At 37.8% G+C, this 144179-nt stretch overlaps 6 protein-coding genes and 2 non-coding genes across 13 annotated transcripts in view; 4 read left to right on the forward strand and 4 right to left on the reverse strand.

The window, feature by feature from the left end:
* Nucleotides 1-16999: 16999 nt before the first annotated feature.
* Nucleotides 17000-17103, reverse strand: LOC128563041 (small nucleolar RNA U13). The gene has a single exon (XR_008373708.1). It is a non-coding gene; the product is annotated as a small nucleolar RNA U13 (small nucleolar RNA).
* A 3923-nt stretch (nucleotides 17104-21026) lies between these two features.
* CLEC7A (C-type lectin domain containing 7A) lies at nucleotides 21027-40746 on the forward strand. 4 transcript variants are annotated; one of them, XM_053557522.1, is made up of 6 exons: nucleotides 21027-21160; nucleotides 24032-24147; nucleotides 26111-26209; nucleotides 30192-30352; nucleotides 31080-31198; nucleotides 38169-40746. In XM_053557522.1, the coding sequence occupies exons 2-6, from the start codon at nucleotides 24045-24047 to the stop codon at nucleotides 38299-38301; spliced, it is 615 nt and encodes a 204-aa protein (XP_053413497.1). In that variant the 5' UTR covers nucleotides 21027-21160; nucleotides 24032-24044; the 3' UTR covers nucleotides 38302-40746. The 4 variants fall into 4 exon arrangements, with proteins under 4 accessions (XP_053413497.1, XP_053413496.1, XP_053413498.1 ...); XM_053557523.1 differs by lacking the exon at nucleotides 21027-21160 and adding an exon at nucleotides 27545-27682 and having other exon boundaries at nucleotides 23994-24147; nucleotides 30201-30352; XM_053557521.1 differs by lacking the exon at nucleotides 21027-21160 and having other exon boundaries at nucleotides 23976-24147.
* Nucleotides 40747-40780: 34 nt separating this feature from the next.
* CLEC1A (C-type lectin domain family 1 member A) lies at nucleotides 40781-67196 on the forward strand. The gene is made up of 6 exons (XM_053557520.1): nucleotides 40781-42392; nucleotides 56249-56347; nucleotides 57613-57789; nucleotides 61693-61844; nucleotides 63552-63670; nucleotides 65772-67196. The coding sequence occupies exons 1-6, from the start codon at nucleotides 42278-42280 to the stop codon at nucleotides 65920-65922; spliced, it is 813 nt and encodes a 270-aa protein (XP_053413495.1). The 5' UTR covers nucleotides 40781-42277; the 3' UTR covers nucleotides 65923-67196.
* LOC128562818 (U6 spliceosomal RNA) lies at nucleotides 64955-65061 on the forward strand. The gene has a single exon (XR_008373519.1). It is a non-coding gene; the product is annotated as a U6 spliceosomal RNA (small nuclear RNA).
* Nucleotides 67197-71254: 4058 nt separating the features above from the next.
* Nucleotides 71255-94024, reverse strand: CLEC9A (C-type lectin domain containing 9A). The gene is made up of 6 exons (XM_053556278.1): nucleotides 93901-94024; nucleotides 92186-92266; nucleotides 80133-80279; nucleotides 76273-76424; nucleotides 73688-73809; nucleotides 71255-72809 (listed from the first exon to the last, which is right to left on the reverse strand). The coding sequence occupies exons 1-6, from the start codon at nucleotides 93989-93991 to the stop codon at nucleotides 72677-72679; spliced, it is 726 nt and encodes a 241-aa protein (XP_053412253.1). The 5' UTR covers nucleotides 93992-94024; the 3' UTR covers nucleotides 71255-72676.
* A 10680-nt stretch (nucleotides 94025-104704) lies between these two features.
* On the reverse strand, nucleotides 104705-111486 carry CLEC1B (C-type lectin domain family 1 member B). Its single transcript, XM_053556778.1, has 6 exons — nucleotides 111311-111486; nucleotides 110626-110724; nucleotides 109508-109618; nucleotides 109204-109355; nucleotides 107511-107617; nucleotides 104705-105226 (listed from the first exon to the last, which is right to left on the reverse strand). The coding sequence occupies exons 1-6, from the start codon at nucleotides 111372-111374 to the stop codon at nucleotides 105082-105084; spliced, it is 678 nt and encodes a 225-aa protein (XP_053412753.1). The 5' UTR covers nucleotides 111375-111486; the 3' UTR covers nucleotides 104705-105081.
* A 10514-nt stretch (nucleotides 111487-122000) lies between these two features.
* Nucleotides 122001-129632, forward strand: CLEC12B (C-type lectin domain family 12 member B). Of its 2 annotated transcripts, none has more exons than XM_053557059.1 (6): nucleotides 122001-122104; nucleotides 123591-123689; nucleotides 125286-125504; nucleotides 125988-126142; nucleotides 126340-126455; nucleotides 129482-129632. In XM_053557059.1, exons 1-6 carry the CDS (start codon nucleotides 122014-122016, stop codon nucleotides 129630-129632), a joined length of 831 nt encoding a protein of 276 aa, XP_053413034.1. In that variant the 5' UTR covers nucleotides 122001-122013. The 2 variants fall into 2 exon arrangements, with proteins under 2 accessions (XP_053413034.1, XP_053413035.1); XM_053557060.1 differs by having other exon boundaries at nucleotides 129569-129632.
* A 9042-nt stretch (nucleotides 129633-138674) lies between these two features.
* CLEC12A (C-type lectin domain family 12 member A) overlaps nucleotides 138675-144179 on the reverse strand; it is a 10987-nt gene continuing 5482 nt past the window's right edge. For both annotated transcript variants that reach the window (XM_053556432.1, XM_053556431.1), the window contains 4 exons: nucleotides 143955-144143; nucleotides 143003-143154; nucleotides 141309-141415; nucleotides 138675-139343 (listed from right to left, as the gene is read on the reverse strand). In XM_053556432.1, coding sequence (XP_053412407.1) covers nucleotides 139172-139343; nucleotides 141309-141415; nucleotides 143003-143154; nucleotides 143955-144143 — 620 coding nt within the window. In that variant the 3' untranslated portion in view covers nucleotides 138675-139171. The remainder of the gene's footprint in view (nucleotides 139344-141308; nucleotides 141416-143002; nucleotides 143155-143954; nucleotides 144144-144179) is intronic.

Here is a 144179-nt window from a genome sequence, read left to right on the forward strand (position 1 = left end):
TTTACAGCAAACTCATAATAAAGGTGAGCCATTTAAAAATTAAAATAAGCCATTTAAAAAAAATTTTTGAGATACTTTACTAAGAAGAATATGTTCCAGCTCCATCCATGAATGAGGTAAAGTCTCCATCTTTCTTTAAGGCTGCATAATATTCCATGGTGTACATATACCACAATTTATTAATCCATTGATCGATGGGCTCTTGGGTTTTTTCCATGATTTAGCAACTATGAATAGGGCTGCAATAAACATCCTAGTACAAATCTCTTTGTTATGGTGAGATTTTTGGTCTTCTGGATATATGCCTAGTAGACAAATTATAGGATTGAATGGCAGATCTATTTTTAGATCTCTAAGTGTTCTCCATACATCTTTCCAAAAGGAATGTATTAATTTGCATTCCCACCAGCAGTGTAGAAGTGTTACCTTTTCTGTGAGCTATGTATACCACATTTTTTTTTTTTTTTTGTACAGACAAAGTCTCACTTTGCCACCCTCGGTAGAGTGCCATGACGTCACAGGACTCACAGCAACCTCCAGCTCTTGCCTCCCAGGCAGCTGGGACTACAGGCACCCGCCACAACGCCAGGCTAAGAAGTGTTCCCTTTTCTCCATATCCACGCCAACATCTCTGGTCTTGGGATTTTGTGATATAGGCTAATCTTACTGGAGTTAGATGATATCTCAAAGTAGTTTTGATTTGCATTTCTCTGATGATTAAAGGTGATGAGCATTTTTTCATATGTCTGTAGGCCGTGTGCCTGTCTTCTTCAGAGAAGTTTCTCCTCAGATCCCTTGCCCAGCCTGCGATGGGATCACTTGTTCTTTTTTTGCTTTTACGTTTGAGTTCTCTGTGGATTCTGGTTATTAAACTTTTGTCGGATACATAACCTGCAAATATCTTCTCCCATTCTGAGGGCTGTTTGCTTGCTTTACTTACTGTATTCTTGGCTGTGCAGAAGCTTTTTTGTGGAATGTAAATGTCTTAGCACAATAACTAAGAAAATGCCAGGAAGGCTATGTTAACCTTCCTGGCAAAGGAAGTGTGATGAAAATGTGTCAAACGGTCTATGAAACTAGTGTATGGTGCCCCGTGGTCACATTGATGTACACGGCTATGATTTAATAAAAATAAAAATAAAAATAATAAAATAAATTTTTTTTTTTTTTTTTTTAGAGACAGAGTCTCATCTTATGGCCCTCAGTAGAGTGCCATGGTATCATACAGCTCACAGCAACTTCCAACTCCTGGGCTTAAGCGATTCTCTTGCCTCAGCCTCCCAAGTAGCTGGGACTACAGGCGCCCACCACAACGCCCAGCTACTTTTTGATTGCAGTTCAGCCGAGGCCGGGTTTGAACCTGTCACCCTCGGTATATGGGGCCGGCGCCTTACCGACTGAGCCACAGGCGCCACCCCCAAATAAATTTTTTTTGAGGCAAAATTTTGCTCTGTCATCTGGGCCAGAGTGCCATGACATTAACTTAGCTCACAGCAATCTCAAACTCCTGGGTTCAGGTGATGCTCCTGCCTTAGCCTCCCAAGCAGCTGGGACCACAGGCACCCACCACCACACCTGGCTAATTTTTCTATGTTTAGTGAGATAGGAGTCTCAATTTGCTTAGATTGTCTCAATCTCTTGAGCTCAATGATGCTCCCGCTTCAGCCTCCTAGAGTGCTAGGATTACAGGCATGAGACACTGTGCCCAGCCCAATTTTTCTAACTCTTATGTTTTATTATTTTGTTATAAAATGATATAGGATGCCTTCTATATGTGTTATGTTTCAAAAGTGATTTAAGAAGCCTACTAGTAATTTTTAAAAGGCTGATTATGCACCTTAGTAAATTAGATACCAAAATAATAGTTTTATATATTTTGATGTCTGTAAGTTATTCTAATTTACCTTGACAAAGACATATAGATTAGAAATTTTTTTCTCATTTCTTGGGTTTACTGATTCATTAGTTTGACAACTATCTAGCAAATACTTTCCTTGTTTAGTGTTAAAGGGTAGACATTAATACATATACAGAGAGTCTTCCATCATGGTTCTTACAGTCTGGTATGGAGGAAAAAATAAACAATTAAATTAAAATAAGACACATATATACAATTTTTTTTATTCATTTGAAGCCTTGCTTTAAGCACTGAGAATTAGTACTAAAGAAGATACGTTCTCTTCCCGCTGGGAATTTATGGTGGCATAAATGTAAAATTAAAAATAAACACACATGATAATTATTGAAGGAATCCAACAATTCCTAACAACCACAATTTCTTAGGCATGAAGAAATGTAGATACTCTTCACTAGAATGAAAGTGACACTTTTATTATGAGTTGGGCACAACCTGCCAAAATTCTTCAACTTACTCTCAAATGAATACATAAACTTCCTCTAATTTACCTTGAAATTCCTAAAACACAACAGCAGATGGCACCATCACCTCATCCACTTCTGACTGATTTTGCCAAATCATTTTCATTAAGTGGTATCAGTTTAGCTCAGATCTCACACTTCACTGCAAGGAATCTATTATGCTGCGTTTTCACATATCAGCTTTCCTGTACTTCTCTTCTTCACCATACAAGCATCACAACAGAGCTGTAAGACCCATCATCACTCTACTGGTGAGGAAGCAAGCACAGAAAATAAAACAACACATCTAAAGTTGCTAAATCAGTGACCAGCTCAGGAACAACAAGTTCTATTAGGTAGAACATGAACTCTGGAATTAGAAGCTCTGCCAATGACTTCCTTCTTAATTAATGCGAAATCGATTCACCTACATTGGGCTGTTTCCTCTCTTTACAAAAATGAGTGGAGTATATATACTATTCAATATATAAGTTGAATAGTTTCCAGACATTTTTTTTAAGTTGAATTGCTTTTCTCTACATGAAATTATAGATGAAATTTTTACAGAAAATACAAACAGCATCAGAGATGCCCTGGTTGAACCTTAGTAGGACAGTCTATTGACCTTCTTATTTGACCTGTTCTATTATATTTTTCCACTAACGAGGATGCTGAATTTAAGGAAACAGGAAAAAAGAAGATATAGTTAACATATTGGACCAAAGCATAGTGATCAATATAGTAGCAAACGAAAAGTGCAGTGAAAAAGGAAGAGCCACACTATGCAGAATAAAGAGGGACAACCCACAGGGAGCCTAAATCAAGCAAAAAAATACACATAGCTGAACTTAGCTTTCTATGCCAACTTATTTTTTTTACTCCCACACTAGAAGAGAATTTACCCTGAAATGAATTTAGCCCCAGCTTCAGGTCTCACAGCCTCTTAGTCACACAATCTTTTGTGTTTTTTGTTTGTTTGTTTGTTTTGTTTGTTTGTTTTTATTATTAAATCATAGCTGTGTACATTAATGCGATCATGGGGCACCATACACTGGTTTTATAGATCGTTTGACACATTTTCATCACACTGGTTAACATAGCTTTCCTGGCATTTTCTTAGTTATTGTGTTAAGACATTTACATTCTACATTTACTAAGTTTCACATATACCCTTGTAAGATGCACCGCAGGTCAGGTGTAATCCCACCAATCACCCTCCCTCCACCCCTCTCCCCCTCCCTCCCCTTCCTTTCCCCCTCCCCCCATTCTTAGGTTATAACTGGGTTATAGCTTTCATGTGAAAGGCATAAATTAGTTTCATAGTAGGGCTGAGTACATTGGATACTTTTTCTCCCATTCTTGAGATACTTTAATAAGAAGAATATGTTCCAGCTCCATACATGTAAACATGAAAGAGGTAAAGTCTCCATCTTTGTTTAAGGCTGCATAATATTCCATGGTGTACATATACCACAATTTATTAATCCATTCGTGGATAGATGGGCACTTGGGCTTTTTCCATGACTTAGCAATTATGAATTTGGCTGCAATAAACATTCTGGTACAATTATCTTTGTTATAATGTGATTTTTGGTCTTCTGGGTATATACCTAGTAGAGGAATTACAAGATTGAATGGCAGACCTATTTTTAGATCTCTAGGTGTTCTCCAAACTACTTTCCAAAAGGAATGTATTAATTTGCATTCCCACCAGCAGTGTAGAAGTGTTCCCTTTTCTCCACATTCATGCCAACATCTCTGGTCTTGGGATTTTGTGATATGGGCTAATCTTATTGGAGTTAGATGATATCTCAAAGTAGTTTTGATTTGTATTTCTGTGATAATTAAAGATGATGAGCAGTTTTTTCATATGTCTGTAAGCCGTGTGCCTGTCTTCTTCAGAAAAGTTTCTCTTCAAGTCCCTTGCCCAGCCTGCGATGGGATCACTTGTTCTTTTCTTGCTTATAAATTTGAGTTCTCTGTGGATTCTGGTTATCAAACCTTTGTCAGAGACATAACCTGCTAATATCTTCTCCCATTCTGAGGGCTGTTTGCTTGCTTTACTTACTGTGTTCTTGGCTGTGAAGAAGCTTTTTAGTTTGATCAGGTCCCAGTAGTGTATTTTTGAAGCTGCTTCAATTGCCCAGGGGTCCTCCTCATAAAATACTCGCCCCGACCAATTACTTCAAGGGTTTTCCCTGCACTCTCTTCTAGTATTTTTATAGTTTCATGTCTTAAGTTTAAATCTTTAATCCAGCGAGAGTCTATCTTAGTTAATGGTGAAAGGTATGGGTCCAGTTTCAATCTTCTACAGGTTGCCAGCCAGTTCACCCAGCACCATTTGTTAAATAGGGAATCTTTTCCCCACTGAAAGTTTTTAATTGGCTTGTCAAAGATCAAACAACAGCAAGTAGCTGGATTCATCTCTTGGTTCTCTATTCTGTGCCACACATCTACTTCTCTGTTTTTGTGCCAGTACCATGCTGTTTTGATCACTATTGATTTATAGTATAGTTTGAGGTCCGGTAGCATGATTCCTCTGGCTTTGTTTTTATTTCTGAGTAATGTCTTGGCTGTTTGAGGTTTTTTTCTGATTCCATATAAAACTAAGTATTATTTTTTCAAGATCTTTAAAGTACGACAGTGGAGCTTTAATAGGGATTGCATTAAAATCGTATATTGCTTTGGGTAGTAAGGACATTTTAACAATGTTGATTCTTCCCAGCCATGAGCATGGTATGTTTTTCCATTTGTTAACATTTTCAGCTATTTCTTTTCTTAGAGTTTCATAGTTCTCTTTATAGAGATCTTTCACGTCCTTTGTTAGATAAACTCTCATCTTCTTTGGCACTACTGTGAATGGAATAGAGTCCTTAACTGTTTTTTCAGCTTGACTATTGTTGGTATATATAAAGGGTACCGACTTATGAATGTTGATTTTGTAATCTGAGACGCTGCTGTATTCCTTGATCACTTCTAAGAGTTTTGTAGTAGAATCCCTAGTGTTTTCCACATATACAATCATATCATCTGTGAAGAGCGAAAGTTTGATCTCTTCTGACCCTATATGGATACCCTTGATTGCCTTTTCTTCCCTAATTGTGGTGGCTAAAACTTCCATTACAATGTTAAAGAGCAGTGGAGACAATGGGCAGCCTTGTCTGGTTCCTGATCCGAGTGGAAATGATTTCAATTTAACTTCATTCAATACAATATTGGCTGTGGGTTTGCTGTAGATGGCCTCTATCAGTTTAGGAAATGTCCCTTCTATACCAATTTTCTTAAGTGTTCTGTTCATGAAGGGATGCTGGATATTATCAAAAGTTTTTTTCTACATCAATTGAGAGAATCATATGGTCTTTGTTTTTTAATTTGTTTATATGCTGAATTATACTTATAGATTTACGGATATTGAACCAGCCTTGAGACCCTGGGATAAAACCGACTTGGTCATGATGTATAATTTGTTTGATGTGTTGCTGGATTCTGTTTGTTAGGATCTTGTTGAATATTTTTGCATCTATATTCATTAGTGATATTGGTCTATAATTTTCTTTTCTTGTTGGGGATTTGGGGATCAGGGTGATGTTTGCTTCATAGAACATGTTGGGTAGTCTTCCTTCCTTTTCTACATTTTGGAACAGGTTGAGTAATATAGGTACTAATTCCTCTTTAAAGGTTTGGTAGAATTTTGACAAGAAACCATCTGGTCCCGGGCTTTTTTTTAGGGAGATTTTGTATGGTTGATGATATTTCTGAACTTGATATGGGCCTGTTTAGCAATTCCACTTGATTCTGGCTAAGTCTTGGAAGGTGACATGCTTCCAAGTATTGGTCAATTTCCTTCGGATTTTCATATTTCTTTTTTTTTTTTTTTTTCGGATTTTCATATTTCTGAGAATAAAGTTTCTTGTAATATTCATTAAGGATTTTTGAATTTCTGAGGAGTCTGTTGTTATTTTGTCTTTGTTGTTTCTGATTGATGAGATTAGAGATTTTACTCTTTTTTTCCTGGTTAGGTTAGCCAAAGGTTTATGTATATTATTGACCTTTTCAAAAAACCAACTTTTTGATTTATTGATCTGTTGTATAATTCTTTTGTCTTCAATTTCATTTAATTCTGCTCTAATTTTGGTTATTTCTTTTCTTCTGCTGGGTTTGGGGTTGGAATGTTCTTCCTTTTCCAGTTGCTTGAGATGTCCCATTAAGTTGTTAACTTCCTCTCTTTCCATTCTCTTGAGGAAGTCTTGCAGTGCTATAAATTTCCCTCTTAGGACTGTTTTGTGGTATCCCAGAGGTTCTGATAATTTGTGCCTTCATTGTCATTTTGTTCCAAAATTTGGCAATTTCCTTCTTAATCTCATCTCTGACCCAGCTATCATTCCCAGCATAAGGTTATTTAACTTCCATGTTTTTGTATGAGTATGCAGATTCCTGTTGTTAGTGAGTTCAACTTTTATTCCATGGTGATCAGAGAAGGTGCAAGGAATAATTTCTATTCCTTTAAATTTACTGAGGTTAGACTTGTGACCTAAGATGTGATCGATTTTGGAGTATGTTCCAAGGGCTGATGAGAAGTATGTGTATTCAGTTTCGTTGGGATGAAATGTTCTGTAGATGTCTGCTACATCCAAATGTTGGATGGTTAGGTTTAAATCTAAAATTTCTTTGCTCCGCTTCTTTTTTTTTTTGTTGTTGTTGCAGTTTGGCCAGGGCTGGGTTTGAACCCGCTACCGTCGGTATACCCTGCTCACAGAGCCACAGGCACCGCCTGCTCAGTTTCTTATTGGAGGATCTATCCAGCACTGCCAAAGGAGTGTTGAAATCTCCAATTGTTATGGAGCTGGAGGAAATCAAGTTGCTCAAGTCTGTTAGAGTTTCTCTTATAAATTGAGGTGCATTCTGGTTGGGTGCATAGATATTAATAATTGAAATCTCATCATATTGAGTATTACCCTTAACAAATATGAAGTGACCATTCTTATCCTTCCTTAATTTTGTTGGTTTAAAGCCTATTGTACCTGCAAATAGAATTCCAACACCTGCTTTTTTCTGATTACCATTTGCCTGAAATATGGACGACCATCCTTTCACCCTGAGTCTATATTTATCTTTTAAGGTAAGATGTGATTCTTGTATGTAGGAAATATCTGGCCTGAGTTTTTGTATCCAGTCAGCTAACCTGTGCCCCTTTAGAGGACAGTTTAAGCCATTCACATTGATGGAGAATATTGATAAGTCTGGTAAAATTTTGGGTATCAAGTTTTTCAAAAGTCCAGTGGATATTTTTAATCCTTTCACCACTGGGGAAGTTGGAGTTTGATCAAAAGTTTCTGAGTGAGTTTACTTTTGTGATAGAGGATTGGGCTGGTCATTATGAAGGATAGGTCTGAGAATATCCGAAGAGCTGGTTTGGTTATGGCAAATCTCTTCAACATACGAATGTCACTAAAGTATTTAATTTCTCCATCATAAATGAAACTCAGTTTAGTTGGATACAGGATCTGGGATTGAAACTTATTTTGCTTTAGGAGATTAAAAGTCAATGACCACCCTCTTCTGGCTTGAAAAGTTTCAGCAGAGAGATCTGCAGTCATTCTAATATTCTTCCCTTTGTAGATAATAGATTTCTTACGTCTGGCTGCTTTCAGAATTTTTTCCTTCATATTAACTTTAGTGAAGTTAATTATAATATGCCTGGGGGATGTCTTATTCGGATTGAGTTGTGTTGGGGTTCTGAAACTGTCTGCTATCTGAATTTTAGAATCTCTTGGCATGTCTGGAAAATTCTCTTTCATAATTTCATGGAGAAGCACCTCTGTGCCTTGCGAGGCCGCTTCATCATTTGCAAGGATTCCAATGAGGTGGATATTAGCCTTCTTCGAATCATCCCAGAGCTCTTTGAGAGAATGTTCCATTTTTGCTCTCCATTTCTCTTCCTCTTTGAGAGTTTGGGAGCGTTCAAAGGCTTTGTCTTCAATGTCACCAATCCTTTCTTCTGCTTGCTCCACTCTGTTACTGAGGGCTTCTACTGTATTTTTCAGATCTTTTAGGGCTGCAAATTCTTACTTCAGTGCGTCAAAATCTTTGGTGGTTTTGTCTTTAAATTCATTAAATTCTTGAGACAACTTTTAAATTTCTCCTCGAATTTCTAATTCCGACTTTTGAATTATTCCTTGAATTTCTAATTCCAAATTTTCCTCCATTCTATTAATCTTGTTTGCAATCCAAATTCTGAATTCGATTTCTGACATCTTGGCCAGCTGTTTATGAATGGGATCTTTAGTTACATCTGCCATATCTTTCCTTGGGGGGCAAGAGGGGTTGATCTATTCTGGTTATTTATGTTACCAGAGTTTTTCTGCTGATTCTGCCCCATGATTGTTTACACCATTTGATTTTTCCCCTGGAGCTTTGTCAAGGACCCATACAGTGCTATGGCCTAAGAAACTTGGGACCTGTTTGGTGTGGTGGGGCTAAGTGGTTCTGTCTTGTTTTCAGCTGGTCTCTGTTCGACCCTAGTGAAACAGTTACTCTGGATTGAAGTCTCAGCTGTGGAGAAATACCAGCAATTAAGTCACCATGCCCTCCACAGGCAACAATTGGAAAAGAAAAATCAAACCTTCCTACAACCACACACCCAGGGCACCACAGGGCTTTGACCCAGTTGCCTGTAGTGAACAGATACTCCAGAGGTTTGCACCTGCCTAAATTACAAGAAAATCTATTTCTGTTCAGCCAAGCTACTGCGCTCTGCCTCTATCTAGCAGGGGGAGGTGAAACCTGACAACCTCGGGCGCTTGATGGAGGCTGGGGGGTGTTCACTCAGTTCTAGCCCCACCCCTGACTGATGTTACTGACAGAATAGAACAGAACAACTTTGCAGGAAATTGTTTCTGTCCTAGCTAAATTCCCCTGCAGAAGAGAAGCTGTTTTGAGTTCCCAGAGCCTGCACCTCAGGCCCTGTCTTAGCTCCTGGAGGTTTGTATTCAGTTAGCTGTCAGTTCTAGCCTCCTGTCTTCCTTTGTCTATAGGCTGACGATCCCCTGAGAGCAGGGTGTGTCTTAGGCTCAGTAAAGCGTTCCTCTGGGTCAGCCCTGCCCTGGGAACTTCCTGGTTCTGTGCGTGCATTTCTATTCCCCTCGCTCCACCCAGGCCGGTACCGCCTCAGGCAAACCCTTTACTCACAGGGCTTGCGTTTCAGTCCCAGATCTGTTCCATGATGGTTGCCACCTGAGTAGATGCCTGGCTGCCTCTGGTTGCCCAGGGAGACAGGTGGTGTGGCTTCGGAATATCTGGGAGTGACCCCTATTGTTGCCAAAAGACGGCTGCTGCTCTGCGCCTCGGGGCACTGCTGCTCCAGCATGGTTCCCACTCAGCCGACCGTCCTCTCCTCACTCCTGTGCTGCAGAGTCAGCACTGACCAGCTGCAGTTTAGGCCCTGTCCACACCCCTTGAGAAATCACCCAAGAATATGGACTCCTGGGTGACAGGCCTCTAGACCTCAGAGTGAGAGTGGAGTGGAGTACTGGAAGCTCAGAGTTGCAGGTAGAGAACATATATAGTTTTATACAGTTTTATGCCTGGCAGGAGAACACTGTGACACCCTAGTAGGGGAGGTAGGTCCAGTTTTTATAGGGTCTCTCCCGTGGAGTGTAGGGGGAGAAACTTTGACCTCTTCTCATTTGTTTGTGGGGCACTCCAAGCCATTCTCATGGGGGAGGGGACTCCCATCTGCTTGGTGATGGATTTTGTACCTTTTGTTTGTATCCTTGTGGTCGCAGCTCACCTCAGCGCGGTCGATGTGCATTCTTCAACCTTCTCTCTTGGTGCACCTCTAATCAACCAGGTTACTTGCTAAATTTCTGTCCTTTAACTCTCCTTCTAGACGGGAGCCTCTGTGGAAAGCTGGCTTCAGTAAGCCATCTTGTCTCCGCCCCCACACAACCTTTTTGAACGCACTGAAGGAGAACCTAATTCTTTTTTTTTTTTTTGAGACAGAATCTAAAGCTCTGGTGTCAACCTAGCTCATGGCAACTTCTAAGTCCTGAATTCAAGGGGTCCTCTTACCTCAGCCTCCCAAGTAGCTGACACTACATGCACCTGCCACCATGCCCAGCTAATTTTTCTATTTTTAGTAGAGACAAGGTCTCGCTCTTGCTCATGCTGGTCTCAGATTCCTGAATTCCAGGGATCCTCCTGCCTCCGCTTCCCAGAGTGCTAGGATTACAGGAATGAGCCAGCCTGCCTGGCCTCTGATAATTTTTTATTTGTAATTTTGCATTGTTGTTTGTAAGAAAACCTTTTGAATAAATGCAATCTATTTCATTCCACTCCCCCAATTGTGTACACTTTCAGGTCCCCCAAGCCTGGGTCTGCTCCTGTCATAACATTTCAGAAAACCTTGCTTATGGCTCCTCACACACCGTATTGAATTATTTGTTAGTACATCTTCTACATAATGATGATCCCCTCAAGTATCCATTCCTCATTCATATTTGTTTTCAACGTGAGCACTTTGCCTTCCAATTTTTTTTCCTTTTCTAATGAGTCTCTTTTTTGACCAACAACAGGGCAGGTCTATTTCAAAGGTAGATTTTATCCCTACATAGCTACTCAAGAGTCTACTTAAACTGTCTTCTCCAGACAAAAGGGAAACTTTTGGTTTTGCAATGGTCAGTTTGGGACTCAAAATCCTTGACCAACTGCCTCATCCCTGATTCTTCTAATTTCTCTCTTTGGAACCCAGGACACTTTCTTCTCCCAGTCATTCACATATTTATACATTTTGAAGTCTACCTCTTTTTTTAAAAAAGTATTTTCTTCTTCTCTTCTCCTTTTTTTTTCTTTTGAGACAAAGTCTCACTCTGTCATCCTTTGTAGAGTGCCATGATGTCATCATAGTTTACAGCAACCTCAAACTCTTGGGATTGAGTAATCCTCTTGTCTCAGCCTCCTGAGTAGCTAAGACCACAGGCCCATGTCACAACACCTGGCTAGTTTTTCTATTTTTAGTAGACATGGGGTCTCACTCTTTTTTAGGCTGGTCTTGAACTCCTGAGCTCAGGCAAATCATCCGCCTGGGCCTCCAAGTGCTGGCTTTACAAGCATGAGCCACCACGCCCAGCCCCTCTCTCCTTTTTTTCTGACCATTTTATTTACTAGCTATTTGTGGATAGACACCAGTGTAGGCTGGCATTTCAGGGGACTCCAGCCAGAAAAGGCCCCGGGCCTCAGCCTCCTCTGCTGCTCTGCAAGGAGCAGGGAGGGGTTGGCATGTCCAGCAGAGTAGATGTGAAGCTAGCCTGGGACATGTCTAGATAGAGATCAGCAGCTTAAAGATAAGATATAATTAAAGCTAAAAGCAGCTGACAATTAAGCAGTAGCTGTCTAACCCGTGGGCTGAAATTTTCCCTCATTAAAACCCTACCTATGGGCAGTGCCTGTGGCTCAGTTGGTAAGGTGCCGGCCCCATATACTGAGGGTGGCGGATTCAAACCCGCCCCGGCCAAACTGCAACCAAAAAATAGCCAGGCGTTGTGGTGGGCACCTGTAGTCCCAGCTACTTGGGAGGCTGAGGCAAGAGAATTGCTTAAGCCCAGGAGTTGGAGGTTGCTGTGAGCTGTATGAGGCCATGGCACTCTACTGAGGGCAATAAAGTGAAACTCTGTCTCTACAAAAAAAAAAAAAAACCTACCTATTTAGTGCTCCACTGCCCTTCATCCTGATAGCTCTCTTCCTTGAATGAAAGACCACCTGTTTAATAGAAACATGAGACTGACGTCTTCTCACTTTTATATGCACACCCCCAAAACTCCAATAAAAAGACCTTCAAAATTCAGCTCAAGGTAAAGCCTATCTACCTCAATAAAGGCTGATACGGTGTGGTCTCTCAGGGTCAAGGAAAGGAAACTGTGTGTGTATAAATTTATAGGGCCTTCCCTCCTTTTGTCTGCCAGACCTGTGCAGTCAGGTAAAGTCCTTTTTGGGGGGAACTCCTAGTCCACTGGGCAGCAGCTCCGTGCCAACCTGGGTCACTACAGATACTACACCTTTTTCCTTTATATGAGTACAGCTAGGAGAAAAACTACATGCCTTCAACTAACTGCCTTTTAGAAATCATCCCCAAAGTTTCAGTGTTTTTTTTCATCATTTTTTATTGTAAGAAAATACACAGTTTGAAAGTGTGAATAATGCAATATTTATGACCAAACTGGCTAGTTTTTTTTTTTTTAACTTACTATTTACTTGAATTTCCTTTTTCTTTTCTTTTCTTTTTTTTAGAGACAGAGTCTCACTCTGTCACCCTCAGTAGAGTGCTGTGGCATCACAGCTCACAGCAACCTCCAGCTCCTGGGCTTAGGCGATTCTCCTGCCTCAGTCTCCCGAGTAGCTGGGACTACAGCCGCCAGCTACAATGCCCGGTTATTTTTTTTTTGTTGCAGTTTGGCCGGGGCTGGGTTCAAACTCCCCACTTCCCCACCCCCAGTATATGGGTGGAGCCACAAGCGCTGCCCATCTTTTTATTTTCTTCTGCTTGGTCAATTCTGTTATGGAGAGATTCCAATGTACTTCTCAATTTGTCAATTGAATTCTTAAGCTCCAGAATTTCTGCTTGATTTTTTTTTATTATGTCAAATCTCCTTGTTAAATTTCTCTGATAGTCTTCTGAATTCCTTCTGGGTTGTCTTTAAGTTCATTGAACTTCTTCAGGACAGCTATTTTGAATTCTCTGTCTGAAAGGTCACACATCTCCATCATTCCAGGATTGGTCATTGATACATTATTTAGTTTATTTGATGAGTTTCTTTTCCTGGATATTCTTGATGCTTATGGATATTTGTTGATGTCTGGGCACTGAAGAGTTAGGTATTTATTTTAATATTCACAGTAAGAGCTTGTTTGAACCCATCCTTCTTAAGAAGGATTTCCATATATGCAAATGAAATTCAGTTTTTGGTGTAAATCTTTGGTCATTGCAGCTGTATTACCACTGAGTATGCCTCAAGTCCAGCAATGCTGCTACTCCTGCAGCCTTCTGGAGGTACCATCTTGGTGGACTTAGGTAAGATATGGGAGAATTCTCTGGATCTCTCACTCTCTCAGCTGGGCTGCTGGAGTGGGAGAGGAGCAACATGGGCCATTTCCTCATGTTCACCAGCACCAGGTCATACCTAGAAGACAGTCTAGTTGCACCAATGATGGTGAATACTGTATGAATACTGGCCCAAGGTGGGACTAGAAGCGTCACATAGGAGCTAAGGCCCTGACTCTGAGTCTTTAGGAGTCTGCTTGCTACTTTATTTTATGTGTCTGAGCTGGAACTTAAGTTTCAAAACAAAATCCTCTGTATTCTTCTTTTTCCTTTCCCCAAGTAGAAGATGATGCTTTCTGAGCTGCACTGCCTGGAGTTGAAAGAGGGGTGACAGAGGCTTGGCCATGCTGCTTGTGTCTCACTGGATCATAAGATCCCCCAAGTCCATTGGCTCTGGGCCAACACAGCACAGGAGTTGCCCAAGGACAGTAGTCTTTGTGGCCCGACTGCTTATGAATTTAGTCCAGGCCCCATGCTGCTTTTTGTCATCAGGTGGTGGGGTTCCCCCTAACCAGATTTTAGGGAAGAGGATTTCTCTCTGGTCAGGCCGGTCTAAATGTTCCCTCATGGGCACCAGCAGAATTCTACCCTGTGCTGTGATCCCCTGTGCCAGGGTGGCCCTGAGTTTCTGTGAAAAGCCCCACAATCAGTTTATTCTCTCTCTCCCAGACACGCAGGTTCTCTGTCCACTGGGCACACTGGAACAGCACTGGGGTGAGGGTGTGGGGTAGGTAAGGCAGAATGTCTCTTCTTTCCTTGCTAAAATGTTAAAGTCGAGCAGTATGATCACTCACCTGATTTCTGGTTCATCTGAAGGTTCATGTGTGCCTGGATAGTTGTTGAGTTTAATGTTAATGGAATGAGTGGGAGGATGGCTACAGGTTTCTATTCAGCCAACTTGCTCCTCCTATTTCCTTCTCATCATTATTTCTAAGTCTCTGGCTTTCTCACAAACCCCCACGTCTGTCTTCTCCACTTTTCATTAACACATCTTCTGGTTGTGCCCATTTATTTTTTCCTCTTCTCACTGCCCCAATTAAAATCCCTTCTTCTGCTGCTTTCTGAATCTGGATTATTTTTTGGCTTTGTCAGTTTAGCTTCGCATTACAATCTGACTTCCTGAGAAAAAAGAAATGTCAAGTTATTTTTTCTTCCGCTTAAAATTAATTGCCAATATGCTCTTCAGCTTTGAGTTAAACGACCATGGAAGCCTTTTAGGACAATGTCTCACACCATCCTGTATGATTTTTCTTGTTTTGATTTTTGGGTCCCTCAAAATGTCACTAAATATTAATTCATGTGAAGTAGTTTATAGTTTCCATCCTCAACTTCAAACTTAGGGAAAGACCAAAGGCCTATGGAGGAGGGGACTGGGAAGAGCTGATGCTCTGTGCACTTGTCAGTGAGTCCTGGGACATCGCTGGAGACCCAGCAGGTGTCAGGCCATTTGGTGGCAATTAAATGCTACAAGCAAAGTCACAACGAAGAAAAGAACATGAGTTTCAGGCCTGGGAGCCAAGGATGTCTGGGAGGGAGGTGGGGAGACCTACATAAAGTTAAACACTGAAAAGTACTGTGAGCAAAGCAAAGTAAATTTTGTGCTCTGCCCAATCCAATATGTTTCTCCCCAAAATATAATGTGAAATCAATGAGAATGGGAATTAGGACCCATGCTGCTTTCTATCCAGGCTTCTGAGAATGTAGTAAATGTTCAGTAATTGGCTAATGGATGGATGGAAGACGAAGGGAAGGGAGGGAGGGAGACAGGAGGCTTTCTCCCCCTTTCAAGTTGGCATTCAAATTTGAGGTGAAATTTGGTGATCTTTTTAAAAAACAGGAAAGTAATTTGGACTGTTGCTATCTTCTGATGACTTAATGTTTTTCCTACAATGATTCTTAAGTGAATATTTCATTTTTCTTTATTATAATAATATCGTTTTCTATTTAATTCATGTATTCATTTATCTCAATACACTTAGACACTTTGTTTACGTATTTTTCTTTTTTGGCTCCTGATTTTTTTTAAAATTATTTTTATTCCATTGACTTTTTCATTTCAAAATATTAGTTAAAGGGGTACAAATATTTTTGTGACATGCATATCTTATATAGTGCTTAAGTCAGGGCTTTTGGTATAATCACCACCAGAATATGTTCATTGTACTTGATATATAAGCCTCGTTCTCCCCTCTCCTTGGTTTCTCATACCCTTCACATTGCTTCGTGCCTATGTGCACCCCACTATTAGTTCTTACTTATTTGTGAGAAATATGTTGTTTGGCTTTCTATTCCTAAGAAACTTCACTGAGAATGATGGTCTCCAATTCCATCCAAATTGCTACAAATGACATTATTTCATTCCTTTTTATGGTTGAATATTACTTCATGGTGATATGTATGTGCAACTTACTATGTTAAACTATTTTACATTTTACACAAACTTTATGTCCACCTGTATACACACATACACACATACACAGAGGGTGACAAAAAAGTGTATACACATTTTAAGAAAAAAATACTGCATTAAAATTGTAATACTCAATTCACATTTGACTTCTGTAATTACAAGAGACACAAGATACAATATACAAAATAACAAATATTATTGGTATATATTGAGTATTACAATTTTTTTTTTTTTTGAGACAGAGTCTCAACCTGTTACCCTGGATAGAGTGCTGTGGCGTCACAGCTCACAGCAACCTCAAACTCTTGGGCTTAAGCGATTCTCTTGCCTCAGCGTCCCAAGGAGCTGGAACTACAGGTGCCTGTCACAATGCCCAGCTATTTTTTGTTACAGTTGTCATTGTTGTTTAGCTGGCCTGGGCCAGTTTTGAACCCACCAGCCTCGATATATGTGGCTGGCTCTGTAACCACTGTGCTATGGGTGCCAAACTGAGTATTACAGTTACAATGCAGTATTTTTTTTTCTTAAAGTGTGTACACACTTTTTTGTCACCCTCTGTGTGTGTGTATATATACACAATATTTTCTTTATTCACCTGTGAGTTGAAGGGCACTTAGGTTGATTTCACATCTTTGCAATTGTCAATTATGCTGTGATAAACTTTTGAATCCAAGTGTCTTTTTGAAAATTATTTTTCTTTAACCATTTGTTTATAAGAATTTTCCAAAAGTTACTTTGGATATATACCTCAGGCTTGCCTGTACATTTACTCATTCTAGTAACATACCAAAATAAATATTTGTTTTGGAAGAATATTATCTTTTGAGATTTAATTCTGGGAGCAAATAGTACTATTGACAACAGCTTAGTATGTGTAGCAGTGAGTGGCCAGACAGACTCAAGTCTTCTGAATGCAGTTCCTTCAGTTATTTTATTGATGTAATAGTCTATCTTCCTTTTGGTTCAATTAATTATATTTTTATTTTTATTTTTATTTATTTATTTATTTATTTTCAGTTTTTGGCTGGGACTGGGTTTGGATCCGCCACCTCTGGCATATGGGGCCAGTGCCCTACTCCTTTGAGCCAAAAGCGCCACCCTTTATTTTTATTTATTATTATTATTTTTTCTTTTCATGTCAGATGGGTAATGTGACGACATTATGACAAGATTGGTGGGAGGCACATCTCACACATGTGCATGAAAACCCAATCATCACACTTATGAACTATAAAAGGATCCCATTAATTATATTTTTAGTTTATAAAATGTGTTTTTCACTTCTAAGAACTCTCCTTTTTCTTTTTTTTTTTTTTTAGAGACAGAGTTTCACTTTGTCATTGGCATCATAGCTCACAGCAACCTCTAGCTCTTGGGCTTAAGTGATTCTCTTGCCTCAGCGATTCTCTTGCCTCAGCCTCCCAACACTTCTAAAAACTCTTTTCTCTGATTGCTCATATTTCTTGGAAGACCACCTTAGTTTATGAATACAAGTTTTCATCAAATTTCACTGAGAACATGAATTAGACTTTTTTTGGGGGGGTAGGTTGCTCTGTTTTTCACCTTCAAGTTTAATGAGGGATACTTTTCTCTGAATACACAATCTCCTTGTTACTCTCCCAATTGTGTTGAAATACTGAGGGTTTTGTTTTTTGGTTGTGAATGATTTGGGTAAATAATGTTTGTTTTATTCAGACATAAAGACCCCAAAAAGGAGAGAAAAAGGAGACTGATGTTTTTGTACCGAAAAATTTCTTTGATAATTTAGAAAGCCAATTGTTTTTGTAGGATTGAGATTAAACAGTGTACAATAGTTACAGGAAAAACAAGCCATCACACAGGAAAAGACGCTCCCAAAGGGAATCTCAACTGATAGTAAAAGACAGCCTTATTACTGCCTGGAATATATTCCCCTTACTATTGTTCTCTATAATAGGCTGACCCTTCTTCCTTGAGTAACTAATTTACTCTATGAAAATACCATGTTTTCCCTTTTTAGAGGAGGAAAGATTTCTTTCCTCACCCATGGCTAGGTTCATGACTGAGGTATCTATGACAAAGCATGGATTAACAAAAAAAGGTATACAAATTCTCTTACTGGAAGCTTTATGTGACGCAGGAGCCGTCATATGGAAGCACATAGCTGAAGAAACAGGGAAACCTGTGTATTTTTATTCAGGTTTAATTATATGTGGACAGTCGTTGGGAAAAGTGTGACCAGTGTCAGGGCTTAGAACACAGTGCCCCAAAATACAGCCCCTTGAGCATCTATACATGAATAGCAGCATACTCAGTCTTTTAAGCTAAATAAAATCGAGAAAACTGCAGAAGAGAGAATTTCTCTCTGACCTTCTCCTGGCCCCTTTTTCCTGAAGCAGACCATGGAAATTCTTCTTATTCTTCTCCTTTGAAACAGGCCTTAAAACCTAGGAAGGTCACTGTCTAATGTTCTCCCTCCCTTTTTCCCTGATGACACTCATATGGCTCTTGGAAGGAAGAAATGTCACACAGAGACACAGAAAAGAATCTGAGCAAATCATATTTGCTAAATTCACCCCTGCTTAATATTATTAGATTATAACCTTTTGTCACCTAATTATACTTCGGCTTAACTGTCATAAAAATACACAATTCTCCCTGGGTCTTTGGGTCTTCATTTCAGAAGGATCCCTCATCACTTAAAACATGTATATTTTTGTTAATTTGTCTTTTGTTACAGGGGTCTTAGTCATGAAACTTGTGATGAGTGAGGAAAAGATACTATTTTTTCTCCCCTACATTGGACAAGGGGATATGATCTAATAGCAATAAAGTGGGGAGGGACTTAGCAGGACCTGTTTGTTCAGATTCTTCTTGGTGTCTCCATGTTTTTAGAGATAAGGATGTTTCTTTCCTCTTAGATGAGAGTCTAATCTCTGCTTCAGGGGGAGAAAGCCAAGGAAATCGTGAGAAGCAGATCTTCCTGCGTCTGCTGTTTTCTCAAATACCAAGTTGCCCTATTTGAGGGTAGCCTGTCCTGACCCTCAACTCTCTCCTTTCCAAGCATTGCATTATAGAAATGGAAGACTGATGAATATTGAGATAAGATCCACATTACTATTTTGCAACAAGTTTACAAAAACTTAATAAAATTTTTATGGCAGATGGGGCAAAGGGGAGAAACACATGCATTTAATCTCCATGGAGGTCTCTTCCATTTTGACATGTTAGACAGTGAGCACTGCAGAGCCCTCAGCCTGTAACGATGCCTCCCAAACCTCAGTACTAAGAAACTTGACTAACTCTAGCATGCTGTCCAGTAGCTTAAGGCCACGTCCATGGGAGGACCCCAGCACTAATTAAAAGATGAGCCTGAGGAAGCTCAGTGTTGCTAGGAGAATTTACTTTTTGTGCCAGTCAAAGCTTGGTGATAGATAAGCCTCTGAATTCCGCTTAGAGTGGTTGCTTGAGAAACCTTGCAGTGTTAAATCTTTTTTCTACTCCTTAAGAAGTGAAAAGAAGGTCCCATTGCCTCAAGGACCCAAGAGCTGTTTCTTTGATGAAAACCTTCAGACAGGTAACACTTGCTTTCTCTCCCAGTTGCTGGGGAAGGATAAGGGACAGCTTAGGTGGGTGCTTTGCTTCCACTTGCAGTAATAAAAATAGGAGAAAGTTATCTCTCCTCTGGACAAATGCCAATTCACAAATCCAGATGGCCTAGTCACAATGACTAACCCTCCTTAAAACCATTCAGTGCTTCTTCCTTAGCACACCCAGCCTTTAACTAGAATCTACAGATAACTCAAATTAAATAATAATAAAAGAATAAATAACCCCATTTCTTTGTGGGCAAGAGACTTGAACAGAAACTTCTCTGAAGATGACAGGTGAATGGCCAACAAACACGAAAACATGCTCATCACCTTTAATCATCAGAGAAATGCAAATCAAAACTATTTTGAGATACCACCTAACTCCAGTAAGATTAGCCCACATCACAAAATCCCCAAACTGCAGATATTGGCGTGGATGTGGAAAGAAGGGAATACTTCTACCCTACTGGTGGGTTTACAAACTCATATAGCCTTTTTCAAAAGAAGTATGGAGAATTCTTAAGGAACTAAGAGTTGACCTATTGTTTGATCCTGCAATTCCATTACTAGGTATCTACCGAGAAGAACAAAAATAATTTTACCACAAAGGCATTCACATCAGAATGTGTATTTCAGCCCAATTCATAATTACCAAGTCATGGAAGCAGCCGAAATGTCCACCAACCCACAATGGATTAACAAATTGTGGTATATGTACCCTATGGAATACTATGCAACCATAAAAAGATGGAGACTTTACAACTTTTATGTTTACCTGGAGGGAGCTAGAACATATTCTTTTTAGTAAAGTATTTCCAGAATGGGGGGAAAAAGTATCCAATGTACTCAATACTGTTATGAAACCAGTATATAATCCCTTACATTCATATGAATGATAAAACACAAATATAATCCAGAAAGAAGAAAGAGAGAAGAGGGAGAAGGGAGAGGAGGGGGGAGGGCGAGTGGAGGGAGGGTATTTGGTGAGATCTCACCGAATGTGCACAATGCAAAGGTACATTTCAAAACAACTAAGAGTGTATTATAAATGTCTTAGCACAAAAAATAAGTAACTGAAATGATGGTTATGTTAATCAGTTTGATTTAAGCATTCCACATTGTATACCAAATCATCACATTGTACCCTATAAATGTATACGGTTATGATTTAATAAAAATTAAGTTAAAAAAAGAAAAAAGCTTGATGCCTGTGGCTTAAGCGGCTAAGGCACCAGCTACATACACCTGAGCTGGTAGGTTCGAATCCAGCCCAGACCTGCCAAATAACAATGATGGCTGCAACCAAAAAACAGCTGGGCATTGTGGCAGGCACCTGTAGTCCCAGTTGCTTGGGAGGCCGAGGCAGGAGAATCGCTTGAGCCTAGGGGTTGGAGGTTGCGGTGAGCTGTGATACCACAGTACTCTACCCAGGGTGACAGCTTGAGGCTCTGCCTCAAAAAAAAGAAAGAAAGAAAAGTACAAACAGCATAAACTAGGCCATAAATCTTATGCAGGAAGAAGGGGCGGGGGGCAGAAAGAGGAATTAAAAAAAAAAAGTCTTCAGCTGTTTGTTTTGGGGAAGTTGAGTACCGTTCATGCCAAGCCCTCTTCCCTACTGCAAAAGTGTTACGGAGGGGACTCTCTCCTCACCAGTTTATTGACTGGGGTTTGCTGATCTTTGACAACACTCAAATGTCTCCTGCATTCTGCTATTTTCAAAATCAGGTAAATGAGAGGAGAAAACAGTATTTTGAGATGAATGGTCTGCCATTTTTCCTCCTTTGCCAGAAAAATAATAAATTTCCCTTTTCTTCTTCTCAGAACCCACTTGTTCTTATCCTATCTGATCCAGCCTCCAGCACAGGTACTGAATTTTTGGTTACAGATTCTGGCGTTCCCCGGGCCAGACTCAGCTTCCCAGTGGGATGGCACCTGCCAAAGCAGCAGGGAGCAGCCTGGGCCAGGGCCTTGGGTCTGCACTAGGAGAAGCGGCTCCTTCTCAGGGTGACAGGACATGAGACAGTCTCAGCAACTGCCAGGGCATGTTTTAGCTTGGGAATACACTCGTCTCTGTCTCCCCAAAGTAGATGTAGCTCCTCAGGACCTGAAAATTGAGGAAAAGGAAACAGATTTGGAAAGGGTCTGGGCCCCAGGACTTTTTGTTGGCTAAGTTCCCCAGGTTGCACCCCAAGACCCCCATTTCACTCATATGGGAGGTTTATAGACCTTCCTGCTTGGTGGCAGGGCATTTTGTCTGAATTTGTTTGGAGATACCCATGACTTCCAGCTGGGATGGAAGTCAGCAGAACTAGGAAACCTGGCTTGAATTTGGAATTCATTTGCGGTTTGCAGGAAGTAGGGTGACGAGGCCACCATTTGGGAAGGATGTACCTACCAACCCTGTAGTGCATTTGGGGTGCACAGTCATTGGGGTGCATTTTGTTCTGTTTGGATTCTCATTTGTTTGATAGAGCCCCTGGCATTTTGAGCTGAGAGTTCTCTATATTGTCTGTGTTTTTTGTGAGTTCTGTTGCAATATGAAAAACTTCCATCTGAAAGTCCTTTGGGGCTAATTTTGTCTGAATGATCAACTTATAGCTGCGAACCTATGTTTAAGGAGAATGGTTTTACTGTCATCTGATATAGCGCTGGAAGGCAGAAGAAAGTAGCTTTAAACAAAATCTTGAAGTATGGCTTGAACTTGTAGACTATCTCACAGCTGGAGTCCTACAGTAAACTGTCAGAACTCCATATGGATGTGTGTGGTGTATGCGTTTAGTTACGCTTTGTGCCTGACCCTGTGTTAAGTTTGTGTCTACATGGTTCCCGACTGGCTTATAAAGGAGCATTCATACATTAAACAAACAAACACAAACACTTTTTTTGTTCATGTGAATTGAGTAATATTTGGTAAATAAACCAGGTTATCAAAAAAAAGCATTATTGGTAAAGTAAGAGTAAAAGTATTTTGAAATTGTAAGCAAACATTTTTGCCCCGGTTTTACTGGACTTCCAGAAATGAGACAGAAAAGGGATGGTAAGAATCATTAGCTGTAGTTAAATGACAAAAACCTTTTCCTTTTAAAAGCTCTGTGTTTCTGCTTATGCCCAGGAAAAAATCTGTATTTTGAGATGAATGATCTGCCAATTTTCTACCTTTGGCAGCAAAGTAATAAATTTCTTCTTACTTCTTCTCAAAAAAAAAGTCACATAAATGGGTTGGACATCTCCGTGGTTTCCAGCAATGCAAAGATGGGTTTTTTCCATATTTTATTGATCTGATCATTGCCAGGGGAAGCAGAAGAAGAAACAATCAAACATTTAGCATAATATTTCAGTCTGAGAGCCCTCCATAAACTGTTACTTGCAACAACATAGGTGTAGAGAATGACGAAAGAAACAGTGTAGCATAACAGGAAAGATCATGAGTTTTGTAGCCAGAGTTGACCTTGCTTTGATGCCTTGCTCCAATTTTTTAATTAGCTTCTAAAACCTGAGCAAGTACTAAATTTTCTTTGTCTAGGAATGATAATACCTACCACATAGACCTGGAAAACCGACATTGAGCGAGAGAACATGTAATATGTAGCACCTAGCTCATTGTATTGTTCAATAAATAATTAATGCATGTATTTTGGATTTTTTTGGTTTTGAGACAGAGTCTCACTATGTCACCCTGGGTAGAGTTCTGTGGCGACACAGCTCATACCAACCTCAAACTCTTGGGCTTAAGTGATTCTCTTGCCTCAGCCTCCCAAGTAGCTGGGACTACAGTCGCCCACCGCAACATCTGGTTATTTTTCTTGTTTTTGTTGTTGCAGTTGTTGGTTAGCTGGCCCAGGCTGGACTTAAACCTGTCAGCCTCAGTGCATATGACTTGCATCGTAGCCACTGTGCTAAGGATTCTGAGCCAGCATTTTGGATTTTTAATCCTTGAAAAATCCCAAAGAGACGTGTTTGCTCTCTCTGTTGTTACAATAATGCCCCCACCTACTCATGGCATCCTTTGTACACCTATCTGTGGGTTTTCTCTATTAGGCAATGAGCTTCTTCACAGATATCATTTTTCCTTGTATCCATCTTCAGCTTTTACCAATTGAAAAGGTGGGTGTCCAATAGGTGATTACTGAGTAAACAAGTTGGTGAATAACTGGGTGAATGCATAGTTACAACAAAGTGTGATTAATTCAAAATGCCAAAATTGTTTAATAGTTTTATATAGGCAGAGTCAATTAATGATGTCAAATTCAGTTGTGAGAGTAACGAAGGCAGCATGAGACTTTAATCTGTGAATTTTTCTTATATTTAGTCTGAATATAAGAAATATATTCAGTCTGACCTATCACTATGCTGCCTCTTAATTTTCCTAAAAGTCAGTAGTACCAGAAACAGGATCTAGAGGTACAGATGGGAAATTACCACAGAGTAGTTTTCATTTCCTGCTTTTGAGTATCTGGTTGGCCTACTTACACCCACCTTGTTAAACCTCAGCAAATGCCCATCCCACACAATTTGACTCATAGATTTTCTTTTATCCACAGTAGTTATCTTAAAAGCAAAGAGGAAAGAGGTCCCAAATGCTTTATCTACTCAGAGGCTCTCCAGAACAATGGAATATCATTCAGATTTAGAAAATTTGGATGAAGACGGATATACTCAATTATACTTCAAGTCTCAAGGCATCACCAGGAGAGCTGTGGTCTCAGAAAAAGGTATTTTTTTTAATTTATCTTTATCATTCTCATTTCCATCCACTAAGACACCTAAGTGGAGAAAATTTGAGAGGCTTGCGATTTGGAGAGCTATTATTGTTACTATGTATATTTTTAAAGGTTTTGGGGAGTCATTGAAGATAATTTGAATGTACTTTAAGCCTTTTTTTTTCATGGAAACTCTTTAGTGGTCAATTACTAGCATTTAAATCAAATATGTATGGTGGCTGAAAATACAGTTTCTCTGTTCTGTAGAAATAGACACCTCATTGGTGAGAAGCTAGTAGTAAGTGTGATGATGATATATAAGGATGAATGAATATCTATAGGAGTGACTTGTTTGATAAAAAGGGGTAGATTATAGAAGGGAGGCCAAGGAAACTTAAAAAAAAAAAGTGTATGTGAACAACATGTAATATTATGGTAAGAGTTTGATCTAGATTTTTTTTTTTTTTTTGGCCGGGGCTGGGCTTGAACCCACCACCTCCAGCATATGGGACCGGCGCCCTACTCCTTGAGCCACAGGCGCCACCCTGATCTAGATTTTTTTAAAGGGAGTTTTTGGTGTCCCAGTGAAGAAAAATATATGTATGAGATGGGAAAAAACCCACTATCAAGACATAAGTCTTAAACAGAGATGTAAAAGGAATTAGCTGTAGAGCAGGCCGTTGAAGGATCTCTGTCTTTACGGATGGTTTAGTCCCCTTTATGATTCTCCCGGGTGGTGCCTGTGGCTCAACGGAGTAGGGTGCCGGTCCCATATGCCGGAGGTGGCAGGTTCAAACCCAGCCCCAGCCAAAAAAAAAAAAAAAAAAGTTGTAAACACTTTATGATTCTCCCATGTGACAATACTATGAAATGCCTTTACTGTTTATGATGCAAAAAGGAGAGATATGTTCTCTTTTTTGTGGTATTAATATAAAACCAGTTCCCTGTTATATTTGAGTGAGAAGTTATGAGCTTTTTCATCAGAATTTGCTTTCTTCTGCTTTCTGGTGTTTCCACATTGCACAATTACTTTCCTCTTACCACTTACGTAATTCTTTTCTTGGGCAACCTATTGGGGAAGAATGGAAAAATTGGATGAGGCAAGAGGTCAGGAGGCATGTGTGTTTGTGCATATGTGTGAGAGACAGTGTTCTTTAACAATAAACCTGAGATGTGCTAGTCATCTCTAAACTAGGTACAGGCTCATTTAATTCCTACAATAATCCTGTAAGATATTATTGCCCCAGTTTTCCAAAGAGAAATTTTAAAAAAGTAAAAGGAGTAATTTGCCATGGGTCATGTGACAAATAAATAAAAAGGGAAAATTACCCTTAGTAATCAGTACTATTTCCCCTGCCTTAAGATATTTACTCTAGGCTCAGCGCCTGTAGCTCAAGCAGCTAAGGTGCCAGCCACATACACCAGAGCTTGAGGGTTCAAATCCAGCCCAGGCCTGCCAAACAACAATGACAACTACAACCAAAAAATAGCCGGGCGCTGTGGCAGACGCCTGTAGTCCCAGCTACTTGGGAGACTGAGGCAAGAGAATCGCTTAAGCCTCCCAAGATGGCTGTGGAGTTGGAGGTTGCCATGAACTGTGACGCCACAACATTCTACCCAGGACAACAGCTTGAGGCTCTGTCTCAAAAAACAAAAAAAAAAAAGAAGATGTTTACTCTAAGAATGAGTAAGATTTCAGAAATCCTAGCAGTGTCAAAACCTATAGACATCAATATGAAGCTGAGATTAGGAAGATACAGATGTCAAAGCAATGTGCCAAAATTACAGTTCCAGCAACTGAAGAACAGGTACCCTATAGGTGGAGAAAGATCAGATTAATCCTTGATGACTAAGTCATCTAGGCCCCAGGGTTAACAATTCCCTTTAGAATTGGCTGGATTTTGAGGAACTGTTGAATTAAAGTGCCCCACAATCCATCATCCTCTTTATGCAATTTCTGCTCTTGGCTCCTTAGGAACGCATGCTGTCTCTCCTACTTGGCGTCTCATCGCCATGACTTTGGGAATCCTGTGCTTGATAATACTGGTGATAGCTGTGGTCCTGGGTACCCTGGGTAAGTATTGTTGGGGGAGATTGACAACAACAACAACAGATGTTTAGTGAGAATTTATCATGTGCCAGGGCACTCTTTTAAGGGCTTGACATGCATAATCTAATTTAATTGGCACATAAACTACATTGAATTGGTGCTATTAGTTCCTATTTTACATATAGGGGAAGTAAGTGACTAGGAGTTTATTTTATTTTTCCAGGGTTATCCAATAGTTGGTGGTGGGGCCATGATTAGAAATTTGGGGATCTGTGTAAAAATCTCATACTCTTATATTACTTTACTACCATTCTTTTTTTTTGAGACAGAGTCTCACTTTGTCATTGTCAGTAGAGTGCTGTAACGTCATAGCTCACAGCAACCTCAAACTCTCAAGTGATTCTCTTGCATCAGCCTCCCGAGTAGCTGGAACTACAGAGCCCGCCACCGCACCTGGCTTTCTATTTTTAGAGACAGGGTCTTGCTCTTGTGCAGGCTGGTCTTGAACATATGAGCTCAGGCAATCCACCCACCTCGGCCTCCCAAAGTGCTAGGATTACAGGCGTGAGCCACCATGCCCAGCCTTTACTACCGTTCTTGAATAGCTGGTTTCAAAACTATGCAATTCAATGAATAAATTAATGGGAAAAAGCCCATGGAGCTGAAGAATGAAGTAAAATATGGTGCTATATTTCTGACCAAACCAAGTCACTAAAGAGACCATAAGCTATTTTTATGAGTCTCATGATTGAAGACAATTGTTTTAGCCTTGATTTTTAATACTCCTTTGAATATACCAGAAATTTCCTGAGGCACTTACTAAGTAGATATTTTGTGATGGATGAATATCTTTCCTGAGATTTCGTACCTAATGCATTTTGTTATCAATAAAATAATAATTGTGCCTTCAGAGAGTCCTCATGATATTCCTTAATTAGTCAAGTGAATATATTCTATGTTATAGGTACTGGGAAGGTTCTCAAAGAGCTCTCATTGTTGCATAACAGAAGAAAAATGGAAGATTTATTACTATTTTAAATCTTTCGTGGTTCCAGCTGCCCCTGCCACTTGCCCCCTGTTGCCTTCATCATTCTATTTCCTCTTCTTTATCTGCTTCCTTTTTCTCATTTTTACTACATCTCTTTTATTGAAGTTATTTATATCTTTCCATCTATATGTATATTCTATCTATATATCTATCATCTTTACTTCTCCACCAGCAGTATATCATCTATCATTAATCAAGAATGTATCCCTTTATATTTCAATAATATATGAGTTTGGGGATTTCAATTTTCAAACAGCAGAATGACTTATTTTTTCCCCCCCTGTCATAATTGCTGTTGTTGGTATATGAAGCTATTTGGAGATCCAATTCAGAGAACAACTCATTGAAGAATGACAGCTCTCTACCAAGAAATAAAGAGAACCACAGTCATCCCACACAATCATCTTTAGAAGAAAGTGTGGCTCCTACCAAGGCTCTCAAAACCACAGGCAAGGGCATGGTTAAGGCATACCGGAATCTTGATTCAAGAGGGTTAATTGCTAAGGCCTGGGATAGTGCTGGGAAGAGAGTGTGCCTAAACTCAAAGGAATGCACACTTATCAATATTATTTTAGTGTAATGTGTCCCTGTTATATATACAAGGTAACTTCATAAATGCCTCATGTACTTGCATGAACAGTTCTAAGTTGGACTGTTTTTTAAATCAGTAACTTATTTATCACTGGCTATGTGTTTATACCTATATACAATTATATGATCTGATGCAAAGGGGGAAAAAAAGCATTGTCTCCCCTTAAGGAATTGACATTTTAAAAGTGATACAGGCCTGGTTCAGTGGCTCACACCTATAATCCTAGCACTCTGGGAGGCTGAGGCAGGTGGATTGCCTGAGCTCACGGGTTCAAGACCAGCCTGAGCAAGAGAGAGACCCCTGTCTCTAAAAAAAAAAATAGCCAAGTGTTGTGGCAGGTGCCAGTAGTCTCAGCTACTTGGGAGGCTGAGGCAAGAGAATCACTTGAGCACAGGAGTTTGAGGTTGCTGTGAGCTGTGACGCCAGGGCACTATACCAAGGACAACCAAACGAGACTCTGTCTCAAAAAAGAAAACAAGAAAAAAAAAAACCCCAGTGATATAGTTAAAATAAGAAATAGAACATTAGAAAGGAAGAATGGCAGGGAAAGAAAGGAAAATGTTGTCAAGAATAAAGAAGCTGGATCGAAAACATACAAAGGGATAGACCTAACATATATGTATTCCTGAAAACTCATTAAATTTGTCTCCAATCAGACAATTCCTTGATTTAATTATAATGTTACATATAATTGACCTTTGCTTCTAATTCCATCATAATTAACAATGACTTAATATTTTCATAGCAATTTTCTATCTTTGAACCTACACTTCTTCATATTTTTATGAAATAGCTAATAATATATAACAGTGGTATTCTATAATGTGAATAATTGTCCTTATACTTTTCTTATTTAGTTTTTTTCTTTGCAGTTTTTGGCCAGGGCTGGGTTCGAAATCACCACCTCTAGCATATGGGGCCGATGCCCTACTCCTTTGAGCCACAGGCACTGCCCTAATTTTCTTATTTTTAAAGTCTTATTCTGAAATGGATCTCACATTATAAAATAAGTCACTTGAAATTCTAGTGTATCTTATTTTTTTTTTTTTTTTGAGACAGAGCCTCAAGCTGTGGCCCTGGCATCACAGCTCACAGCAACCTCCAACTCCTGGGCTCAAGTGATTCTCCTGCCTCAGCCTCCCAAGCAGCTGGGACTACAGGTGCCTGCCACAACCCCAGGATATTTTTTGGTTGCAGCCATCATTGTTGTTTAGAGGGCCTGGGCTGGATTCGAACCCCCCAGCTCAGGTGTATGAGGCTGGCGCCTTAGCCGCTTGAGCCACAGGCACTGAGCCAAAATTCTAGTGTATCTTAATGATTGATTTTGAGTGAACTGATTTTAAAATGTTATTATAGAGAAAGGTAGTTCTGAGCAGATTTGAAGGAATGAAAGACAAGTCAAGAAGAAAAAGATAGGGTTGAGCATGGAGGCTCACACCTGTAATCCGAGTACTTTGAGAGGTAGGAGGATTGCTTGCAGGATTTCAAGACGAGCTTGAGCAATAGCAAGAACCCATCTCTCAAAAAAAAAAGAAGAGGAAGAAGAAGAAGAAAAAGAAAGAAAAGAAAAATCTCCTGATTTCCTGTGGTTGGTAGTTGATACCTATAGTCCTAGCTACTTGGGAGACTGAGGCAAGAGAATCACTTAAGCACAAGTGTTGGAGGTTGCTGTGAGCTGTGATGCCACTGCACTCTACTGAGGGTGATATAGTGAGACTCTGTCTCAAAAAAATAAAAAATAAATAAAATTGCAGTGAGCTATGGTGCACTCTAATGTGGGCAAAAGAGACAGACCATGTTTGAAAAACATAAAAATAATGAAGAAAAAGAAGAAAGAATAAAAGGATAGTTGGCTCTCTAAACCAATGTTTATAGTTAATCACTTTTAAATTTAAACTTTATTTTAATTTTTTTTAGACAGAGCCTCAAGTTATCACCCTGGGTAGAGTGGCGTAGCATCACAGCTCACAGCAACCTCCAACTCCTGGCTCAAGTGATTCTCCTGCCTCTGCCTCCCAAGTAGCTGGGATTACAGGCACCTGCCATAATGCCCAGCTATTTTTGGTTGCAGCCATCATTGTTGTTTGGTGGGCCTGGACTGGATTTGAACCTGCCAGCCCAGGTGTATGTGGTTGGCACCTTAGCCGGTTGAGCCACAGGCGCTGAGCTTAAATTTAAACTTTAAATAGAAAGATTTGAAAGTATTCTCTTCTTTAGAATCATAACCCTATAGTTTGAATTAAGATGAAATATAATAATGGCAACTCACTGATTATTTATTAAGTGTGGTTAAGATGAATGGCGCTTGCACCAAAAGGGTGAATTGGTATGCTACGAACCTCATCATGCTTATCTTTTATTTGCAGGAGTTCCAGGAGTGTCTTCCAGCTCTTGTCCCTCTAACTGGATTATACATGAGAAGAGCTGTTATCTATTTAGAACATCACTAGACTCCTGGAAAAGCAGTAAAATACAGTGCTCTCAACTGAACTCAAATCTCCTAAAGATAGACAGCCCAAAAAAATTGGTAAGTGTAAACTTCATTTATAACTGGTCTGTATCGAGGAAAAAAATAGAGGGAGTTTCTAGGTAATGACAATTTTCCCTAAGAGAAATTTATTGTAAATGTCCTTTAATAATAATAGCATGCATTAAGCAAGGAAAGTGTAAAGTATATGGTATATGCTTTTATTTTTTAATTAACTAATGTAAGACATAAAAAATTTAACTTTAAAACAAATCCTTTATTTTTATTATTGTTATTTTTTTTGAGACAGAGTCTCACTCTGTGCCCTTGGGTTGAGTGCCATGGTCTCATACCTCGCAGCAACCTCAAACTCTTGGGCTCAAGTAATCTTCTTGCCTCAGCCTCCTGAGTAGCTAGGACTACAGGCACCTGCCACAATGCCTGTCTATTTTTTAGAGACAGGGTCTCACTCTTGCTGAGGCTAGTCTTGAACTCCTGAGCTCAGAAGATCCACCCACCGCAGGCTCCCAAAGTACTAGGATTACAGACGTGAACCACTGTGCCCAACTAAAACAAATCTTTTAAAACATGCTCCATGTCTGCATGGCTACAATAATCAGGCCATCATTCATTTTTGTGAGTTTGTGTTTCAATTTTTAATTAGAAACTCCTCCCCCTTGTCATCATAATTATCAAGAAAGATAGCAGTAATCATATTAGACATTTATAAATCTTTCTCTCTCTTTCTTTCTCTCTGATGTGTGTTTGTCTTTCTGTTTCACTACAGGAATTTATAATTAAACAAGTGTCTTCCCTACCTAATAATTCATTCTGGATAGGGCTTTCTCGCCCTCAGCCTGAGAGACCATGGCTCTGGGAGGATGGATCAACATTCTCCTCTAACTTGTAAGTATCTGGAGAGACAAAGCTTCATCCTCTTTCTCAGAGAGATGAAAGTACATTAAGCAGTTAAGAACCTGAGTGCTGACCATGCATGAGAAAGAAAGAGAGAAAGATAGACTGCGGTGGAGAGAGAGAAAGAGTGGACTGGAAAAAGGAGAGGATGAAGAAGGTATTTAGCATTAGGAGTTGAGGGCCCACCTTGCGCTATCAGCATTGGTGTTCCCTTGGCTTTCTTACCAGGAGGGCATCTGGTGCCTCTTTGGAGGCATCCAGTCAGGCAGCAGTCACTGTGACTCCATATAACACTGTCATTAGGAGCATGGGCTGTGGAGCCAGGCTTTAGTTTGAGTTAATGATTGGCCCACTCACTGTTTGGGTCACATAGGGGATAAGTCATTTTTCTTCTCCTAGTCCCACTTTCCTTACCCAAAGATGAGAATAGAAAAAAGAGTGAGATGAAGAGTATAAAGGTAAAATGATTTAATGTGGTGTATTACACTTGGGGTGTAATACTATTATCAAGTTAGAAAGCAACCACATATTGCATTATAAAAAGCTATTTTAAACATATTTCACATTAGCACGATTATAGATTCACCCTTATTGTGTGTTGAAGCCTTCTTCACGACAGTTGTCATTCATTTTGTTTCTAATATTTTCAGAATATGAAATTATACCCCCTTTGGAGTGCACACTATTAGTGTGTATGCATATGTGTGTGCATGTGTGTGTCTGTTTCTCATTTTTCATCAATCTCAGGTTTCATTTAACTTTAAAAAAACAACGTTTGACTTTGTTGATTCTCTCATCTCTTTTTATTATTTCTTTCATTAATTGTTATTTTCATCTTTATTGCTTTTTTTCCACCTAACTCTTTGTGTTGAATTTGCCATTCTATCTCAAACTTCTTGTGTTAAATGTTTGACTCATGATCTTCGGTCTTTCTTTTTCTCAAGTATTTGAATTTAAAGCTACAATTTCAATGCATTTTCATTGTCATTCAGTTCAAAATGTAGTAGAACCTCTTTAAGGTAACCACTCAAGGGACTGAAACAAACTGGTCAACTTAGGGGGGTGGTCGACATAGGAACTAGGCCTATTGTACAGATACCCACATGTGCTGCTTATCCAGTCTATGAGAATTAGGTCAACTTAAGCAGGTGGTCAACTATTAAGTTCTGCTGTACTTACTGATTTCTACTGTGAGTTGTTCTTTGACCCCTGACTTATTTAAAAATGTATTTCTTAATTTACAAACATATGCTTCTAGTTACCTCTTTGTTTCAGATATCAGGCTTTGTTCCACAGAGATCACAGAGCATACTCCATGGGATTGCCATTCTCTGAGTTTTTACTTCTTTCCATACTAAGAGAATTGTGTTAATATCTCCCACTGAGATTTTACTTACAGTCTGTAAACATTTCATTTAATGTGTTGAAGCCATATTGTTAGGCACATAAAGATATAGGAATTGTTATATCTTCCACTCAGTGTTACTTTTTCTTTTCTTTTTTTACTCCTTTCGATCTGATTTAATACTTTTTATTATTCATTTTTTTCTTCTTTTAACTTTGAATTTACTGTTTTACTTATCTTCTAGTAGTTACTCTAGAAATTATAACATGTAGCTTTTGACTCCCTAAAAGCTTAACTACTAATAGCCTTCTATTAACTGGAAGCCTCACTAATATCATAAACAGTTGATTGACACATATTTTGCATGCTATGTATATTATATGCTGCATTCTTACAATAAAGTAAGCTACAAAAAAAGAAAATGTTATTAAGAAAATCATAAGGAGGCTGGGATGATGGCTCATGCCTGCAATCCTAGCACTCTGCCAGGCTGAGGCAGGTAGATTTCCTGAGCTGAGCAGTTCAAGAGCAGCCTAACCAAGGGTGAGACCCTGTTTCTACTGAAAATAGGAAAACTAACTCAGCTTTGTGGGAGGTGCCCGTAGTCCCAGCTACTTGGGAAGCTGAGGCAAGAGAATCAGTTGAGCTCAAAAGTTTGAGGTTGCTATGAGCTATGATGAAATGGCACTCTACCCAGGGAGACAGAGTGAGATTCTGTCTCAAAATGAAATAATAAATGAAAACAAGGAAGAGAAAAAATATTTAGTATTCATTAAGTGGAAGTGGATCATAATAAAGGCCTTCATCCTCATCATCTTCATAATGGGTAGCTGAGGACGAGGAGGAAGAGGAGGCATTGGGCTTACTGTCTCAGGGGTGGTTCAGATGGAGGAGGGGAGGAAATAGAAGGGAGAAGCTCTTGGTGTAACTTTACACAAACTATATCATAATGTCCGTCTGATGTTTTGGTTTTTCATTTCTTTAAAAATATTTCTGTACAGTGACAATCTTTCTTCCACCACTTGCCTTAGTTTCAGTGCCTGTTTCACAGAAGAGTTTATGTTGTGAAAGACATCCAAAGCAGTCTTGAGTAACAGGAACAATTCCCACAGACTGTCTAGTGTCAATTTGTTTTCTGGCGCACTTCTGAGTCGTCTAAGTGGTTTGGAAGTACTCGTTTCCATTAAGTTATCTTCTGTGGATTCTTTTGGTGTGGTGTCTGTAAGCTCTTGAATTTCTCTAAGATCCGTGCCTTTACACTCTTCATATCCCACCTTTTTTGCCCCATCCACAATCTCTCATGATTGCCTTGGTTGGCTCTGTTGGAATTGGCTAAGTCATATGCAACATTTGGACACAGTTTTCTCCAACAGGAATTTATTATTTTAGGCTTGATGGCCTTCATAACTTTTTCTATAATGACATTGGCGTCTTCAATGGTGTAATCTTTCCAGACTTTCATGATAATCCCTCTATTGGAGTCCTCTTCCATAGCATTGGAAATCTTTTCTATGGAGTACTGTGTGTAATGACCTTAAAGGTCCTTATAACCTTCTGGTCTAGAGGCTGAATTAGAGACATTGTGTTTGAAGTCAAGCAGACCACTTCAGCATCTTCAGTGTTGAACTCATGGGGTTCTGGATGACGAGGGGCACTGTCCAATTTCAAAAGAACATTGAAAACCAGTTTCTTCTTGGCAAGGTACTTCCTGACTTTGTGAACAACACATTAATGGAATCAATTCAGGAAAAATATTTTTTTCTGAATTGTTATCCAGGCCTTCATGTTGTACTACCCCAAACTAGTAGCTTATGTTTATCTTTTTCCATCAAGGCTGGGGAGGTTAATTGCTTTATAGATGAGGGCAGTCCTGACCATAAACTCAACTGCATTTGCACAAAACACTAGAGTTAGTTTATCCCTTCTGGCCTTAAATGCTAGAGTTTGCTTCTCTTCCTTACTAATAAATGTCTTTTGGGACAACTTTTTCCCCCAGAATGGGGCTCTTTAGTCTGTATTAAAAAATGTGTGCAGGCAGATATCTCTTCTCAATGATTCTCTTAATGATGTCTGGGAACTCATCTGCCGCCTCTTGGTTTGCAAAAGCTGTTTGTCCTGTTATCTAGACATTAATAAATTATCCAGGTTTAGATCCTCCAACTTGCTTTTTCTTTAAATTGAGTTCACTTTTTCTCAAATTATATTAGAGTCTGTAGATGTGCCTTTCTTTTTTCTTTTCTTTTTTTTCTTTATTAAATCATAGCTATGTACATTAATGCAATCATGGGGTACAATGTGCTGGTTTTATATACAATTTGAAATATTTTCATCAAACTGGTTAACATAGCCTTCACGGCATTTTCTTATGCTATTGTGTTAAGACATTTATATTCTACACGTAGTAAATTTCACATGTACCCTTGTAAGATGCACCGTAGGTGTGGTCCCACCAATTACCCTCCTTCTACCCATCCTCCCCCCTCCCCTCGCTTCCCTCTCCTCTTTCCCCTTCTTCTTGGGCTATAATTGGGTTATAGCTTTCATAAGAAAGCTATAAATTGGTTTCATAGTAGGGTTGAATACATCGGATACTTTTTTTTCCATTCTTGAGATACTTTGCTATGTTCCAGCTCCATCCATGTAAATATGTAAGAGGTAAAGTCTCCATCTTTCTTTAAGGCTGCATAATATTCCATGGTGTACATATACCACAATTTATTAACCCATTTGTGGGTCAGTGGGCACTTGGGCTTCTTCCATGGTTTTTTCTTTCTTTCTTTTTTTTTTTTTTAATTGAGACAGAATCTCACCCTGTCACCCTCAGTAGAGTGCCATGGCATCATAGCTCACAGTAACCTCAAACTCATGGGCTCAAGCAAATCTTTTGCCTCAGCTTCCCTAATAGCTAGGACTACAGGCACCAGATGTGCCTTTCTTATAGTAATCTATGCTACAATAAATGTGATGTAATTATGATTTAATACTGCATCTTCACATTTGTTTACAATTCTCTCAGGTGTCAATAGGTTGCTTACAGTCTGTGTGTACATAAGTTTTTATAAACTTTTTTTGAGACAGAGTCTCAAGCTGTCACCCTGGGTAGAGTGCTGTGGCATCACAGCTCACAGCAACCTCCAACTCCTGGGCTCAAGTGAGTCTCCTGCCTCCACCTCCCAAGTAGCTGGGATTATAGGCGCCTGCCACAAAGCCTGGCTATTTTTTTGGTTGCAGCCATCATTGCTGTTTGGCAGGCCCGGGCTGGATTTGAATCCACAGCTCAGGTATATGTGCCTGGCACCTTAGCCACTTGAGCCACAGGCACCGAGCCAGTTTTACATTTGTGTATGTTCAAGTGTTTCGTACCTCATTGCTGAATATCACGATGGTCACCAGATGTCTAAGGGGAGTACTTCAGAGGTGACCATCATGATATTCAGCAATGAGGTACATAGTACTTTTTCTAGGATAAGTTCACAAACTTTATTGTATGATCTTGTATTATGTTAGTAAATGAAAAAATGGATTAGCATCCATACATATTTTATGAATTCCTGAATCTAACCTTTTTCTTAACTTTTTCACATTTCTAGGCTTCACAGTTATCTGTGAGTTTTTCAAATGGGTTGCAAACCATCAAAAATTTTTCTATAGATCTATTTAAAAAAATCCACAGATAAGTGGACTTGCATAGTTTAAGATTAAACTGTATTTGCTTCTCATGTATCTTCCAGTTCACCTATTTTTCCTTTTCTATGGCTAATCTACTATTAAAAGTCTACATTAAGTTTTAAATTTTATTTGGTGAATTTTTAAGTTTTACAGTTTTAGCTTGGTTATTTCTACAATCCGTCACTATTTACAATTCCCATTTTTCTCCCAGCATTCTCAATATTGTCATTTAACTTTTAGAACACATTGACCATAGTTGCTTTAACACCAGTGTCTGACAATTCCAAGGTCTTATCTCACATTTATCTGTTTCTATTTTTCTCTTATTTTTCTTTCTTTCTTTTTTTTCTATCGTTGGGGATTCATTGAGGGTACAAAGAACCAGTTTACATTGATTGCATTTGTTAGGTAAAGTCCCTCTTATAATTGTGTCTGACCCCAAAAAGGTGCGTCACACAGTGTGACCCCCCCATCCCCTTCCCTCCTTCCCTCTCTCTGTTCTCACCTTCCCCCAACCCAACCATGTACTAGATATCATGTCCTCTTTATCAGAGTGGAGTACATAGGATTCTTGCTTCTCCATTCTTGTGATGCTTTACTAGGAAGAATGTGTTCCACTTCCATCCAGGTTAATGCAAAGTATGTATAGTCCCCATCTTTTTTAATGGGTGAATAGTATTCCATGATATACATGTACCACAGCTTGTTAATCCATTCCTGGGTTGGTGGGAATTTAGGCTATTTCCATATATTGACCATTGAAAATTGAGTATCACAGTTCAATTTTATCTCATTTTTCATTTATGTTGATTTATATTCATATCTGGATTTTTTTTTTTTTTTTGAGACAGAGCCTCAAGCTGTTGCCCTGGGTAGAGTGCCGTGGCATCATAGCTCATAGCAACCTCCAACTCCTGGGCTCAAGCGATTCTCCTGCCTCAGCCTCCAAAGTAGCTGGGACTACAGGCGCCTGCCACAGTGCATGACTATTTTTTGGTTGCAGCCATCATTGTTGTTTGGCGGGCCCGGGCTGGATTTGAACCCGCCAGCTCAGGTGTATGTGGCTGGCACCTTAGCCACTTGAGCCATAGGTGCCAAGCCATATCTTGATTATTTTTTGATAGTATGTTTGACATTGTATCTTAAAATACCTGTAGAACTAACGGAGTCTCACTTTGTTGCCCTTAGTAGAGTGCTGTGGTGTCACAGCTCATAGCAAACTCAAACTCTTGGGCTCAAGTGATTCTCTTGCCTCAGGCCCCCAAGTAGCTGGGACTATAGGCACCCACCACAACACCCAGCTGTTTTTAGAGATGAGGTCTTGTTCTGGTTTAGGCTGGTCTCCAACCCATGAACTCAGGCAATCCACCTGCCTCGGCTTCCCAGAGTGCTAGGATTACAGGCGTGAGCCACCACGCCTGGGCTTACAATGTGTAATATTTCTGAAAAAAAAAACAAAAAAAAACAATCGTTTTTCTGCCTCAATAAAGGAGATATTCTTTTTTTTTTTTTTTTGAGACAGAGCCTCAAGCTGTCACCCTGGGTAGAGTGCTGTGGCATCACAGCTCACAGCAACCTCAAACTCCTGGGCTCAAGTGATTCTCCTGCCTCTGCCTCCCAAGTACCTGGGACTACAGGCGCCCACCAAAATGCCTGGCTATTTTTTGGTTGCAGCTGTCATTGTTGTTTGGCGGGCCCAGGCTGGATTTGAACCCGCCAGCTCAGGTGTATGTGGCCGGCACCTTAGCCTCTTGATCCTCAGGCGCTGATCCAGGAGGCTATTCTTTTATCATTTGAGAATCAATAAAATCTAAAGCCGAAGTTCCTTTTGCAGTAATATAAACACTTGAGAACTCTTTTCATCAATACCCTTACCAATTTTTTGAGCATTGTGTAGACTGTATTCTTTATGTGTTCTAATTACCTCATTCTATTCTGTTTTAACAGGTTCCAAATCAGAAGCACAGCTACCCAGGAAAATGCATCTTCCAACTGTGTATGGATTCACCTGTCCAACATTTATGACCAACTTTGTAATGTGTCTGCACACAGTATTTGTGAGCAGAAGCTCTTGGAGTAAAGGAAAGGTGGAGGTAGGAGAGAGAATTATATGAGACAGTAAGGAGAACAGGAAATGGAATGGGAAAGAGTGATATTTGAGGTGAAAATGAATGTTGGCAATGTTGAGGGAGCTCTGCAAGCTTTAATCTTAACTGAGAAATAGGCTGGAGAGGCTGTTACTTCTGTGCTTGTCAACTCTATAGGTAGGGAGGCAAATAGTATCAAGTTCTAGTTTATAGAACCCTAGTCATGGAGTCAGGGCAGCTAAGGTTGAATTTTCATTCTGCTATTGATTCAATATTTATTTAGAATAAGCCACAGTCCTTAGAGCTTCGAAGGAGTCTTAATATCTGGCTCCTCTAGAGCTATTTTTCTGTTTTCAAAAATGTCACTGGAGCAGACATTGTGTGTTTTTATGACTTATTCCTCAATTTCTAGCCGTATGTCAGACATTTGGAGGGCAAAATACACTTTCAAGTAGCCAGTGAAGAAATGGGAAGAAAAGTCTTCAATACCATCGGAGCCATTTTATTACTTTCATCAATACAATCATGATTATGATTACCATCATCAAAAAGAAGTGACTCCAACTTTTTATTTATCAATAAATGCTCAGAGAGTACGTCCACCATTATCTCTAACTAATAAAATCCTGTATAATATGAAACTGTAGGGAAACTGCTCTTATAGGAAAGTTTTCTCCTTTTTTAAATATTATCATTCAATCCATCAAATCTGATAATGAATATAAAAAAGTAACCAATGTCATTGGCAAAAGTATTTAACATTTTGAAATGCAAAACATGTTTTATTATTTTTACAATGTGTTGTTCTGCAATTTTCATCAATTCTTTAGTAATTACTCTTAAAATGTATGATTGAAATGTAACCATGTAACCTCATGTGATAATTTGCCTCATTTTTTTTTTTTTTTTTGTAGAGACAGAGTCTCACTGTACCGCCCTCGGGTAGAGTGCCATGGCGTCACACAGCTCACAGCAACCTCTTAACTCTTGGGCTTACGTGATTCTCTTGCCTCAGCCTCCCGAGCAGCTGGGACTACAGGCGCCTGCCACAATGCCCGGCTATTTTTGGTTGCAGTTTGGCCGGGGCTGGGTTTGAACCCACCGCCCTCGGCATATGGGGCTGGCGCCCTACTCACTGAGCCACAGGCGCTGCCCTGCCTCATTTTTTTTACATATACATGTGTTTGTTAGGTTTCCATTTTTTTGCCTTCACAAAATTAAAAAGGCTTAAAATTTAATAACAATAACAATGTTTATGATAAGGAGTAGAAACAAAAACCTCATAAAGAATGAACAAACATAAATACATTCAAAAAAGGAATCAGACAGTTGCTACATCGAAATATTAAGCAATAATAATAATAATGCAAAGAAAATAACATACACATTGTCAAATAAGAGTATGTCTATTATAGAATGCTTTGACTCTTAGATTCAGTATGGAGTCATCAGTTAACTTATTATTTTTTTTAAGTCTCAAAAAATAGACAACTAATATTTATAAATAAAAGTAAAAGAAAATTTCAAAAAACAGATCATGCCAAATCTTATAAACAATAGAAAAAAGAAGAAATACTTCAAAATCATTCTACTTGATCTGGGTACACCTGATATTAAAATTGGAGAAAATATATTATTAAAAGGGGGAAATTACAAACATATGTCCCTTACAAATGAGGATGCAATATCCTAAACAACCTATTTGTTGGGTGAGGGAAAGGAAAAGAAGAAAAAGAAAAAAAGCAAGAAAAGAAAAGAAAATAGTGACTAATTCTCACATAAATTGTATTTAACTTTGACCAAAGAGCATTACTTGAACAATTTGTCTCATTTTTTTTCAAACTTTCCTACTGGTACTATTTTTATTTTTATTATTAAATCATAGCTGTGTACATTAATACGATCATGGGGCACCATACACTGGTTTTATAGACCGTTTGACACATTTTCTTCACACCGACTATTTTTATTTTTAATGGAGATTTCTATATTGTTGGGGAGTCATTTATAGTCCTCTCACGTTGATTAATATTATGTACGTAAACAGAAATTTTGTCAAGTTTCACTGAATTGTTTACTTTCAAATGGATAGTTTTATGTCATATGAATTTCACTTCAATAAAAACATGCTTGTTAAATAAATTTTGGCTACTAACTGATGTGATTGTGGGTAACAATCAACCAATTCTGCCTCCACATCTCAGGCTGCTAGTGTTATAGGCATGAGCCATCCCATCTGGCCACTGTTACAATTTGTAGCGTTCTATCTTTTTGTTTCATTTTCACATGTTCTTTACATACTTTGTCTTCAAAATTTTTACTGCTTTCTTATTTCCTATACTGCGGGTTAATACTCAACCCAATGCAAATTGATAAATAATTTTTTATTTTCTGTTTCGTAAGGCACTATACAAGATAGAGATGTTTTTATGTTTATTTTCAAAATAATGTGATAAACGACTCCCCACTTGAAACACATATGAATCCATAGAACATACTTCCTAACAGATCTATTATAGGGTCTTGCTGCCCCAACTCAACAATTTCCCACACTCCTGTATAGTTTGCATGCTTGACTTTGCCAAGCTAACACTCAATATCTAGAAAAATTTTAGTACAATAATATAATTTTATTGTACTTATTCTGGAATAATTTTTAGACATTACCTAAAGCAATATTCTCTTGTCTTTCTGAGTTTAGAAAACGAGGCACAGATTGTTAAGCTTTACAAAGCCACATGGTGGTTAGAAATAGTTTTAAAAGTTCTGACTTGCACTAAAATGTGTAAGTTCTTTTTTTTTTTTTTTTTTTTGGTTTTTGGCCGGGGCTAGGTTTAGAACCTGCCACCTCTGGCATATGGGACCGGCACCACCCAATGTGTGAGTTCTTAAGATCATGATGTACCAAATGTGCTATAAAATGTTGAATCAAGTTCAGATTCTATAAAAAGAAAGATCATTAAATTGACAACAAGAGAGGACTTTTAGAGCTCATTCTGTCTCTAGTCAGTTACGTGGCTTTGGACCAATCACTTCACCTCGCTAAGCTTCAATCTGCCTTTTCTGTAAAATGAGAGTGGGATCAATCAGAGGCTCTCAGGAGGATTCTTGTGCTAACATTCCACATATATGATGTTTTACACTCTGCCCTCTGAGAAAGAAAGATGCTGCCCCTTCCCCATATTCTTAGGTTAGGGAGAGGGAGGGGAGGGAGGGGGGAGGACGGGCGGAGGGAGGGTGATTGGTAGGATTGCACCTGCGGTGCGTCTTACAAGGATACATGTGAAACTCAGTAAATGTAGAATATAATTGTCTTAACACAAGAGCTAAGAAAATGCCAGGAAGGCTTTGTCAACCAGTGTGATGAAAATGCATCAAACTGTGCATAAAACCAGTGTATGGTGCCCCATGATTGCATTAATGTACACAGCTATGATTTAATAATAATAATAAAAAAAACAAAGAAAAGAAAGAAAGACGCTGTGTCCACAATCTCTTCTCTTTTCACAAAGGCACAGAGAGGTTAAACATAATCTAAGTGATTTGGTGTACTCTGGGTAAGAAATGGAGATATATGTCCCCCTGACTGGTCATCAACCTGCAGAGTCTGAAGGAACCATAGGGATTTGCTTTCTTTACACTGCAGTTACTGGAGAAGTGAAAATAAGATAAACAAAAGAGATCTGAATAGGGCAACTCTGGATAACTGCTTAGAGACCGCCCCTACAGAAAACAGGCGCTATTTCCCCTCAGCCTGACCAGTTTGACATTCAGAGTACAAGTTCACAGGAGAGAGGGGCTGGGCCTCTCCAGGCAGGAACTGGAGTCAGAGATTTCCCCTGCTACTTGCTGGGAAGGAAAATCTGGAATGCCTTTCAGTGCCTTGTTTCCTGCACTAGCTCACAGCAGCTGGGCAGCTTGGGGCAATCTGACCACGGCATCGTTTGCCCTCACCCCTGCAGGAACCCGATGCAGGCCAAGTTCAGCAGCACGAGGGACATGCTGGATGATGATGGGGACACCACCATAAGCCTTCATTCTCGAGCCTCTGCTGCAACCCGGCGGTCAGAGCCTGGGCACACAGGTACTCTGTCCCCTAGAATCCAAATAGAGCAGGACCCTTGAGAAATGGACAAGATGAGCTACCTCTCCTAGGAATGTATAAAATGGAGGAAAGAGAGGAATGTTTTCATGATTTACAGTGATGTGTAACTCGGTACTTTCCACAACTTAATGTCACATCTGTGAACATCTGGAAATTTAAACTCAATCTATACACAGATGTTTGGTGTTTTTGAGAGTCTATTGCTAGCACAGTGGTCTGCTGTTGGAGGTGTGTTGCTTTTTCCATGCAGGTATAGTATCACAAAAGTGAAACTGTACGTACAATTAAAGCAACATCCCTGCCCCTTTCCACTTCCCCACGAAGACCAAATCAAGCATTGTTTGTTTACCATCTGTCATCTGATTTGAACATTTAGATTTATTTACAAAGGCTATCTTTTTAGTAGTTTTGAACTCAGGGTTGAGAGGAAGATATTTGAGTAGACAAATTAACCCTCATATTTTGTTATAATTTTGCATCTTGACATGGGGGGAGTCAAGTCGGCATCAAGTGTTTAGTGCTATCATCTGTGAAATGAACTGAACAGTGATTAAAGAAAAAGCTTTTTAAAGTCCTTTTAGAGCTGAAATTCTGTGATTTGATCATCTAAATCAGTGGTTCTCAACCTTCCTAAATGCCCCAGTCCTCTAATACAGTTCCTGTGGGTTGCGACCCACAGGTTGAGAACCACTGATCTAAATAGTGGCCTCAGATTCAATTACACCTAATCCCCATTCCTTCTCACTCTATTGATCTCAGAATATTATTGAGAAGATTGAAATGCTTTATACAAATATTTAATTTTAGTTTCATTTAGCCATCATCTTATTTTATTTTCAATTATTCACCCTATGACATATTAAGTTTTTTCAGTTCTCTTCAGTTCCATAATTCACACATGTAGAGACAGATCTAATTACATAGGCCACTCAGCCAATGTAAAGCAGAAATGTGACCTGAGTTCTAGCTGAAATGACCTCACATCATAACACATATAGGACTCGATTCTAGGGCTAACACCAGGTATACCACTTGCCATCTGTGTGTGGTCTTAGACAAGTTACTTAAGCATTCTGGGGCCTCACATTCTTTATAAAACGTTAATAATAGCAAACATGTACATAGTGCTTATTATGTACCTGGAATTGTTCTATATACTTTATGCACATTTATTCCTATTAACTTGAACAAATATCAAATAGAAGTAACAAAACCTCCCTTATAAGGTAGCTATGAGTTCTAACTGTGAAAAACTATGCAAGCGCTTGGTATATCACGACATACCAAAATGTGAATTCCGGTATCACATTCTCTGAGAATTTCTAAAGTGTTCTGTTCAGCAGTTTTGTGTCAGTCTACATTAAAGAGACACAGTCAGGGCCTGTATCTTCATATCTCCTTTCCCTTCTGACCAGATCCAAGTTTTCTTTACCTCTGTAAATCTGGACACATCTTTCATGGAAAAAACCAAAACACAACTGTTCTCTTCTCTTCCTATTTTTTCTTTTTCAAATAACTTTCAGATTTTCTTCCTTTCCCCTCCTAAACTTTTCCATTCACTGAATGATCCTCTACCTGAGACCTACTAATGCAGCTTTTATTTTATTTTTTAAACTAAACCATCTGGTAAACTGTTAAGGGGTTTCCAGTCTCTTTGACATGAAGCTAAGTGGCAACAGTAGGAATGTCCAGTTTTTGTAGCCACAGGATATGTGTAATAGGATACAAAGTGTTTTCCTCCAGCAAGCCTTAGGCAGAGTCAGTTGTTAGGGCTGTGGTTTTGAGTGGCTTGTGCATAACTTCATTTTTCACCTTTGACTGGAGCCAGGAACTCTCTCAAGGATTAGTGATCAGCACAATCAGGAACAGCGTGTACAAAGAAGTTCTGCTGAGCCTGTAGGGTGGAGAGGGAAGCAGAGAAAGATAAAACACTAACTGCAACATCTGGAAGCCTCTTTGTGAGAAATGTAAATTGAAACAGTAGGAGTGGAGGTTACAAAGAAGTGTCTGGAAAGCATTGCCTTACCCTACATGCATGATAACTTGTTTTCATCTTTTTGTGATAGTCCGAATTATTTAGAGGAATGGCACTAGAGCAGTCTAATTATTTCTTAGGTAAATATATCTGATATACTTTTGCTGTAAAAATGACAGGGGAGAAATCACTCTAAAGATTTTTGGCCATTTTGGGATTCAGTTCAACATAATGCTGTGGCATAATTACGAGTGGTCAATGTTTACTTTTTCTTTATAATTAACATATTCATTTTATTTCCAGATTTTTATAATAGCAATGTAACAATCATGTTTGTGTTAAAAAATGCCAAATAGGCTCGGTGCCTATAGCACAGTGGTTACATTACCAGCCACAAACACCAAGGGTCGCAGGTTCGAACCTGGCCTGGGCCTGCTAAATGACGATGACAACTGCAACAAAAATAGCCAGGCATTGTGGTGGGTGCCTGTAGTCCCAGCTACTTGGGAAGCTGAGGCAAGAGAATCTCTTAAACTCAAGAGTTGGAGATTGCTGTGAGATGTGACGCCATGGCACTCAACATGGGCAACACAGTGAGACTCTCTCAAAAAAAAAAAAAAAAAAAGAAAAGTAATTGAGAGGACAGAAAGTAAAAATGAGAGATAAACTTATGTTCCGGGTCATGTTATCTCAGCACTGAGGGTACAACGTCAAATACAAGATGATCCCTGTTTACAAGGAAACTTAAATTCTAATACAATTTTCAACTAAGCTAGACTAAGGTGCTATGGCAGAGCATGTGCAGACGTAACTGAGGGCTTGGTTATTTCTACCTCGTGGAGTAGAAGAGCTCAGGAAACATTTAGTAGGAGAAAGGAAGAAAATCTTATTTGAAAAAGAACAAAGGAAAAGAACAGTTTAAAAAAAAAAAATGTGTCCAGATGTGTCATTGAGTTGGGTTGATTTTAAAATGTTCTACAGGTTATGGAATCAAGAGTGACGATGTAATATTTCAATGCAGCAATCATCTGATTTCTTTTCTGAATGTATTTATCTTCATTCTTTACAAGGTTTTTGTTTCTAGTCCTTATCTTAAACATTGTTATTGTTATTAAATTTTAAGCCTTTTTAATTTTGTGAAAGCAAAAAGTAGAAACCCAATAAACATATGTATATGTAAAAAAAAAAGAGTGAGATGTTCAAAGTTCTGGCAACACAGAGGGACACATAAGAAGAAAACCACGAGGTTTTAAGTAACTTTGTGTTTGGGGGGGAACTTTAAGTAATCTATGTGGCTGAGGTATGGAGCTGAAGAGGGAAGATTGGCAGAGGACAAGACAGGCCAGTTAAGGTGGACGTTTTATGCTATACTGAAATATTTTAATTACACTCAAGAGTTAAAATGAAGTCAACGAAGGATTTAAACATGAGGAAAGAGTCAATTTTGTATTTTTGGAAGACCATCTGGGTTGCAATGAAAAGAATGGATTGAAGGTGTATGAAACTGGATGCACTGATTCCCAGTTTTTCCCTAGTCCAAGCCCAAGATCAGAAAAACCTGAACAGAGGTGTTATGGTAACAAGAAAGAGGAGTCAGACATGAAAAACGGTGAGGAAATAGTTTAAAGAATTGGCGATTGGTTACACATAAGACAGGACAGGGAGATGGATGGTAGATGGACTAGGTTCTGTCTGACATAATGTCAGTGATGCTGCCCTTAACAAAGACAGAAATTATAGGAGCAGTCGGAAAGATGACGAATTCAGTTTGAGTTTGAGAGGCCTGTAGGAGGAGGAATGCATTTGGAGTTGTCCTAAGATACTTGCATATGCAGGATGTGGGTTGGCGGTAAGAATTTATACATACATACACATAGATGAATTATTCCCAGAGGAATTAAACTAAAGCACTTAAATAATTAAGCAAAATAGTAACTAAAATGACAGTGAGATTACTGAGGGAGGGAATGTAAAATGAAAAGACAAAAGAACAGAAAAGTGACAAGGAGAGAATCTTAGGGAATACCAACAAGTGCGCAGCAAGAAGAGCAGAAGATTCCAACAGGAGCTGCTGAGAATGGGCAGAGGGCGGTCGGTGAACGGGAGCCAGGGAGGCCTGAGGACGTCAAGACACAACAAATTCAAGAGTAACAGAAAAGTCAACAGTAATGACGAGGAACTTTTAAAAACAACAAACAGTAAATACAGCCGAGTTTAAGACTGAAAACAATTTTGCAATAAGGAGGAAAATCAACTATTTGCAGTGGTTTGAAAAGTAACTGATGGTTTAAAGCAGTGAACTATTTTTTCCTCTCTCTCTTCTTTAAGATATAAAAGGTTATTCCTGAAGCATTTCAGCATTAAGCGAGACATTTTAAAAATTATTTTGTAAGATGTAAGAGATGCGGCCTCAATCGCAGACCGAAAAGAAGGGTAGGAACTGAACGCCCACTAACCGGCTCGGGATTCTCCACGCCGGCGGGGCGGAGCGCGGGAGGACGGCTTTGCGACGGGTCTCCCAGGGCCGTAAAGCGGACGCCCCGGCTGCGGCGCATGCTCGGTTGTGCGCGCCCAGCTCTTGTTTGACGCCGGCCGCGGGGGCGTAGCGGGGCAAAACCCTGCGATAAACTGTAGTAAGCAGAAATTGTGCTTTCGACCCATCCTCCAAACTCCGTGTGACATGTTGAGAATAATATCCTTACTGCCATTAGTAACTGTTGGTTGCCTACCACACCTAAGGCTAACAGGCGGTTTGCATTCGAGGGACCATATCTGGGGAGAAGGGGCCAATGGGTTCTGGCCAGTTGCGGCGTTAGCTGTAGCGCGGTCCTGTAGCTGCTGAGAAAATGTCCTATGGAGCCCCAGCGCAGCCGCCAGGTGGCAAGGTGCCGCTTGGTGTGTATGGTGGGCAAACTTCCACCTTCCAAGAGTTATCTACGCACTAAGGGAAAGCCGCTTATCTCAGTGTTACAAAGCAGCCCCCCAAGTAGGGACACAGATGTCATCTTACTCCCAAAGTCTGAGACCGCACTAGTCTGTTTGCCCACTTAAGGTATTTGGACGAGTATGTCATTCGATGCAATTTTAATAGTTTTTGCTTCTACTCTGGAACAAATTTATGTTCGGTTATCAGAGTCAGGTTAAGTAAAATTTTATAGTGCTGTATTTTTTATGATTTGAGAAAACTTACTGTTCGCTATGTAATTTTCTAATAACTAGAAGGATTCACTTTTTACAAGGACGAATCTGAATACAGGTGGTTTTGTGCTGTTCTTTATAGGGAATTGTGGCCGTTGTGTTTAGATAGTATACGAAAACAAAGCGGCTGTCAGAAGAGTACATCTTTTATCATTGTGTGTTGCAAAAACGTAATAGAAATGTTTATTGTGGAGTGGAAATTTGGCTTATACATGGGTGTGACTTTCAAGTGACAAAGAAGTTTTTAGCAAGTTATAAGTACATGTTTCTTGAGCTTTTGAAGTTATCTCTTATGAAAAACTATGCTGATCAGAAAGCTCAGCTCATGGTGAGAAACTGCATTTCTGGAAATGGAAAGTCAAATGAACAGTCAAAAGAAAATTGCCTGTAGACATGCCAGTATTTTATGTATTTCCCTAGAGGGAAAAAGTGTAATTTTTCGAAAGAAAGGAGGCTCATTTATCCTTCTAATCTTTTTTTTTTTTTTAAAGTTAGGAATTTTTTTTTTTTTTTTTTTTGTGGTTTTTGGCCGGGGCTGGGTTTGAACCCACCACCTCCGGCATACGGGACTGGCACCCTACTCCTTGAGCCACAGGCGCCACCCAATCCTTCTAATCTTTTACCAAGTGATTCCATTTAATTAATGCTAGTCCTTTCCTTTGATAATTCTTTACACTTTTCTATAATTGCATCATTTTTTTTCTTGTCCTTATACATGAAGTACAGAGGTGATTTTTTAAGAGAGCCACAAATCAAGAAGTCTCAATACAGTAATTTCATAAAAGTGTAATTAAGATATGGGATTAAGAATGTATTAGATAATTTTTTTTTTTTTTTTTTAGTCAGAGTCTCACTTTATTGCCCATTGTAGAGTGCTGTAGCGTCACAGCTCACAGCAACCTCCAAATCCTGGGCTTAGGCGATTCTTTTGCCTCAGCCTCCCAAGTAGCTGAGACTACAGGCGCCTGCCTCAACGCCCGGCTACTGTTTTCGTTGTAGTTTGGCCGGGGCCCTGTTCGAACCTGCCACCCGCGGTATATGGGGCTGGCGCCCTACACACTGAGCCACAGGCACTGCCCTGTACTTAGGTAATTATTTAAAATATCTGTGAAAAATTTCATATACATTTAAGAGGACAGAAAAAAAATCTACTTGTTTAAAAAGGACCTTTTCTTTTCTTTTCTTTTTTTTTTTTTTTTGTAGAGACCAAGTCTCACTTTATGGCCCTCGGTAGAGTGCCATGGCATCACACAGCTCACAGCAACCTCCAACTTCTGGGCTTAAGCGGCAAGATTCTCTTGCCTCGGCCTCCCGAGTAGCTGGGACTACAGGCGCCCGCCACAACGCCCAGCTATTTTTTGGTTGCAGTTCAGCCGGGACCGGGTTTGAACCCACCACCCTCGGCATATGGGGCTGGCGCCTTACCGACTGAGCCACAGGCGCCACCCAGGACCTTTTCTTTTACATGATTTGTTGAGTAGACTGGAATTTTTAAAAATTTCTCTTGCAGTGAGCATATTGCAACATGTTCTAATCTCATTTAAATTGACGAACATCACTTGGATGATAATTACATATCTTAAACATAAACAAATGGGTCTAACATACCAGCAGCATGCTTACACAGAGCAAAGCTTAAAAATACCAAAGAATCAATGACAGAAGAAGTAGTTTAACATAAAAAGTCTGTAATCATTACATTACCTTGTATAATAATGATTTCTGAAAGCTCAAAAGTGTTTTTTATATCCTAATCCTCAGAAAAGTTAGCACTACGAATATTGTACATGGTAGGCGAAACACATCTAATGAGATCTAAAATAATTTTTTAAATTTTATTTATACTTTGATTCCTGCTAAGATTCCTGCTGGAGACTAAATGTTAACCTGTTAAAAGAATATGAAAAACTACTTTGGTTAAATAATTTAAAAAACATATTTAATCATAAATTTAAGTTTCTCTTTCCCCCATTAACATTAATTACAAGACTACTGAATTTTCCCCAGCTTGTTTCATTTCTTCATTTACGACATAAACCCTTTATCCCCAGTATAAATCCCTTATAATTGATTCAACAAACCTTTAAAATACATTTACTAAATACTAAGAATTTTGGTTGGCAATAGAAAACCCTGATTAGGGGGTGCTTAGAGAAGTGGAAGGAAAATCTGAATGAACTGTTAATGATAAAATTAACCGCTCTGAACCATCGAATCTCTATTGGAGATCACAGAAGCAACGTAGGAATGGGGGAGTTACTGACTGCAATTACTTTTGTGAAATGCATGTGTCAGAGATATAGTGTTTAAGGAGTAAAAGAAAGACAGGAGTCCTGAGGGTAAAGATGAGATGCTTATTTTGGATTAGATTTATATCAGGATAAGATAATTTCAGGAACTGGAGGGCCACTTGGCTAAGGAATGGTATATCCTCAAAGGGAGGAGGACCTGGGAAGTTGGGGTTTAAAAATAGGCTGCAGTCCTATCATAAGGAACCTGATATAGCATGATGAGAAATTTTGACTAAAAAGGAATAGGTCTTGGGAAACTTATCTCCCTATGGAAGAGAGGAGGCATGATTAAATTTATATTCTAGAAAGTTCATCTTGCTGGTAGAGAATATATGATTTCATGTAGCTGTTACTAAAATATTTAATTGCAGAGAAGTGAAATGTTGCAAGTGCCAAACATTAAGGTCAGATGGGACTGGCATATAAGGGCAAACATTACTGTTAGATTTATTGGAAGTATAGAAAATGACTAAAAATGTACAGCTCAATTACTTACGGGCTGTGCAACCCTATTTAAGTAACTCCATAGTAATTCAAGTTTCTTATCTAAGTAAAGGTTAAAAATAGTTGCCCAGTTTAATAATTTTTGAGAACTTGCAGTGGACTAAAATTGTATATATTCAGTAACTCAGCAACTATTATTATCAGTAGCTGTATGTTCCTGAGCAGGGTATTTAATCTTTCTAGGCCTGAGTTCCCCACCTGTAAAATGGGATAATAATATTTACCTTATAGGGTGTTTATGAGGATAGATAAGAATATTAGGAAAAAGGGTTCATCCAAGTAACTCAAGGAATTTTAGCAATTGTCATTAATAATATTATTTTGAACTATATTTCAGCAAATAAAATCCATTAATTGGAAAATAAAATTAAATTGACTCACCTAAATTTTACTCTAGTTACTATGACTTGGAAACAATGATATTTTAGAAATAGCTTATATGTTCGTAGATGTATACTCTACTCAAATAATAGGAAGGAATGCTCTTATTTTTAGAGAGAATGAAAGTAGCAATATTTGAAATAGATTCATAAGAGAAAGGAAACCTGCATTTTCATAAACAAAAGAAGCAGACTCAATCTGCTAAACTCAGATTCACATAAAGAGATTTGCGGTGTACCATATTTAAAGATTAAGGTAACAGAGAAATTGCTGAAAAGACATTTTTAAATTTAAAAATAATTTCAAAAATATATAGGTTTATATTGCTAGAAGTTACCAATATCTCATTATTTAAAAATTGTTAAAAGTACCATGGTCTAAGAACCAGAGAAGTATTTTCTGAAGTGTATACATCACCACCAGTTTTGCCTTTATTTCTCTGTGACTCCTGATTCATAGGGAAGTAGGCAAGGTATAAAGTATAACAATTTAATACTATCTCTGCCACTAGTTTGCAATGTGCAAGTTATTTAAACTCCGTAGCTATTCCAGTTTTTAAGATTCTTTGTATTTCAGAAGCATCCTAGTGGACTGTTTGGTAACAGTATATCTGCTAAATTTGTTGTAGGCCCTGGTGGAATACAAAGTTTTTCCTCTAAGTCCTTGCGTATGACAACTCTTCATCCACAAAGTTTCATATAACTACCAAGGAATTTGTATTCAAAACTTGACCCTGGTACTCTAGCCTTTTATAGTATGGTTATAGTAAGAGGATACAGGAAAAGGGTGTTTTTTTCTTTATGTATCTTATTATTCCTAGAGATGTTTATATCATTCCTTAGGCTGTCCACACCTCTTTCTAAACATGCCTCAGGAGACAACACAGGGGTTCTCTTCCAAAAAATAAAACCACAATAAAGCCAAGCCAAACTCAAGCACCTCCCAGGCAGCTTATTTTTATGAAAATCTGTCTCATATTTGGGTGGGGGTAGTCTCTAGAGAGAGGTTTCAGTATGATTAGGAGCACTTGGAATAAAACTCACAAACATTCGCAGTCAGAAGAAAAACAACCAGAAAGAAAATTAGCATCAAAGGAAAAGAAGTGAAAATTTAACTTCATTGTCTTTTCATCATAGAAGCTTGCTTGGTTTCTTGGGAAATGAACTCCTAAGGATAGTGTTTCTCTGTGTCTTCAGATAAAACAGAGGGATTATGGATATTGGGTAAGGGGGGAGAGAGAAAAGAAAAATTTCCAGATGTGAAAATTGATCAGGGAAAGATAATTCCTTGGGAAATAATTTTTGATTCCTTAGCAGAAAACACAGTACTTCTTTTTTTCTGTCCTAGAAATAATCTTAGGAAGGATATTGTATATTTGTTCTTTTGGTGAATATAATTATTACTGAAAAATGTTCTGAAGTTCAAGCCCTCACTTCACAGTAAGGGTATGAGTTTACTCTTTTTTGGTATTCTGGACTGAAATTCAATATTTCCTATGTCCCCAATATTATGCAGTGGAAAGCAGATTTTTAAAGGGATAAATAGTTTGATTAATTTCCATAGTTTTTCTTCTCTTTTACCTTATTTCTAATTTTGCTAGGGAAATATTTATCATAAAAAGGAATAGGATTTTTAAAATTTGCCTTTGGAGGTGTGCATTAATATAAATTGGTTTGAGTAGCAGTAGGTAGGCATATAACACAGATTCTTACGCGTAATTGATATATTCATTCATTCAGTTTTAATTGAGTTTATTCAACTGCTATTCTCAGTGCTAGGCTACAATAGTGGCTAAAAAGATAACAGTCTTTTTTGAGAACGAACTTACTTTCTGCTGGAATAAAACAGAAACAAGCCAAAAGAAATAAGGTATGTAATATATTTAGTGATCATAAGAGATATGTGAAAAAATAAAGTCACCCTGATGGTGGGTCCACAGGTGCACTTGCATTAATATCTCTGAAATCTAGAAACATTCATATTATTAATTTTCTTGGATTATATAGAAGTTTAAAAATACATAGGATGTTTAACCTAAGCTATATTCTGTCTCTGATCTTATTCTTTTATATACTGCTAATCTGAAATACTCTTATGGTTAGTACCATGAGAAAAGTATCCTTTTCCAGGACAACTAAGACTAACCTCACAGGCCAATTACATAAATACAGAGGAAGCAAATCTCCCTCATTTCTGTTCATGATGCAGAATCTCACACAAGTCAGTGTATAAAAACCAGCCTGGCTCGGAGATATACTTAGCTGAGTCTGTCCTCTGCCAACAGAAGTGTTGCCAAAAAGTTCATAGATTTTTAAAAATCAACCTGAAAAACTTAACTTTAAAGAATGCCTATGTTTCTTGAAATCTTACATAATTTACGTTATACTAATTTTTATAATTTCATTTTTCATTTATTTAAGCATTCAAATACTTATTCAGCCCTCATGTGCAAGACACTAAACTATTTTCAGTAATGAAAATGTATTCATGGACAAGATAGACAAGATCGTTGTTTTAATGGAACATATGATACATTTTAAAGGGAGGAGACAGACAAAAACAAAGGTCATAAAATACTGCTTAATAACCTTATTTTGTAAAACCATACGCATCAGTGATTTGGTAGAAGTGGACTCGTGGATCTCTTCCAAGGATGTGCCATTTAAACTGAAATTAATGCAGAGGCAGAGATAGGGCTGATGCCAAGGAATTAAGACGGGAACAAGCATCATGGGGCCATGATGAAGCAGAGGACCACTGTGAACAGCACATTTGAGTGAGGAAAGAAGTTTAGAAAGGGAGGAAAGAGCGAGGGAGGGTATCCTTGGAAAGACTGTTGTAGGATTTAATTTTAAGTGAAATAAAGCTATTGGAAGGTTATTAAGTTGGGAAGTACTATAATAAAATTTTCATTTTTTTAAAAGAACAATCAGTGATAAGTTATTTGGATTTTATTCTAAATGTAATGCAAGCTATTTATGAAGGGGATGATTATTAAGAGAGAACAAATTCACATTTTAAAATACAGTGCATTCTAAATGTAATGCAAGCTGTTTATGAAGGGGATTATTAAGAGAGAACAAATTCACATTTTAAAATACAGCGCAGAGGCTTGGCACCTGTAACTCAGTGGGTAGGACTCCAGCCACATACACGGGATTGGGCAGGTTTGAATCCAGCCAACGCCTGCAAATCAACATTGACAACTCCAACCAAAAAGTAGCTGGGCGTTGTGGCGGGCGCCCGTATTCCCAGCTACTTGGGAGGCTGAGGCAAGAGAACTGCTTACGCCCAAGACTTGGAGGTTGCTGTGAGCTATGACACCACAGCACTCTACCTAGGGCAACATAGTGAGACTCTGTCTCAAAAAAATAAATAAATAAAAATACAGTATACAGCCTTCATAGTTGAGCACTTCCCTACATTGACTACCTCCTTAAGTTGACCTAATTTTCATAGACCAAACATGAGCCACATGTATATTATCAGTACAGTAAGCCTAGTTCCTGATGTTGACTACCTCTGTATGTTGACCAGTTTATTACAGTCTCTGGAGTGGTCAACTTAAAGCGGTTCCACCGTGTATGTCTATTCTGTGATCATTTTCTTTACTATGATGTAAGTTCCAGAAGTTAGTAATTATATTTTTTATTTTTATTTTTGTTTAAGACAGAGTCTTACTATGCCGCCCTCCATAGAGTGCTGTAGTGTCACAGCTCACAGCAACCTCAAACTCTTGGGCTTAAGCGATTCTCTTGCCTCAGCCTCCCAAGTGGCTGGGACTACACATGCCCACAACGCCTGGCTAGTTTTTGGTTGCAGTTGTCATTGTTTAGCAGGCCTGGGCCAGGCTCAAACCCTCCAGCTCTGGTGTATGTGGGTGGCACCCTAATCACTGAGCTACGGGTGCTGAACCTATTTTTATTTTTTTGAGACAGGAGTCTCACTCTGTAGCACTGAATAGAATGTCATGGCATCATTGTACCTCACAGCCACCTCAAACTCTTGGGCCCAAGTGATGCTCATACCTCAGCTTCCCAGATAGCTGGGACTACAGGCACCTGCCACAATGTCCAGCTGATTTTTCTGTTTCTGGTAGAGATAGAGTCATACTCTTGCTCAAAATGGTCTTGAACTCCTGATGTCAAGCAAGGTCTTGGCCTTCCTGAGTGCTAGGATTAAAGGTATGAGCTACCACACCTGGACTATATTTTCTGTTTCTATGCTGTATTTACCACTTATTCTTCCTCATTTGGAAATAATATTTAGTATAGATATCTGTGCCTAGAAAGTACATACATTATGTATAGGACCTTGCTAGGAGGAAAAGAATTTGTGTCCCTTTAATTTTTCTGTTTTAGAACCTGACATGAATTCTCAATGAAGTGGAACTCACAGGTCACCGAAATACCAAGGTTTCTTTGAGGGGTTCATTCTCCCTTTGTTTCATTTTTATCAATGGTGTTTGTACCTGAGTGAAGGTCTTCCCTATCAGATATCTCAGGTTGTTTAGACCCAGATAAGTGACTATGCCGGTGATGGGTCCACTCATGACTTACAGCGCAGCCTCTGCAACTACAAGTCAAACTTGTGGAAATGGGGTACAAGGAAAGGATTTTGGTACAGTTTTTAAAATTATTTAACTGGCATAAAAATTGAGATAATTTAGATCTATATTTGAGAAATTGATTGCGTTTCTTTATAATGCATTTCTGAGAAATAATAACTCAATGACTACATGAAGAAATGACATTCTTACAAAAGAGAGGCTTTCCATCAAGAAGCCCCAAAGAGAAACAGTAAAATGGGTATGCCCCATGAATGATAGGCAAGTTGCTTTTTAAAGATGTGTATATGGAACTTGGGGGTGTACTTTGTAAGAATAACAACAAATTAATTTCTTTTTTTCCTCTGATGATATGATACTCTCAGGCTCTGTTTCAGACAATTTCAGGACGGTCTTTTGAAGACTTAAACTCTGACCTTTTTCACCACATTCCTTTAAAGAGGGCTGCTGAATCATGCCCTATAAACCATGAAATCTCATTAAATGGATTTTTTTATTAACCCAGTATAATGTAGTTTACTTTACAATCTGATTGTGGTATAGCATCACATGACAGGTGGCAGATGCCCCCCACCACCTAAACTCAAGTGAATCATGATTAGAATTTTGACAAACAGGTTATACATACAGCCATACAAAGATGATGGGAATGCATAATGTGATTCAGTGCAACGTAGGACCAAGTAGGGGGGTTAGAAATGGGTGGCGCTTATGAAAGACTCCAGCTATGATAAGTGAGGCTCAGCATTGAGCCTTATGATGATGTTTCTGAAGACAGAGGGTAAGTTATCTAGCACTGGTTACCATTGTCCTGCATAATTTGTTCTGTCCAGAATTAACTCCTCTCACTTGCTTTCTGCTGACTTAGAGCCAGGAGGAAGGAAAAGCCAAACTCAGCTTTCTTTTCTGTTCCCTGCAGAGCACGGGACTCCGTCTCCAGCCTGGCGTCCAGTAGGCCTGACTCTGCTGACTTTGTGCTTGGTGCTACTAATAGGCCTGGCAGTCTTGGGGTTTGTGTGTAAGTCTACATTTTGACTTGGGGGCAGATCCCGGTTCCAAGGTCTGTCTAGGATGAGAAACACTTATTAGGAATTTTTTTTTCTTTTTTACTTCTGGAGCCTGCAGATAATTCATTGTATCTTTTTTTTCTTTTTAATGGCAGCTATTTAAATGATGAATAGTGGAAGTAGCATTAACATACAATCACTTGCCAACTAGAATTAAACATTCTGTTTGAGATTATACCAATTTTTGTCTCTTGATGTGTCAGTATTTAAAATAATCATTTAAAAATAAATACATGCTTCAGCCCTCTCCTATTTCACAGAAATGTAAAGTGGCCTTTTGGGAAAAGGGTGTTATAGAGTCATTTTGCAAAATCCTGTGACAATCAAACAGGAAAGAATACGTTGTATACAAATCTTTAAATTTCAAGCCAGGAAAGACAAGTTCAAAGATTAAAGTAGGAAGTAGATGAATTTGCCTCATCAGATCTTATAACAGTGCTTCCCAAACACTTGAAGAAGACAGTTCCAGGCAAAAATTCACATAGATGAGCAGGTTTTAATGTCAAAAATTGAGTTTTTAAAAGAAATATTAGAACTTTTATTTGTAATGTTAAATTTTAAAATCAATTTCTTATTATTTCCTTCTGTTCTCAAAATGTTTACTTTGTTATGCTATAACTATTGTTCTGCAACCATTCTTCTTGGGAATATAAAGCAACTCTTCATGATGGATTTCTCTACTTAATTTTAGAAACCTAAAATTCAAACCAAAATATTGAAATTTTCTAGTCAAGTGTTCAGAAATTTACTTGTCATTGATCTTAATTGGAAATTTATAAGCAAATATAGCAATGATGATAAGGTTATTTCAATAACCGAATATGTAACAATATATGGTACATTGTCAATACTCAATATAATAATCAGTAGATAAATGAATTTGTGGTTTTAGGATAAGTAATAATTTGAGAGTGTACACAAGAAATTTATTAAGCAATAAATATAATTTGGGAATTTATTCCTGAAGGTAGGAACTGGTATTATCACTTTACATATTTATACAGACTTAAAGAAGTTATTAATAATTTGGAGTGATGTAATTTATTATATACTTACTGAACTCCATATAATTTATTACATATGTACTGAATGAAATCAGGCACTATAAAATGTCAGAGCCTGGCATTTTAAGCAATATACCATTTTTTTCTCCATTTGGGGAAAACATAGAAATGTAGAAATAATCTGTCTAGTCTGATCTCGTCACTTCGGTCAGTTTTTCAGTTCTATCAGCTCTCCAATACTCAGCAAGATACTATCTCTCAGAAGGAAGAAAGATTGGGGAACCTCTCCCGACAACTGCAATCACTCCAAGCCCAGAACAGGAAGCTTGCAGAAACTTTGCAGCGTGTGGCTGAAAAACTGTGTCGTGAGCTTTATAACAAAACTGGAGGTAAGTGTATCCTAGTTACTCTGGCCCCAGGATATCTGGCAATAGAGAGCTCTATTTCCTATTAGTGAAACTGGGATCCATGTATTGTTTAACTTGTGGTCTGGTAAACTGAATAAAGAGTTTAGGCTACAAAGTCATGACCAGTTATTAATATCATGCCATTTATATTTGTCTGCTTTAAATGTAAGACAGGATTCTTCAAATGCAGACCCTTAAAATAATTAAAATGATTAACTTGGAATAACCAACATAATACAAGGAAATAAAATACAGGGTTATGTGTCACTTTACCTTAGCATGTATTTATAAATCCATTCCTATTAAGAAGTTAACAGGCAACCTGAATCAAATCCTAGTTATTTTAATTCAATATGATTTGACTGGGTACCAAAAATAAGCATTTTAAAAAGGACCACAGATGACAACATTGCCAGCAGTGGGTGAACTGCACTTGGATGGAAATGCTGTAGAGAAGATAGAAACATCCCTTTAGTTTGCAGTGTGTGTATGTGTGTCCATGTCCGTCTTTCTTACTCTAATCTTATCTTTTTGGGGGGTTCATGATGGTCCACTTTACTCAAGTCAACCCTCTCTTCTGCTCTCTTTATCACACATGCATAAGAAATAAAGTATATTTTCAAGTCTCCACTTTTCATTTATGTTCTGGGGAACTCTGAAGCAGGACAAAGTCCTCAAGTCTTCCAACGCACACCACTTCTTTTTCTTTATTTTTTTTTTTTATTGTTGGGGATTCGTTGAGGGTACAATAAGCCAGGTTACACTGATTCACACTCCACTTCTTACCCTAAGCAGACACCCTGATTGTGTAGTCACCAAGTAAAGACATCATTAGGCACATTTCCACTTCTCTAAGTGATTTCTTTACCACCTGACTAGTGATTCTCCTGGTCATTATTTCCTACCTTTTCTTATTTTTCTCACAACCTGGTGCGCCTGTGGTGTTTTGGGGTGCTATATCTTCAAAAGATAATCCAGGTGTCTCCAAAACCAAAGGTCTCTGGAATTTTCATCTAGCTGTATAAAAACAGAGAAGTATGCCAATCAACCATATTTAGTTTAAATATAAAATCTACATGCAAATGTATCAATGGTGTTCTTTATTCTCATAGGGATTCTCATATATTTTTAGTTAGATGTTAATTCTGTTTTATTCTGCTACTTTTCCTTTTCCTCGTTATCTGTCCATCTACTTAGCTAGTATTTATTCATCCATTTTGCTAGTATCATTACTAAAATGTTTATAGTATTTGTTGAGTGCAGTTTGATGCATACCCTAGAAAACACATGGGATTCCTCCCGTCACAAACCACTCACTCCAGTGGGGTGAGAGCAATAAATACAGGATGGCCATGAAGTTATTTTAAATCGTACATGAACTTTATGGCCACCTGTATATTTAAAAACACAAGGTGATCCCGGATGGTCCAGTTTGCCCAAAACTTTCTCAATTTTGGTATTAGAAATCCTACATTTTTGTGAAACTCTAAGTCCTAGGCAAGTAAGAATGATTGGCCAACATTGTCATCCTGTACATACAGGTAGTACATGAGAGGTTAATCAATCTTTTGAGAAATAAAGGTCAACATGGTAAGGAGGACTAGGAATTCAAAAGTGATGTGTTGCTGTTTTAAATAAATCCTTAAGGTGATTACATGGTAGCAAAGACTTGAAGAGTTGAGGGAATTCATATAAATATGTTCAGGAAGAATAAACCAGATAGGAAGAACAGGAAACGCAAGAGCCTTCGTATGTGAATGTATCTGCATGTTCAAGGAAGTCAGTGTGTGTGCCTGCAACAGAGGGAGGGAGTAGAAAACAATTCTTTTTTTTTTTTTGTGTGTGATTTTTTTTGGCCGGGGCTGGGTTTGAACCCGCCACCTCCGGCATATGGGACCGGCGCCCTACCCGCTGAGCCACAGGCGCCGCCCGTGAAAACAATTCTTAAGATTGGGTAGAGACAATGTATAGCATTAGGGGCCGTTGAAAGGGATTTCGCTTCTATTTTGAACGAATGAGGATTCATTACAGAATCCTGAGCAGAGGGAATACATGATCTGGTGTGAGTTTTTTTTTAATGTTTTATTTCATTCTGTAAATTGTCTTTTTTTCATTTTGTTGACAGTGTCCCATGACATACAGACATTTTTTTTTTTTTTTTGATCTGGTGTGAGTTTTTAAAGGTTATACCACAATTATGTTGAAATTAGACTGGGAGGAGTAAAGGATAGTGACAGAAAAATCAGGAAATAAACAGAAATCTGTTTATTCTGGATTATCTTGTGTTATCTTTCTGTAACTCTCTGTTACAGAAATCTAGGGAAGAGGTAATGGTCAAACTAGGATATTTTATGGGTAAAATGAATGCAAGGTGAAATAAAATGGGGCGTGAGAGGAATGAAAGATTCAGAAATATTTCTAGAATTTTGGGGCAAAGCAGCTAGAAGCATGAAGATGCAATCAAGTGAAATGAGGAAGAATTCTGTGGTTATGAGGGGAAAGTTCGGAACCAAGAATGCTATTTTGAGAATTAGATATCTAAGAAATAAAGTCTGAGCCAGATAGATAGATATAAACTAGCACTCCTTGTGTCCAAAGCACACCAAAAATAAGGGAGAAACAGGACTATGAGAAAAAGAAAGATTGTAAAACTTTTTTGGGGGAATAACACATGTGTTTATGTATTTGTGAAATTGAATGCCCTTTTGAGGGTATTTTGGTTGGTAATGTGCACATTATTGCTTTATTGATCCTGAACAACTAAACATTTATTACACTACCATATGCATAAATAATAATTTGTAGGTAAAAAGAGTTCATAGAAGAAGTATACAAGTTCAGCTTGGGAAATCATTGGTGTGTATAATTTCCCTAGTTGTAGATGCCATAGACAAAACATTTGAGAGCATTACATTTTCAGATTTTCTCCTTAAATGTGTTTTGCATGTAGTAAACCCTTGTAAGTTGAGCACCCAAGGGACTGTAACAAACTGGTTGATATATCAAGGTGGTCAACACGGGGAACTGGGCCTGATGTACTGATATGTACGTGTGGTGCATATCCGGTCTTATAAATTAGGTCAACTTAGGAAGGTGGTCCATGTAGGGAGGTGGTCAACTATGGAGATTTTACTGTATATGTGTGTGTGTCCATAGAGAAATGAATTGTTTAAGTGATATCATTTCAAATATTCAGTTAGGCAAAGTACGAAGATAAAGAGGTTTCTCTACCTGTATCATCTTTTTTTTTTTTTTTTTTTTTGAGACAGCTTCAAGCTGTCGCCCTGGGTAGAGTGCTGTCACATCATAGCTCACAGCAACCTCAAACTCCTGGGCTCAAGCGATTCTCCTGCCTCTGCCTCCCAAGTAGCTGGGACTACAGGCGCCCACCACAATGCCTAGCTATTATTTTGGTTGTAGCCGTCATTGTTGTTTGATGGGCCTGGGCTCGGGTATGTGGCTGGCGCCTTAGCCGCTTGAGCCACAGGTGCTGTTGTTTGACGGGCCTGGGCTCAGGTGTATGTGGCTGGCGCCTTAGCCGCTTGAGCCACAGGCGCTGAGCCTCTACCTGTATCTTTTCTGTTGCATACTATCTCTATTTCACATAAGGCTTCCAGATGTTAGTCTGTCAGCTTTTAGTGTAATTGTCCTTTGCTTCCTCTTACACATTCTTCGAAAATTTCATTTTCCAATAATTCCTATATAAATATATAACATACATGAAGTGCACAGAGAATCATTTGTCATATGTAAAAATTGTTGTAGGTATTTAAGAAAACATTAGAATCAATTTTTTTTGGAACATCAAATACTATATAATTTCAAGAAAGGAAACACAGCAGACCCTGACAGAAAGTAACTTATTAAAATTGGTTTCCTTCCAAGGACACAGGTGCAGCCCTTGCCCAGACAAATGGAAATGGCATGGAGATAAATGCTACCAGTTCTATAAAGAGAGCAGAAGTTGGCAGGGCTGTGAACATTTCTGCATTGCTGAAAACTCCACCATGTTGAAAATAAGCACACAAGAAATGCTGGTAAGATTCTGAGGTATTTCAAGGTTTGAAGGATTCTCAGAAATTGGCCTTCGGGGAGCTAGACGAGATTCTAAAGATCAAGATACTGGTGCTCAGATTTTCTTGCTTAATGCAGTGAAGACCAGTCTTCTTCCTATTGTTTTGATCTCCTGAAGTATTATAATACATACCACATAAAAGGAATTATGTTGTCTACAAATACCAACCCCTTAGAAACATAAGAAGTATCTTTTCAAACTTCTCCCTTGGGTAGACAGCAAATGGAAAATGACTTCATTTCTTACCTCTTTGGGTTTGGGTGGGAAAGGAACAAATATGTCAGAATGATGAAATAGCACTGCCTATATTTACAGTATGAAAATGGCAAAGCACTAAATTGAACAATATTTAATTAAATCATTAGGAAATATGTATTTTGCCTTCCAGAGTTATAGCCTAAGATAAACTGGTCAAGGCAAATATGAAAATAAAATTACACATTGAAATATTAAGTATATACTATTAAAGTAGTATACTGTTTAAAATGGTGTGATTATTTCCCTTTCTCTCATATTTATTACTGCCTTTGTTTGAATTCCTCAAACAATGTGATTATTACTTACTTATTGTTTTTCTAGAATTCATCACAGGTCTTGGTGCAGAATAGGTTATCAACAAAGGGTTACTTAATTGAATTAAATGCCCATCTCACTATATAAATTCTTTTTTTTTTTTTTTTGAGACAGAGCCTCAAGCTGTCACCCTGGGTAGAGTGCTGTGGCATCACAGCTCACAGCAATCTCCAACTGCAGGGTTCAAGTGATTCTCCTGCCTCCGCCTCCCAAGTAGCTGGGACTACAGGCACCCGCCACAACGCTCGGCTATTTTTTGGTTGCACTGTCATTGTTGTTTGGCAGGCCCAGGCTAGATTCAAACCCACCAGCTCAGGTTTATGTGGCTGGCGCCTTAGCCGCTTGAGCCACAGGCACTGAGCCACTATATAAATTCTTGACATTATTCCGGTCACATCTTAATTTCTACCAGCTTCCTGACATCTGCAGTCTATGAGACACGGCAGTCGCTCTCATCTACTGAAATATTTTTTTTTACCCTTTATTGATAGCTCAATTTAGGCATAAAAGGAAATGATTTCCTTGACCAAAGACAGTGTGTCTTGGCCCTGGCATAAACCTTCAGAAGTTTTCTTACTCTCTCTTTGTTTCCTCAGCCTCTAGCACACACTGAGGACTTAGGCATATAATTGAACTATGCTCTGTGCAAGAGTAGGAAGTTTTGTTTTGAAAGCTATAATGGTTATTTTTTCTCACAAACTTCACATATATTTAGATAATATTCATAAGACTTGTTTTCTTAAATTGAAGAGATCCCCTGTAATTTGAAATAGTATTTTCTACTATAGGTCTTTTCACCTACCTATGCTATGACTATTGCTTGGTAACAGTTTTAGCTAGGCATCTAATAATTTCTTATTGAATCAATGTGTACCATTTATTATCAGAGAGGTTAAAGGTATAACAGCAAAACCAAGCATCCATGTGTCCTTGGTCATGGTATGACAAAAGGAAAGACCAAAAAATGGATAATTATAATAAATGTAGATAATTTCTGTGGTAAAGCTATTAGTAGTACAGAGTACAGTCAGCAGTAGCACAGTAGTACAGAGTATAAACCTCTAAAGCTCAAGGTCTTCTTGTGTGCCTTTCACAGGAGTTTGCCATGCCTCAGAGCTACTCTGAGTTTTTCTACTCTTATTGGATAGGGCTCTCCCGCAACAACAGTGACAAGGCCTGGCGGTGGATGGATGGATCCCCCTACTCCCTTGAACTGTAAGCCTTTACAACATTTTGTGGGAAAGGCATTTATTAAGGAGATTTTGTTTGAGTTATAGGGTTCAACAATTTGGTTCAGTAAGCATTAATCAAACATCTGTTTTGTACTGGATATTGTGTTTACAGGAGGATGCCCAAAGATGTTTGAACCATAATATTCACTACTCCACTGCTTATGAACCAGTGAGGGAGACAGTTACATAGCATTAGTAAAATATCAAGGACTGTTCTCTTGCTGCTTTTAGAAGTATGTGTCTTGGGCAGCGCCTGTGGCTCAAAGGAGTAGGGCACTGGCTCCATATGCCAGAGGTGGTGGGTTCAAACCCAGCCCCAGCCAAAAACTACAAAAAAAAAAAAAAAAAGAAGAAGAAGTATATGTCTGAGATTCATTGTGAATGGAGGGGTGGAGGCGGAGGAGAGAATTTTAATGGATGAGTAAACTGAAGCCCAGGAACTTGGGTTATAATGGTGATTGCCTAGGGTCACACAACCTGTCAATACCAAAAGATAGGATAAGACCTTAGATTTCATGGCTTTCTTAAAAATATAGGTCTTTGAGAATAGATTTACTGACAATATAAATAGTAATATTATAAAACACTAGTTTTATTTATGGTGTAGGAATTTATATAGGCATGGGCAAGTGTGTTCTTTGAAAAAAGATGTAATTTCTATATTAAAGTATAATACATATTACATTTATAAAGCCATGTTTGAACACTTTTCTTCTATATATGTCTATAAAATTTATTTTCCCAAGAGACAAGACATATTCAATATAATTATTTGTACTTCATAGCTAAGTAAACTAGAAAGTAGACAACCTGTTAAATGGTAGAAAAATCATGTAGGGCTTGGCATGGTGGCTCATGCCTATAATCCTAGCACTCTGGAAGGCCAAGGCGGGTGGATTGTCTGAGCTCGTGAGTTTGAAACCAGCCTGAGCCAGAGCAAGACCCCATCTCTAAAAATAACTAGGCATTGTGGTTGATGCCTGTAGTCTCAGCTACTTGGGATACTGAGGCAAGAGAATCACTTGAGCCCCAAGAGTTTGAAGTTGCTGTGAGCTGTGATGCCACAGCACTCTGTCGAGGGGAACTCTATCTCATTCTATCTCACTCTATCTCAAAAAAAGAAAAAGAAAATCATGCAAATTTGGATTAGAATATGTATCTTGTTTTAATTTGAAGTGTTTTTTTTTTGTTTGTTTGTTTGTTTTGAGTGACCTTCTATTTCTAAGAATGAATATGGAACTTTAGGGGTTGAAAAGAAAGCCTGGTGGTGCTCGCTTCGGCAGCACATATACTAAAATTGGAACGATACAGAGAAGATTAGCATGGCCCCTGCGCAAGGATGACACGCAAATTCGTGAAGCGTTCCATATTTTTTTAGAACAAACCAAATAGCTTCTTGTACTTGTACTTGTTCCCCTGAGATTTAAAGATAGTGAAAACTGCCTATTCTAGTCAGGCTGAAGAAATGTGGTGGGAGTGGGACATTAGAATGAGGAAGTTTAAGCCCATTCCCAGACCTATAGTAACAAGCCAGTAACAAGATGGATTTGTACAAACACACAGTACAGGCATAGAAACTAGCTAGCCGACAGTTTTTCCATTAAAAGGTGCTGCATTTACAACATTTCTGTAAAAAGTTAAAACGATGGAAAGAAACCCTGGCTTGTAGCTCTATTACTGCTTTCCAATGGCAAACTGAAGCATGTAAATATATCACTAGTAATAAAATGTATGAATAGACAAAAAAAAAAAAAAAAAAGAAAAGAAAGCCTGGTGACCCCATGTTCCCAGTAAATTCATTCCGGGCATCTGTTCCATAAATGTATTACCCTAGGGATGTTTCTGGGCATCTGTTCCATAACTGTATTACCCTAGGGATGTGATACCCTGGTGGGTACAATGTATGTTGCTTCACAATGCAATGTATCAGTGAAGCAAAATTGCATTTGTTCACCATGAATATATACAAATAAAAAAAATGGGAAAAATATCACCCTCGTAATACTTCACTGTACTTCCTGGGTACTTAATATTTCACTTAAAAAATACATTTTGATTAAATTAACTTTTCTCTCTTTTTTAAGGTTTAATATTGTAATAGATGTCACCATCCCAAGAAGCAGGGACTGTGTGACCATCCTCAATGGGAAGGCTTTCTCAAAGGACTGCAGAGAGTTGAGAAGGTGTGCGTGTGAGAGGAGGGCAGCACTTGTGAAGCCAGAGAGGGTCCTTTAGCTCCCCTGAGCCATCACATGGAGTTGATCCACTCTCCAGCTGAACTTCCAACAGGAGTCAAGTCTTGCAAGGCCAATGCAGGGGCTTCCTGAGACCTGGGGAAATGGACAATCACCAGGGAAGGCAGTGTCTCTACAATAGAAGAAGGGCTCCCATGTGTCCTGTTCAGGATCACCAGCACTTCTGAGTTTGGGTTACCAGTCACAAGAAGTCATATTTATATACCACCAGCCCATTCCAGAAATCTATTATGCTGTAAGCTATCTTTTTGACTTAGAGGTAACTTTCTAGTTTTCTTTCTTCTCAGTATCTAATGTCAACTCCCTGTTTCTTCATCTTCCTTACACTTGGAGAAATGAGGTACATTTTGAAGTAGGGGAAATAAATAGAAGTAACATCATTTATCCCAACATTCAAAAAGTCTGTGAAAAATTAGCAGTCATTCCCCTGCTTGTGTCACCAAATACACAGGGAGTTCTTTTGATTTCAGCTCGCACTTTTCCCTTCCCAATCTTTCACTAAAAACTCCATCTGCTATGTCCATGGCCTGCTTCCCAACTTGGACATCTCTTGTTATAAGAATGTTATCATGTTATAAACATGCCTCCCTGTGTCTGTTAAGACTCCAATAATTAATGCCAAGTGCAGTGGCTCACGCCTATCTTCCTAAGGGAGGCTAAGGCAGGAGGATTGCTTGTGCTCAGAAGTTTGAGACCAGCTTGAGCAAGAGCAAGACCCCTACCTCTACCAAAAATAGAAAATATAGCCTGGCTGGGCATGGCAGTGCACCTGTAGTCCCAGCTCCTTAGGAGGCTGGAGGATCAGTTGGGCGTAGGAGTTTGAACTTGCCGTGAGCTATGATGACATCACTGCACTCTATGCAGGGCAACAAAACAAGACTCTGTCTCAAAAAAAAAAAAAAAAAATACAATAATTGTCTCCTTTGCATAGACTTTCTCCCAGGAAAGAACTATTTCAACTCAGTTCCATATCAGAATTACTGTACCCAATACTCCCTTCAGAGAGACTAAAGACCAAAAAAGTCAATTTCTCAATGTGCACCTGTGATAGTTTGGTTTTAGTTCCTATTCTCTTCCATTTGATGAATATTTATACCTGTCAGGTACTGAAGATTTAATAATAATAAATGTAAATACTGTGAAGTGTGTGTGGTTTTAGAATGAATTTGTGATTTGGGGAAAAATTCAGCATGGGAATGCTTTTCAAAATACAATAGCAGTCATTGTTTTGATTGTGCCTTACTAAGTGCATATGGGAACTCTGTAAAGAGTAAAAATACACATTGTCTCCAGGAGGATGGTCTTTTTTTGTGTGCAGTTTTTGGCCGGGCTGGGTTTGAACCTGCCACCTCCCATATATGGGGCCGGTGCCCTATTCCTTTGAGCCCCAGGCGCCGCCCCAGGATGGTTTTAACACATTCCTAAAATGAGGTCTTTTAAGGCCAGCTATGCATCAACACATGATTAATGAGTAAACTGAGCTATGTTAGGGTACATGATTTCCACTCAGGTCATGGGAAATGTAAAAGACAAGGTCACGTTCCTTTTTTGACCTTCCCTGCTCTTTCTAAAGAATTACCTACACAAGTACCTATAAGGGAAACAAAATCTTCATATAAAAAAACAGTTTATGTGATGTTCGTCTCTGATTCTCAACCGAATAATCTCAGCAAATCAGATTTTAAAATGCATTTTATAATTATTTCCTATTCTTTTTTTTTTTTTTTTGAGACAGAGCCTCATGCTGCCGCCCTAAGTAGAGTGCCATGGCATTACAGCTCACAGCAACCTCAAACTCCCATGGCATTACAGCTCACAGCAACCTCAAACTCCCAATGCATTACAGCTCACAACAACCTCAAACTCCTGGGCTTAAGCTATTCTCTTGCCTCAGCATCCCAAGTAGCTAGGACTACCGGCGCCCACCACAATGCCTGGCTATTTTTTGGTTGTAGTTGTCATTGTTTGGCAAGCCCAGGCTGGGTTCCAACCTGCCAGCTCTGGTGTATGTGGGTGACACCATAGCTGCTTGAGCTACGGGCACTAAGCCTATTTCCTATTCTTAGTGAAAAAAAAGTTAATGGAAAGAATGTTACAGTGCCATCTGCACAGTTGACTCCTTTTCTAGGCACTTCTTTCTCAAAATGACCATACACACAGACATAACAGAGATCATTGGACATAGCATAGTCACAACCACTGACTATTGGTGTAGAGATAAATCAATTTTAGGAGTTTAACACTAGAAAGGATAATATATTATAAATTCTTTATTGCTCAACAGTGGAAGCTGCGGTACTTCAGTTTATTTTTAGTTAATATCTAATAGTGAAATGACAAAGTTCGTTCGCAATCATGATAAAAAGAACACGTGTTCATTTTCATAAGACTTCATTTCTTAAGATTGTCACTTTAACAAAGCTTACTTGTAGAATCTTCCTTGAGAAATTTCCTTTCAATTTTCTATTGATTAGCAAAACAATTTACTTAGTATCAAAGGAATTCAGTTGATTTATTGTGTCGTGTAAAGAGAATGACATTTGTGGTTAGAAAATAGGTGTTTTGGGCTCGGCACCTGTAGCTGAGCAGCTAGGTCACCAGCCACATACACCGGGGCTAGCAGGTTCAAACCCGGCCGGGGCCTGCTAAACAACAGCAATGACAACTGCAACAAAAAAACAGCTAGACGTTATGTTGGGCACCTGTAGTCCCAGCTACTTGGGAGCCTGATGCAAGAGAATTGCTTAAGCTCAAGAGTTTGAGGTTGCTATGAGCTGTGACGCCATAGCACTCTACTGAGGGTGACACACTGAGACTGTCTCAAAAAAAAAAAAAAAAGAAAATGAGTGTTTTGGACCTTTTACTCTGATTTACTTATTGAGCAAATTACTTTACTTCATGGAGTTTATTTTTTAAAATGTGAAGTGGAAATATTTATGATTTCCTCATACTGTTATTTTTAGTGGAAATAAGGTAAATGTGAAATTAGTTTCATAATATAAATTGCAATATAAATTATAAAGGAAGTGAGGAAAATATCAAACAAGGATTTAGTGATTCACATTTAAATATAGGGGAACATGAACATGCATGAACAACCTTCTCTAGAGACCTGTGTCCCTGAACCACATCAGGGAGCTACAGATACTATTACCAAATATTTTCTATGATGAATACAGATGCTCAATGAAAGTGGTTAATGTAATAAGCTTTGCTGCTGAGGAAAAAAAAAATGTGGTTAACATGAGAAAGTCAAGTAATTTTTGTGGACTAAGTTGTAAAATTGTAATGTGAAACTCATTTAAATTTTGACTCTGGACATCCTAGGTAACCAGTCTAGCTCAGGGATAAATGACAAGTGTCTCTTCAACACATTAACTGCCATGTGAGTTGTAGTTAACCTGTGCTATTTTTGAGCCCAGGGCCTTGTGAAGTATATATAAATCACATTTCTCTTGACCTATCTTTACCTAATAAAACACCATGGCTCCAAGGAAAACAAAAAGTTTTTTATTAGTGTGGCAGTCAGTGGTGGAGTGCCATTGCTCTGAGGAATCTGTCTGCCTGCAGAGTGAATGTTGAATAGTATCCTTACTCCAAATCTAGGACCTAAGGAAAAATATCACTTTAGATGGTGAGAAGGAAAAAAAAATAGCATTTATTTTACACACTTAATTTTCTTGAGCTTATTTCTCTTCATCTTTTCCCTCAATCCCTTCCTCTGTATAACAAAACTCACAAGATTGTTCACAATATGAACAAACATTTCAGAACAACAGAAAAAGAATATGGTATGACATTCTCTCCATGAACTTCCTTTTTCACTTTTAAGAATAAGAGATAATTATATAAAATGCATTTTAAAATCTAATTTGCTAAGAATATTAAGTTGAGAATCAGAGATGCACGTCACAGAATTGATTTTTGACATGAGAAAATTTTTTCCTTCTAGGCTCTTGTTTGCGTAGGTAATTCTGAAGAAATAGCAGGAAAAGTCAAACAAGGAAGGCAGCCTTTCCTGGTAGAGCTGAATTCCCCAGGGTACACCACGGGGAGCTATTTCTTTTCCTGAGGATATTGAACAAGCTCTCAGGATTTATCAACAGGAAACAGGCCATGATCCCATAGCAGCAGGAAGTGGGAGAAGGGTAATGGGGAGCTTTTACACTGGGGACACAAGAAGGTTATAAACTAAGTACAAGAGTCTAGTGGGTTGTCTCAGGGCTGTTTACTATCTGGAAGTCACATCCTCTGTAGAGATATTCTTATAGTTTTTGAAGAATACAAACAGCAGGATAATCTGATTTAAAGTGTGAGTGACTTTTGTACAAGGTTCATTGTATGAGCAGATTTGTAGACTCTAATAATTTCTATAATTATTTAATTAATATTATTATTCTGATGTTTTTCTTTTTATACACTTAAAATACACTCCGCCCCACGTTTTCCTTTCCCCTTTTTGAAAGCTAACTTGGAACTCAATGAGATAGATCAAAGATAACCAATTCATTATTGGTGGGACTAGGATATAAAACTGTTGATCCCACTGCAAACTGTCTTTAAAAAGCCTGGGTATCCTGGGCCAAAAGCAACCTGCAGGGAAAACTCTCCCACCTACAGCATCTGTGTGGAAAGCAGTATTGCTGCTGAGGAAATTTGTAGGAACTCACGTCAGCTGCACTGCAGATAAAATTCTAACTTGTAAATACCGCATCATATAAGGGGGATGACATCAGCGAAGGATGTTTGCCTTTTGCTTCATTGTACTTTTCTAAAGAATTACGAATACTTCCTATCCTTTCTCTAAACATAGCTTCATGATAGTACTTTGAAGAATCTTGAAGCCAAACAATCTTTACTACTGAAAAGCACTATTGTTTTTCCTTCATTCCTGGTTATTATGCTCAGCTGCCCTCAGCTATGAAAACCAAACGCAGGAGGAAATTTACACTGCATTTTCTCTGCTATTCTTCTATTCCAGGTTCAGGGGGGAAAAAAACAGATAAAATATTTTTTATTGAAACTCCCATCATTTAAACACCAAGTCAAGGGTAAATAAAGAAAAAAGAACAATATGCCTTACAGGACCAAATGTAGAAAGATTTTTAGGTAAGAGGACTCTTAGTTTCATTTAAATAATTTCCACTGTCTCAGCGAATTAGATTTTATTTTTGATTTAATTAGCTAAGCAATGCCTTTATTCTTAGGAAGATGACACCCTAATGTATGTCAGCTATTGCTTGTGAGAAACGGAGGATTGAATTATGCTGAACTTAGCAAATATTGATGGAGGATCTACTGTGTGGTAAGGTGGTGTTCTAGGGGTAATTAATGTTATAAAAAGTAATACAATAATAATTAGGGGATCTTTTCTACCTGTAGATCACAGGAACTTTCATATTAACTGTTTCTTGGGAACAAAATATTCCATGCTTAAAAGAACACTCAAATTTACAGCAGAAATTATCTATAGATTTACTTGAGTAGGATTCACTAACTTTAACACAGATACTCTCACCAGAGAGTTGATGTTTTACATATAAACTTTATCTTCTCAATATCTCTGCAACATGAGCAGGAAAAGGGATCATTATTAACTGGAATTCACAAGTAAGAATGCCTTGAGATGACTGGTGATGTACTGTGGGTGACAGTAGCAAGCAAGGATAGACCGTTCATCTCTGTGCAAGACAACACCCTCAGTATTTACATATATCTATAATTTAATCCTCAAACAACATTTTGAAGTAAGTCCTTTTAATATTTTACAATGAGGAAACTGAAGCACTGAGAGAATGGTGCAGTTAAAAGTGCTGGAGTGTTAACCTCGAGAGCCAGGCGTCCTCAAACTTTTTAAACAGGGGGCCAATTCACTGTCCCTCAGACCGTTGGAGGGACGGACTATAGTTTAAAAAAAAAAAACTATGAAAAAATTCCTATGCACACTGCACATATATTATTTTGAAGTAAAAAAACAAAACGGGAACAAATACAATCACACCGCCTCATGTGACCCACGGGCTGCAGTTTGAGGACCCCTGGTTCAATTAGAGTTGTAAGGATGGTCAGTGAGAGGAAGCTTATGGTTGTCCTTCCCTGGGGGACATACTGACACTGGCATCTCCACTATTTCTTCCATTTATGTGGCATTATAATAGTTTAATTCTCTCCTAGAATTCTGAAGTCATAAAAAGAGTGTTATCTGACAGTATGCTGAAGGAAGCCTCCCTCCTTCCAACTCGGATCCATATCTCTGTCCTCCCATCCTATCAGTTTTATAACGTCTGAAAGCCTAGACAATATATAGAAAAGATCTGGCAGACAGCAGGTTTAAAAGGCCCAATTTGTTAATTAATTAATTTATTGAATGAAATATCCATCAGCTAGAACTGCACCACCTGTCACGTTGACGTATAGATTTCTGGGTGGAATTTACAATTACTCTGTACTAAAAAAAAAAAATAGAAGTGATTTCCTTCAGTTTGTTCTCTTTAGGGTTTTGTCCTTGGTAGTTCTAAATCAAATTTATTCTTGGCAATTAGAACCACGGCAAATGAAATTTGAAAGTATTGAATATAAAAGTGTATAAACTCAAAAACAAATTTGAGTTCCAAGGAACTATTTCATTTTCCACACATTGATTTACTTCTGTACTTGCTGTTAGGCTTTTTGTGATGAGTGTTTCCATGTTCTGTTTCAAAAATAGTAATAGATCACTTTGAGCACCATTTCTTTCAAGTAGAAGGTCTTAAGGCATATGTTTCACAGATAAAGAACTTCCAAGTGCTGCAGTTAGCTGTAAAAAGGGAATTATCTCTGAGGTATCCACAAGCCTGATTAGTTGGTTGGAATTTCTGTACTGGCAACCTGGAAAGGAAAGTCAGTGTTTCTGAGGTTATATTTGGGGATTATAGTGATGTTTTTATGAGTAAATAATAAGAATAAAACATGAATAATGTTAATATAATTTGAACAGACATAAGAGACGTAGAAACATGAAGATAGGCTCTAAATGAGAAACTCTTCCCCGATTATTAATTCCCAAAACTCTAAGGCACTTGATTCTGTATACCCATCTTCATAGTTCTATCTGGAAAGTTTTAATATGGAAATTGCTTAATAGTTTATTCCAGGCCCGGTATGGTAGCTCATGTCTGTAATTCCAGCACTTTGGGAGGCTGAGGCCTAAGGATCAGTTAAAGCCAGGAGTTGGAGACCAGCCTGGACAACATAGTGAAACATGCTCTTTGTTACAAAAAATTAAAAATAAAAAAAAGTTAGCAGGATATAGTGCCATAGGCCTGTAGTAGCAGTTCTTCTGGAGGCTGAGGCAGGATTGCTTGAGACCAGGCTTCAGTGAGCTATGATGAGCCGGCTGAACTCAGCCTGGGTGACAGAGGGAAACCCTGTCTCTTACAAAACAAAACAAAGTCATTCCAATTTCTTTTCCTTAAGAGTCTCTAAACATTGTTACAAAAGGGATGTGACTGATAATTGTTTCGTTCATTCAGACACTCAAACTGTGGTTTGATCTTTCCGAAGGATAACAGCAGTAGGGCTTAAAAGAAAGATTTAGAAGCCATGGAAGTATCCTTAATTACATTAGCTTTAATTCCAGTCAGCAGTCTATAAAATTATCAAGCTGCTTATGCCTCCTGGAGGAAATTTAAGGCATGAACTAAAGTACACTTTTGAATTCCCTCCTGTTTCTAATTCCTGTTGTAACACTTCACTCAGAAACTTACAAGTCAGGAGAAGGAGACGAGCCATTTTGCCAGAGCCAGGGTCTGCTGGGTCCGTCCTGAGACAGACCTACCCAGTAATCATTGCCTCCTTTGATCTTCCTCAAGTTGCCAGTGATAAAATCCTATGGGAAAAAAGACCTGAACTGTGAATTGAGAAGAATGAACAACAAAAAAGCTACAGTGAAATTTAAAGTGTGACATTTGCCTTGCTAGAAATGAATGGGAAATTGAGAGAGGGAAAGAGAGCTTGTGCATTAAAAATAATTAAAGATACATTTATAGACTTTTCTATAATCATTGTGGCATTAAAGATGGACAACCGAGATGAGTGTAGTTTCAGCACACTGGGAGTCTGGCAGATAGTATATGTCAAAAAAAGGCAAGTGTTTTAATAAACCTTCATTATCAGAATTCAGAAATAAAAATATCATTGAAATCATAGACCATATAGATTACTTCATTCCTAGTATACTTCAATATGGGAAATAGTTTAGGAGATTCCAGAAGCAATTTAATTATAAACACATTTTGTTAGAAGAAACATTTTGGATTTTTAACATCAAATTTTTAAGGAAAATAATTTTTTTTAACCCATAGTTTTAATAATTTAGTTCTAGTCTTCTTGATTTACTGTGTATATTTAAGAAATTATTTTCTTCTTATTCTTTTAGAAATAAACTCTGACCAGCAGGTATACATTTTTCATAGGGTCAAAAATAAATGGGTAGTTATGCATTCTGTATCATAGATAGTTATGGATGGAATGGTACTAGAAAGCCTCTTTTTTTTTTGAGACAGAGTCTCACTCTGTCACCCTGGGTAGAGTGCCGTGGAGTCACAGCTCACAGCAACCTCAAACTGTTACACCCGAGAATCGGGGTCCCCAATGACCACACGAGAGAGCCAGACACTGATGCAATCACATAAGGGTGTTTATTCAAGCTCGAGCCTGGGCTGTCAGAACCCCCAGACACAGCTGGGACCCAGAGCCCCATGCTCACTGTGTGTGGGTTTTTTTATGAGGTGGGTATGGGGTGAGGGGTGTGGGAAGCAAAGCTGATAGGGTCCTGCCAATCTTAATGGTGGGAGGGGGCGAGAGGGGGGCTGACACACTCTGGAAGATAGGGACACATCCCAACCTCCCAGGAGATAGGGATGCATCCCTGGAGATAGGGAGGGGTGTGGTTTACTAAAAAACGAAACTAGGAGCTTTCAGGTTTTCTTCAAATGGAAGATGAAAGCCTAAAAGCCCCAAATGGCGTCACTGTGTCACTGGGTCCTTTAAAAAACTCTTGGGCTCAAGAGATCCTCTTGCCTCAGCCTCCCAAGTAGCTGGTGATACAGGGCAGGTGGTGCCCCAGCCAGCTTGGAGGAGCTGAGGATAGGACCTGCCACCTCTACCCTGGCAGTGTCAGTGCAGTGGCAGCAGGCAGAGGAACCAATGGGCTGGAGGGTAAGCAAGGGGTGCCCAGCAGGAGGCTCCAGTAGCTGGAGGGGCCAGACAACTCCTAGGGAGATATCGGCACTTTAGGGTCCCCACCTTGCACTTGTGGCTGAATAGGTAACCCCCCCATTTAGTAGTGTAGGTCAATTTCATGTAAGTTTCCTAGGCTGGCCAATTTCAGGAATGGACTGTATCCATTCATTTGTTACCAAATCCTGGCCAATGGTAACTACAAGAACCCAGGTGACTATATACACCCCTAGACAAAGAACCCAGACAGAGAGAGAGAGGCACAGGGAGAGCTTTTTCCCCCACTTGGGATTTTTTTCTCTGCCAGAGCTTTGGCGTTTTTTATTCTTTTCTGTAAAATCCTGTCTTACCACTGATCTGTTGTCTGTGGATTCATTGTCCGAATTACTGAGACCAAGAACCTACTGAAGACAAAATTCCAGTATCGCTGGAATTACAGGCGCGTGGAACAATGCCTGGCTAGTTTTCCGGTTTCTATAGAGACAGAGTCTTGTTCTTGCTCAGGCTGGTCTTGAATTCATGAGCTCAAACCTCTGTTTTCCAGAGTGCTAGGATTACTAGCACTAGGTGTTAAATGTTAGACACAGTTTGATGCCAATTAAATATTTCGTTTGGCAAATATTTATTTTTAAAGACTTATCCATTTCGTGGCATCATCCCAAGTTTTGTACTTATTTTGCTTAGTATTTACAAGACTATTATAGGTTATTATATTTCCCTACAGCATTAAAATAATTTAAATATTTATGCAATTGTAATGCATGTATATTTTAGAGTGGATTAGCATAGGAAGTTAGAAAATTAGCATTAGAAAATTGTATTCCCCTTATTTTCATTTTTCCTTATTATTTATTTTTCTTTTTTTATTAACCAAGGACATAAAAGTAACATAGTTTCCTCAATTTCTAAATAGCCATATTTATTCTGTTTCTCTTATTAAAGGGAAAACAACCCATACTAATTCCTCCTTTGTCTCTTTTAAACCTTTCTTTTGACAAATATATTACTGTTAACAGAATATCAAGCAATTCTATATGATGAGAATGAATGCTTTCTTTTAACAAGTCACATGGTATTTCAGAACAATGTGAAACCATAAAACAGTGTTTACCATTTCTTCTTTGCTGTTGATTTGTAGAAGTGTGGATCCCTTCTCTGAACACTTCTTTTCACTGGTGTTCCAAAGTTGCCAACTTTCAAATACATGGTAACAACTTTCTCCATTATGAATCCAGTTGACTGCACATGGGCTGCAGTTACAGGCTTTGAATATAAGCATGTTTCCTTGTTATCATTGTAAAATATCAGGAGCATGTAGCATATCTTCCCCCAAATAACCCCTTATGTCAACCCTAGCAAAGTTCAATGATAGAAAAGATTGCTTTACATGATGTAGCACTTACCAATTTCAGCTTCTTTGAAATGGACTACACAAAGATTTATATAATAATTTCTACCTGCAATAAGTATTTAGTTTAAAATAAAATTAATCAGCAATAAAATTACACAATTTTTTTCTTCTATAAAAATAGACCTCATTATTCCAATTTTATCAGTCTTTCATTTCTTTGAATTCATATTTATAGTCTTAACTTGTTTGCTTATTGTTTCATGTCTGCTAATCTTACTGCCCCAATTTAGCTGGGAATGTCCTAGGCCTGTTGTCTGCAACCTTTTTGACACCAGGGAGACCAGTTTCGTGTAAGATAACTTTTCCACGGACAGAGCCTGGGAAGTGTGGGGGGCACAGTGCTCTGAGGCCTGCTCCTAACAGGCTGCAGACAGAGTGGTCAGCAGCCTGGGGGTTGGTGAACACAGTCCCTCTCTCACCTTTATATAAAAGGTAACAATGTGTTTATATGGTTTGGTTCAGTGGGTTGAGTAATAAGCCTTGATTTAATGTTTAAATTCCTAGAGTAAAGCAAGAAAATATTTCATATATAATGGAAAGAACGAACAATGCACCTTAGGGAGTGATTTAAAAACACATGAGGGGGCAGCACCCGTGTCTCAAAGGAGTAGGGCGCAGGCCCCATATGCTGGAGGTGGTGTGTTCAAACCCAGTCCTGTCCAAAAACTGCAAAAAAAAAAAAAAAAAAAAAAAACCACCACCCACCACCACCAACAACAAAAACCCAAACAAACAACAACAAAAAAAACACTTGAGGAAAATTGAAAAAGAATGTAAATGAACAACATGATTGTTTTAAGTAAGCCTTAGTTTTTAGTCAGTTTTATAGAACCATTTTAAGAAAGAATGTATTCACAAAAGAAAGATGATGAAAGGTATAAGGGGAATCAAGGTGAGAATTTGACCAAGTGGCTCTGAAAGGCTGAAATTTCCAGAACTCTGTTCTCTAGAGAGAGACCCTCTATTTAGGGTAAGAAATAGTATTACCAGTTTCCATGGCCCAGATGTCAGGTTTTTAGGGCCCTTCAATATCCTTTGTTTGCCATCCATGCTAATAAGAATCCTGAACATCATTAAATTTATACCATAAATAGTGTTAACGATGATATTTGAGGGATTGCAGAACAAATTTGTTGGATTCGTACGTCTCCAAAGTAGATATTGTCACTGTTTTCAAGGTTGGTGGCTCAGCGGTAGGCCTAACTCAGGCTTGCAAAAGTCTGCTATATAGAAAACCATTGTCAAGAACATACCTTGGGAGAAAGACTCCCTATTCAATAAATGGTGTTGGGAGAACTGGATGTCTACATGTAAAAGACTGAAACTGGACCCACACCTTTCCCCACTCATAAAAATTGATTCAAGATGGATAAAGCACTTAAATTTAAGGCATGAAACAATAAAAATCCTCCAAGAAAGCATAGGAAAAACACTGGAAGATATTGGCCTGGGCAAAGACTTCATGAAGAAGACTGCCATGGCAATTGCAACAACAACAAAAATAAACAAATGGGACTTCATTAAACTGAAAAGCTTCTGTACAGCTAAGGAGACAATAACCAAAGCAAAGAGACAACCTACACAATGGGAAAGGATATTTTCATATTTTCAATCAGACAAAAGCTTGATAACTAGGATCTATAGAGAACTCAAATTAATCCACATGAAAAAAGCCAACAATCCCATATATCAATGGGCAAGAGACATGAATAGAACTTTCTCTAAAGACGACAGACGAATGGCTAACAAACACATGAAAAAATGTTCATCATCTCTATATATTAGAGAAATGCAAATCAAAACAATCCTGAGATATCATCTAACCCCAGTGAGAATGGCCCACATGACAAAATCTCAAAACTGCAGATGCTGGCGTGGATGTGGAGAGAAGGGAACACTTTTACACTGCTGGTGGGACTGCAAACTAGTACAACCTTTCTGGAAGGAAGTATGGAGAAATCTCAAAGCACTCAAGCTAGACCTCCCATTTGATCCTGCAATCCCATTACTGGGCATCTACCCAGAAGGAAAAAAATCCTTTTATCATAAGAACACTTGTACTAGACTGTTTATTGCACCTCAATTTACAATCGCCAAAATGTGGAAACAGCCTAAATGCCCACCAACCCAGGAATGGATTAACAAGCTGTGGTATATGTATACCATGGAATACTATTCAGCCATTAAAAAAAAAATGGAGACTTTACATCCTTCGTATTAACCTGGATGGAAATGGAAGACATTATTCTTAGTAAAGCATCACAAGAATGGAGAAGCATGAATCCTATGTACTCAATTTTGATATGAGGACAATTAATGACAATTAAGGTTATGGGGGGGGCAGAAAGAGGGATGGAGGGAGAGGGGTGGGGCCTTGGTGTGTGTCATACTTTATGGGGGCAAGACATGATTGCAAGAGGGACTTTACCTAACAATTGCAATCAGTGTAACCTGGCTTATTGTACCCTCAATGAATCCCCAACAATAAAAAAATAAAATTTAAAAAAAGAAAACCATTGTCAGGCCACACAGTGATTTGTCACACTTTTACTTGATTAAATTTCAAACAGAAGGAACTATGGAAGATTTTTTTTACCTCTCTCAATATCAATTATGTAAGGGATATCCACTACAGGGAAGTTAATTTTCTAAATTATATATGTAAGTATTATTAGATGCTAATTAAGGTATCATAGAATACTTGACAAACAGAACAAGTAGAGATACACTGTTTATGGTTTAAAATATTGTAAAGAATATAAAAGATTAAATTGGAGTAACTCTATGGAATTTTTTAAAAGAGCTGAATTCTTCATTTTTATAATAATTTTATGGTAAATTTCTCATTTTCAAAATGAATTTTTCTTCTCAAAGTCATCTCAACTTATACCTAATGCACTATCTAAACTAAACATATTGGGAAATCTGGAGCTAGACTTAAAGATATACTTACAAATTTGAGTGACTGAATAAAACAAAATTGGTTTTTTAAAAAAACCAATGACTTAATAACTTAGTAACTGCGCACATAGCACTTTAGCATTCGATGGTGTATTTCCTTTTGTTGCATTTTTGGGAAACCTTTTTGTTTCGTTTTATTATTATTATTTTTTTTTGAGGCAGAGTCTCTCACTAAGTCACCCTTGGTAGAGTGCTATGGCACCACAGCTCACAGCAACCTCCAACTCTTGGGCTTAAGTGATTCTCTTGCCTCAGCCTCCCAAGTAGCTGAGACTATAGGCGCCTGCCACAACGCCTGGCTATTTTTTGTTGCAGTTGTCGTTGTTTGGTGGGCCGGGGAGGGGTTCGAACCTGCCAGCCTTGGTGAATGTGCCTGGCGCCCTACCCACTAAGCTACAGGCATCACCCTGAAACCTTATTGGTTTTCACAGATTTTTGGAGGTTATGAATAAGGTTGAACTGCTGAAAATTATGTCTCTTCTATTATACAATCTTGACCAACATATTTTGCAGAGAATAAAATATGTGTCACTCTTTCCTTTGAGAAGTTGGTGTGTACATTTGGATCAGCCAGTGAAAGCTGATTTTATATCAATTACCTGAAGTGTAAGAGTTTTGCATCAAGGTCTGGCAACGTGTCATCTGAAGGTAAGGGTTTCTCTCCAACTGTGTAAAGTTTAGCAGTGCTGTCTCCTGTTGCATGAGTTTTTCTTGCTGCTTCATTGCAATAGTGGACACCTGAAACACTTCAAACAACAGCAATCACTGCTAACAAAATATTTATTGTTTATTATAACAAAATAATCTTTCAACATCGAGTAAAGACAACTGCAAAATACTATTTTTGAGACTTGAATTTGCATTATTTTAGGTTTTTGCTTAAAATTTACATTATTCAAGAATCAAAATGCCGAAGAATAAGTCTTTTTGCCGCCCTGTTTCTTTTTATTTATTTATTTATTATTTTTTATTAAATCATAACTGTATACATTAATGCATTTATGGGGTACAATGTGCTGATTTTATATAATGAGATGGGTGCCAGCAGCCTCATCACCCCCGTAAGATGGATACCGCCTGTCACCGACATGCACCAGGGGGCTGTGTAGGATAAAAGATGAAAGGACAAAAGATGAGAATACCATAACTCTGAAATGATGACAAGCACCGTTACTCTTAGATTGGGCCGGAACAGGACAAGAGAAGAACGAATGGGCCAAGTCCTGTCATGATGAGAGTTAACGAGCTAAGTGCTATAACAAATAGTTTTACTTATCCATTAGTTGCTGGATCTGCATTACGTTCCCTTATTGTTATCTAACTGCCCTTTATGTTACCTATTGGCTAAACCTCTACACTGTAAGGTTCACTTCTGTAAACGAGGTCGTTAGGACCCCGTGCTTGCTTTTTGCTTCTTTTGCCAACTTTCTTTTTGCTTCTAATTGCTAATTTTCAGACCACCTGTTTGGCCCTTTGCCAACTTTCAGACTAGAAAAACCCCAACTTCAGACCCCTCAACGCTCTCTCACTTACTCTGCTTTGGTTTTGCTGAGACAGCCCCACAGTTAATAAAAACTCCTTTTTGAAATTCTAATTTGAGTCAGTGGTCCTTATCTCTCCCCATAACAATACGATTTGGAATGCTTACTTCAAACTGGTTAACACAGCCTTCACCTCACTTAATTATTGTGTTAAGACATTTATACTCTACTCTTAATAGATTTGACGTGTACCCTTGCAATATGCACAATAGGTGAGGTCCCACCGATTACCCTCCCTGCAGCCAACCTCCTCCCTCCCCTCCCTCTCCTCTTCTCTCCTTCATCCTGGGCTATGGTTGTGTTTTATCTTTCATATGAAAGTGTGAGTGATTATATATTGATTTCATAATAGTTCTGAGTACATTGGATACTTTTTCTTAGTATCCTTGAGATACTTGAGTAAAGTTGAGATACTTTACTAAGAAGAATGTGTTCCAGCTCCATCTATGTAAACATAAAAGAGGTAAAGTCTCCACTTTTTTAAGGCTGCATAATATTCCATAGTATACATATACCACAATTTATTAATCCATTGTGGGTCAATGGGCACTTGGGCTTCTTCCATGACTTGGCAATTATGAATTGGGCTGCAATAAACATTCTGGTGCAAATATTTTTGTTGTAAAGTGATTTTTGGTCTTCTGGATATATACCTAGTAGAGGAACTGCAGGATCAAACAGCAGGTCTACTTTTAGTTCCCTAAGTGTTCTACAAACTGCCCTGTTTCTTTATTCACCCTAATTTTACTTCCCCAGAGCAGCCAGCTTATCAGTTTCTTTTTTATTCTTTGAGAACTATCTTTTTTTTTTTTTTTTGAGACAGAGTCTCAAGCTGTTGCCCTGGGTAGAGTGCCATGGCATCACAGCTCCCAGCAACCTCAAACTCTTGGACTTAAGCGATTCTCTTGCCTCAGCCTCCCGAGTAACTGGGACTACAGGCGCCCGCCACAGTGATCGGCTATTTTGTGGTTGTAGTTGTCGTTTTTTGGCAGGCCTGCGCTGGATTCAAACCCGCCAGCTCTGGTGTATGTGGCTGGTGCTCTAGCCACTGAGCTACAGGTGCCGAGCCGAGAACCATCTTGAATTTTATAAATGAAGTGAAATTTACAAATGAAAGCTAATGAATATCAAATTCCCTCTCTCACCTTTATATAGAAGGTAGCAATATGTTTATACGGTTTTGTGTCTTTCACTTTATCACTTAAAATATACTTGGACAGAGTTCCATATCAGCACATTAAAAAGCTTTCTCTTTTCATTATTAGTGCATAGAATTCCCTTGTGTGGAAACGTCATGTTTGCCTTTAGTAGTTTTCTACTGCCTTTAGATTATTTGTAATATATTTATTACTACAGGAGGAAACACAGCATAAGGAACTTTAGTCATACAGGATTTCATACATGTGCAAGTGTATTTTTAAGATAAGTTGCTAGGTTAAAGTCTGTGCGCATTAAATTGTATTAGGTAGGGTGGCACCCGTCGCTCAGTGGGTAGCGGGTCAGCCACATACACCAAGGCTGGTGAGTTTGAACCCAGCCCGGGCCAGCTAAAACAAGAACAACTGCAACAAAAAAAATAGCTGGGCATTGTGGTGAGTGCCTATAATCCCAGCTGTTTGGGAGGCTGAGGCAAGAGAATCACTTAAGCCCAGGAGTCTGAGGTTGCTGTGACGCGACAGCACTCTACCCAGGGCAACGGCTTGAGACTCTGTCTCAAAAAAACAAAAATAAATAAATAAATTGTATTAGGATTTCCAAATTACACTCCAAAAATGCTGTTGCAAATAGTATCTCAGTATGATTTGCAGTTATCTTTTTATGTCTGAGGTTGAAACTCTTCTCATATATATAAATAAAACATAGATGTGTTCCCTTCTCTATGAAGTATATGAGTATATTCTTTGTAATTTTTCCCCATTTCTCATCTTTTTCTTACTGTCTTACTATGCTGTTAGAAGTAATTTCCCAGGACTAGAATCAGTCTGAACAGTGTTTCTGGAGTTCCCACGTGGCCCTGACTTCTGGACAAGGCATGAAACACACTGATTCACAGTATAGCTTTGCAATCCTGGGTCTGAGAATTTTGGGGCCCGATTACACTAGCTTATCAGCCTTATTTACTGATGACAATATCATTGATGCTTTGCCTTGGTTATGAAACCCTGAGAAAAGGCTTCTGCTGAGCTTGGTTCCCTATCAGAAATATGCCTATGTGATCAGCAAAATGTAAAAATTCTCAACTGAGAATCTATTTCAGGATCTTTGATACTAAGATAGCCTCTGTGCATGTCAGTGGTTCCTAATCTAAGAGAAAAACTGTGCCCCGGTAGGACATTTACAGAACAAGGGAAAGATGCTTTCAGCTGAGCTGTCCTTGTCACTCCTTGTGAGACAGACTTTGCTGGCACATATCTTGACTTCAATGCTACTGTTAAAATGTATCTTTGTCTTGTAATAAACCGTAGATTTGTAAGCTATGTCACTTTGGGTCCCATTAGTCTTTTCCAGCACCTATCTGATATTGTTAGTACACTTACATATTGGTGATGTTAGATTTGTATATGATATGGGCATATATTTTTGCAGGTTTTTATTTATTAATTTTTGGCTTTGCTTGAGGTCGTCTATCTCATATAGATCCAATATTTTTTATTATTATTAATTTTTTTTTTTTTGCAGTTTTTGGCCAGGGCTGGGTTTGAACCCACCATCTCCAATATATGGGGCCAGCGCCCTACTCTTTTGAGCCACAGGCGCCACCCTAGATCCAATATTTTTAAAGTCATCTTTAGTAAAAGAATTTTATGTGTGAGATTTATACATTATAAGTATATATTTACATTTGTCCTTTGATGTAGCTGAATTTCTTGTGTTGTACATGTAAATCGGAAGACATGACTTCAACATTTCTTTTCCCCAGATGCCTAAACATTTGTCTCATACTATTTATTGAATAATACTCCCAATACTTTTTTAGTTACCATCTGTAACTTACTCTGAATTTCTAATAAACTACATGGGTATATTTCTGTTTTAATTATATTCACTCTGTCTACCTGTTCATCATCAGTACCACATGACCTTAATTATGCTTGCTTTATAATTTTTTTATATCTCATATTTTAAACTGCTTTTTGTTTTCTTACTATTCTGGCTAGCTCATTAAGCCAGTTCCTTTTAAAAAATTATATTATGATTTACCTACCAATTCCTATTTTATTAAATATTTTTCTTAACATGGGTACTGATTTTCTTTATCCTGTTTGATTCTTATAGAATTTCTTGAACTTGTAGCTTCCTGTTTTAGTAAACTTTGTAAAAGTTTTTATCTAAAAAGTCTTGTAATATTACTTTTGTCCAGCTCTCTCTTCTACTTTGGGGTTAATTATTACACATATGCTGTTCTTCCTCACATATGCTGTGTCTCTCCCCCTCTTTTCTATACTTCACAATCTTTCACAATTCCTTTTTTTCATTTTGTATATTCTGCTTTATCCTCCAGTTCAGTGGTTCTCAACCTTCCTAAGGCCACGATCCTTTAATACAGTTCCTATGGGTTGTGACCCACGGGTTGAGAACGGCTGCTCTAGTTCATTAATTTATTCTTCAGGTGAGTAGATTTGTTAAATTCTTTTTTAGTCGGAGTGTAGAGCAGGTCTTAGCTGTCGAAATTTGTTGAAGCTTTACTGAGGTATACAAGGGCACATATTTAAAGGGTACAATCTGATACATTTTCATGCATATGTTTATGTTGCAAACCATCTCCACAATCTTGATAATAAAGGTTATACATCATACAAGTTTTTTGTTCTCATTTATTCAATTTTTAATTTTTATATATACATACTAGTTGCACACATTGGTTGGGATACGTGTGATCTTTTAATACAAGCATGCTATCTGTAAAGATCCAATCAGGGTCATTGTGATATCCGTCATCATAAACATTTATCATTTTTTTGTGTTGAGAACATTCTAAATCTGCTCCTTACTTATTTAGAAATATATAATAAATGATCGTTAACTATAGTCATCCTATTGTGTTACCAAACATTAAATATATCAAGGGTGTCCAACCCATGGCCCACAGGCCACACGTGGCTGAAGCTGGCTATGAATGTGGCCCAGCACAAAATTGTAAATTTACTTAAAACATTTGGTGAAATTCGCCAAGTTTTTGGTGATTTTTTGGTGGAACTTGATTATGCGGTCCTTAAGGTGTGAACTTTGCAGATGACAGCATTGTGTTACAATGTAACTTCAGTCACTTTCACTACTTGTATGCCTGAGTGGCTTTAGTGTGTTATCTTCCAAGCCCAGACAATAGAATTGATGCCGTCAGGTGTTACATGTGCTTGTGGTGACTTAGTAAGGTAACAATTATCAATTGTTATCAATATTATCAATATCAATTATCAATAATATGTCAACCTACCATTGCAACATTAGGCACTGAATGTTATTTAGAAGTCAGGTAGACATTCTTACCTGATTATTAAGGGCCCTTCCACACCTTGGCGGGGCCTCACACATCATCAACTGTGCTTTACGATTGGCCCTCTGCCTTGCCCTTCTTTGGCAGAGATGTGGAAGGTTCCAAACTTTACTTTCTATTTTCCTGTCAGTTAATTTCTATCATAAAAGCAAATATACTCCCTTATCTATTTTTAAAAATTTCAGCATGGCTTTTACAATATCTAAAAGGAAAATAGAACTCCAAAAAAGAAAAATTACCAATGAAAGAATATTGTTAAGAGTTGACAGATGACTCCTTTTTGGTTGAGGCAAATAATAAAGCACTCCAAATAATTTGTAGGGAAATTGTGCAAATTTTCAAAGATTATGATTTGAAAAGGCATTATATGCAAAAACATACTGCCAAATTCAATGCATATAAAGAATTATTACAAGGACAATATAGTGGAACTGAAAAAAGTCTGCCTTCTCTATAAAAAAAAAAATTTTAAGTTACAACTCAGGCAAATTCCATTGGAAAAGCTAGTTATATGGTAGCATATTTAACGGCAAAAAAAAAACCTAACTATTTATTAACGGTGAGTGTATTAAGCAAGTATGAGAAGTATAGCAGATACAATTTGTCTAAAAAGCGGGAGATATTTCTAAAATCAGTTTGTCTCACCAGATGACTGCCAGGTGAATTGAAGAAATCAGAAAATCTACTGAAAGAAGTTCGGAGAGTAAAGCTGCTAATTTAAAATTTTATGCTTTGGCAATGGATGATAGTACTGATGCTACGAATCAGCTCAACTTGCCATTTTCATTAGAAGTATTGATGACAAATATAATGTCACTAAAGAAATGGCTCCTTTAGTGCCATTAAAAGACAAAACTAAATCAAGAAATTTATACAAAGCAGTAAAAAATATGTTCAGGTGATTTTCTTTGTTCATTGTCAACATATCTGGCATAGTTACTAATGGTGCCCTGGCAATGGTAGGTAAAAGAGAGGGACTTATAAAATTAATAGTAGATGATGTAATTCCTCGCTAAAATTCATGTTTAACGGTTGCATAGTACATCAAGAAAATGTATGCACAAAAGCTTTAAAAACGGACAACGTCATGCAAATTTTCATCAAGACTGTGAATTTCCTAAGGGTCAGGGGATTGAATCATTGCCAATTCCAGAAATTCCTTAAAGGTATTGATGCTGACTATGGGGCAACATCTTTTACTTTTCAGAAGTAAGATGGCTTATGTTGGGGCAAATGTTGAAGAGATTGTCCAACTTGCAGCATGTTTTCAAGTCGTTTATTGTATCAAAAACCAAATTTGTGCCAGAATATAACAATAAAAAGTGGTTTACAGATTTAGATCAGGTTTACAGATTTTTGGTGGATTTAACTGCTCATTTAAGTGAGTTAAGCAGGTGTCTTCAAGGCAAAAACCAACTTGTCAATATAATGTTTCAAACTACAACAGCATTCCAAATGAAACTGGAATTATGGCACTCTCAAATTAAGGCTAACAATTTTATGCATTTTGACACATTAGCTAAGCACAGTCCTATGAACAGCAAAAAATATGCAGTTCTGCTTTTTAGTTTGATACAAGAATTTGAAAACAGATTTCAAGATTTCTGGGAAAATTATCAATATTTGTGACTCCATTTCCAGTTGGCATAAATATGTTATCTGCCAGTTTTCAAGTGGAATGCATAGAGCTGCAATCTGATATTCAAATTAAAGAAAAATTTGATCCTGTTTCTTTACTGGACTTTTTTTTTTCCTGTCAGTCTAAATTATTTTTTTCTTTATTAAATCATAACTGTGTACATTAATGCAATCATGGGGTAAAATGTGCTGGTTTTATATACAATTTGAAATATTTTCATCAAACTGGTTAACATAGCCTTCATGGCATTTTCTTAGTTATTGTGTTAAGACATTTATATTCTACATTTAGTAAATTTCACATGTACCCTTGTAAGATGCTGAATTCTTTTATAAGCATATTTTTCCAAGTAATTCCTACTGTTCTTTCTTTTTTGACTGGTTATGAGAGCCCTGGCTCAGGTCTGTGATTCTAATCAACTCTAATCGGATTCTGAGCTCATATACTGGATATCCTATAGGTGCTTATTTACTTGTATGTCAAATTAACATGGTATTTTTTTTTTTTTTTAACCAGAGTTCTATTTATTTGGAGACTGACAGATTGCTTTAAAAATACCAAATGAGGGGGAGGGGGAGAAGAGGAAAAAAAAAATACCAAATGAGGCCGTGTGAACTATGGATTATGTTATGTCCACTGGACTTTTAGAGGTTCTGTCTTCCCAGAGAGCAATATCCCTTGCTCCACAATCACGCCTTATTCATGTCATTGCTTTTGGCAGCACTTGCATTTGTAAGCAGTTACCTGTTTATACGCTTATTCATCTGTAGATAGTTCAAAAAAACCCAGGCTGAAGTTGCCTGAATTATTTTCCCTCTTCTTAGCAAAAGATTCGACCAAACCAAAGTGGAGAGGGGATAATGATGTCCTTTATTTTATCCTATTAATAATATGGCATGTTTAGACATTGACAAATAATAATCTTCCTTTTAGAAATGAGAAGTATAATTCTAAAATTTTAAATTTTCATGTATTTTTTCTAGATGAGCTATCTTTTATAAACTGTTGTTGCTTTGTTACCATCTGAATAGCCTGTACTGTATGAAACTGTACTAAAACTGGAGAAAGGGAAATGAGACCTCTCTTTAGAGTTTTACCATAAACGGGAAGCAAAATATTGCACCTTTATTGAGGCTGAGGTTGGAATCAATTTTCAGCAAGTGAAGAATAAAGAATAACCAGTATAATTACCAGGGAAAAATAACAAAATACTTCTGAACTTCCTAATATAAAAAAAAATCAATTATGAGATATTATACATTATGCCTAAAGTATAAATTAGGAAAATGAAAATAAACAGTAAAAACAAATTAAAGACCTGATTTCTTAAAAAAATTGTACTGATTTTAAAATAAAAATTAATTAGCATAAATAAAATGATAAGCAGCGGAACATAAAAAATAATAAGATATCTAGAAATTAGGTCTACTTTGAAACCTTCCCCTCAAGTTAGGTTTAATATTTGGTTTATGTCTACTGAAACTTTTTTTTTTTTTTAGAGACAGAGTTTCACTTTATCGCCCTCAGTAGAATGCTATGGCATCACACAGCTCACAGCAACCTCCAGCTTCTGGGCTTAGGCGATTCTCTTGCCTCAGCCTCAAAAGTAGCTGGGACTACAGGCGCCCGCCACAACGCCCGGTATTTTTTGTTGCAGTTTGGCCGGGGCTGCTGGGTTTGAACCCACCACCCTTGGTGTATGGGGCCGGCACCCTACTCGCTGAGCCACAGGTGCTGCCCGTCTACTGAAACTTTTTTCTACATATATTTTACATATAATTTTTAAGAAGAAACAGTATTTTTTTCTATAGATGACTTTTAAAAATCTGCTTGTATCACAGGAAAATGTTGTATAACCCTATCTCTTTGTCAATAATAATGGTTTTAAAAGATTTCTTTAAATTATTACATTGAAATTTTTTTATATAAACATAACATGATTAAATTTCCCAATCTATTGTCAGATATGTATAAACTCCCTTTTAATAATATATGTGAACAATTTGTAATTAATACATCCATTACTTTCATGTAATGATAATTTTGAATAAAAGAACAAATTTTCAGAAACACATCCCTATTTCTAAGGTACAAACATATATAACTTAAACATGGGTTTTGACATTTCTCTTAAGAGTGCAAGGTTTCTTGAAAAGAATCAGATGTAACATTATTAAAAATGGACTACAATTAAAATAAAATATTTATTAAAAATTAAGCATGATTTTTAAAACTCAAAGCCTACTAGCTATAACAGAACAATCTATAACTAATAGGGAGAAGTAATTAGCTATTTGACAGAATGTTTGAAGTGAGGGAATTGCTTCTTGCTAACACATTTGTTTTATTATGGTAATTTGTCTTATCTTAAAAAATTCTTAAGTGTTAAGAAAACATAGCCAAATGATCATGTTGATAACAACAACAATAAAAAATTAAAAGTCACTACACTTGACAAAAGCTAAGTGAAAATATATTTTACTTTTATATACTGATATTTAAGTTTTATGATTATGTATTTGTATCTATTAAGATAAAATAAAAGAAAAAAAACTTTTATTTATAAGAATTTTCCAGTAACTCCTGAAAGTCTTTAAGTACATTATGTTCTATATAGCCTCCATTTATCCTCATCAAAGTACCACTTTCTTCCCACAATCTTTGGGGAGTTAAAAAAAAATTTCTTTTGAATATACACTACATTTGTGGGATTAAAATATTTAAAAAATACAGGGTGGCGCCTGTGGCTCAAAGGAGTAGGGCACCAGCCCCATATACCGGAGGTGGCGGGTTCAAACCTGGACCCAGCCAAAACAAACAAACAAAAAATTTTAAAAATACAAAAAATTAAACACTGAACTATCCTGTTCTCAGCCTTGTCACCATCTGTCTTACTCCTTCTGCCCCCACTTTTAGGTATTTTTTACATACTCCATTGCTATTTTGTGTAAATTCAAGACTATATTCTTTCTTGATCAAATTGTGCTGTAGTATACACATTATTTTGAATGTTGCTTTTTTTTTTCACTTAACAATATATCCACAACATTTCCATATCAGGACACAAAGAACTTCTTTCTTTTCTTTCCTTTTTTTACTTTGTTTTTATTTATTTATTTATTTTGTGTCATGGTATGCTCTGTGTGGATGTGCCATTGTTTATTTAAATGGTCTTTTGTGGATAGTGGACAGTTGAATTTTTCTCAGCCTTTCTTTTTTTTTTTTTCATATTGCTACATGTGTAGGTTTATCTACAGGAGAAATTTCCAACAATGGTATTGTTGGGTCAAAATTAATATAGCTTAAGATAACTTAGAGTATCTGAGGAATATGATTATTATGATATATAAACATACTTCATGTATTAGATAAGAAGATAAAATTATGTATACACTGCCATAGCAAGCTTTGTGAGAGCATGAAAATGTACAGTGTATTTTTATAAACATCCTTAGTATATGGTGTATGATTTTAGGCTATATAATTTATGTTTATATAAATGAAATGATGTATCCCAGTCACTTGAACATAGTGCTGTAAGATGTTGCATCACAATTCTGTTTTTACTTGAAAACGCTTTTTGTACTTCAAGTTTCTTTCATCTTTTTATCCCAAATAGATAACATTTGTAAAAGCAACATTGAAATTCATTATATAAAATTGATGGTTGGACCATATCTTTGATATTTGCAATGAAAGTTAAATATGTATTCTTATATTGCAGAGTTATAATAGAGCTTGACAATGTCATTAAAAGTCCTTTGTTTTTACAGAAGAATCCGGATTATTAAGGATTGACTTATCTGTTTGGTCTCTTTCAATTAATTTGTTTACAGTGTGGGGTTGATAAATAGATATTGAATTTGTGAGCTTCTTTAAAAAATGAATTGGCATTTGCTTCAAATAGATTTTTTGTAAAAGAAGGTCCAGAGGAAGGGTAGAGAGAGATAAGGAAAGTGAAAGTTCTGATGTTTTTGCTGGGCTGTGATATTTTATTTGAGGAGATAGACTTGGTAACAATTACTGGGGTTTAGCTCTTAATAATTTGCACAACATTCCTCTAAGCACCAGCAGGGAATTGAAGCATATACAATTGTATGTATAAGATTAAACATTTTGTAATTTGTGAGAGCATATGTGAACTTTCTCCCTTCCTTGTTCTCAGAAATCATAATTCTTCCTTTCTAACTGACGCCTTCTAGATGGAGAAATAATTTGCAAAGACAAAGAAGAAAGAAAACTTATCCAAACAATAACCTTTATCTCTGTCTTTCTATGTATATTTTCTTATTGCTAGTCTGAGTGATGTTAGAGGTTCTTAGTTCTTTTTCTGGAATCTGGTGCTCTGTACTTATTATATTTGTAACAATTTCTTTTGCCAGACATGAAAACATGTCTCCAATTTGAACTAAAAGAAATAAAGCCGTGTGGCTAAATATGGTCTCTATGAAGAACCCCTCAGGTTTGCATTAAACATTTAAAATTGCAGCTTGCCTAATAAAAAGTGAAACATTAAAATAATCTGAAAAAAATCAAGTTTAGAATAAATGTATATTAGAACCAGAAGAGCATATTCTGAAATCTTTTGAATTTCATGCTTTGGCATGCCAACATGACTCACAAATTGAATCAGAATATAAGTAATTATTTGCATTGTTTTTTTTCTACTGACCAATGGCATAAATTTGAATTAAATAACAACATTGTTATTAATCATTGTTGCTGTTGATTATTGAACATTATCACTGGCAGCCAAGTGCTCAGAGTTATACCAAATAAATGTTCTGTAATTTAAAGTTGGAAGGTATTATTTTATATCATTTGTATGCATTCAGATATTTCTTAATTGATTCTTTATCCATTTATAAATTATGAGATTTCATGTATAATTATATACATATATAATTAAGTATAAAGCAATATGTAATATATAATACATACACGAGGATTATTTTGAAGATATCATTTTGTACTTACACATGATGCCCAAGAAAATGGCAGTTGTTAAAAATCCCATGCAGAAAATACATGAAATCCCCATCGCAAGACACCATGTTCCTAAACATGGGAATAGGACCATGAAATTGAGTTAGAGAGAGTAGATGGAAGGATGAGGGCAGGATGGGACAAGACTGGGTGAAAGAAGGAATTACGTTGGGCATTTCTACTGGAGAATTGTTTGAGGCCTGGAATTTGTAACTGCATGTAATAGGAAGAAGAGAAGCTTTGGTCACATACTTTGAAATGCAGATTGTAATTTGAAATACATGCGATTAGGAAAGTGATAAATTGAACAGATTTAATGATATACCTCTCTTAGCCTTAACTATGATGTCGTGGACTTCCTATTCAATAATCTCTTAGGGATTTTCCCAAACCAGTTAGCAAATTTTTAATTTTTGAGGGCAAGAGGCCATCTCACATCTCCCCAGCTCTTTTCAGTATCACTTGAGTATGATTGATTCAAAGGTGTTTCCTTTTAACTTTACAATTTTGGATGAGGAAGAAATTTTATCCACCTAATTTTCCAACTCTTTGGGGTGAAAATAATGAAGAGTGCGTGATTTTTTTTTGTAATAATGAGAGAAAAAGAAATAAAATTCATCTTTGGATATTATGGTAGGCAGAATAATTCTGACCAACATGTCCATGTCCTAATCTCTGAAACCTCTGAGTGTTACCTTATGTGGCAATGGACTCTGAGTATATCATTAAGTTAAGGATCTGTGGATGGGAAGATTAGCCAGATGTGATTGTGGAGGCAGAGATTCCTTTGATGATGTCAAGCTGGTGGCTTTGAAGATGGAAGAAGGAAGGGGTCATGAGCCAAGGACAGCCACAGATGCAGCTATGACGAAAAGAATTCTCCCCTAGAGCATTGCCAACACCTTGGTTTTGGCTCCGTGAAGTCCATTTTAACCTTTTCCCTTTAGCACTGTAAGTTAACATTTTTGGGTTGTATTAATCCCCTAAGTGTGGTGATTGGCCACACTAGCAAAAAGAAACCGATACAGACATTAAGTAGTAAGGACAGAACTGATCACTAGAGCAGACGGCTCTAGGCCAGGGAGATCCTGTCTGTTTTTCAAATGTTTTTTTCTCTTTATTCATAGTATTTGTCATATAATTTTGCTGAATGTTTTATGCAGTAACTAAAATAATTAAAATCATATGATTTTTTTCCATTTATTTTTCAAATCTAGGAATTCTTTGAGAGAAAGCGTAACAATTATTTTTCAAGTCCATTACTCTTTACCTTTTTAACCTTTACTCACTTCTCCACTAGATTTCATTGAACATTCTCTGTACATCATAACACACTTTTCTCTTTCTTTTGAGACAGAGTTTCACTATGTCACCCTTGGTAGTGTGCCATGGTGTCACAGCAACCTCCAACTCTTGGGCTTAAGAGATTCTCTTGCCTCAGCCTCGCAAGTAGCTGGGACTCCAGGCACCCGACACAATGCCTGGCTATTTTTCTGTTGTAGCTGTCATTGTTGTTTAGCTGGCCCGGGCTGGGTTGGAACTCGCCAGCCTCCGTATATGTGGCTGAGCCCTACCCACTGAGCTACGGGCATTACTGATACTCTTAAGTAGATTTTATAAGTAGAGGAAGCATCTTAGGCTCATGGTAGAAAACAAAATAAATCATAAACTCTAAAATCTTATACAAGATAATTAGAACTGTTTACCTGAACATTTGGCAGAAGACAGACATGTCTGGTTAGGGTTTGGTGGTGGATCATCCCACTGCAGAGAGTTGTATATGTTTTCCTCATGCATGTCTGAGATGCTGGACAGGTAAAGCAGTCCCCACAGGAGGCTGACACAACCAGCTTCTCTGTGGTTAGGAGCAGGTTGCAGGAAGAAATGAAATTGGCTACTTTTTTAAAACAATAGTGGAAATATGTTTAGGTTTAAGGGTAGAGTAGATGCATCTTCATTCAGAAAGTGGAAGTTTATGAAGTTTAAGCCAAAGCCTAACTTGGTAAAGGAGGAAATGATAAATAAATTGACTCAGAATGGCCAGCAATGGAACATTTTTGCTTTGGTTTCCAAAATGAAGCAAATGTTGAAAGTGATAGCACTGGATTACAGTTAGGAAGAAAAAGATAAAAGTCAAAAAAAAGCACATGTCTTTGATATTGGACATGAAACATAGAAATGACTGGGGTAATACAGATATGAAAATAGTTTACATTTAGCAAATAGGATGTAAAAAGTGGTAGATGACTGTGTAGCCTGAAACAAAGCTAGGGAGAGATTTCATCCCTGAAATAAATTTCTGTGCTATGTATTAGTTAGTGTAATGCTAGTTGCTGTGATAAGTAAACCTCCAAATGTTACTTGTTTATCATACTAAAAAAGTTTATATCTCGCATAACACTTTAGCTTCAGTAATCCTGGTTAGTGAATAAATCTCTTTCCTCCAAATGGAATCCGGGATTCTTCTCTCCCTTAGATATTGGAGCCTCAGACTTTCATGTACTGGAAAAGAAAAAAAGACAGTGACGCAGCCATACCTGTTTTTTTTTTTTGTTTCTTTTTTTTTATTGTTGTTGGGGATTCATTGAGGGTACAAGAAACCAGGTTACAGTGATTGCATTTGTTAGGTAAAGTCCCTCTTACAATTGTGTCTTGCTTCCAAAAGGTGTGGCACACACCAAGGCCCCACCCCCCGCCCTCCTTCCCTCTCTCTGCTCTTCCTTTCCGCACCCCTCCCTCCTTCTTTCTCTCTCTGCTCTCTCCTTCCCTCACCCCCACCATGTCCTTAATTGTCATTAATTGTCCTCATATCAAAATTGAGTACATAGGATTCATGCTTCTCCATTCTTGTGATGCTTTACTAAGAATAATGTCTTCCACTTCCATCCAGGTTAATACAAAGGCTGTAAAGTCTCCATTTTTTTTAATGGCTGAATAGTATTCCATGGTGTACATATACCACAGCTTGTTAATCCATTCCTGGGTTGGTGGGCATTTAGGCTGTTTCCACATTTTGGCGATTGTAAATTGAACTGCAATAAACAGTCTAGTGCAAGTGTCCTTATGATAAAAGGATTTTTTTCCTTGTGGGTAGATGCCCAGTAATGGGATTTCAGGATCAAATGGGAGGTCTAGCTTGAGTTCTTTGAGGGTTCTTCATACTTCCTTCCAAAAAGGTTGTACTAGTTTGCAGTCCCACCAGCAGTGTAAAAGTGTTCCCTTCTCTCCACATCCACACCAGATCTGCAGTTTTGAGATTTTGTAATGTGGGCCATTCTCACTGGGGTTAGATGGTATCTCAGGGTGGTTTTGATTTGCATTTCTCTAATAAATAGGGATGATGAGCATTTGTTCATATGCTTGTTAGCCATTTGTCTGTCTTCTTTAGAGAAGGTTCTATTCATGTCCCTTGCCCATTGATTTATGGCATTATTGGCTTTTTTCATGTGGATTAATTTGAGTTCTCTATAGATCCTAGTTATCAAGCTTTTGTCTGATTGAAAATATGCAAATATCCTTTCCCATTGTGTAGGTTGTCTATTTGCTTTGGTTGTTGTCTCCTTAGCTGTACAGAAGCTTTTCAGTTTAATGAAGTCCCATTTGTTTATTTTTGTTGTTGCAATTGCCATGGCAGTCTTCTTCATGAAGTCTTTCTCCAGGCCAGTATCTTCCAGTGTTTTTTCTATGCTTTCTTGGATTTTTATTGTTTCATGCCCTAAATTTAAGTCCTTTATCCATCTTGAATCAATTTTTGTGAGTGAAGAAAGGTGTGGGTCCAGTTTCAGTCTTTTACATGTGAATATCCAGTTCTCCCGACATCATTTATTGAATAGGGAGTCTTTCCCCCAAGGTATGTTCTTATTTGGTTTATCGAAGATTCAGTAGTTGTAAGATGTTAGTTTCATTTCCTGGTTTTCTATTCAATTCCAAATGTCTATGTCTCTATTTTTGTGCCAGTACCATGCTGTCTTGACCACTATGGCTTTGTAGTACAGCCTAAAATCTGGTATGGTGATGCCCCAGCTTTATTTTTATTACTAAGAACTGCCTTAGCTATACGGGTTTATTTTCTGGTTCCATACAAAACTCAGAATCATTTTTCCCAAATCTTGAAAGTATAATGTTGGTATTTTAACAGAATGGCATTGAATAGGTAGATTGCTTTGGGAAGTATAGACATTTTAACAATGTTGATTCTTCCCAGCCATGAGCATGGTATGTTCTTCCATTTGTTAATATCCTCTGCTATTTCCTTTCTGAGGATTTCATAATTTTCTTTATAGAGGTCCTTCACCTCTTTTCTTAGGTGTATTCCTAGGTATCTCATTTTCTTTGAAACTATGGTGAAGGGAGTAGTGTCCTTAATTAGCCTCTCATCTTGACTGTTATTGGCGTATACAAAGGCTACTGACTTGTGGACATTGATTTTTATATCCTGAGACATTACTGTATTTTTTGATGAATTCCAGGAGTCCTGTGGTTGAGTCTTTGGGGTTCTCTAAGTATAAGATCATGTCATCAGCAAAGAAGGAGAGTTTGACCTCCTCTGCTCCCATTTGGATTCCCTTTATTTCCTTGTCTTATCTAATTGTATTGGCTAGAACTTCAGCACTATGTTGAAAAGTAAGGGTGATAGAGGACAACCTTGTCTGCATACGTGGTTTTTGAAAGCTGTAATGTGGAAGTAACATGTATCACATCCACATTCACCATGACTTGCCCATATTTGGATATGAAGAGGGAGCTAGAAAAGTGTAATTTTTGCCTGGGCAGCAAGCTTTTAATGACAGCTTCACTCTAGATGGAAAGCATGAGTTATTTAGTGGACAGACAGCCATTTCTGCCAAGTCCTGTGATGACAGTATTGTTATTGAGAAATTTTGAGGGTGGCACCTGTGGCTCAGCAAGTAGGGCGCCGGCCCCATATACTGAGGGTGGTGGGTTCAAACCCAGCCCCAGCCAAACTGCAACCAAAAAAAAAAAAAGGTTAAAAAAAAAATGAGAAATTTTATACTTAAGTCATCGTTCATCTTTTGGCCACTTGACTTAATGGCCAAATAGTCTGCAAATCCCAGACTATTTGCAAACATCTGTGATGTTCTTTTTTGTTTGTGTCTCACTGGATCATTCATTGTTCTCTATGACAATCAGGCACTTGGAAACAAATGGCACACTCAAAAGTCCCAGACTATTTGCAAACATCTGTGATGTTCTTTTTTGTTTGTGTCTCACTGGATCATTCATTGTTCTCTATGACAATAAGGCACCTGGAAACAAATGGCACACTCAAAAGTTGGGGTAAGGACATTTATTAAAAAAGGTTGTTTATACATTCTGTGCCTATAGCTCAGAGGCTAGGGTGCTGGTCCATACACTGGGGCTGGTGGGTAAGAACCCAGCCCAGGCCTGCCAAACAACAGTGACAACAATAACAACAACAACAACAACAAAAAACAGCCAGGCATTGTGGTGGGCGCCTGTAGTCCCAGCTACTTGGGAGGCTGAGGCAAGAGAATCACTTAAGACCAAGACTTTGAGGTTGCTGTGAGTTGTGATGCCACAGCACTCTACCAAGGGCAACATAGTTATGAGATTCTGTCTCAAAAAAAAAAAAAGATTCTTTATAAAGTTTTGGAAAGGGTTAAGGAAACCAATAAAAAGAGCAGTTTAATATATACTTGGAAGCTGTCACCACTCCTAGGCCTAAAGGATTGAGTGGAGGATGATTATGGTAGCTTTGTGACCTGCGGGACAAGAGCCGTGGACCAAGACACAGAACACACAGCCTTTGCCCAGTGAAGGCATAATAAGGAGGGAGACAAAGGGATAAACACCATATCTCTGATCAGATTCTTAATTTAGTCAGTAAGAACTATTATGAAACCAATATATAATCTCCCACACTTTGATACAAATGATGAAACACAATTATACCCCAGGATGAAGGAGGGAAGAGGAGGGGAAGGAGGAGGAGAGGGGAGGCCAGGTGGAGGGAGGGTAATTGGTGGGACCTCACCTATGGTGCATATTGCAAGGGTCAAGGTGAGGTCCTTGACCTCAGATCTATTAAGAGTAGAGTATAAATGTCTTAACACAAAAATTAAGTAAGTGAGGTGAAGGCTATGTTAACCAGTTTGATGTAAGCATTCCAGATGGTATATAAAATCAGCATATCGTACCCCATAAATGCATTAATGTACACAGTTATGATTTAATTAAAAAATTAGTAATCACTGCCATTCTTCTATTAGCATGAGAGACCTTGGAATAATTAAGTCTTGCATTACAGAGGTACAGCAAACCCCCCAGGGGCTCTATGCCACTAGGCAACACCAAATGTGGTGGTGCCTTCCCTTGGCTTCCATTGGCTGAATTAACTGGGAGGCAGAGGCCAAGTTTGCTCAGATAATGTGTTTGAGTTCTCCCTCCTGAAGCACAGGTTGGGTCTAAGTAGATCTCCAGGGGCCAATGGAGAACACCCAGCACATTCTCACATACCTCACGTGATGCTTGTGTAACCTGAGATTCTGATCTGAAAAGTGATGTGATGTGATTTAACTCCATGTAGCCTTTAAAATAGGATAATTTGTATTTTGAAGAGAAAAACAGGAAGAAACCATAAACATACAAAATGTGAGAGTAAGGTCAGGAACACAGGAACAAAGCTCAGTGAATTGTCATTAGTTTTCAATGCTCTCAAATTCTTTCTTTCCTTCTTTTTCAATTTTTAGGCAAGCGTGAAACAAAGTTTATTGAGGAAGGGAAAGATAGTTTTACAGAATAAGAAAGCTTACAACGCAGGATACATTCACCATAGGCAGCAAATGGGCCTCCATTGTCAGGGCAAGTAGACAAAGAGACGTTCTATCAAATTTTATCACCACTAAAGATCAGGCTGGGAAAGATATGATTTTTTTTCAAATATACTATATTCTCTGTAAAATATTTTTGAAGGAGCCATTGGCTTCTGCTAACAAAGGATTAATATGTTATATTACTTTTATGTTAGTCATATTACTTTTGACAAGTTTAATCATACTACCTGTTATTGTTCATTACGTTGAAAGCACAATTTTTTTTTTTTTTTTTGAGACAGAGTCTCACTATGTCACCCTGGGTAGAGTGCTGTGGCGTCAACAGCTCACAGCAACCTCCAACTCTTGGGCTTAAGCAAGTCTTTTGCCTCAGCCTCCCAAGTAGCTGGGACTGCGGGCGCCTCCACAATGCCCGGTCAGCAAGTACAATTTTAAACAACTTTCACATGAATGATTTTAATTTTCCCAACATCTCTATCAATTAAGTTCTACTATTGGTATAGAGTGTGGGCATATCTCATTTTATTGTGCTTTGCTTTGCTGTGCTTTGAAGTGATTGTATTTATTATAAGTTGAAAGTTTGTGTTAACCCTGCAACAAGTGAGTCTGTCAGTGCCTTTTTTTTTTTTTTTTTTTTTTTTTGCTGGAGCTGGGTTTGAACCTGCTGCCTCCAGCATATGGGGCTGGCGCCTTACCCCTTTGAGCAGCAGGCGCCACCCTCAGTGCCATTTTTTAAAACAGCATATGATTACTTTATGTCTCTGTGTCACATTTTGGTAATTCTTATAATATTTCAAACTTTTGTCATTATTATTATGCCTGTTATGGTGATCTCGAATCACTGATCTTTGATGTTCATGTTGCAACTGTTTTGGGGCACCATGAACCATTCCAATATGAGACAGTGAACTTAATTGGTAATCTGACTGCTCCACCAGACGGCCATTCCCCATATCTCTCCCTCTGTTTGTCCCTCTCTATTCCATAAATGATACTGTAAACAGACATGATACACAACCGTAGTAACATAAGGCCAATTAACAATTCGACAGTGGCTTGCCTACATGTGTTCAGGTGAAAGGAAGCACCACACATCTCTCATTTTAAATAAAAAACTAGAAATGTTTAAGTTTAGCGGCCCCTGTCACAAAACAGCCAAGTTGTGCATAGAAAATAAAAGATATTGAAGGAAATAAAAAGTGCTACTCCATTGAACACATAAATGATAAGAAAGCAAGATAGCTTGATTGCTGATATGAAGAAAGCTTTAGTGGTCTAATAGAAAACCAAACCAGCTATTTTTTTGTAAGCCAAAGCCTAATCCAGAGCAAAACCCTAACTCTCTCCAGTTCTATGAAGGCTGAGAAAGGTAAGAAAGCTGCAAACAAAATGTTTAAATCTTGTGAGGCTTAATAGAAGAAGCCATCTCCCTAACATGAAAGTACAGAGGGAAGCTGCAAGTGCTGACGTAGAAGCTGCAGCCAGTTACTCAGATCTACGTAAGATAATGGATGAGGGTGGATGCACTAAACAATACATTTTCCATGTTGACAAGACAACCTCGTATTAGAAGAAGATGCCATCTAGGACTTTCTCTTTTTTTGGCCAGGGCTGGGTTTGAACCCACCACCTCTGGTATATGAGGCCAGCACCCTACTCACTGTGCCACAGGCACTGCCCAGATGCCATCTAGGACTTTCATAGCTACAGAGGAGAAGTCAATGCCCAGCTTCAGATCTTCACAGGGTAGGCTGACTCTCTTGTTAAGGGGTTATGCAGTTAAGGGTAACTTTAAGTTAAAGCCAATTCTCATTTATTATTTCAGAATTCCTATAACCTTTAAGAATTGTGCTAAATCTACTGTGCTCATGTTCTATAAATGGAACTATAAAGTCTGGGGACAGCACATTTGTATATCTGTTTATGGCATGATTTATTACAGCGGTTCTCAACCTGTGGGTTGTGACCCCTTTGGGGGTCGAGCGATCCTTTCACAGGGGTCACCTAATATCAGATTCATAACAGTAGCAAATTATAGTTATGGAGTAGCAAAAAAAAAAAAAATTATGGTTGGGGGTCACCAGAACATGAGGAACTGTATTAAAGGGTCGCAGCAGTAGGAAGGTTGAGAACCACTGATTTATTGGGTTTGTTGAATATTTTAAGTCAACTCTTGAGATTCACTGCTCAGAAAAAAAGATTTCTTTCATGATATTACCATTTGTTGAAAATGCACTAGTCACTCAAGATCTCTGGTGGAGATGTACAAGGAGATTAATACTGTTTTACATCTGCTAACACAGCATCCATTCTTCAATACATAGATCAAGGAGTAATTTTTACTTTCAAGTCTACATTTTGTAGAGCTATGGCTGCCATAGATGGTGATTCTTCTGATGGATCTTGGTGAAGTAAATTGAAAATTTTCAGGAAATTATTCACCATTCTAGATGCCATTGAAAGCATTTGTGATTCATGGGAGATCAAAATATCAGCATTATCAGGAGTTTGGAAGAAGTTGACTCCAACATTCATAGTTGACTTGAAGGGATTCAAGACTTCATTGGAGAAGGTAACTTCAGACACGGTAGCAATAGCAAGAGAACTACAATTAGAAGCAGAGCCTGAAGATGGGACTAAATTGTTGCAATCTCATGACAAAACTCTATGAATAATAAATTGTTTCTTATGAATAAGCAAAGAATTTTTTTTTTTTTTTGAGACAGAATCTCAATCTGTCACCCTGGGTAGAGTGCTATGACATCATAGCTCGCAGCAACCTCCAAGTGATCATCTTGCCTGAGTTTTCTTCTCTCTTTAGTAGAGATGGGGTCTTGCATTTGCTCAGGCTGGTTTCAAACTTGTGAGCTCAAGCAATCCACCTGCCTCGGCCTCCCAGAGTGCTAGGACTATAGATGTGAGCCACTGCGCCCAGCAGAAAATTATTTCTTGAGATGGAATTTACTTCTAGTGAAGATGCTATGAACATTCTTGAAATGACAACAAATAATTTAGAATATTAAATATTATATAGATGTAGTTGATAAAGCAGTGGCAGGGAATGAGAGAATTTATTCCAACATTGAAAGAAGTTCTACTGTGGGTAAAATGCTTGCTTCAGGGAAAAATTTTGGAAAAGAAAGAGTCAACAGATGTGCTAAACTTCATTGTTGTCTTATTTTAAGAAATTGCCACAGCCACCCCAACTTTCAGCATTCACCACTCTGATCAGTCAGGAGCCATCAACGTAAGGAAAGACTATCCAATAGCAAAGATTATAACTAGCTAAAGACCCAGATCATCATTATTATTTTAGCAATAAAATATTTTTAATTAAGGTATGTACATTCTTTTTTAGACATAATGATATTGCATACTTAATTGACTATAGCGTAAACATAACTTTTATATATACTTGGAAATAAAAAAATTAGTGTGATTCACTTTACTACAATTTTCACTTTATTGGGGTATCTTTAATATCTATAACTTAATTGTAAATTGAGACACAGAGAATTCAGATTTTGCTGACATTCACTTAGAAAGCAGATATCTGAAACTAAATAGTCTGGTTGTCTGTGGTGGTGAATGTTTCTAATCTCAGCTACGTGGGAGGCTGAGGCAGGAGGACTGCCTTAACACAGAGTTTAAGGACAGCTTGGGCAACATCTCATCTCTTAAAAAAAAAATTCTTAATTTAAATTGTCTGATGACAGAATCTGTGCAATTAACATCTCTGCTATTTGGATTTCATGTGTAAGATGATTTAGATATGAGTACCAAAAAAATTAAAATAAAGACTTTTGGTAAGCATGATTTGATTGATTTTCATTTTTCAATTGTGTTTTTGTCATGCACTAAGATAGTGTTCTTCTAAGTTTACGTGTGCGTAGTGATGTATGGTTATATGCTTTTCCATTCTGTGGAGGTGAAACAGTGAAGGCCAGAGATACATCTACTTTTGGACAGCTTTCTGAATTATTAGCTATCTGGTTTCTCTAAATAAACAATTAAAATAAGAAAATCACAATACTATAACCCCAAATTCAAGATCTCCAGACATTTTAAACAGTGAACAGAATCTGAGGTATTTTTGTCATTTTTCCAAGTCTGTTTATTTATTTAAAATATTTTTATTATATATACTGTATATATTATTATTTTATATTTTTTATTAATATATATTTTTTAGTTTTTATTTTTTGAAACAGAGTCTTAAGCTGTTGCCCTGGGTAGAGTGCTGTGGCATCACAGATCACAGCAACCTTAAATTCTTGGGCTTAAGTGATCCTCTTGCCTCAGCCTCCCAAGTAGCTCATTTTGCAGGTGCCCACCACAACTCCCAGCTATGTTTAGAGACGAGGTTTCACTCTGGCTCAGGCTGGTCTCCAACCTGTGAGCTCAAGCAATCCATTCACCTCGACCTCCCAGAGTGCTGGGATTACAGGTGTGAGCCACCATGCCCTGCCTGACAAGGCTGAGTTTTAAAGATACTCAGTTTCTTACCAACTTACACATAGAGAGTAAGTTCTAAAGTAATATTTCTCAAAATGTATTAAAGGGTGCTGTTGGCCAGGCTTATTGAATCACCTTTGTAATCCTAACACTCTGGGAGGCTGAGCTAGGGTGGATCCTTTAGGCTCAGGAGTTCAAGATCAGCCTGAGCAAAAGCAACCGGCTGTCTCTACTAAAAATAGAAACATTAGCCAGGGGAGCTGGTGACAGCCTGTAGTCCAGCTAATGGGGAGGCTGAGGGAAGTGAATTGCCTGAGCAGAAGAGAATGAGGTTGTTCTGAGCTATGACTACACCACAGCACTCTACTTAGGGCAAGAGTGAGACTTTGTCTCAAAAAATAAAAAAATAAAGAGTACTCATATCAATCATGTGGAGGTGTTTGTTAAAAACATAGGTCTCTTTGTCTCTTAAGCCTTCCAAGTGTTTATGTTTGAACATCTCCGAGTTTTAACCAACACCTCAGTTGAGATGTTTGGAATTCATGTTTATAAATTATATTCCCACTAAAGAATGGAAGCTTGTGGGAAAGAAATGCCATTTTTGCTTGTTATCCTGTAAAAGGGTGCCTCTCCATACATTCTATAAATACTTTCTGAGTTACTCAGCAAAAAACAAATTTAGGACTCTTAGGAAAAGAACTAGATAAAGCATTTTTTACTTATTGTCCCTGGGCCTTGTTAAGAAGAATTTATTGGTTTTTATCACCTCCAGGGAGGTTTCTTGCAAACTTTTCTTTCATTTACACAGAATATTACTGCTGTTGAGTCTCACTAGAGGTGGACTTGAAACAGTAATTTTGTTTGTGTAGTGTCTTACTGAATGAGATATTTCTAGTGAACTGTCTCATATAATGGAAAGCAAACATTTCCCTGTTTCCTATGAGCCAGGATCTGTGCTTGGTGCTGGTCAGAGAATAGTAAATAGAGAAGTCATGTGTCTGTTTTCATAGAGCCTCTGGTGTAGTTAGATTATAGAACTGTGAGGTATAAAAGATAGATGTTATTATCCTATTTTAAATATAAGAAAATGGAAGTTAAAGAGGCTACATGATCGTCTTATGCTTGTATTTCACCAAGTGACCACAGCATGTACATTATTCTATGATACCAAGTTTAGTATTCTTATTACTATCGCATGCTGTCTTTCAAATGTAGATAATTTGCATAGATTTTAAGCTTAGATATTTTGTACAACTTAAGTCAATTAAGCCCTAACATTTCTTGTCCTGATTTTAATTATATATATATATACACACATATATATCAGAAGATGCAGTGAATCATACTATGTTCATATAAGTAGGAACAAAAAACAAGAACAAAGAAAACTGATGGAAAATAGAATAATTGGGAAGCAAATGATTAACTCACATCTTGGCTTTTGGATGTTCAAAGAATTAACTGGGTAAGTGGTTTTGATAGCAAAGATAATACAAAAACTGACTCCAAGGAGAAGAAAGAGTTAAATAAGCAATTTTATGGCTAGGGATTTCCTCATCCAGATGTTTTATTGTGCATTCATGCATTTGTCTGTGATATCCTGTCTATCTCTTTGCATTAAAGTAGTTGATCCAGGTTTACCCTGCCAGCCTTCTTCTCACACATTAAATAATGTTTGTTCTTACACGAAGTAGGGTGGATTTTCCCATTATGAAAATAAGCACAATTCATATTTTCTCTTCCATCTTCAGAAAGCACAGACCTATAAATGGAAAAGGCAGAATAAATTCCTTTGAAATAAACAAGCAGTAATCAAACTCTGTGTATAGTATTTTGTTACCCAAAGTGGAGACTATGAGAAAAAAAGTAAAAAAAGAAATACATTCTCATTGTTGAGAAACTTCTAATCTTCCCAGAAGTACAAGGCATATACATTTTTTTAAAAGCTCAATAGCAACTTTATATAGCATAAGATTAAGGCGCAAAGTAATAGTGGGTACAATAAGAGTCCACAGGAATGAGGGGATATGGCTCTGAAATGAGGAGAAAAGGCTTTATCTACAAATCAGACTTTAATTCAATATGGAAGAAAGAGCAAGATTTAGATAAACAGAGAGGAGATTGGAGGGCAAATAGCTGCACAGGATGGAAATAAGCTCAGGGAAAATTAAGTTGATTAAATATTCTTGAACTGAGAATTTATGTAACAGGATGGTAAATCCAAAGCAGAACACCATATTGTAATTGCCTTTGAATTTGTCTATATCCCCTACGAGACTGATTCCAATGACAATACAAGAAATATATGCTTATTTCTTTATTTGTCAAATATCTATAGAACAGTGGAATGCCAAGTACATGCCAAGGCTGAGAATAGATTGGTAAAAAAAAAAAAAAAGAAAGAAAGAAAAGAAAAGAAACAAGGTTGTTCAGATGTGGTGATTCACACTTACAATCCCAGCACTTTGGGTGGCAGAGGTAGGAGGATTGCTTTAGGCCAAAAGTTTGACATTAACCTAGGCAGCAAAGTGTGACCCCATCTCTTCAGAAAATGAGAAAAATTAGCCAGGCATGGCTGTGTGCCTGTAGTCCCAGTTGTTTGGGAGACTGAAGCAGGAGGATTGCTTGATCCTAGGAATTAAGACTGAAATGAGCTGTGATGGTGTCACTGCACTCTAGCCTGGGAAATTGAGCAACACCCTTTTTAAACAAAAAAAAGAAAGAAAGAAAGAAAGACAAGGTTTTTGCTGTTGGAGACTTACGTAACAGTGGGGGTTATTGTATGAAGGCCACAAATAAATACACAACAACATTTCAGACAACGTTTAAAATATATGAGAAAGCAAAACAGAGCGATAGACTGTGGATGAGGGCTGAAGGAAGGCTAGTTTAGTTTAGGTGATTAGACGTGGCCTCACTGAAGAAGTGATGTTTCTACAGAGACTGGAGTCACAAAGTGGAGCCAACCAGGGAGTTATGGAGACAGAGCTTTCAGGAGAAGGAAGCAGTGAGAGTACCAAGTTGTAGGACAACAACGTAACTCTGATTTGTTGAAAGAAGAGAGAGAATGCCAATTTTTCCACTATCCTGTGAATGAGGCAGCGAGTGGTGGGTGTTAAGGTCCAAGGTCTGTGAAGACACTTGCTTATAGTTGTGGTATCATGGGCTCCCACCTAAATCGCAAATACTTAATACATACTTGCTGAATATCTTAATAATTTAGGTAATTATTAGATTGTGTACAAGTTTTAGGTATCAGTTTAAGTGTTTTTTTTTCTTTTTTTTTATTGTTGGGGATTCATGGAGGGCACAATAAACCAGGTTACACTGATTGTATTTGTTAGGCAAAGTCCCTCTTGCAATCGTGTCTTGCCCCCAAAAGGTGTGGCACACACCAAGGCCCCACCCCCTCCCTCCTTCCTTCTCTCTGTTCTTCCTTTCTCCAGTATCAGTTTAAATTTTTATTGGAGAAAGATTTCAGCTTTGATATACAATGACTAGAGACTGGACAGCTGTAGTAAACGACTTAACTCTTAACGTGATTGGCCCCCTTTCCAGCATTGTCCATTTCATGGACGTTGGAACTCTCTTGTAAACTACAGTATACCTACTTCTTGGAGTGGATAGAAGAATAGGCAAAGTCAAAGTAATAATTTTCAGCCATAAAATAATGCAGGTGAGGAAAGAATCAGAGCCAATTAAACACACACACACACACGCACACACACACACACGCATGCACGGACATATGATCTTCCAGTGGTAAAGCTGAATATAGGAATGAGTGGGAAAATATTGAGAAAAAGGTGGATTGTGGCTTGGATAAAGTATGGAAGAATGGGAGAAAGGAGAAAGTGGATTTGTCTTCTAACCAGTGTTCTCTGGCTAGAAGTAGGGTGTAAGTGATTCAGCTGCTGCTTATATAACACAGAGCAGGGTAGAGAGACACTGCCCAGATTTTAAGTAACTTGTACTCAAGTGGAAAGAGGATCTCAGGAATATAAATATCTAGTAGTATCTTTTATTCTGAGTGTCCAGTGACTTACATATTTTTGGAGAGAACCAAGCCATCTTCCCACATCCAGGTCCCATTAGAGTTCTGGCGAGATAATCCAATCCAACGAATTAAACCAGTCCTACCTTTCAGGTATTCCTACGGAGGACATACATACAAATACAATGGTCAGAACGCCTCCCCTCCACGATGACATAAAGACAAGGCTTCATGATAAGACTCTTGGCAAAAAGAAAAGTTGGGTTATAAGTATATATTAATATTTGATGGTTTGATATTTAAAATTGTACCAAGTTGACTTGATTTAGAATTTTAAAAAACAATAAGACACAGGAAAACTTGTACACAAAATAGTTAATATTATAATCTTATGTGTTTGTAATACATACTTATATCTTAACTCAGTCAAAGATTAGACTCCCAAATAGACTACAAATATGATTTGATAAATGGTAAACAACTATAGAAGAAAACAAAAAGAAATGCATTGTTGACAAGCTTTATATCCCCTAGATTTAAGATCTACTTGCTTTTGTTTTATTGCTTATGTTACCTATAAAATCTTATAAATAGGTAAGTATTAATTTGTTTAAGTTGATTGCATGAAAGAGAGGTATTTGATATCTTTCTCAAAAAGATTTATAAAAAACATACATTTACCTTTCCTGATTTTTTTTGTACTTAGCAATCATCACTATTTATCATACTTTTTTGTTTTGTTCTTTGCCTGTTGCTCTGACTAGGATATAAGTGCCTTGATGGTAAAGATTTTTTTTGTTTGTTTTATTATCAATATAGATCCAGGTCCTGAAATAGTCCCAACACGTATTTGTTGACTTAATGGATGAATCAGTCAATCAATCAATTTCTGGGCAACAAAATTAAAAGAAGTCCAAATGCTCATATATTCTCATCCTTGCCAGAATAACAAGTGAGAATACATTCTTGGCAAATTAAAAAGTGACTTGTGCTTCTAGATGAACATATGAGACTCAGAATGGCATTGCACAAGCAATATTGTGTGAAAAATCTCTTTTCTTTTGACTACTTATTTCTTGAAGCTCAAACCACTGATACACTTTCTGTTAATTTCTCATTTGTTCTTTAAAATATTCCGTATTACATACTTTGCTGTAGAAACTGACAGATAAATTCTACCTGAAATTCTGTCTGAAATTAAACTATTCTTTATTTCTGAAATGTTACATTATTTCTTTTAGTTACAAATCTTCAGCTTGGCATCAGCCTAGAGTAGTGAGATTTAGGACATGCTTATTATATGTCTCCAATTAATCTTTCTGTAATGGAGTGACATTTTAGGGAATTCGTCTATTTTGCCTTAGTGGAAAGAAGACTTCATTTTTTTATGTGAATATTTTCACTATAAGTCTGAGCCCACAAAAGAGCAAGTAGATGGTACAACAGATTAGAATGGCAGGGGATACAAATGATCATGAACATCACTGGGCTGACTCTTCCAGTCTGACCCCCATGTACTGTAGCTCTCAGGAAGGTACAAGTCAATTATAGCAGCTCTGTACACCATGACTGGATTGAGTATTTGAGCTCTGTCATTCTTATTAAATTTGATAAGGTTGTTAGATTAGCATAAGCTGAAAGACATAAGAAAGATGTTTTAAAAACCCCAAACAAAAAAGATCAAATGATACATTTAAAAATTTTCTCCCTATGTCTGTAAAATAATTCACATAGGATCTCCTTACCAGAATGTTCTGATTGGCAATCTTCACGAGAATAGCGTTCTTGTCAGTGCAATACTGCTTACTTTCTTCCCATGTCAAGTTGTGCCTGAAGAATCCATAGCAACTATCTCCATAATATCTCCAATTTGGTTCACATGGGCTGCATTTATGGCCTTAAGGAGAAACCAAGCACAAAATCCCTTTCATTCTCTGGGATTACATTTTCCCAATTCCTATTTCCTGCAGATCTCAAGGCTCTTCCAGTTACTATCACAGAAGTACTTGAGGAGTTGGGAAGATGAAGAGATTACCAAACCATACTTACTTTTTGGTTCTGATTGTTTGGATAAATTTTGGCAGAAGTTCTTTGCTAATTGTTGTAGAGCTCCTGATAGATGTTCATTTTCAGTTCGTAGGTAATTTTGCTGTGTGACAGCTAGATGTAAAAATTAGACAATAACAATTCATCATCAGCATTATAAGGAAGATGCAAGGATCCTTCAATGAACTTTCATGTTAGTAGAATTACCAATATGTAGAGTTTACTAGACACACGTGAGTAAATGAGAGCTGAAAAGGGGTAAGGGAGAAAAGGAATAAGAGAACAAATTAATAAATATACAAAAATAAAACCTGAGGGTCATCTCACACAATAAGTGAACTATTTGAAGGAAACAATAAAATAAGACAAGCCCAAGACCCAATAACCCGCCCATTCCCTTAAATACAGATTTTTGTGCTTTGACAGTCCCATGAATACAGATTTCTCAGCAGAGTTCATAAAGGTGAATGACCTCTGTTATTTTCTGTTCTTTACGTAATGCAAAGATATTTATTCATTTAAAAATGTGTTGATTTCTTGTTATGTTTAAAGTTCTTATGATATTTGGGTAAATAAAAGATGGGGAATGAAAGACTCTAAAATAGCCTATGAAAAATAAACAACCCCACAGACTACAATGTGACATCGGAAGGCCATGAGACTTACAGGAAAAATAAAACCTAAGATTTCAGTAAACAAAATGAGGAGGACATTTTAGGTAGAGAGAATAAAATGAGCAAAATTTCAGACAAGGTGACACAGGATTTATTTATGAAATTGAGAAAACTTCACTTTGGCTGGGTTTTAGGATATGTAACATATAGGAGAGGAAAAAAATTGTTCAATAAGATAGTTTTGATTCATACTTAAAGGAGAATTTAAAGACCAGTTTTAAATCTTAAAACTCATTTTTAATTTATAAAAAAAATTCAAAGTGATTTTAATCAGAAGGGAAAGGTCGGAGCTCTCCTTTATTGAGACTATCTTGACAGCTATATATAGAACAATTGAAATAGTGATGAATAGATAAATAGTGACAATTAAGAGGCTCAGTGGGATTCACCGTGATTCATAAGTATTGCCTTCCTCAATCAAATCTTTGGCACAGAGTCAATACTTACATATAATCCCCAGAGCCACCATGCTGACGACCATCCCCATGCACACGACCAGCAGAATCAAAGCCACCACACGCCACCAGGAGGAGGAAGCAGACTCGACTGTAAGCATACAGTAAAGATGTTTAGGAGCAGCCAGTGTGGTTGAGCTCTGACAGGGTCACATCCGCCTCTGCCTTCTTGGGATTTTCCACGTCATCTAAACAGCTTCATTGGATTGGCAGATCTCACCTGTGACCTCTCCTGCCTTGGGGACCATGAATCAGCACCACCCACTGCCATATCACACATCCATCCTCACCCCACGTGGACTTTCCTTCTGTAAACCAAAACGTAGCTAACTGTTCAGGCTTTGTGGGCCTACCCCCATAAATAATGGACAATCAAACCATTTGCTGACATTTGAGAAAATGGAGCTTCCAAATGCTCTCTCCCCTTATCCCTTTGCTTCTATGCCCTTCAGCATTAAACTCTAAGAGCCTTAACATTCCCTGCTCATATTTTTTAAAAATATTCTATATAAATCTATATGAGCCTTTGTAGACACCACTCAGATGTTGCAGAGAAAGAACATCATTCAGGAAAAAAACAAACAAAAAAAAACTACGTGTTATCACTAGTAGAAAAAAAGAATATAGGATTGACCCATTTCACTAATTTCCAGATTGCTGGCTCTGGACATCCTTACCTGAGGAGAGACCTGGCTTTTGAGTTTTAACATTTAAGGCGACGTATCCATCTTCATCCTGCATGGCTGCCTTTGTACTGCAAGTCAGCTCAGGGTTCAGTGATTTTACAAAATGTGGTGTCCGCACTTACAATTTCAATATCTGCCGGTGTGTGATCCTCCTTTCTTTGGTAGGGAAGAACCATGTGAGTAGAGACACATATTTTTTTTTGCTTTGTGTTTTCCAGGAAGCCCTTTTATAGCTGCTCAGAGATACATGAACCTTGAGTTCAAAAACAAAAATAATAACTTGTGGTAAAGGAATAGATAGGGCATTTGTTTCCTGTTTCCTTCAACTGTGAATAAAGGGATATTCCCCTTATGTGTGTCCTTTTAAAGAACAAAAGTTCATGTTTCATCTCACTCTAGAAGAATCTAAATCATAGTGTTCAAATGAAGTGATTTCTGATGAAAATTCATGTCTAAAACATCAGCAGATACAGTCTATCCCATCGTGAGGGACAAGGAGCTGGTCTAAAATAATGGATCTGAAACGAGGCTAAATTAGATTTTCATGGTCTTGTATTAAAGAGACTACTCCTAATTATGACCTAGAATCTATCCAGATCTTATATCTTTAATAAGTCAAATTGTCACAAATTTGTGGGCTTCACATAAGGCAAGCTGCAGATCGCTTAGGTTTAGGAATTAAAAGAAAGCAATCACATGAGGTAAAATAATACAGAGTTAGTAACTTTACGTATTGCCCTGCAGTAATGCTTGCACTTTAAAGTGAATTTCCTGAAATGGACATATCTTAATTGGATAAAATTATTTAATTCAAACATAATGGTGCTTGGATGAAGAACTCTTTGAGAAAGAATGGTTTCCCACTGCACTTTATATCCTAATACAATATGTAATCCACACATTTAACTTTATGAAATGGGCTTTTCAATTATTATTTTAGCTGACATTGAAAGTAGCTATAAGAACAGTCATATAAAGATAGTGGCTACATTTATTGCGGGAATATTAGTGAGGAGATTTTCTATTTTATCATTAGAATAGCTCTTATGTAGTTTTACAGTAGATTTTTTATGAAATCTCTGTGGTCAATAAAACTTCCCTTCTTCTGAGTAACTAGTAGGCGTTTATCTTATATATGATCATATTTCTATGTTTTCTTTCGTTAATAAAATATTAGACTTTTCACCATAGTAATTATACAGGCTCTTCTGGCAGGTATTTTGTTTAATAACTTGCTTTTGGCCTATTTTTTTCCTCCCTGCTATTGTCTTCATCCTAAATTGTTTGTCAATTCACTTAAAATAATCTTAAAAAATTTTTTTTCTCCTACACGCCTCAAGTTATTTTGAGAATGGGTAGACGAATAAATAAAACAAACACGAAACACAGTGCCTGATTTGGATACCCCAAAATGTAGAACATGTATGATTCAAATATTTTTACCAAAAACAAATCCTGAATTAAAAATCTCACTTACTTCAAATAAGTGTCAAATTTAATAAAAGTACAGAAAGCAAAAAAGAAATTTTAAACTCCCAAACCCATTTTTCGTCCCTGAGCTTCTTATCTCCATTATAACACTCAGTGGCTCCCAGTCGTAAGCTGAGCGAATTCAGTTATTCCGCCATTCACCTACCACTACTCCTGCTGCCGTAACTTCTGTTTAACCAAAGGGGGCTCCTCACCCTTCCAGCACCAATTCACAGGCTTTGCTGGGGTGGGGCTGGACTCTCCCTCTCTTCCTTTGCCCACATGTACTCTTTGTCAAGTCCTGAGGCTTTTTTTTTTTTTTTTCCACCACAGCCCCTCCCCTTTATGTTCTTTTGGTCATTTGCCTTTCTTTAGTATATTTTTCTTGAAATATACAGAAACACTGAAAAATAGTCGAATAAGTAATTGTGGTGATGTAATAGAGTAAAGAAAATGGATATAGAGTTTGCAGTTCAAATGACACTTTTTCTATAAAGCTTTACTCTGTTCTCTTTTTTTTTTTTTGTAGAGACAGAGTCTCACTTTATGGCCCTCAGTAGAGTGCCGTGGCCTCACACAGCTCACAGCAACCTCCAACTCCTGGGCTTAAGCGATTCTCTTGCTTCACCCTGCCACAACGCCCGGCTATTTTTTGGTTGCAGTTCAGCCGGGGCTGGGTTTGAACCCGCCACCCTCGGTATATGGGGCCGGCGCCTTACCGACTGAGCCACAGGCACCGCCCTACTCTGTTCTCTTAATAACAAACGAGGTACTTCTGAAAATTTAATCAGTTAAATTAAATCAGATATATAGAGGTGACATTCAAGGACATTTAGAAATCTTTTTAAACATTGTAAATGTTTTCTTGTTCAATTAACCTAAACTTTAAGAAGACTTTAAACATAAAATCTGTTCTCTGTTGAGGCTTCCACATTCTCTAGATCTTGAGCAATTGATTTAATTATAAAAAGTGTCCCATTTATTCTTATGAACCACCAGGAATATGCCAGGCTGTAAGGCGTGGAACTGTGTATTTAACCCTAGAAGTAGATAAATCTGAAACAGGTAACACAGTTCTGGATGGTCTTTCTTTTCTATATTTGGATTTTCCTGGGGTTCTTGCCTCATTCTCACTGTAATTTATTGTTGCTTTTTGGATCTTTGATAACTCCAGCCACAGTCTGAGGGCCTTCAGTCTAGATCTGTGATCCACAATATATATGTACGTATGTGTCTGTGTGTGTGTCTGTGTGTGTATTTGCCTTTATTTGTATTCTCCAAGTGTGACTTTGCAGTCTTAGAAACATGCTAAGTGAATACACAGACTCGCAGGATCAAAGATGCACCTGACATCATTTAATCTTAATTTTGCTCTTTCTCACCACATATCTTATAAAAATAAGTAAAGTTACCCAGAAAAACTTCAGCAGAGAACTGCAGAAAAAGAGATAGATATAATAAATGTTTCTCTTCTCTTTTACAAATCAAGAGGCTTTGCTAGATATCTTTTAACCACCCTACAAAGCCCCTTATACACATTTTATTTCCACCTAAAAATTTTGTTTCCTCTTCCTTTTCTTCATTCAGGAAATATAGCTGAAAGCAATTCTTTTATTTCAAATTTCCTGACAATCCTGAAATCGGAATAAGAACTTTTATTCATTTAATATTTTAGAGATTGAGTCACTTTAAGATAAATTATCTCTTATTTTAAAACAAATATTTAACTAATATTAATTATATTTCAGACACAGAAATTGGTGCTGAATATTTGTGGAGAAAGTCATGATACTAGTCCTTACAATGCAGAGTTTTAGACTTTAGCTGCCTAATCTCTATTCCTTTAACCTTTAGAACATTTCTCCCCAACCTCACTGCATGTCAGGCCACGTTCTGTTCCCTCTACCTTGCTTCACTCTTGTCCATGACACTTAACCATTGTCTGACACACATAGAGCCATCATATGTATTTAAATTACTGCCCTTTATCCAGTCAGAGCAGGTCCTTTAGTAATGTTTTGTTCAAAGACCTTTCCTGCTAACTTTTATGAAAAAAAAAAAAAAAATCACTTCCCCAGTCAGGGCCACTGTGTGTGTGGCCTACTTTCCCAAGGTCTGTGTAGGTTTTTCTTCAGGTACCCCAGTATCCTCCCACATCCCAAGCTGTGCATGTGAGATGAATTGTTGGGTCTTCACAGTCCCAGTGTGAGTGAGCATGGGTGTGTGTGAGTGTACCCTGCAAGAGGAGGACATCCTGGCCGGGGCTGGTTCCCGCCTTGAGAGCCACTGGAACATATTCCATCCACCTGAGACCCTGAACTGGAAAAAGCAGGTTGAAGAATGAATGAATACAAATGGTTGTATAATAAATCTCCTACATGAGGTGATAATTATACGGAGTCATGACAATAAGCATCATGATCTGAATACATTTAGAGAGCCCACTCCATTTGCTGTTGTTTGTTGTTGAGCTGTGTGGTAGGAAAAGGTGCCACTGAAAATTTTCACTTTGCAATCACTTTTTCCTTGATTTTACCCACCACCACTATGACCACCAACCCTCTTTGAACATCCACCAAACATTGAGTAAATAATTATCTCAAATGTATTTATTTCAATGTTTAATATTAGCATTGTTTTGAGTCTCTATTAAGAAGTTTGATGATGTTTTTGACTAGGAAGATATCATAGGAATGTAACTCATTTATATCAACTTGCCTATTGTCAAATTGGTTTTTTTATGGGTCATTTCACTTAAAGAAGTAGTTTCCAAGAACTTACCAATAACGTTAAATGAGTATTTATTGTACTATCCAATAAATGTTGAATAAATGAATGTATATTTGTACGATGTGCATCATCATCCTGATTTTATACATTTGGGAAGAGAAGCTGAAGAACTTTGGGGACTTTTTTTCATGCTTCTTGTAAAAAGTAGTACCATCTATCTAGTTTCCAAATCCTTTCAGTGCATTTTGATATCATTTAATTTAGACATTATCCAGAGTCCATTACTTACGTTTATGGCTGAATAATGGGGAAAGACAATAGGATCCCAGTGGCAGCTGATGCGGTGAGAATGGAAATGAGTGGAATGTACAGCATTGTGGATGTGGCTGCTTGACAGACGGTGATGAGTCGTGGATGCGTACAAGAGAAAGACAACAAGCAGATTTGTGCCGTGAGTGTTAAACTAATGTATCTAAATTGGAAAAAAAAAGACAGCAAGTATTTTGTAGCTGGTAATAGATTTTTTACAGACTTTTTCACCTTTAAGCTAAAGCCTTACATGCTTTTATCAATGATATTCTGTTTTCTTTCTCAGCCTTCTCCACTAAAATTGTTTATTCACTTTTGACACCAACCTTTCACACACATATTAAATGTTTATTTGTGGAACATGGTAGGATTTCCTATCATGAAAGAAAAGTAAAATTAGTATTTTCTTTTTCATTTTTAGAAAGCTGAAACATGTGGACTGAAAAGTAGAATGAGCTACATGAAGTTAATGATCTAAACAATTGAAAACTATCCAACATTTATGGTAGAGGATTTTGATACACATAGCAGAGAAAATGAGAAATGTGTTATACTGCTTCTGTACCACTAAGTTCATCAGACATATGCCTATAAAACACTAGTAAGTAGAAAGTCAAATAATAATCAAACCGAATGTGTTAGATTCGAGTTAATGTTTGAAGGACAGATAAAGATTTCATAAGAAAAAAAAAAGAAGACAATGTTTATGAGGCAGGGCAAACATCTGAAGAAAGGTCTAAATGTTTTAATAAGCATGGTGCGATTGAGGGGAAAGGAATTGATCAAGCTTATTTAAAATGAGGATTCACGTTGCAGTGTATTAAGACAAAAGGTGTTGTACTTTCCTGTTAAAGTCACTATAAAACTTTTGGGCAGGGACAATTAATTACTGAATTATTTGAACATATATTGTTATGGATGTCCCAAGCATGATTCTATTTTCTGAAGATCAAGTGGTGAATGAAACATCCAAGAATTGTGCTCCTATCAACCTTACTTTGTAGTGGAGGGGGTGACTACAGAGAGTAAAGAAGCATAGATAGCAAAGGAAGGGGAAGATAATTTCACATCATTATCACTACTATAACGGAAGAAAAATGACATAATAGAGCTTGGCTGGACAGGGTCGGGGCAGACCCGGATGGTGCCATTTGAATTGCTTTGGTTATGCTACGCTGGTATTTGCACAATTGTGTAGGCCTCTTCCATTTTTAAGACAATTCAGAATTATTCAAACCTCTGCTATAATAATGTGACAGCTATAATTACTGCTGCTTCTCTATGCTTTTATCAATTGCCTTTTTTTGTAAATCCTATACTTATGCCTATTTTACTAATAAGAAAAATAAAGCACAGGCAAGTAAGTGTTGATCTAGAATTTGAACCAATCAGTCTGTCTTCATAGCCTTTTATTTTAATCAGGATGTTTCATTACCCTGATTGAGTACGTTCACCTCACTGGGTGAGGCGACTGCACTTCAAAACACATTCCATCCTACATTCTCATCCTCTGTCTCCTCCTTGTGGCCATTTATTTTCATTCTGCTATTAGTTTATTTTTGTGTCCTTTAAATCTTTGATACGTCCAACTTTAATCTCCACTTTTCTCTATTCATTTTTTTCGGGGGAGGGTAAAAAATTCTGAATTAATCCCCCTTCTGGTCATTCTCTGGATACTACCCATTTTGGCCCCTCTTTAAAAGTATTTTTTATAATAGGCACATATGTACTATGAGGGAATGGAATGATTGTTGAAGAGCAGTATGAGAATAAGACCTCGTCATGTAAACTTAGTATTTCTTTTAATGTATTTTAAATCGATAAAACGTCCGTATTTAATACATGTGCTTTCCTATTTTCTACAGTGAACTTTGTTTTCTGATGGATTTTATTCCTGTGAGAGCATCAGGAAAAGTCAAAGGTGAGTCCAAGTTTTCAGCTGAGGAACTGCAGGAGTGGAGTTTTCATTTACTGAGATGGGGTAACACGTTCCGAAGAGTTACTTTATTTTTTTTTAATGCAAGTTTGACAATCCTATACAGTATCTAAGTAAATGTTCCAGGAATCCATTCAGATATGTGGTCCTGGAGATCATCACTAGCAAGGAGATACACACTTGAACATCAATAATATGTGGCTTTTACTTCAAGCTATGAATGTACAAGAGCTTAATAGCTCTCGTAAGGATGAGAAAATGGAAAGGAGGGCAAAGAACTGAACTCTGAGACCCAACATTTTGAATTCACATAAATAGGAATCAGTGAATCTGAGGAAGGATTAGGTAGTGAGTGAAGTAAAGGGAAAACCAAAGGAATGGCATCCTGGGGAACAAAGTATTTTGGAGAAAAAAGTATTTTATGAGAAAGGAATAATCTGTTATGTCAAATGAGGGTTATAGGGTGAGTAAAGCGAATCCTAAGATGTAGGCGCTGGACATTAATGTGGAAGTTGATGGTGATGCTGAAAGGCGTATTTGTATATTATAAGTAGGGTAAAAGCCTAATTAGAGTGTGTTTGTGAAAAGTAGGAAGAGACAGCAGGCATAAACAGCTTTTTGACCCATTTTATTGTTAAGAAAATTACCAAGACTGGAGTGATCATGTGTGTCTGTGTGTGTGGGCAGTGGTTATAAGCAAGATGATTTTTTTGCTTGTTTTTAAAATGGAAGATATTCTATCATATTTGTAGGTTATAGAAAATGAAGTGATAAAGATTTTTAAAAAATGGAAAAATGGATGATGCCAGAGCAAGCAAGAGACAGAAAATTACAAGTTCAAAATCTTTTGAGTAGGTGAGCTTTTTGACAGTGTGACTGATAAAATGAGCTACAAAAATGCTGAAAGTTTTTAAAGAAAAAAATTATTGTAGTAATTTATAAATTAATACAATTAGAACTAATAAGAAGTGATATGGCCTTTTAAGATTATAATAGTAGGAAGTAAGAGGTATAATTAATCTCGCTCATAGAAATAATCAGGAACCACGGGAGATTCTTCATCATTGTTTTGCCTGAGTATGACTTCATGGAAGATAGTGAGATGTGTAATACTTTCTTAGGGAACTTGAAGGTATGTGAAAGAATCAGGGAAATGACAATAAAGACTAAGTCTTCTTTGTAAAATTTGGTGAAATTGAAACACCAGAGGCAAGACAGAAAAGCATCCTTAATTTCTTGAGACACAGTCTCCCTCTGATGCCCAGGACGCAATCATTCTACTTCTTCAGCCTCCTAAGTGGCTGGGACTACAGCACCCACCACAACATCTGGCTATTTTTCTCTACCTTTTAGTTGTTTATTTTACTAAGTTTTTAAAAAAAGAAATGGAAATAAATTACAGCTAAGAGGCTTCAAGGCCTAAAGATATTCTAGAGATGCCCCATATCCAGTGGTCCATATGAAGATCCAGGGATTCCAGCACTATTTGTAGCTGTGGTTGCATCTTCTGATTTTTCATGCCTGAAAGACAATGATATAGGGCAGGTGGCTCCCCAGACACCTTGGTGGAGCTGAGCAGGGGACCTGCTTCCTCCACTTTGATGGTGTTGGTTTGGTGGCAGCCAGCAGAGAAACTGGCAGGTTGGAGAGTAGGTAGCCCCTCCACCCCACCCCCTCAGGCTCCAGTAGCCAGAGGGGCTGGTGTCTTTTCCCCTTGCACTTATGACTGAAAAGGAAACCCCAATTTCCTATGCCTAGGTCAATTTCATGTAAATTTCCTAGGCCTCAATTCATTCACCTTGCCCCAGGGGAGAGGACTGTATCCATTCATTTCCTGGCCTCTTATAACTACAAAGAACCATGTAAACTACATAGGACCATATAAACCCCTGGACAAAGAGCCCAGAGAGAGAAGAGGCTTTTCTCCCTGGTCTTGGGTTTTGTCTCTCTGCCAGGAGCTCTGGTGTTTTTGTATTCTTTTCTGTAAATAAATCCTGTCTTACCACTGATCTGTGGTCCCTGGATTCATTCTTCCAATCACCAAGACCAAGAACCTACTGAAGATGAAATTCCGGTATCAACAGCATGTTACTTCAGCAGTTTAAACTGCCCTCAGTTTAATAATAATAAATGGCTGTGGGCTGCCCTCAAATTAAAAGACAAACAAATTAAAACAAAAAACACTTCAACATGTGCCAGTCTCATTCTGTCCTTGATCAGCATGCCTTTTTTCACTCCCCTGTAACTTCAGGTAGTTATTTTTAAAATCCTGTCTTGAGGATCCATTTTTATTTGCAAGAAGATTGTTCTAGGATTATTCTATTAGGAATATTCTCAACCATGCCAGAAGGAAACTCCCACTTTTCCCCAGACTTAATTGCTACCAATTTCTTTTTCCTGCCCTATTATCCTGAATATCAGCACCATCACACACACACATTTGAATTTCTTGTAACAGCGGCCAGGTGTGTCTGACACAGCTCTTCCTGTCTTAGTGTGTGTGTCTCTGCTTGATGTCGGTCATGGCTGAGTATGAACTAGATCGACTGTCTCCATACCACATTGGCTCGCCTTAGATTCATGTCGGGAAGACAACCTGACTCCTTTTCAAACATTCAAAGCAGTCTCTATCAGGAGAATCAGGGGAATTCCCCCTGGAATTACCCTTCCTCCTCTACTTCTACACTCCCGGCCTTTGCTTTACAGCATGGGACAATGCAGAAAGAGCCAACAGCTGGAGAACTATAGTGTTCTAATTTCTAAGGAGAATATCTCATTTCTCTTACTTTCTCTTGAGAGACATGGATTGTCATCCCAGTCTTACCGAGGGGCATCAGGGTGTGTCTTGGATCTGTCCAGTGTCTATATAAAAGTTCCCAGCCTTGAAAATACAATAGTAATGACAAAAATAAATAGACATGACTTGATTAAATTAAAGAGCTTCTTCACAGCAAAGGAGATAATCAACAGAGTAAATGGACAACCCACATAATGGGAGAAAAGATTTGCAAACTATGTACCCAGTAAAAGGCTAATATCCAGAACCAACAGAGAATTCAAACTAATCAACAAGAAAATAGCAAACAACTCCATTAAAGTGGCTAAAAGATATGAACAGAAGCTTTCTAAGGAAAAGATGGACAAATGGCCAGCACACATATGCATGTGAAGAAATGCTCAATATCACTCATCATCATGGAAATTCAAATTGAAACTACAACGAGAAACCCTCTTTACCCTTGTCAGAATGGCCATTACTAAAAGTAAAAAACGATGGATACTGGGGGCAATGCAGAGAGAAAGGAACACTTACACTCCTGGTGAGACTGCAAATTAGTACAACCTCTATGGAAAACAGAATGGAGGTTCCTCAAGGAAATAGATGAAGATGTAGCATTCAACCTAGTCATCCCACTACTGGGTCTCTACCCAAAGGAAAATAAGTCATTTTGTCAAAAAGACACCTGCACACTAGCAATTATTGTAACACTATTCCCAGTTGTAAAGATGTGGAATCAACCTAAGTGCCTATCCATTAGTGGAGTGGATTAAGAAATGTAATATATATGCATATATATGCACACACATATATATGCAGTACTACTCAGTCATAAAAAATAAATGAAATAATGTCTTTATATATCTTCTCTAATAATTGGGAGTTAATCAATGGGCACACCCAGGCACAAAGAGATGCAAAAGTCATTGGAAATCAAGAAGAGGAAGTGGGGAAACCTACCTATCAAATACAATGAGCATGATTTGGATGACGAGCACATTAAGTGCCCTGACTTAACCATTACTAATGATATTCATGTATATTTTTACCCCCTTAAATTCTGAAATAAAAAACATGCTTTTGGCTCAGTGCCTGTAGGTCAGTGGTTAGGGTGCCGGCCACATACACCAAGGCTGGTGGGTTCGAACCCAGCCCGAGCCTGCTAAACAACAATAACAACTACAACAAAAAAATAACTAGGTGGGCACCTGTAGTCTCAGCTACTTGGGAGGCTAAGGCAAGAGAATCATTTAAGCCCAGGAGTTTGAGGTTGCTGTGAGCAGTGATGCCCTGGCACTCTACCAAGAGTGACATAGTGAGACTCTGTCTCAAAAAAAAAAAGCTTTTGTTGTGAAAGAGGAGAAGTAGAGGGAGGGAGAGAGCTCCCAGCCTTGAAAAGAACACCCCATTCCTGTGCTTGAAGATATTGAAACATTAATTATATAATTTATAGTAGTGCTTTCTTCTGCAATGTCTGAAGACGTGACCTACACGACACTCACCTTACAGGATTCTGCTGGAACAAAAAATAACCAGGATGGAAATAACCTAAGAAAAAAAGGTACGGGTTCAGAGAGAACAAATTGTATCCTTGAGGAATGCACAGGTGCTAAATGCTTGAGGTGCTGGCTCTGATACCAATGCTAAAGAGATGCATGTTGTGGAATCTCCAAAATGGAGGCAAATAGTTAAGAACTAGATTAGCAGAAAGAGTATTCCCCACGCTGAGGAGAAAATCCATGGCCTTCAGAACCTTTTTAAATTGTGGTATGTGTATCACTATGTTTCATAAAGCTCTGTGCTGTTGTGAAAAATTTTGACTAGATATGCTGGGGATTAGGGAGGACTAAGAGATTTATTTTTATAAATATAATCCTTGATATTTATACCTTGTAGAGATGCCAAAGTAATATTATTTTGGAAACCATATCGAAGGCTTCTAAAATAGAGAAGGTGGAAGAAAAAAAATTTTTTAGATGGTGTAAGTAACTGAAGGGGAAAAAATGGAGGATGAGTACATTAGGAAAGATAAGACCTAATTTCTCTTTTATAAGTATTCAAAATTTTTTTAGGGTAGATGAAATCCTGAGCATAATTGGTAATGTTGGATCAATAACCACAATATCTGTGTAGTATTTTATGTACTTTATGCCAGATCTTAATCAAAGTATAATTGTGAAGTAAATTAACAAAAATATTGTAATAATATTAGTAGTATTTTCTCTATTGCATACATGAAAAATGTGAGAACCATTTGTATTAAAAAGAAAAACTCGACCAGGAGTTCCTGAATCAGAGTCCTGACTGAATCAGTGATGTTAGTCACCTCAAAAACAATAGTGTTGTAAGAAAAAATGATTATCTAGGGCTGGTATGCCTGGGCAAGGGGATATCTGAGGCTTATAATAGGAAACGTTAAACTAAAGCACTCATAAATGAACTCTAGACAGAAAAAAAAAAAAAAAGAAAAACTCAGGATGTTAAAGTTTGAAGAGCTATCTGCTGGCTTTCTGGTCTTTCTGCTGTTTGTAGATTAGATTGTAGAATGCATTCACTTTGTTGAGTATTCGTTCTTTATTAATTAGGCAACAAAAAGCAAAGATATAAATGAACAGAATTTTTAATAGATAAAAGTTACTTTTAAAAGTAGAACCCACTTTTATAGAGCAAGTCGAAGAACTGCCTTATGGAAATTGTAATCTCAAAAATCTAGGGTATCCCCCCCCCATTGCCAGCATCATCCAGAGAAGCAGTTTTCACAATATCTTATTCACGAATTCAACGAACAAAGAAGAAGGGTGGGTGATGATGTAAACAGAAACATAAAAATTACTAGATACATTACTTTTAAAGGAGGGACAGTGGTGGAGACATGCAGAACTAATGATGAGGTCTCCACTGTATTGGATATTTTCTAAATAAGGGTATTGAAGAAGCAAAAGAGAAATTCTAATATCTGGAAGTTTCCTAAATGGAAAAAATAAACAATCCAATGTAACAAGCACAAAGCACTTCTGTTTGCTATTTCCTCTGCTGGCTTTCTTCAGGGCACCCAGCTGGGTCTCCTATATGGCGCCACGCTGCCTTGAGCCTGCTGACTCTTAGCTTGATGCTGCTGATTGGATTGGTGACCTTGGGGATTATGTGTAAGTATATTTGCATCAAACCCAAGAAAGGTGACTAGGAATCATATTTGTAAACTAAGTACGTTCATGTTAAATGACAGGTCCCAGGATCCCGAATCCTCTAATAAATTCTTTTTTCTAGCTCTCATTCTTCCTACCTTTAAAATTAACAGCAAGAAACATACTTTAATGTTATGAGGATTTTGCTCAAAGTTTATTGTTTTGTCTTAATAAGCTAAACTGGACTGGAAGAATACTTTTATTTTTCTAGTTATTGGTTAGAATAAGGAGAGTAGATATATAACCACTCGTCATTCCAGTGATGAGTAATAGAGAGTCAAGGGAGGTGAATTCAAGGAAGGGCCTGCCATTTCATTTACCTCTAAGGCTTAGCACAAGTCTAGCTTATTCTGCTCACTCAAGATCTTTCTAGTGCAGAGAAAACTTCTAAGTAGCATCAATAGCCTGATACCTATAAATGAGAAAGACACACAAACATGGAGGGAGAGTGCCCTGATATATCTTACTGAGTAGAAGGAGCACTGGACCATGTCCACATAACAATGGAAGCACAGTTCCCCAGCACCACAGCTATGGAAGAACATTCTGTTGATTCTGACCCATCATTAGGCATGTTGGCCTAGACAGGGTAGGGAGTTATGGACTAACTAAGTGGAAAAACATCTTGAGAATATACAATTTATTGGAAGAATATTGTTAAGTATATGATATACAGAGTAGTGAGAAGTCATTTTTAGGGGACTTGCAGTCAAGAAAGTGAATTTGCTGAATAATACTACTATCTCTGCCATATTAATTTCTTTTTATATATGTAAGATCTAATGGATAATTAGAATTTGGACATACCTATTTGGATACATAAAAAGAGGCAAATGATGCTGCTTTTTTTTTTTTTTTTTAAGAAATATGATGTCCTGGTAAAAACAGGTATTCAGCGCCCAACCATTATGAGGATTATCAATCTACAATGTTATATATTTAAAAAATAAACTAAGATACAATAATATGTTCACTGGTTAACTACAGACAGATGAACTTAATTGTTCATCAGTGTGAATCACCTGAAGTGCTTATTAAAAATGCAGATTTTTGTGGACGCAGGGCAAGAAATGGTCTGGTGTGCCATTAAGATCTATTGAATTAATTAATTTATTTATTATTTTTAAACAAGTTCCTCAGGTTATTCTGGTAAAGGTCTTTAGATCATACTTTAAGATCTCCATTGTCCTAAATACTTCCGCTTCTATTAAAACAGCAATCACATTAACCAACTCCAAATGGAATAAAACAAAAATAAAATCATTTCACCAAAAATGAGTGGCAAGGTGACTGGTACTGCATTAGATAAAATATCAAAGATATATAATTATTATGTATTATTTTAATATAGGACAATAATTAAAATACAAATAGAATTATAAAAATGAACTATAAACTCCTTGGAATAGAAAGGCATCTGGCATGTTTCTTCCATGATTAATAAGAGATGTTAATATTTACTGAGTAATTTAAGAAATATTTCTATGTCAAGAGAATGCTGTATTGCTATAATGAGAATGTAAGAGGATGCGAATTTGTCTTTGTTGTGTATTGGAGTTTTACAGCTATCAAATGAAATTAACTCAGAGTCAGAGAAATTGAGTCAACTTCAGAAAATTGTCCATCGGCAGCAGGATAATTTTTCCCAGCAACTGGACAACTACAATAACTTCCCTTTGGAGGAGGAATTTCTCAGATCACAGATCTCCAGTCTATTGAAGAGACAGGGACAAATGGCCATTAAACTCTGCCAAGAGCTAATCAGTCATATCTCAGGTAATCAGTCAGGCTTGCTGACCAGTCAAATGGGATCTGTTTCCCTGTTTAAGGTGACCATGTGCCCACTTTAGAGTCCAAGTAATGTTATTGAATGACCCTTGATGATATCACACTAAGTTTAAAGACAGAAAGGAAATACACACGTTCATTTACTATTTTTAAAACACAAGCAATTTTGGAAATTATCTTGAAATGATTCCGATTTGGATACTTTAACAATTCATTTTAAGTGATAAAAGTTTTTCTAGGTGATTGTGTTGTTATAAAAAGTCAAAAATATAGCTGGTAATTCTGAGACCAGAAGACGGAGCCCTAAAAAAAAGCCCATAACCATGGATGGCTTTATTTTCAGAGGTTCCTAAAGCAGTATGTTTCAGGGAGCTGGCTCTCAGACCCGATTGTCTAACTAAATGATCCAGTTTCCAAAACCCTCTCCTGTCACTCCAGACTTGTTGAGCTGTACTGCTGGGTATTTTCCAGATCACAGATGTAATCCTTGTCCTAAGACATGGCAATGGTACCAAAACAGTTGCTATTATTTTACAACAAGTGAAGAGAAAACCTGGACTAGCAGTAGAAAGGACTGCACAGAAAAGAACTCCACCTTGGTAAAGATAGACAGCTTGGAAGAAAAGGTAGGATTGAGTCTCCTTCCCCGGAAATTATCCATACGATGAAAGGTTAATAAATGAAATCTTTGATTCACATTATGAGGATTCAGTGCATTTTGAAAGAGAATTAATGAATGAATTTAATAAATGTTCTCATCTATCTTACGTCTGCAAACTGGAATGTGGCTCTCACTTCAAATGTTTTCCGTTTTCTCTCTCAGGATTTTCTTAAGTCTCAGCCATTACCCATGTTTTCTTTGTTTTGGCTGGGGTTATCATGGCACCACTCTGGCAAAAGTTGGCTATGGGAGGATGGCTCTGTTCCCTCTCCATCTTTGTAAGTCTATAAGTATTGGGGTGGGGGAACTTTCCATGGAATCCCAAGAAAATTAATAATTATTATAATAATTATAAATGTAGATTAAATAAAAAGAAGGGTACACTGTACAAAGAAAAAAGGGCGTTAGTAGCAAATATTGAAAGGATAGGTACCTGATTTCATCTGTGTGAGAAATTTATGGCAAGGCACTGAACTTTATCTTTTAGTTTAAATTTATTTATTTAACACATTCATATAATACTTACTGTATTCAAGGTACTTAGTAAATGTTGACCCTTGAGGAAAGCACTATTATATTCCTGTTTTATAGATGAAGATATCACTGAGAGATTAAAAACTTCCCTGAGGTAACTCACCTCATGAATGATACTGTAGCAACCATGCCGGGCAGTCATTCTACAATCCAGAAGGGTGGTGTTTGTCATAAGAACATACATTCATTCAAATAGAAAAATTCTCAGCCCATTTTTTAACAGACAGTGTGTCTGAATTAGCTGATTAATCTAATTAGCCGAATTAGTTTCATATTGAAGACTTGCCAATTAGAATATATGGCATGTGTCTTTTATGAGTTAAAATGGACTAAATATGGCTCTTTAGGTTTTGATGAAAATATTTAAAGTACTTATCGAATATATAATGTGGAAAATTACATTTTTTGCAACTATTTAAAGTCATGAAAGAAGAGATATCAACTTAAAAATGTAGAGGGAAGCCCATAGTTTTGCAAAATTCTTTTAGAGACTATAAAACCCCCAAATTTGATAAACATTCCCATCATAACTATATTGAAATGACATAATCATATTCATATATTTTTTAAAAGTAGCATTTTATACAGACAAAATTCAAGAACGTTGATCCTTCTGGGTGGAATGACTTTTTTATCTGCTTTTCTACTCAAGCAAATCATTAATTGATCAACCTCTCTCCTGGTCCTGGTCTAAGTATGGTGTCAACATTTTCTTAAACTGAATTATAATCATTTATCATCTGTAAAAGATACGGTGTTTCAGCTGACTCACAAGATTCCTTGAATAACAAACAATGATAAGTCTATTCTTTTCTCTCTGGACGTACTTTATCTTCATCCATTACCCCAAGTTTTGTCATGGCTATTCCTACTCAAACACCAATCTCCCACTCTCTAATTTCCATTATTAGTCATAGTAAATCAACTGGTCTGGTTTCACACAGATAATGCAAAAAACACAAGCAGAGTAATACACAAACAAGAATTGACAGTTACTTTTTCATAACTAGAGTGACATGGGCATAAAATAATTAAAATTAATCTGAGGTGTTGCTACTAGACTGAGGGTTTACTGGAGCAGTCCCACTGGATTTTGTAAACAAGTTCAGTCTTCTTTTTAAAATCTAAGATGTATCCCTTCTCTTAAAGGTGTTAATTATCCTTGGCCCCACCACCAACTCTTAAAACTTGTTGGAGGTGGACCCACAGCAGGGTCCAGAGCCTGCCCACACTGACCCCCTTGAGACAAGCAACTGTCACATAACCCAGGGAGTCATACTCAGGTTAGTGAGATTAAAATTCAGGATGATGTAGTCATTTCCTTGGTTACTCTGTGCAGGTGCAGAGGCTTTCTGAGGCAAGAAAAAAATATGGCAGTGTAAAGCATGTCAATTGCGGGGGAAAAAAGCAATGTTGGGCACACAAAAGATTGAGATTCGTTAAGTGTAATTTTCTCATGACATTGGTTAAGGGAACTATTTCTTTCTTTCTCTCTTTTTTTTAGAGACTCACTTTGTCACCCTAGGTAGAGTGCCGTGGCATCACAGCTCACAGCAACCTCCAACTCCTGGGCTTAGGCGATTCTCTTGCCTCAGACTCCCAAGTAGTTGGGACTACAGGCACCCACCACAACGCCCGGCTATTTTTTGTTGCAGTTTGGCCGTGGCTGGGTTCGAACCCACCACTGTCAGTATATGGGGCCGGCACCTACTCAGTGAGCCACAGGTGCCACCTAAGGAAACTATTTCCTACAGTGTTAGGATGGACGTCTCATTAGGTGCTCACAACATGGAAGAGAAAGATTTCTCCAGACAAAGATTAAAATATAAAAGTATAAAATTTATTTTATGTTCTTAGAAAGAGAGATGGAGTGGGAGAGTGAAAGAAAGCAGGGAAAGAGAGAGAGAAAAGAGAGTAGGGAGATGCTGTGGAAAGGAAAAGAGGGAAAAGCTATATTGAGGCCAGGTGACTTGCTAATTTTAAGAGGGTTGTAAATTGGCAAGACACAGTCAGAAACTGCTGCATCCACTCCTTTCTTTCTTCTTAGGGGTGGGTAGATAACAAAAACTGAAACTGGGATGTCAAAAATCCAAGAGTTACCTCCCCTCCCTTTCACTGGAGCCTGGATTATCATAGGAGTTGTAACTCTGCCCTGGAGATACGGCTGAAGCCTGTTCTGCTGTTTACTTAGCATCTCTGTAAAAGCAGATTCTCAAAGATGATTTGGAAAAAGAAAGGTTTACATCTCTTTTCCGTCTTCTGTTCAACTCTTTTCAGAAGTTGGGCAAAACAACTCCTGTGTGGTACCTGTTAGGAAGAAGACTCAGAGGATTGATCTTTAACTGTTACTAGGAAATTGCAGGAGTAGCTATTTTCCAGTTAATTTTATAACACTGCCCCTTACATTCTATGTAGTAACTTTTACATTTCATTTTTCCGTTTTTCTTTATAAAGTTTCAAAGTAAAGAAATACCAGTACTCCTGATACAATATGGATTGGGTAGATTCTATTAATAAACTCCATATTAACAGAGGAAGTATACATTCTCAAGCTAGAATTTAAATATTACTCTTAAAAAATTCTTGGGATTGTAACTTAAATAAAGAATTCAGATGTGCTGGCATTAGGGATTCTGAAGCTTTGTGGAGGCAGAAGTCGCTCAATATTCAGAGACATAATATGGGCTGTAAGGGTAACTGATGATACTAAACGGTGACCAAATTTCACGCACAAAGTTTATAAATGAATTTTAAATAAATTAATTTTCAGATTCAGTACTAAAGAACTTGCCCAGATAAATGGATCCAGAGGATGTGCTTATTTTCAAAAAGGAAATATTTATATTTCTCGCTGTGGTGCTGAAATTTCTTGGATTTGTGAGAAGACAGCTGCTCTAGTGAAGATTGAGGATTTGGAGTAATATGCTTCTTCCAAATTCACCAAGAAGTAAGGGACTTGTGACTAAGACCATGTAAGGAAGGAAGAAGCTACAGAAACAGGGACAAAAACAGCTTAAAAAATGACTGTGTTTAAACCATCAGGCAAAGGAATATGCTTCACAGAACTTTCTCCATTTTATTGTCTCATTATGTTCTTATGAATAAGACTTAAAACTATTCCCAGGAACCTAGGGGAATAGATATTCTATGGCCCTCTTATTTCTATCTCAGAATCATTTCATGAATTTATTGTCTTTCTGAAATAAAAGTCCTTTTCTTGCTTTATTATTACATATTCTCATGCGCACTAGGGTGATACTGAACTATTTAAAAAACAGAACTGATACTGGCCACAGCACTAGAACAAAGTTCAAAAAACCTTGTTGTGGTAGTGGTTTTCTCTTGTAAAGATCTGGGGGGTTCCCGGAGTAGAGCGCAGCTGGGGCTATAGCACTGTACCAACTAATTTGGAGATATTTTACTATTTTAGCAAACGTTTGTCCATACCAACGTATATCACTAAGTACCAGCCTGCATGTGCAAAATAACTCTTCTTCCCCCACTTCTCTATAAAAATAGATTTTATATTAATCTTTAAAATTTAGTAAATTTGTAATCTAGGCGAAGTAGTATAAGCATTTAATATTTACATTTTTATCATTTATTTCAATTAATAATGTTCAGGTTATTGATTTTGTAATTTGGATGTTAATATCAGCAAAGTTTATTGTCTTACAATTGATATTTTATTTTTCTCAGAAAAGTCCTAATAAATTGTTTGAAGACGTTAAGAGATAAGATCTATTATCTTTCATTTTTTGAAATTTTCCTAAAAGACAGGTTTTCAGTTTCTCTGCACACTAGATGCTAAACCTTGTGAATCTAGGGCTCAAGAGTTTTTCTGGAACAAAATTGGTGATTTCAGAATGTTGGTAAAAAATGTAGTTTTCAGTTTCTCTTTATGTAATCACATAGCTATGTATAGGCTGAAAGAATGGTAAATTAATTTGCGATACTGATTTTACTAGACCAGAGATCTAGAATTTCTTGCAAAATGGACATGATGATCCAAGTTCAAAATTTCAGAATATTTTAAGAGTTCTTTAAAACTTCAGACATATCATCTAGCACCTTGTTATTCTCTAAACAGTTAAAAATGTGAGCAAATCAATGTTTTATACACATATCTGCAGAAAAAGCTGTTTTATTTTTTTTTATTTTTATTTTTTTGTAGAGACAGAGTCTCACTTTATGGCCCTCGATAGAGTGCCGTGGCCTTACACGGCTCAAAGCAACCTCCAACTCCTGGGCTTAAGCAATTCTCTTGCCTCAGCCTCCCGAGCAGCTGGGACTACAGGCGCCCGCCACAACGCCTGGCTATTTTTTGGTTGCAGTTTGGCGGGGGCCGGGTCTGAAGTCGCCACCCTCGGCATATGGGGCCGGCGCCTTACCGACTGAGCCACAGGTGCCGCCCAAAGCTATTTTATTTTTAAATAGTCAAAATGTTCGTGATTTTTTTTAGAGATTTTATTTTTTATTATTTTCTTTTTATATACAAAAGCTGTAGATATTAAATGCATACAACCGAAGAGTTTGTAAATGTAAACCTATGAAAACATCATCACAATCGGTCACAAATCTATCCATTACCTCCAAAAATCTCACACTGCCCTATTTTTATTATTATACTTTCTGTGATTAAAAATACTTAACGTAAGACTTTCCCCCTTAGTAAATTTTCAAGTATAAATACAGTATTGTAAACTATAAGCATTATGCTATACAGCTGATTTCTAGGACCTATTGGTCTTATATAAGAGAAACTTTGTACACTTTGACTAATACCTCTGCTGTTTCCCCACCTTGCATCTCCTTTTATTATTCCACTTGCTGCTTCTGTAAGTTTGACTATTCTAGATTCACCATGAAAGCAGTATCACGCAGTATTTGTCCTTCTGTGTCTGGCTTATTGTGCTTATCATAACGTCCTCCTGGTTTATCCACATGGTCACAAAGTCCAGGATTTTTGTTTGGTTAAAGCTGAATAACACTGCATTGTAAGTATAGACCATATTTTCTTTTTTTTTGTAGATACAGCTTGTCACTTTATGGCCCTCGGTAGAGTGCTGTGGCCTCACACAGCTCAAAGCAACCTCCACCTCCTGGGCTTAAGCGATTCTCTTGCCTCAGCCTCCCGAGTAGCTGGGACTACAGGCGCCTGCCACAACACCCGGCTATTTTTTGGTTGCAGTTCAGCCAGGGCTGGGTTTGAACCCGCCACCCTCGGTATATGGGGCCAGCACCTTACCGACTAAGCCACAGGTGCCGCCCATAGCTTTATCCATTCATTCATCAATTGTTTCCATGTCAGAGCTATTGTGAATAATGCTGCAGTGAACATACGAGTTCAGCTATCTTTGAGACCTTGATTTTAGTTATTTTACAGATATACCCAAGAATGAGTTTGTTGGATTATATGGCAGTTTTGAATGAGTTTGTTGGATTATATGGCAGTTCTATTTTTAGTTTTTGAAGAATGTCCATACTGTTTTCTATAGTGGTTGCACATTCCTCCAACAGTGTACAAAAGCTTCTTTTTCTTCATATCCCTGCGAACATTTGTTGTCTTTTGGCTTTGGGGGGGGATGTTTTGGTCTGTTTTATCTATTTATTTATTTTTGATAGACAATCTAATAAGTGTGAGATGATATCTGACTGTAGTTTTTCTTTTCATTTCCCTGATTTTTAGTGACGTTGAGAAACTTTTTATGTATTTATTGACCATTTGCATGTATTCTCTGAAAAAAATTCCAATCAAGCCATTAGCTCATTCTAAAATTGGGTTATCAGTTTTATTTTATTTTTGTTATTGAGCTTTATTACTTATATATTTTGAATATTAATCCTTTATCAGATATATGGTTTGCAAGTATTTCTCTATTCTGTAGGGTGCCATTTCACTTTGTTGATTGTTTCCTTTGCTGTACAGAAGCTCTTTCATTTTGCATAATTTCACTGTCTATTTGTGCTGCTGTTGTCTGGGTTTTTGATGTCACATCCAAGAAATTGCCAAGGTCAATGTCCAGAGATTTTTTAACTGTTTTCTTCTTGGAGCCTTAGGGGTTCAGGTCTCATATTTAAGAATGAACTAGGACCCCTATTTCTTGCTGTATATAAAAATTAAGATTGATTAAAGTCTTAAAGAGATCAGACAATTAAGTGCAAAGAATTTTTTCCAGGATGATTTCACAAACTTAATTGTCAGACCTTGTATAGTGATAGCCCTGATGTCCATTTCAGAAAAGAAGTGCCCAAATTGCTTTGAAGGGTGGGCTAGGTGCGGGCATTGGTGCATAGCTTCCCAAGGGTAGTACTCTGAAGGTTGTGATATTCAGCAGTGAGGTTTGTAGTACTTTTTCCAGAGTGAGTTTGCAAACTTAATTGCTCATAAACACGAGTTTGCCTCATAAAACACGAAATCATAAAAGAATCTAGAAGAAAATATAGGAAAACCTCTCGTAGACATTGGCCTACGAAATGAATTTATGACGAAGACCCCAAAGGCAAGTATAGCAACAAAAATAAATAAATGGAAGTTTAATTAAATTAGAAACCTTCTTCACAGCAAAGGAAAGAATTAACAGAGTGAATACACAACCTGCAGAATGGGAGAAAATATTTGCCAACTATATTTTCAAGAGAGGACAAATATCCAGAATCCACAAAAAATTCAAACAAATCAGTAGGCTTCTCCACCTCTGAGCATTCAGAACCCCTGACAGGCCACAAACACCACTCTTAAGTTTCCAGTGCTGACACTGCAGCAGGGCCAGACCTGCTCTTAAGGCCAGGGACCCCCTAGCCTCAAGCAGGCCATTTACTGAAACTTGGATAAAATCAAGGCACACAGCTGAGCGTTCATGCAATTTCACAGCCAGCTGCTACCTTTACAGTGTTACTACAGTGATATCTAGTGACCTTCCCATTCTCAAACTGGACATACAAGTTTCCAAGGAAGTGATAGTAACATCTAGATTTTTTAAAAAATGTGAGCTGAAGAAAGAAACCACAGATGAGAAACCAGCAAAATAATCCCGGCAACATGAAAAATCAAAAGATATCAACACCCCCAAAGGATTGCAGTGGAGCTACAGCAAAGAACTTCAAGTATAAAGAAAGTATTGAAATGACAAAAATGGAATTCAGAATATAGATGGCAAATATGATGAATGGAGTTGAAGAAAAAGTTGAAAATCAGCAAAAACAAGTCCAAAAAATGTTTCAGGAAATTAATGAAAAAGTCACTAAAGAACTGGACAATCTTAGGAAAGATATAATGGAGTTTAAAGAATTGAAAGAGGCAGCAAAATGTTGCAAGAATGGACTAAGCCACGAAGAAGAAAGGCTCTTGAGCTAACCAAGTCATTTAAAGAGGCAGAAGAGAACAAAGGCAGAGCAATCTCTTTGGGTGATTCGGGACTATGCAAAGCATACAAGCATGCAAATTACAGGTATTCCTAGGGGAGAAGAAGAAAGTGCCAAAGGCCCATGGAAAATCTACTTGAAGATATTATTGGAGAAAATTTCCCAATATTGCCAGAGACTCAGATATCCAGACACAGGATTGTCATTGAATTCCCAGAAGACATGCCAAATAGAACATCTCCAAGATGCATAGTAATTAACCTGGCTCTAATTAAGTTATGTACATGGAGATACATTTTTGCAGGTAAGAAGTTACATAAAATTATCCCTGCTTTGGGGAAAGGTTGAAGGCCGGACAGAGAATGAGGTTATGACTGGGAGACAATAATTTAGAGTTATGGAAGATGAAAAAAGCAGGTGATATCTGTTGAAGAGCGTGAAGTGGTAGGATTTGGAACACTGGACTGAGGAATAAAAGAGGATGAGAATCAATTTTTAAAAATGTTTTAGTTATTATGGGTACATAATAATTGTATATTTTTATAGAGTACACGTGACATTTTGATACAAACATACAATGTGAATTGGTCGAATTAAGGTAGTCGGGGTATCCATCACCTCTGACATTTAACATTTGTCTGTCTTAGGAACATTCCAATTCTACTCTTAGTTAATTTTAGAGTATACCTTAACTTATTGTTGATGATAGTCACTTTGTTGTGCTGAAAGACTTGGGGCAGAACCCCCCACTCTGCCCGGAGCTCTGACCACCCCAATCAACCGCAAGAGATGGCACTTGATGCAAAAACGCAAGAGGATTTTTATTCCTGCATGCCGGGGCTTGACCCACAACTCTTTTAGAAGCCGAGGAGTCAAGCCCTGCACAGCAGTTTTTACAAGCTTATAAAGGCAAAAACTACAAAGTAGGCAGGAATAGCAGACATAGCAGGGGCTCTAACCATAAAGTGGTGGGGGGGAGTAGACATAGCAGGGGCTCTCCAGATAAGAAGAACTCTGGTTCATTATTCAACTGTCTTAAGACAAGACTAACAGTCAAATATTTGCTTAATAGTAAACATTTGCTGCAGCTCCTGGGGCTATCTCCTGGAACAGTTACAAAAGGTCACATTCCTATGGTAGGGAGTGAGAGGTGGTCACATTCTCATGGTAATATTTTCTTTCAGTGCTATCAAATATTGTTCATTCTATCTAACTATATTCAACTTTACTTTCATGATAAAAACTCTTTTAAAAACTGGGTATAGAAGGAATATACTTCAACATGATAAAAGCCACATATGACAGAGCCACAGCTTGTGTCTATCATTCTGAGTGGGGGAATGCTGAAAGCTAAGATCAGGAACCAGGCGAGGATGCCCACTTTGGCCAATGTTATTAGACATAGTACTGAAAGTGAGAGAGCAATCAGACAAGAGAAAGAAAAAAAGGGGATCCAAATTGGAAAGGAAGAAGTCAAATTATTCTTCTTTGTAGCTCTTGATTTATTATTTTTTAAATTTCATTAATTGAGTTATTCAGTGCTAGGATCTCTGGTTCCCTCCTTTTTATGATATCTATTTCTTTGTTGCATTTATCATTCAGATCATGAATGGTTTTCCTGATTCTTATGTCCCCCTGTATATCACTGAATTTCTAATATTATAATTTCAAATTATTTTTCAGACCTTTCATTAATTTCTTTTTCGTTGAAACCTGTTGATGAAGAATTATTGCATTTCCTTTCATATCCCTTACGTTCTTGTGTTGACATCTGCACATCTGGTATAACAGTCACTTCTTCCAATTTTATTCGTTGGTTTTCATAGGGAAAGACTTTTGCCTATAGATGAATCGAATATTTATAAGTGTTGGTTCAATGGGCCACTTTGGCTTTGATTATGGATGGACTCAGTAGCGTTGTCTTCATATGATTTCTTCATGTTGCAGAAAAAACGGCGAATGACAACAGACAGATACTTACACCAACAATATAGAAGAAGGAACCTTTAATTGCCGGTGAGAACTCAGGTGCCTCAAGGCGTGAAATGCTGAGTTCCAAGGAACAGTTGTTTTCCAAACTCTTTTATACCTTTTTTTCCCTCAGTTCAATATCAGCTACAGTTCAACTATCAGCTGCATTGTTATAGCTACAGATGTTAGAAACCAGGGTATTGTTAGTGACAGAGTCTTTTTGTTTTGTTTTGTTTTGCTTTTCAAGGTTTTTGTGGCTCAGTGTAAAGTTTGTTCTTATCTTTAGAGGAAGAGTTCTTCTGCAGCTCCCTGCTGCTTTCTCAGGATCACTAAGAAATATAGCATTTATTTCTCCTTCCTCATTCAGCTATAATCAGTGCCAGTGGTGACCAGGGAGTTCCTCAGTGGTTTAGGCTGTGGTGAGGTTTCCTCAGGACGGGGAATGCCAGGTAGGCCATGCCTTGGGTCTCAGAGAGGGCAGCAGTGGGCTGGGCATGCTAGTCCTTGGGCTTATGTGTACAATATGATACGTGAGCAAAGGTGATATCAGTTCTAGGTTGGCTGATCCTTGACCCCTAAGAGACTTTCTCAGGGACTGACAGTGGTAGTGACGCACTGCTTGAGAAGAGGCTCCTCAGGGCTCTGGGTAACCTGTGCGACCTTGGTGATGGCAGTAGTGGGGCTGCCCATGGATTGGGCCTCCAAGTTGCTTGTGCAGGTGCCAGCAGAGGTGGCAGTGGGGTGGTCAGGCCTATCCTTAGGCCCCTGTGAGGCATGCATAGTTGCCAGCAGTGGTGGACAGTCTGATTCCTAGGCTCCTGCATGATGTGTTTGGATGCTACTGGTGGCAGGTGCGCCAACTTGTCTTTAGCCTCCCCCAATGGTATGCACAGACACAAACTGCATCCCAGGCCCTCGGATGATGCACACAGGCACTGGGGAGGGAGGTCCAGGCAGGGTGTATCTGTCCTTAGGTCCCTTGCTGGTTTATATAGGCACAGGGTGCAACAGGCTGGGGGAGGTTGACCCTGAGGCCCCTATATAGCACTCTGGGCTACAGGAGGCAGTGGCAGTGGGATTGGCCTAATCTTAAACCTCTGTTTTGTGTGAGTGGATGCCTGCAGTGGTGTGTAGGGCTGGTCAATTCCCTGGTCCCCCAGATGACATGTGTGGACAGTAGTTCAGTTGAAGTAGACCGGGTGAAACTCCCCAGACCTACAGATAGTATATACAGGTTTTAATGGGGTATCAGGAGGGCCTGTCCTCAAGTTGTTGGATGGCTCCTGGGCAGGCCTGTGCCCGACCCCTTTGAATGCACATGCAGGTGCACAGTGGCTCTGCTGCCAGGGTGGGAAGAGTGGGCTTGTTGCACTAGCATGGCCCCAGGCTGGCAGTTCCCAGGTGCTATGGACCTTGTGCTTTGGCCCCCCTGCTCCTGGGGGCAGCCTCCCTGGTGTGATGCATTGCTCATTCCCCAGTCTGCTGGGCACTGTGTGGGCTAGAGCGCTGGGGACCCTATCAGCATCATAACGTTTGGTATTCTGAATGGACATGGCAGGATGTAGCCAGACTCCAGGGATGTGGAGATGGTGGGGCTATTGGGACATAGGGCAGAATGCAGGCTGGTGGGGCCTGGGCTACCCAAATGAAGCCATGCTACAGCTACTTAGGTCTCAGAAGATGTGCGGGGCTCAGCATGAACGCTCTCTCTGTAATCATGATGTCCACAGACTCCAGGAAGTTCCTAGATGAGCTGCAGGGCCCATGAAGGCTGACGGGCTTGCCCATGACGAGGACTGCAGGAGTTCACAGTGGGAATGTGGCCCACTGGGGATTTTCACTCACCTCTTTCCCACAGTGGGGAAGTCCTCCCAACTCTGAGCCAATCCCAGCTGGGGCAACTGTTTTGCTCTTTCATCTTTTCATGCCTCAGATTTTCCTACTGAATCCCAGTGCTATCTCTCATATACTCTTTCCAGTCTGTGGTTATCTGGTCTCTGTTTTCATTCTTCTTTGTGGAGGAGGCACGTGCCTCGAAGCCCTGTTCCTCTCATTTTTTATTTTGGTTTCTATGTACACAATTATTATCTACAAATAAAAATAATTTATTTCTCCCTTTTCTATTTTTTTATATTTTGTATTTATTTTTCTTGCTTTATTCCATTGCTAGAATAGACAAGAGAGGCTGTTGAACAAAATGATTGATAAAGACCATTTGTATCTCATTTCAGCACTAAAAGAAAAATATTCTTTTATCAGAAGTATGATGTCTACTGTTAACTCTATAACTTTAGTTTTGTCTTTTTTTGTTAGTTTGTTTTATGTCAGTGGTCTCTATCAGATTAGAGAAATCTGCTTCCAGTTTTCTAATCAACTAGGTGTTGATTTTGACAAATGCATTTTTTGCATCTACTTTTTTCTTTCTCTGATTTTTTAAAAAATGTAAATCAACTTGTAATATTAGACAAATCCCAATATCATAATGTATTGCCCTTTCTTTTTTTTAATTTAATTTTCTCTGATTTTATGTAAGGTTGGAATTTCCCCTCTTTATTTTAGGAAAAGCAGAAAAAATCAACTTCAGATTCCTGTATTCTCACAAGGAAACCTTATTTTATTTTATTTTTTTGAGACAGAGTTTCATTATGTCACCCTCGGTAAGGTGCTGTAGCATCACAGCTCACAGCAACCTCAAATTCCTGGGCTTAAGCGACTTTCTTGCCTCAGCCTCCCAAGTAGCTGGGATTACAGGCACCTGCCACAACACCCGGCTACTTTTTTGTTACAATTGTCACTGTTGTTTTAGCTAGCCTAGGCCAGGTTCGAACCAGCCAGCCTCAGTGCATGTGTCTGGCACCGTGTAATCATTGTGCTATGGGTGCCAAGCCAGGAAACCCTACATTAATGCTGAGCAATGTCTGGACTGTATATAACTGATGAGGTCTGATTTTATGTTTCTTAGACTTAGCAAATTAGGAGAAAGAAGGAAGTTTCAAGATGTAAATGTCTGGAGAGAGTAAAAAATTTAGTGTCACAGGATTTTTATTCCATTTGTGTGGTTTCCAAGTTTTTTAAAGTCACCTGCACTTGCAAGATATTAACTGAAGCAAAATAGTTGCACTAACTACATTCTTTCATCTGGAATGTCACTCGTTAACGTACTTTCAATCTTCACTGGATTGGCCATCTTCTCACATAGCGCTTTTTTTCCATATGTACAGTATGTATAATAAACAGATGTTTTACGTATATATCCACAATACATATTAGGTAAGTCATTTGTGTTTTTTATAATCCTGAAAGAGAAAATAAAGAATTGCATTTGCCAAGTCAGATGCTTGAAAGATATTTACAGGGTGCCAGGAGATGTGGGGGAAGGAGCAGTGATATCCCCGGGGGTAGAGGGAAAGGCCGTGTGAGGGAGGAACGATGTTGGTGGAAGAACGCAGTGTGACTGGCTCCAGCATGTGCCATTAAACAAGAGATGGCAAAGAGTATGAGTTTAACAGGAGGCCACTGAAGGATAAATAAAAGGAATCTCAACTTGAAAAAAAAAACCCATTTACAGGAAAAAAATTACTTTTCCAATGTGATGTTATTGTCCCTATGGTCTGTATAATCTTAGCGAAATTTGATTTAATGTTCGGAGTATCAAGAATGTCCAAGTTAATTGTTTTTATTAATATATATGCAATGTCAAACACTGCTTTGTTTCTTCCTGCTTTCTCTACTCTTCCACATCTGGAATATTTGCTGTCCTTCATTTCCAAACATAGTGCCCCCACCCCCTCCATATCTAATATGATTTAGAATAACACCATTCCATAAGATTCTCTGTTCTAACTAGTGCAGTAGTAAATATTTGATGTTGTCTTCCTGAAGTGTTTTTCATAATCATCAAAATTAAGAAGTATTCCAACATCTGACACCTGTCATCTCCAAATGACATTTCCTTCCAGCCATTTGTCAGAGATTTTACTCTGAAGTTATGACTAATTATCAGCCCAGAAACACTAGATTAGTGATCAGAAACTATGCACTAAAAGCAATCCTCTTGCCTCAGCCTCACAAAAAACTGGGACTACAGGTGCTCCCCACAATACCCAGCTAGTTTTTCTGTTTTGGGTAGACATGGTGCTTTGGCACGAGGGAATGACCTCTAGACAAGTAAATTCAAAATCCAATTTGAAGTCATTATTGACTGGCCTGCTGGCTGTTCCCCTGAGTGAGGAGAGCAGCCCTGACCAGTTGGGGGTCTGGGTTTTTATAAGGTAAGGGCATGGGGTGGGGACTGGCTGAGCTAATGCAACAAAAAAATAGATGGGTGCTGTGGCAGGCACCTGTAGTCCCAGCTGCTCAGGAGGCTGAGGCAAGAGAATCGCGTAAGCCCAAGAGTTAGAGGTTGCTGTGAGCTGTGTGAGGCCACAGCACTCTACCCGAGGGCGGTACAGTGAGACTCTGTCTCTACAAAAATAAATAAATAAATAAAAGTCAGTTATAACAAAAAATTCCAAATAAAAAACTTACTTTTGGTTATTCTGTGCATTCTTACAGAGACTTCTATGACACTATTTTTTTTATCTGTAGAATTATTCAATCAGTATGCACATATAATTGACTGTTAAGTGATTCTAAGGATAAATCAAATCTTTCATTCATTTTTGAATCACAGAACTTAGCACAGTATTAAGTATCTGTCAGAGTTCAATTTTCTGAGCTTCCATAATTTTTTTAGGAAAAAAGTATTTATAGAAAGTCTCCATAATTTGGTTACTATAAGTTTGTTAGTGACATGTCAAAATCATGACAAAATATTTGTGGCAACTTTCTGCATTTTGAAATACATCAAAGAAGCCTAATAGAAAAGGGTTCTTTGGGCAGTGCCTGTGGCACAATGGGTAGGGCGCTGGCCCCATATACCAAGGGTGGTGGGTTTGAACCTGGTCCCAGCCAGCTAAAACAGCAGTGGAAACTGGAACAAAAAATAGCCGGGTGTTGTGGTGAGTGCCTGTAGTCCCAGCTACTTGGGAGGCTGAGGCAAGTGAACCACTTAAGCCAAAGAGTTGGAGGTTGCTGTGAGCTGTGACGCCATGACACTCTCCCAAGGGCGACAAAGTGAGACTCTGTCTCAAAAAAAAAAAGGGGTTCTTTAAAAATGCAATTTCAATTTAAGTTGGTTTTAATTGAAATTTACAGTACCCCTGAACAAAATATCTCTACTCAAATGCAACTATAAAATAGTAACAAGAATAAATTCTTACCAGGCAGAGGAGTTTAAAATGTCATCCAAATTTTTAAAGTATGTGTATTCTTTTTGGGGAGATACTCCCAGCCAATAGTCATATAATTCCTTGGATTTTATAAAGTCCTAAAGGAAATAGAGATGGTCTGTTTATAAATTGTTTCCTATTTTCGTACTTTTCATTACCTTATAATGAAATTTCTTATAAGTAACTGTTTTAAGGTAACATTTCACATTGGACTGCTACTTTTCAATGTCATTAAAAGCAATTGAAAGAAAGTATTCTTTACTCTATGATTCATCATTTCTTGCAAGATTACTTCCTATCTTACAGAAGAAAGAACCTACCAATCCATGAATAATTTTAATTTTAGGTCAATGAAAAGTCAATAAACTTCAGTATTCAAAAATTTTAGCAGTAAATACTCCAGAGGCAAGGAGGTGGCTAATATCTATAAACAACAGTTATAGAAACAAAAAGAGGAGGAAAACAATGAAGCAAACTCAGATGAGAGCTGTTAGAGATGAGCATGTAGAACCAGTCCAGAATTTTGTAGAAAAAGTATCAGCTACTTTTTTTCTTATTTTAGTCTTTAAAAAAATGTTTTCAGTAACTAACTATGTACAGGTTATTTGAAAATTTGAAAATAGGGCGGCGCCTGTGGCTTAGTGGGTAGGGCGCCGGCCCCATATACTGAGGGTGGCAGTTTGAACCCTGCCCCGGCCAGCTAAAACGGCAGTGACAACTGCAACAAAAAATAGCCGGGTATTGTGGCGGGCGCCTGTAGTCCCAGCTACTCCGGAGACTGAGACAAGAGAATCGCCTAAGCCCAGGAGTTGGAGGTTACTGTGAGGTGTGACACCACGGCACTCTACCGAGGGTGACAAAGTGAGACTGTCTCAAAAAAAAAAAAAGAAAATTTGAAAATAATATGATGATGGATTGATTTCCCTCTGTTCTATAAAGCATTGACAAAGTTTCTTATGTTGGGGAAGCTGAGACTTCAAGGAAAACATGATTTTGCTTAAAAACATATGATTACTTTCTGTGAGACCAGAGATGTTAACAGTAAGTGTAACATGGAGATGACATTTAGACATAAGAAAAAAAGGAAAATAAATAAATACATAGATGAAGCTATCAGAGTACTAAATTTTTCCTGGGACCCAAGAACTTAATGTCTACCTGTTTGGCACTTACCTTTGTCATCTCATCTCAATTCTACTTGTTTATACATATTTTACGTTAACCTAGTGTAATTTGGCTTTTTCTCTTAGTAAATGAAAAAATACACAATGGTAGAAACAAGTCTTATGTGGTTTTATGGCATTGGTAACCAAAATAACATCTAGATCCTTTGTTCTTAGATAAATGTTTGAAAATCATGTTCTGAGATTCAATTTCATAGTTTCAATTTGTGAATGTTCACAGACTTATAGATTCGAAGTGCCCCCTATCTACCTGTCTACCCATCAGTTTCTAAGATTCCTTTGATGGTGAAGTCCTAAGCTATGGTTTTGTATGATTTATCTTAACTATACTATCCTGACATAAGTGTATAGCGTCTGAGTCACCTCACACATATTCTAACTAAAACTAGCCAGGATCATGAGTGGGTGGCTCCAGATCTTCCCAATATGCCCTACGCCTTCCTATCTGATCTCGAGAAAAGTGGTTTCCTTCCTGAAAGGCAGGGAGACACAGGGTTTTACCAGTGCACTCTTGTTGTTAATCTTCAACAAGCTGGCATTATGAGAAAGACATGTCGTTGTACTCTCTTGCCATGTTTGTCCATCATGACTTAACAAATAACAGCTCTTTTCATGCCATATCCATCCCGTTGGACAAGGTTTACATTTGTGCTCTGGAGAAAGAACATAGTTTTATTAGATTTGTGTTGATAGCTTTTACCATTCTTATTATTTCCTTTACTCTCTGTGTGGCATTGACTGAACTTACTGTTCATTTTATGTCAAAGGGGAAGAATAAACATACTCTATTGTAGACCTCTATATATCACCATAATGTGTCAGAAACATAACTTGAACAAAGACTTTTAAATTAAGCCCTTGGATTCAAGTACATCTTCCTGTATCAATCTTCCTTTGTCAGGTTTTATATTCTGCAAGCTCTAACTTTCTCACTTGTTGAATATTTGAGAGCTTTTCAGGAGAAAAAGATATGCATTTTGCTACAGTAAGTGCAGAAATTTATACAGGTATTATAAAACCATCTCCCCCCAAATCCCAAATGTAAAACCTCAGTTTATTTCTTTTCTGTGGACTCTTCGTCATCAATTATAGCCTGACATCTAGGAATGAGGCCATATGTAAAGAGGTGTTATTTCCTCTCTATCTTTAATTGACCTCAATCCCCAGACTAGTAGTAGTAAATGATGGATTAGAGAAACAGTATACTATCTTGTGGCTTACTATGTAACTATCCATCCCATGATAATCTTGGGACCCATAGTTATTACTAGTTTTGTTTTTCTTCTAAATATGTGAAAATATCATTGAATTCTCTGTCAGTCATATTTAATTCCTTCCCCCAAATTATTGTCTCCTACAGAAAGCCTACTAGCTAATGATGCAATAATTCTTAAAGGACTCTACAGTTGAGTTCATTGCCTAATAAATAATTCCAAGACCAATACAGTATTACCTGATTTATGTCTATATAGCTCATAACATAATTTGGTGGCTATTTTTTGCAGTGTGTTGGAGAGGTTCCTCAACTTGTTGGAGCTACTTGTGTTATTCATAATTTGTAGAGAAACATTTCTCTGAAGTTCTTCATTGATATTTTGTAGTTTACTGAATTTTTCCATTTCTATCTTCAAAGTTTTGTAAACTCCAGACCAAAAACAAAAAAAAAAGAAAAAAGAAA

This window comes from Nycticebus coucang, chromosome 12, assembly GCF_027406575.1.
Source record: "Nycticebus coucang isolate mNycCou1 chromosome 12, mNycCou1.pri, whole genome shotgun sequence".
NCBI lineage: Eukaryota > Metazoa > Chordata > Mammalia > Primates > Lorisidae > Nycticebus > Nycticebus coucang.

Bases quoted from the DNA above. Each gene is read 5' to 3' on its own strand.
- CLEC12B (XM_053557059.1), top strand. From the start codon at position 122,014: ATGTCTGAAGACGTGACCTACACGACACTCACCTTACAGGATTCTGCT. The intron at 122,105-123,590 runs GTACGGGTTCAG...GGCTTTCTTCAG, and splicing joins AAATAACCTAAGAAAAAAAG to GGCACCCAGCTGGGTCTCCT. The intron at 126,143-126,339 runs GTAGGATTGAGT...TTTCTCTCTCAG, and splicing joins TAGACAGCTTGGAAGAAAAG to GATTTTCTTAAGTCTCAGCC.
- CLEC1A (XM_053557520.1), top strand. From the start codon at position 42,278: ATGCAGGCCAAGTTCAGCAGCACGAGGGACATGCTGGATGATGATGGG. The intron at 56,348-57,612 runs GTAAGTCTACAT...CACTTCGGTCAG, and splicing joins GGCAGTCTTGGGGTTTGTGT to TTTTTCAGTTCTATCAGCTC. The intron at 63,671-65,771 runs GTAAGCCTTTAC...CTCTTTTTTAAG, and splicing joins TCCCCCTACTCCCTTGAACT to GTTTAATATTGTAATAGATG.
- CLEC9A (XM_053556278.1), bottom strand. From the start codon at position 93,991: ATGCATGAGGAAAACATATACAACTCTCTGCAGTGGGATGATCCACCA. The intron at 92,267-93,900 runs GTAAACAGTTCT...TCCCATGTTTAG, and splicing joins GTCTTCTGCCAAATGTTCAG to GAACATGGTGTCTTGCGATG. The intron at 72,810-73,687 runs GTAAGTTTCTGA...TTTCCTTTCCAG, and splicing joins TCGTCTCCTTCTCCTGACTT to GTTGCCAGTACAGAAATTCC.
- CLEC7A (XM_053557523.1), top strand. From the start codon at position 24,045: ATGGAATATCATTCAGATTTAGAAAATTTGGATGAAGACGGATATACT. The intron at 24,148-26,110 runs GTATTTTTTTTA...TTGGCTCCTTAG, and splicing joins AGCTGTGGTCTCAGAAAAAG to GAACGCATGCTGTCTCTCCT. The intron at 26,210-27,544 runs GTAAGTATTGTT...TGGTATATGAAG, and splicing joins TGTGGTCCTGGGTACCCTGG to CTATTTGGAGATCCAATTCA.
- CLEC1B (XM_053556778.1), bottom strand. From the start codon at position 111,374: ATGCAGGATGAAGATGGATACGTCGCCTTAAATGTTAAAACTCAAAAG. The intron at 109,356-109,507 runs GTAAGTATGGTT...TTTCTCCTTAAG, and splicing joins CAAACAATCAGAACCAAAAA to GCCATAAATGCAGCCCATGT. The intron at 105,227-107,510 runs GTAAGTCACTGG...TTCCATTTATAG, and splicing joins TTGGTTCTCTCCAAAAATAT to GTCTGTGCTTTCTGAAGATG.